Source organism: Spea bombifrons, chromosome 5 (genome assembly GCF_027358695.1).
Source record: "Spea bombifrons isolate aSpeBom1 chromosome 5, aSpeBom1.2.pri, whole genome shotgun sequence".
In the NCBI taxonomy this organism is placed as follows: domain Eukaryota; kingdom Metazoa; phylum Chordata; class Amphibia; order Anura; family Pelobatidae; genus Spea; species Spea bombifrons.
In genome coordinates this window covers 84,022,275-84,146,076 of record NC_071091.1, presented here as the reverse complement: position 1 = coordinate 84,146,076, position 123,802 = coordinate 84,022,275, and the positions used below count along the sequence as shown (strand labels likewise).

At 38.2% G+C, this 123,802-nt stretch overlaps 1 protein-coding gene across 1 annotated transcript; it reads right to left on the bottom strand.

Annotated features, from left to right (window-relative positions):
* Positions 1–13,059: 13,059 nt before the first annotated feature.
* SNTG1 (syntrophin gamma 1) lies at positions 13,060–118,236 on the bottom strand. Its single transcript, XM_053466769.1, has 19 exons — positions 118,013–118,236; positions 108,863–108,973; positions 102,613–102,667; positions 91,386–91,520; positions 78,175–78,231; positions 60,170–60,227; positions 58,329–58,372; positions 58,195–58,236; positions 51,298–51,400; positions 46,901–46,983; positions 44,825–44,955; positions 32,499–32,628; positions 31,372–31,410; positions 26,760–26,876; positions 25,795–25,866; positions 19,743–19,895; positions 18,754–18,846; positions 16,157–16,267; positions 13,060–13,751 (listed from the first exon to the last, which is right to left on the bottom strand). The coding sequence occupies exons 3-19, from the start codon at positions 102,637–102,639 to the stop codon at positions 13,578–13,580; spliced, it is 1,569 nt and encodes a 522-aa protein (XP_053322744.1). The 5' UTR covers positions 102,640–102,667; positions 108,863–108,973; positions 118,013–118,236; the 3' UTR covers positions 13,060–13,577.
* Between the last annotated feature and the right edge of the window lie 5,566 nt (positions 118,237–123,802).

Genomic DNA, 123,802 nt, shown 5'->3' with positions numbered 1-123,802 from the left:
TAATGCCTGGCAGGTGAAAGTAAATTAAAAAATGTTATTACACAAATTAGTGTCCTCCCATTTGGTTCTAACAGTTTTGACAGAATATAAAAAACATCTCATGTTATAATTCTATTGTAATTCACATATGTCACATTTAATAACAGTCATAATTGATCATTTACATTTAAAATAGAGAGTGTCAATTTGAAAGATAGGATACTATGAGTAGCTACAAGAACTCATTCACACTGTCATCTTTCTTTGCTAATATCACTAATTAAATGATTGAAGTGATCAATTGATTTGAAGTATGAAGATGATGGTATCTAGAATGCATCAGTGATCTGACATACTGCTACATAGACAACTCAATTAGATCTTATGTCAGAGATGTATAGCTGTACAAAAAACAGTAATGAGAAGGAAACCGGGTTAATGTAGTAAAAACTCTAATTAATGAACAATACCAGTAATCTCGAGTGACAGAGCTTTTAATATAGCTATAATTTTCTGGCAATAGACTCCATTTATTGAAATACACGTGGGTAATAATAGTTACAAACATGTCTTTCATTCTGTATTAAATAGTTCATAATATTTAATTTCTTTATAAAAGAAAAAATATATTCACAAAACATGTAGAATTGACTGCTGCTCAGTTGTTGATGGTTAGGAACAAATACGTAAATCTCTTGTTGCATGACATAACCTCCTAATTAACTTGTTATGCATTGTTGTCCACGTTATATGCAGCTAATTGGTTCTAAAGAATCTGTGGATTTGTGAAAATCCCCAGATTTAATCATCATGTTTTATGCTCATAAATGACAGCTAGTAACACACAAATAACTGTATGATCATGAAATGAGGACTGTTTCTGCTAGCAGTCTAGTGAGCCATTTATGAACCGAAACAGAGGGCCAGAAATAGCAACAAACCTCCCATCTCTCCAGCACATCAAGAAAACAGTAGTTGCAAGCAAAGCAGTGTGCCTGAGTTCCCAAGAACGCTAGAAATAATCACTGCTGGGTCCTCAATGTTAACTCTAACATGTTTAAATATTGCTGCTATGAGGTCTAGTTGGACCTACATCTGTAGATACAATACAATCTAATCAAGAGGTGTAACAACTTAAAAGTATCACCTTTAAAATAGTTTATAATTTGGTACAGCGCCATATTATATTCAATAGACCTATGTTGAGATCCTTGTATATGTTTTTATTAATTAAAGACATTTAAATTATTATTGATATCTAAAACAAATTTTGTATTGTCCCTTGATATGGCTAACTATGAAATTTGATACATTTATGCCAGGGATATCATAACTGCTAAAAAAGTCACTTCAAAAGAAAAAGGAAATCGACTTCTGCAAAGACATTTAAATCAATACATCTGACGCAAAGACTTCAAGTTCATAACTTTGATGTGGGTAATGTAATTGAGAAGTGACATGTGCATAGACATGTGCAAATGGGACAATAACGATTCAGACAAATTTTTCGGTTAGTTTTTGCCCCATTCATTCTCGGGTAACAAATTTCATTCCCTGCCCATTCAGTTTGGCTGAAAATGTGGGGACATTTTCGATTCAGGAACAAAATTTGTTGCCAGATGTCCACATTCACTGTCACACTCTATACATATTATATAGTTACATAGTACATAAGGTTGAAAAAAGACCTAAGTCCATCAAGTTCAACCCTTCTATGTAACCTTTTTTACTCTTGATCCATAAGAAGACAAAAAAAAACCCCTAATTAAGCTACTTCGAATTCTGCAATCAGGGGGGAAAAATTCCTTTTTTACTCCAAAGGGCAATCGGATTTCTCCTTGGATCAAGAAGCTCTTCAATATTAGGATTGTTCTATTTATAGCCCTGTGTGCCATGCCTTTTAAAAAAAAATATCCAGACCCCTTTTGAAGGTATCTAATGTATTGGATAACACCACCTCCCTAGGCAATGATTTCCATACCTTTATTGTCCTTACTGTAAAGAATCCCTTCCTTTGTCGTCTATGAAATCTCCGCTCTTCCAGTCTCAGAGGGTGACCTCTTGTTCTTTGTATATTTCTGTTAATGAACAGCTCACTGAAGAGCTCTTTATATTGGCCCCGCATATATTTATATAATATTATCATTATTATCTAAGACACTGTTTTTCCAGTGTATATAATTTTAACTGTTTTAGTCTCTCTTCATAACTAAATACACTAAATAGGCTATTAAAAAGGTTAAATTGCCCTTAAACTTTATTTTGTATTTCATGTTTTACTTTTTGACCGTAAATTAAATATATCTACATCTGTCCCAAGAGTTCTAAATTTAGTCTTGGTTTGTAAAATATGTAACACTTATCTTAAGTATACCCCACTGAAATATTAATGTTGTTTCCCATTGATTTCTATGGATCTTCTATATTCCACAACCACACAATGTTTTGACATGTTGTTGAATTGCAAACCATGTATTTTTAACCACCATTAACACTAATTAAGGTTTAGAAGGCTAATTTGCATGAAGCCCAATATGTGTACATGGAATGCTTTTTACAATTACTATAGATAATTAATGGGTCACAGCCAGTTCAAACATACTATTATAGAAATCAAAGCTTAATGTTATTTATTCAGTCATTTATGAATTAGATGCTCCATAATGATAACAATTTACATAAATATTAGCATAGTGTATATTGCATAACATTGTGCTAAGAAATTATGATGCTGTGCAGTTGTAATATAATTAGCAGCAATTATAAATTTACTGTATCATGATTAATACCAGCTATTGGTAATTAGTACTGATTTTAATTGTGATGATGTATCATGATTTGTGAACAATCCTAATAACCAACACTGCTTTTCTTGACATCATACACCATTATTGCAAATGTTAGTGGTAAAGGAAATGGGCAGGGAGTGGGAATGAATTAACACTCTTCCCCGGCCTCAGAGAAAAAGTTACTGAAAATACAGAAAATATATATATATATATATATATACACACAAAATATTCATGTAGCTTGACAGAACCAATATGCACACAAGCAACAGCATAATTTGGCAGTAAACATCACAAACAGTGTATAGCCTAACAAAATTAAAAGTTTTCAAGATCTACGTTTTTTTCTGAATTCTGACAGTTCTGTTATTAGAATCTACATAAACAAAGACCAGTTATATATATATAATAGGCACAGTGACCAATTTCAAATTGTTTTTATTTCAAATTTTTCATTTACTTTTTATTTCAGATAATTAATTTATTTTTCTGCTATCCTATGCACATACATACATACTAAAAAATACACATTAACCCTACCTTATGCTAACAAGTAACCCATTGGAACTGTGCCCAAATTATTCTCTGGGAACTCTGGGAAGAATTAGGCTAGGTTTCCACTTGTTTTTTTTTTTGCTAAAAACGCCTATAAAAACGCCAATTCAGCCACACAGCGTTTTTTTAGTGAAAAAACGCTGCAGCCAGATGTTAGCTGTTCTTCAATAGGAAATCACACAATGCCATATCCACTTCGTTTTTCTGTTTGGCGTTTTTTCAGTCCTTTGTGGCGTTTTTCTGCTTTTTTGGTCTCTGTGGCAGTTTTTCAAAATCGTAGCATGTTGACACTGGCGTTTTTTGCAAGGAAATCTTGGCGTTTTTCTCCAATAGAAGTCTATGGGAGAGAAAAAACGCCATGAAAAAGCCATGTGGGTTTTGCCTTGGCGTTTTTTATGGCGTTTTTTTCCACAGTTACAATGCAGAGGATGGACCCGGTATCTGTGTGTCCTACGAGATATAGGCTGGAAACAAACAGTTTCACACAAAACAAAGTTCATATTGAATTTTACACCATTTGGAACAAACATGCCATTACAAACAAACATACCCAACTGGATCCTGCGTGCCAAAAGCAACAGCAAACAATTTGCACCATCATTTGGGGCCAATCTTCCTAGAGGAGCAGACATTCGGAATAAAGCATGCCTTACAAACCACAGAAAAGAGACAAAAGGGTCCGCCGGGGCGTTTAAGTAGAACTCTATATCCGAATCCCTTTTAGCTGGGTGAAACTTCTAACTTGTAAAGGCTGGAAAAACTGCCTAAGGTCTGTGACAGGCCTCCCTTTTCCTTGGGATTTTTGTCAAGGATCTTGGTTGTTACCACAGTCTTCTAGGGTAAATGAAGCCCAGGATACATCCAGCTCAGTTTCAATGTTTATTTTACAGGAAGAAACAGCAGCAGTTATAAGCAGCACAGGATAGCAGTCTTTGCTTGAGCACTGGCTTAGTACAAAACAGCTCCAAACATTCACCTTCCAACAAGTCACAAGTTTCCATCAAAATGGCTTTTCAGAGAGAAACCACTCCTCAGTTCCTCAGCTCTCCCAGCTGGAATAACAATGGCATTCCCCTCTGAATCAGGCTCAGTTCCTTTTACCCTCTGCCTGCTAATTAATCAACCACAGGTGAGCTGCTACTTAGTCCATACCTGTGGAGCTCCTGTCCAGAATGCAGACTCTGGATTGGATCAATACAGCAATAAGTGCTGTTGGAGCACTGGCCCACCCTGCTCTTCCAGATGCTCCGCCCCAGGGACCCTTACATGTTTTGCAAACTGCCAGTAATGCAGTTTGTAGTCAAACAACATCTTTCCCTGGGACTTTAATTTTACACATAAGGACACACAAAATTAGCCAGAGTAGGGCGTATATACCGCCCATCCACTACTGTATCGGCCTTTCTGTCACAGGTCAAAAAAAGCAATTTCCACAGAAAGGCTAAAACGCCAGAAAAAACTCCAGAAAAAAACGCCAAAACGCAGGAAAATGCAGTGGCAGTTTTCTTGGCATTTTTCCTGGCGTTTTTCATTAAGAAAATAACGCAGGACAAAAACCCAAGTGGAAACCTAGCCTAAGTACGGTACTTCTTAGCTTTTATGGCTCAAATAAATGAAACAACTGAAATTTCTGCTGGCAGAAATCCCTGAAAATGTGGGAGGGAGAAGATACTCAGCTATAACAGATGAATGAAAGAATTAATTAGTTCTTTCTGGGTGGATCCCTTCTTTTTTTTGTGGAGATTCATATGCATCAAATTAGGCAAAATGAGTTAAAATTAAAATTCATTTGAATCCAAATGCACAAATACTTGTTCCAATTTTATAAAAGTGGAATTGCAGAAGGGATACATGTCTTGGAGCATCACATGTATTGTAGTGTCATGAGTTATCACATGGCATATACATAAGCAGAAATTCTAAGTTCTTCCATTGAGAGTTTTCCTATTATGCTACTTTCCGTTCATTTTGAAAAATGGGCAAAGACTTTATATGATGGTGTTTCTGTTTGACATGTGTTGATCTTTAAAACACTTTGATAATTAAAAAGCTAAACCAACTGCATCAATGATTGAGATATAATAATTTAGTTATAAGGATATGCCTACTGAGAGGCATTTGGGACAAAGAACAGCAGTTCTGTGTAGTTAATATACTAGATAATGGAACTCAAAAGATTATGTGCCTGTTTAAACTCTATGCCCTATCCATTAACTTTAGGCACTCCTCTTCTGCCTTTTTTTAAGCCCTGCCTGCCTCTCCACTTGTGTAAATGTATATCCCTTCTCTACTACATTACTATGTGATCCTATGAGCCCCACCCTGTTACCTTGTTCTTCTTTGTGTTGTTCTATAGTTAAGAGGTTTGTTGATTCTTGTTGGAGTCTTGAGGCTGCTTGCCATTGTTCTGTTGGCTGCGAGTAGTTGGGCTTATGGTACAGAACCTTCTGTGAAGTCACTACTGATAATTGTTTTAATTCAGACACATTGGAAGGTTTACGAGCATGAACTTCCTTTTAAGGTCATGCCACAGCATCTCGTGTTCTCTTACAAATAGGAAACACGCCTTTGTGGGTCAGCAATGGTTTTCTCCTATGGATGCCATTTTTACACAGTCTCTTCCTTATTGTGGAATCATGAATGCTGATCTCAGCTGAGGCAAGTGAGGCCTGTAGTTCTTTACATGTTAGTCTGGGTTCTTTTGTGACATCCTGGATGAAATCTTGGAGGAATTTTGGTAGGCTGGCCACTCCTGGTAAGGTTCAAGACCGTTCCAAGTTTTCTCCATTTGGTTCGCTGGAGACCCTGAGACTTAGAAATTACTTTGTAACTCTTTCCAAACTGATAGATGTCAAAGATTTCGATTCTCATCTGTTTTTGAATTTCTTTAGACTGCGTCATCAAGTGATGTTTTTGTACTTCACTTTGTATGTCTGAATGTGTCTAGTGAAATTGAACCCAATTAATCAATCAATTGAATTTGGTTAATCTGTTGATTTAGTAACTAAGGAAATAATTTTTCACATAGGGCCATGCAGGGTCAGATAACTTTTTTTTCTTTCTAAACACAAAATCATCATTTAAAAACTGTATTTTGTGTTTACTTAGGTTATTTTTGTCTAATATTAAAATCAGTTTGAAATGGATACCCCTGTTGAGTATGTATTTTTAAGTTGGTCATAAAAAATTAAGTTTAGGGAGCATACTAAAGAATTAGAAATATGATAGACTCTTGTTTAGCCTCTTAGTTACTAAAACAAAAACAAAAAATTAAGGTCTTTTTATTTAAAGTATATATTTCTTACCATAGTACCTGTTACTGGCTTTGCTATATTTTTACTTTGCCTAAATACAAGTACTTTGTTCAGTATCTTCAAAGTTCAACTTTTAAGTATTCACATTATTTAATTCTTCCTTCCTTTACAAGTTATTGTAATGTTCCTTTTCATGTTCATTTTATTTGATCTGTGAACAATTCTAAAATGTTTTATCTTTCGTATTCTTATTGGTACCAGGGGTGCAGTTCATGCACTTTATTCTTCATCTCTAAAACATTCATAAAGGTCAACAAAATAAAAAACTCTATCCACAGTAAACCAGATAAAAAAGGAAAAATATATTTTTGACAATATTCTCCTCAGTAAAAAGGTAGATTTTGGTGGTGGCAAAAGTGTGTTGATTAATATTAAATACATAAATGTAATATAGTTTTATCAATTTCATAATATTGTGTTTCATTTTTTTGTAGCATTTTAAATATTGTATAATCTTACAGATCATAGTTGTCCCATTTGTAATCCCTTAGAAAAATCATTGATCATAATTTCCATAATAATGTATAATTAACCCTGGAAGGCCATGACAACTTATAGCTTCATCATATTTAGGTAAAAACCTTTTAAACAGCCTTAACATATATTGGATATAAATGATCCTGGCACTGCCTATTGCTTTTACCGCAATGCTCATAACCCATTCTCATACATACTCCTTCTTATATCAAAGCTCATACAAAAAACGACAATACCTCCTTTTTGGAATGAGTAAAGGCCACAGCGTTTATTTATAATGTCAAACTGTGACACACCTATATTGATAGCAAACAATGTAAACATTTGGGTATAATTACATTAATATATTTATAACAGATACACCAATATATGTGGCTATCCCCTCCAACTATTCACTTAAATCAACAAATACCAGTCCGTTGTTGGCATGTACTCCGTTCTTCCCACCAGCCGTAAACTTCACCAGCAGGTGGGGTCAGTACTACCACCCAGCTTCCCCTTGGGACCCTGCCAGCAGGAAAGACCCACATTGTACACTCTAACCAACGTGGTCCCATACCTGAGATGGGTATCCTGCAACATACAACAACTTGAACAAAACTGTGTCCAATAATCCCACCAGTAACCACGCCAACAGGCTAAAGACGTATAAACTACGGGCGGGAGGGAAATGTCTCTGCTGACAAGTCTTCTTTGCCTAATACACAGGTTAATTAAATTGCACCACACCTTCATATAACATATATAATTTTGTTTTGTTTTATCTTCACTTGTTGTTATTATAAAACCTTTATTATAAACTCAAATCACTTGAACCCTCCCCACTGACATTTTCCTGAGGCCATGCAAAGGGCATTCTAACCCCCCCTCCCATCTGGGGTCACCAAAAGGGCAGCCTTGCTTCGCCTCCAAATTCAGGCCAGAACATGGCGCTCTTCTTCATATCCAGCCTTATCCAGGTCTTTCTATACAGAACATGCATTTATAAGCTATTCCTAAATGCCTAAATACAATGATCCCTGCTTACAGGTAAGGATCAGAGTTTTTGTTTTAATTTATCACCATGCTGGATAAGCTAACGATCGATATAAAACTAGTATGTGATAATTTAAGCAGGGAGAGTCATTGAACTTTTAAAAGCTCATCCAAAAAATGAAACCTTAAATCAATAACTCTTTTTTTCAGTGTAGATTTTGACATTTTCCTCAGTTTTCAAAGGATGACTTTAAGCTGATATCATGTGTAGAGTTCTTAGAGTAAATAACAGGAGCCCAAAGCAGGTTATTGACATACATAAATGAAAATGTTTACCAATACTGGCGAGAGCAAAATTCTAGATCTCTAGAGTTTTTGTAACATGTGGATCTAACCACTGATGTTTGTATTGCATGACTTTACATATTATTCATCCATTCTGTTAAATTACTTTTCTTGTACCATCAAAATCAAACACTTAGAGAAATCTGTATTAGCAAATGTTGTACAAATGTTGGTTTTGTATATGCACAGCAAATACATTAGTATTCTGTCTAACATGTTATTCTAAAGCATTATCTTCTTCACTGTATCCAGAATAATGATGGCAGCATTATCCACCATACTCCTTGGGTATCAGTACACTCATCATCGTCTCTATTTTAGTTTTGCAGCCTTGTTTTTTCACAAAAACAGGAATAGGCAGAAGAGTTTGCGAAATAGTTGCAGCTCACATACAGAACTATACTGTATATTTAAAATCTTTTATTTAACTTTTTTTCAATTAACTTCTTTTGTTTGCAGACTTGAAGGCTGCCAGGCATGTGATATTCTGGGTTGTTTTTCCTTCTCTCACACCACAGTGAGACGATTTTTATGGCAATTCTAAAGCAATTAATTTCTCCGTATACTTTCACTAGTCAGCATGTCAGTGTCTGACTAAGGCTTAGCCATTTTATGGTTACCCCAAACAGTATGATAAGGCGTCAAAGCACTTGTCTAGTAGACTGGGTAAAGATAACAGAGCTAGTACAGATACAAATGGTTATTATGTAGCTACCTGAAATAATTATATTATGCAAAACCAGGAGGTGTACCAGGACGTCCCTGGCCGTTGTTGCAGCCTTCCTCGTAGCACAAACCTGCTACAGGATGGGTAGCTATTCAGAGTAAAGGTGCTCCTCGGGGGAAATTGATCTCCCAAAGAAGAACACTCATAGTCAGGATGCAAGAGAATTCTTTACTGGGGCTGGTCTGGTTTATATAACCAATTTAGCAGGGGAAATGGAGACAGGGGAACAGGAAATATCATAATTAACACAAATTAGCAGGGGATTATATAGACAACATGGACACCAGACTAATTCAACAACATTCAAAATGGTGAATACACAGCAGAGGTGAAACGATTAGGGAAGTAACATTTAAATGTAGGCTTGACTGAGGAAACATACATTTTATGGGCCAGCACCGTAACCCTCAAACAAATAAACTCATGGACACAAACTGTTTGGGTAAAAAAATGGCCACAGATGTAATATGTATAGGAAACAAATCCACAAGTTGTTAACACAATAAAGTCATTGATAGAATTGCACCAAAGTTGCATACATTACTCATTGCTTTTTAATCACCCCTTGACAATGACAGCCCCCTCCTATACATATAACACCACAATTAACCCCAGCAACAAAATCAGGAAAGAGCATACCGAGATGCACCTTTACCACAGAGCAGCTCCAAACCACCAACCAAACCAAATAGCACACTATTTCCTATTAACATTATTCTACCCCCCACTTTAGACTGACCAGCCCCTGCCACTGTGACACTTACAAGGAAAAACCTCTGTTCACCATACTAATAATAGGGAGGGAGGGAGGGAGGGAGAGTGGAAAGATTCAGGTAAGAAAAACTGACATTTACAAAATGGAGGGACCTATTAGCCACATTATCCTGTACCCACCTCCTTACCCAGTCAAGAGCCCTTTCACTTAGCTACATGGGCTACAAGATAGTGAGTCAATCTGAATACATATGGAAGTAGAAACAAGGTGGTGAAAATACAAAATATTCCAAATAATCCCTAAAAAGTCAATGTAAAATTGCAGTACACATATCCAGACTACTTCTCCCTCCTGTGGAGGCATCTTTGTGTTTGAAAATAATAAGTCTGTGTGGCTGGCCGTAAGGTGTGTTTAAGTGCTCATTTTGTCTGGCTGAGAGTAGTGTGTGTGTCAGTTCTGGCTGATAGGTGTATGTATGCTTGAGTGCACATCTATGAGGGACCAGGAACGAGGACACAAAACATAAAGTGCAAAAACCTTTATTGTAATCACCAAGGAAACAAAGCCAAATCATGATTGAGGAGTGTATACCAAAGGAGGAGCCAGGGTCAGGACTACGGAGATCAGTGATGTCAGGAACAAACCAGGAATAAGGAGCCAGGAGGGACATCGGAGAAAGCCAGGTCATGCACAGTAAATCAGGAACACAGGAGAATACACCTGTAGCCAGAAACAACACAGGGACTAGTAGGAAATTGGCCTAGCTGCTAAAATATCCTGGAAGGGGTTGACTGACAAGGATCAGGTGAATAATCACGGTAACATAGGAGTAAAGGTGATTGGTTAAGCATCAACTGAGTCAACCTGACAGGGAAGAAAATTCTGTTCAATATTCATCAGCTGAATATAAAAACACAGAGCAATTTTTTCAAACCGTGAAAACATAATTGTGGTACGGTATCTCAGAGTCAAAAAGTTGTCAGCATCTATGAGTTTGTGCTGTGTAACTGTGCATTTGAGATGTATAAAGATGGTTTAGGTTGTCTGATTTGTGTGATTCTACCATTTCAGCATGGCTTATCAGTAGCATATCAGTGTCCCCTCATAGTGTCTGCAACCTCCTCACAGTAGCTGCTGAGATGCTTTATCTGCACATGCAGCCCAATCAGCATCTATAGGCCCCCAGAGGCCTGACCCTCACTAGCATGGCCAGAGGGACCTCAAGGGTTTTTTCAACCCATAACAGACTCCAAGGGCTGTGTTATTTTTAAACTGGTTTGAATTGGCTCTGTCCCTTCCTCACAATTGACCTACATGGGCCCTGTAACCACAAACAAGAAGGAGATAGATAAGAGGAGGGAAAGGCAGACAATAACAGAGAAAAAGGGGTAAGAAATTAACATACCTGCTTGTTGCTCCCTTATTCTTCTCATGGCCACAATAAAGCACTTCTCTGTTCTCATGGTTCTATATTGGCTGTAGGACTGCCACCAATGGCAAGGTAGGAACAGATAATTGGATGTGTTTTCAGCCAATTAGAGGCCCTAGAATTAGCAGAGAGCCTGGGCCCAGTACGCCAGTACTGGTAGTACCCCCTGATAGCGGCTCTGGCTTTGGTCAGCACAAAATTTATAATAGTAACTTTATGAAAAATGTACATTATGAAGCTAAATTATGTTTTAAAGAGTGTGACAGTAAATAGTACAAGCTTTTAATCTTTAGATAAAGGTTTTTGTAGCGAAAGTTTCAAAAGAAAATGTCAGTTCAAATGCCAAGATTCCCATTCACTCAACATTTTAAGTCATATTGTTTCTTTGCTTTAGTTTCATAAATGTAAAAGATTAAAAAAATACATATTAAAAGCTGATATACTTATGAAACTAGTCACATGCTACTATGCAAAATATATCTCCATATTAACATATTAAGCAATAGAACAAGTTGTACACTCAATTAAAGAAGAGGCACATCATCAAAATATTTTATTTTCTGATATATTTTACATTGTCATGAATTTAATAGATAAAATCAACATAATTTGATCTGAATATATTTTAATAACATGGAAAACCCAGATGTCCTTCAAAAATGAAAAATCATTTAACAATTGGCAGTTTCACATTGAATAACCAGCAGAATCCCTAGAAACATGTAGCTTTTTGCCAAATATTTACTTCACAAAATATCAATTTAAGGCAGCCCTATTCGTTGACGTATTCAGGGATTATTTAACTCCATACTAGTAGCCAAATGTATGATAGTCAAACTTAATATTGCTATATTCCACAGTACTATACTGCTTTCAACTGCGTCTCAGAAATGTTTCCATTAGTGAAACTAATGTTACAAGGTTAAAAATAGTATTTACAATTTATTCTTTGGAAATGCAATATCATCTAGTTACTCTAACATCAAGTCTTCTCTCGTCCAACGAATGGGGTCTTCATATAATTTGAAAATAAAATGAAGGGTATTTTGAATTCGTTTCATCTCGGATAACAGTCCATATAGTAGAAATTTTGAATGGAATTTATAGCCATGCATATTAATTGGTTTTAAGTGCCCGAGCAACTTTTGGATCAATGATAAATTGAACAATGTTAAGCTATGCCTGGTATCTTTCTCAGTTAACATTGTGTTCTTTCTTACATAAGCAGAATTTTGTTCATATGACAATGCTCTGGTTTTCTTTCTCAACTGAGAAAGAGTACAGCATTCCATTGGTAGATAATTATGTACATACATTTGCAAAATTATTTGTGCTTAAATGTATCTCGGGATTAAGTAGAATTAGCTGAATATTGTGCACTTCATCAAATGTCAATATGGCTTATGAGTCTACAGTGGCATATTCTGTTTTAGGCGGGGCAGCAGGTCTGGAAGGCAGCTGCTTGCCCGTGGGCACCCTGGTGCATTGCTGCTCAATGAGTTAGAAGAACACTCTGGGGGGCACTACCAATACAATATACTTACCTAGTGCCGCTTGTCCTTATCAGCAAAACTGCAGGATATGACATTATACCCCAGCACTCAAGAGCATGGACATCGGTTGTAGAGGTAGATACAGGGGGGCAACATAAATACACCACTGTGTGTCTTTAGCAGAGAATCGGAGAGGGGGGAAATAAAAATAGATTTAAAAGATAAATGATCACTAAACTCTGAGATGTGGTTGTTGGAGAACCTTGTTTATAAATTCAATAATTCATTTTTGACTAGACGGCTAACGTTTGCAAAATAGTGCTTTATAGAAATGCATCCCGTCCAAAAAAAAACAACAAAAAAACATTTCCTAGTATGTAATTTCTGTATACAGTTTGTTAATTTAACAATATATGTTGCATCCAAAAATACATTACAAACCATCTTCATATGGGCACTTTTGTTACTTTATAAAATAAGTGCTTCTTGGTGGTATGTTGTATCTGAACTTAACATATTCCCATGGTGAGCACTTACACAGATCATGATAAGCGTGTCCCTGTTCATCTGGGTTTGCCATTACTGTTATGAAATGGTGTATTGTCCAAATAATACAAGAGGTGATCAAAGGAACCCATAAAACTGCTTTCCTGCTTAAAATGATCACGTTTCTAGTCTCATTGACTTCAGTAACCATTTCACAGTTCCAGAATGTCTTTATTCAATAAATATATATATCCAATGTCTATGTGCTCAGCAAGCACGATTTACAAGATATATCAAGTGGTGTACTTCACTTTGCAGCCACCTGCTGTGGAGCAGGAAGCAGCTGTTCCAGCAGAAGAAGCAGCACCCTGACTGTCAACAAATAGAGGGTCCAAGCAAGCAACTTTAGCAGCAAAGAATGAATGGATGCAGTGTAGCACTGCAAAGAGATTGGAGAACTCCAACTCCTATAAAGAAAAATAAAATAAGAATATGTTGAAATATGTTATGTTAGAGTAGGCAAAGTTAAAATTGTCATGTCCACTTCCACCTCTTGTCGTGAATGCCTCTTAACAAACAGCCTAGAATTGTGTGGTTTATTGTATTACATGCATACATTCAATTTATCAAATAACTATTTACAAGTTCCAAGTTGTTGTTTCCTGTTTTCACTGTTGGTACAGTACCCTTAGAATAATATAGTATGCCTAATTCAGATTTTTACATGCAGTGCAGTATTTCGCATTCAAATACCAATAACGTTGAAAAATTCACCAAAGAGAAATATAAGAGAAAAAGTAATATTCCTAAAGAAAAAATACATAAATACAGCAGAACCTTTCCCAATTAGGGTTGCCACCTGGTCGGTATTTCACCAGCACAGCCGGTATTTAGAGCATTTAGGGTGATTGGCAGGAGGGGGAACGCCCAGAGCACAGTGCTATGTCTATGTGCCGGTGCCACGTTTGTGGCTGAGCCTGAGGCTGATCGCTGGCTTTTTCCTCCACAGGCAACGAGCTGACACAGGAAGGCCGGCCGGTCTGCCGGTCCGTGGATGCTGCCAGACTCCAGAGCGCCGCTGGGGAAAGTGACATCATGAAATGAAACATCACTCCCCCCAGCGGCGCTCTGGAGTCTGGCAGCATTTGCAGACTGGCCGGCCTGTGTAAGCTCGCTGCCTGTGGAGGAAAAAGCCTAATGTCCTGCCTGTGTACATAGGAGCTGTTTAAATATTTGCATTTGCACTATTTGGTGAAGTTGTCAGATGTATTAATATTTAGTGTTCCCTTTAATTTATTAGTTTTTGTTCAATAAATAAGTGTTATTTATAATTATGTGATTTTATTCTTTGAATGTTTTTGTTTGTGTGATTTCTGTGATGTCACGCATATATAATTAATTATGCAAATTAGCATGGCCGGTAATTTTTTTTTTGCAAGAAAGGTGGCAACCCTATTCCCAATACCACCAGCAGTAAATGGGTTTATGCACTAAAGAGGAAGTTTGCAGGACTGACAGATTTCTAGAGGCTTCAAATGTTTAGTGGGTGTGATTGGATAAGTGTGTTATAAAATCATAATTCACAGTAAGGTAAAAGAAAAAGTGGATACCTAAAATATGCTACTCTTCTTCTAAAGGACTCACTCAGCACACAGAAATAGCTATTAAAAGTTGCATAAAGTCACACATAAAGCCATACTTAGCCACAAATCTAACTTTACCACTAAAGCAAACATATTCCTATTTGGGCATTTGAAATGTTGCAAAGTATGTGCAAACTCCCCTGCCAACTTCCTCTTTAGTAAATACATTCTGAAATGTGATTAGTAAATCATCTGATTTGTCATTACTGTCATAAAAGTCCTATAATGTGTGATCAAGGAATTTAGAGAAGATCTAATCAACAGGGTTAAGCACACAGTTTCTGTTTTGATTTCTTTCAGAAGTCTCTGTATTTGTGCCTCGGTGTATCCTCTTGTCTATATTTTTCCACCACAGACTTGGTACAAAGGCTGATTAAGAGCACACAATCAGGAGTGATTCTGCCTGCAGAAAGTAAATACCTAGTTGCCCTACTCACCGAGAACCAGCAGACAGCCTCAACAGCACAGTGGTCCAGCGTATAAGCAGTGCTTGCAACAATGGCACAAATGTATCAAGGGTAGTTTTCTCTGCTGCTATGCTGGACTTTTCCCATGTCTTCAGTGAGGAGTTCTTATGAAGAGCCATTTTGAGTATTAAATGTATGACAGGAATGCTTTTTCCCTTCACTAACAAGTGCTCTCATTAAAAGTAGTGTGCAAGATTTTGGGTGGAATTTTCCATTGACAGATGAGCTATTGTGTATTAGATCAGACGCTGAAGCTAAATATCATAATTGTTTTATGTATGTATTTAGATAATATTTCAATTCTGAAAACAAATGTTATATTATTCCAAATCCCTTAATCAATGGGAGCAGGTAAATAAAATATTGTACCAATGAAACAGATATGATTCTTCAGCAGTTGGATGCTGGCTGGAAGTACACCCTGCAAGTATTTAGGAGCACAGTGTGTGGCTGGCTGTATCCAGCAGATGGTCACAAGTACATCATTTTTGAGCCATTGGCCTTAAAGTTCCAGGGCTGATTTTAATCTCCAGTCCGTCCTGCATGACATATCATTCTAATTATATACAATGTATCCTTTTTCTACTTGTTTTGCTAATTTCTTAACCTAAAGTTTCCAATTTAATCATATTATATGTTAAATAAACAAGTTACATGCTACAAGATCCATTGCTGGGGGTGCTGATTAAAATACATTTACAGATAAGTATTTTGATAAGTATTTTGATATATATCCACACATAAGATAACATTATGTCTTACCTTTGCTTCGATTTGTTTTGTATCCTGATGTTGGAACAAAAACTTGATTTTACTTTTCCCATCATCTGAGGAGCCTTTAAGTTGAGAAAACTTATATCTCCACAATATAGCCTGTAAAAACATGCAAATTACAAAATAAAAATGGAGGGAAAAAACTCAAAATAAATGAAAAGACAGTGTCAGAGATTTACTTCAGTAAATATGGATTTGCATCAGACTAGACACAAAAGGAGAAATAAAAAATCACAATCTGCTCTATACAGGTAACTACAGCACGGTTATTGTTTATCTGTTTCTCAAGATAGATAAGAAAGAATTAATATATATTTTCCTACATTTTTGTCAGAGCAGTTAGAAAAGTATTGCTTTGCTTCCATTAAACCCATCCTTCACAGTGTCTCTGTCAAGGAGAACCATAACTCTCTTTTATAAAAACCCATAATGCTCAGAGTATGAGTGTAGTATAGTACCTAAAAGTCACAATAATGCATATAAAAATCATTAGGTTGTAAAGGTACATATAAACTCTTACTAATGCAGGGCCCTAGTTAAGGGGAGGGCTGGCACCTTCTGGCTCGGGAGGCTGGTAAAGCCAAGTGGCCCAACCGGCACACATATTTACACACACTTGCAGATGTACACATATGCTAACACACATTCACACTAACACACACTTGCACATACACAGTGATGCTAGCCAACACACAATCATGGTAACACAAACACACACACACATGTTAACATACACATACTTATTCACATACATACACACATTTAGAGAAAAAAATATATCTACTTTTGGGAATACTCACAAGAGCATGAACCACTATTTTTGGGTTATTCGTATGTATTTTTGTGATAAGGGAATACAAATATTCACAGTGCAGCTGGTGGAGGGTTAAGTGTCTGGTATTTTATTTATTTACACAAACATTTATGCTAACACATATACTTACACATACACACTCATGCTAACACAAACAATTTCACACGTACATTCATGCTAACACATAGTGTGACAGGGTGAAAGATGGCTTCTATGTAAGCAGGAGATTGGAAAGAGAAGTTTTTCCAGGTGAATAATGGGTTAACTGCTGGTTCCATTAACACAGATGCCCCAGGCTACAACAGTGCAACAGGAGACTAATTGCCAAGCTGTGGCCTTGGTAGCAGCCCAACAGGAATGTAGCAGTTATTTGGCAGCACAAATTGGGGCCCTGGTTGAAGCTCAAAACACGGACCATCTTGCCGTCCAGGGAATACCTGCGCAAGCTACCAGTGTTTCTAAGATAAGGGCAAGCAGGATGATGTGGGGGCATATCTGTTAGCCTTTGAACCCATAGCCTGGGGAGCTTGGGCATGTCCAGGCCCAATGCCCAAACTTGTCAGAACCAATGCAATGTGGTCTTGGTGAGAACCCTGACTACTTTTGTGGACTGATCTTCCTGGCATGTATGGTGGAGCATACCCAGTCCTTTTGTGTGCCAGTTCTATTGAACAAGAAAGACTCCAATACTTTAGTAAATGTCATTGATATGCCTCAGCTAAAGAGAAATTATGTTATAGGAGTGCTTTGTATACATGGGAACATTGTACATTATCCCACTACTGTAATCAAGGTAACTGTAATGGGTATGAGTGTTCCATGTATCAGCAGCAGTAGTACCCAAATTACCTCATCCACTCGTTCTAGGAATTCCACACCTTTTGGTGTCCCCAAAACAGGGAAATAGTGAGAGTGTACAGAAAGACATCTTTCCATTCACACATCCTAATATGTATACAAAGAACCCCAAACAACGTAGAACCCAATGGGAACATATGGAGAGCAAGTACCGATTTACTAAATTGTTAAGGGAAGCCCTTTTGAATGAACAGAGGAAACACCCCATAGGGATGGCCACCCAGTGCACAGAATCTGATGACCTTAGAGAACGTACAGTAGACCAGGAGGGTGAATCTGAAGAGAGCAGTTCTGCTCCTTGTGACTTTTCTGGTGGCAATTTTCGACAAGACCAGGCCAATGATCCCTTGTTACTCAATGCGTGGAGTAGAGTAATAGAAGTAAATGGTGTACCTGTAGAGGGTCAAACCAAAAGTACGTATCCATATTTTATTCTTAAGAAAGCTCTCCTGTATAGAGTAACCATGGAAGAGGGGCAGGAGGTTGAACAGTTTTTGGTTCCTTCTAATCATACTAGAAAAGTTCTATAGTTTGCCCACACACACCTTTTAGGAGGTCACCTATGGGTAGAGAAAACTCAGGAGATGATCCTACGGAGATTCTTTTGGCCAGGGGTGTATGAGGCTGTAAAAAGACATTGTGCTTCCTGCCCGGAATGCCAATTGTCATCCCTGAGATCCAAGCTGAGGGCTCCCCTTATTCCACTCCCGGTTTACTGCAGAGTCATTGAACATTGCATTACGTGACCCTGCCGCTTTCTACTTTTACTGGCCTGGGAGGCTATTTGCCCCTCTGCTCCCTCGGCCATCCTGTCCCTGCTACAGTTTCCCTAGCTTCTAACCAGACACCCTAAGACAAAAAGTGATCAGGTTAAAGTTTTTCTTTTCACTTTTAAATGTAATTCATATTTTACCTTTGTTGCAGCATCAAAACAAATGAAGCCCATCCCAAAGTCAATGGTAAGACCCATTAGGTGACTTTCAATTACACAAGCATACGTCTTGCACTGAAAAAGAAAAAATAACAAGGTACACATGGTGTCCATTGAAAATAATATGAAAACAAAGTGATCTAATTGTATGTCTTCCTAAAGTGACAATTTTTGGATGACACTTTTCCTTGAGCCAAACAATTGTGAGGGCTTTGTGAATCATTGCTGGATGGGCCCTTATAAAGGTAAAGGACATTTTTTTATTAAAGGTGGAACCCTTTGGAACAGTTGGGAACATCGCTAAAAAAATTATTTTAACCTTAATTATGTCATTGGCTAGAAAATATAAAACCTAGAATACTTACCATGTATAAGACAATATTAAAGTAGCATGTTAAACTTCTTACACCTCTGTTTATTTTTGTCAAAGGAAAGGGCACGTTCAGTTATATTAAGTACAACTGTAAATTTACTTTTGTTCTCTGTATGATTTAGTCAGATGAATCACAGTTTGAAGATAAATTGAATCTTGGCATGTTTATTTTAAGCTGAATGGGCACAGTTATATTTATTGTACTTGTACTCTTGGACCCCCATTAAGTGTGTTTCCCCATACAAAAATCAGCATGCTAGAAAATGATCCTGAGTAGAATTTAATTTCCAGAATCTCCACACATTATGAAACATTTTTGATATGCATGCCAACAGTTCTTTTCATTAAAATGTATTCTATAACAGGAATCTTCACAGTGATAAATACTTTTTTTATTTTCTTCTTCTATCACCAGCATAGGGAAAATGTCCTTACAATTTAATTTGGGTACTCATAGGGATCTTTTTAAATAGAATCATTTTAATCCATGTTATGAATTTGACATCGCCTTACTATCATTTTACTTAAGTGAAATGTAGCACGTTTTATCAATGATGAGACAAAGATATCATGTACTGTATAGTACATAAACTCTTACCTGAATGCGTTCAACTTCTAAGAAAGTTGCCATTTGGAAAGCTTTTTCCCATTGGGTCAGCTCGTTCTCCAGTTCAACTGAAAAGTAAAGATCCTCTCCAGTTTCTGACTGAACGCCAAAGCAGTGTTTCCGTCGATCCAAAAGATCACTATCCTGATGAAAACCTAAAGTTATACAATCTGGCATACATCAAGTAATATTTCTTACATAAACTGGACTTTGCTATTGTAAACTATTATTTAAAGAAGCACTCCAATTCTATTTTCATGTAAAATGCATACTGATTCCAGTGAGTTCTACTGCTTGCAAATGTTTGCAGGTGTTCTTTAGGTATTAGAGTTGGAAAATAATTATGTCTCATTTAACTCCTTTCATAACTGCCTCTATGTTTCATATCCAAGTGTAAGAGAACACTTATACTAAAATCAATGGATGTCGGAGCCTTGATGTTTTGTTTGCATGCATGTGATTGACTGTATGTGACTGGCACTTAAAACTAAACAATGCATTCACAAATTGCTTGCACTAAAATGCATCTGACTCCAAAACGGGGTCTATCACACCTTAAAAATAAAAATAAAATTTTGGGACTGGGCGGTTTCTTTAATTTTGGGAATATAGTATAATTACTGAACATACTTTTCATGTTATAACAAAATAAATATTTTTCATTTCACATTCATGTATAAATAGAATACATTTTTATATTATGAACTATATATGTTTTTCTTAGTTTTGTCCTAAATGATTAGTAAAAAACCTACAGAGGTATCAATCAAAAGTTAGAGACTTAACTTGCAACACAATTGCATAGTTTTCAACTTGCAAGCTTAGTAGCTTTTTTTGCAGAGAAAGCACAACAGCAACAAAGATAAAATATCATATTGGGAATGAGACTGAAGAGAAAACAATAGGAAAACAAAAAAAGATTAAAAGTCATGATGAATGGAAAATACACCAATAGGACTGAGAGACTAAAAGGGACAGAATGGGATAAAATTCAATATGGGATGGAATTTGTGATCATAAAGTTAAAAGGCAATCAGGGCCTAAGGGGCAAGTGGCCCATTGCGCTACCAAATCAGCCCACCATTCCTGATTTTCTAACGCATAGTGATGGGATTGGGGGTAATCAGTACACTAAAAAAAGTCATCATACACGGGACGCCTGAAGCCACAATTTACTGCCACTAATCCTTTTTAATAAGATATGCCGATTGAAATAGAGTAAATAACACAAAACCTTTACTTTTCCTCTCTTTTCTGGGGCTAGAAAGTTTTGTCCTCTAAAGTGACTACAAGATCAGGAAGGTGTTTTATCTCTGGATAAGTAAAAATTAAATAGTTCATTTTTTTCCCCTACGACAAGTAAAGTGCCAGGAAACAGATGACCAAATATACACCAGGACAGGCTCTGCCACACCGACAGCCACCGACAGCTAAAACAATATAAAATGTATTTTCCATACCGCTTTGACCCCCTTTTGTGTTTTTACCCCCTTGTGTATCACCTCAACCAGCAGTATGTGTATTTATGCCCCCAGCCTGCCCCTTGCTTTAGTATTGATTTATGTAATGGCCCCAGCTGCCAGCAATTGCCCCCCCCGGCCCAGCCCGCCCCTAAAAAGGCATTCCATAAAACAGAATGGAGACAGGAAGAAGGGGACAAAACTAGGTAAAAATTATTCAGAACAAGGAGGGGGACATACATATTAGCATACAAATCTGTCAATAAGCACCAAGACATTGCCACAGAAACCAGTTAAATGTTCCTTCCGACTGCCTGATATAGAGGCACTTTTATAAAAATGACATAATATTTTAATTTAGAAAAAGGCTCCAGGCACTCAGGGGTTCCATCAGGCAGATTTATTGAAAGAGACGAACAACAACGTTTCGACCTCACGATGAGGTCTTTATCAAGTGTGAGGTTGAAACGTTGTTGTTCGTCTCTTTCAATAAATCTGCCTGATGGAACCCCTGAGTGCCTGGAGCCTTTTTCTATTTTGATTTACTGGGGAGCTGGCCCTTCCTGGCACAGCTAAGCACCTGAGTTCCTGTGGGAGTGTGTGCAGATTCCTAATTCTGGTGACTTGATAATATTTTAATTTAGCATAACTAAAATATAGAAGGTAGTGTTGGAGAGGATGTGTCTCATGGAAACCAGGATGCTTCACCAGAGTTTTTAAAAAAATATTAGCTCTGTGTGCATTGACATTGCTCATCTGAAAGTATGGACACTATAGATTAGTGAGCAGACAAATAACAAAAATATTATATATTTTATATATATATTATATATTTTAGAGTTATTTATATTTAGAATATACAATAGTATATACAGTACTGTATATATTACTGTTTTGTTACTTAAGTTTTGGTATTGTTTAGTAGTATTGTTTAGTATATTAAAAGAGTTTATATTTGTCTGCACTCGTCATATACGTCAATCTCCTTGCTAAATTATGATTACAAACTCAGAAATAAAATCCTTAGTGACAGGCTGAAAGCTATTCTCCCCTCAATTATCCATCCATTCCAGACTGAATTTGTGGCTGGAAGGCAGTCGGTGCAAAACATCTGCAGCATCGTGGCAGCACTAGTTAAGGCAAATGCTTTTAAAAACACGCCTTCATTCCTCTTAAATCTGGATGCAGAAAAAGCATTTAATTAGGTAGACTGGCTGTACTTGAGGTCACACAGGATGAGAGAAAAATGTTCTAAGTACACTGATCAGCCATAACATTTTAAGATTAAGACCACTGACAGGTGAAGTGAATAACACTGATAATCTTGTTATCATGGCACCTGTCAGTGGGGGGATATATATTAGGAAGCAAGTGAACATTTCACCATCAAAGTTGTTGTTAGAAGCAGGAAAATGGGCAAGTGTAAGGATCTGAGCAACTTTGAAAATGGCCAAATTGTGATGGCTAGACAACTGGGTCAGAGCATCTCCAAAACGGCAGCTCTTGTAGGGTGTTCCTGCAGTGGTCAGTAATTATCAAAAGTAGTCTATGGAAGGAAACGTGGTGAACCGGCAACAGGGTAATGGGTGGCCAAGCTTCACTGATGCACATTAGGGGCAAAAGCTGGCCCGTGTGGTCAAATCCAACAGACTGTAGCTAAAATTGCTTAAAAAGTTAATGCAGGTTCTGATAGAAAATGACATTTTGGAACTAGAAAAAGTGCAAAGGAGGGCTACAAAATTAATAAGGGGATTGGGAGATACTGGTTATGAAGAGAGACTAAAACAGTTAAAATTATATACACTAGAAAAACTGCACCAGATGGACCCTTAAATTTCCCCAAACGTTTCACCCAAGAATATAATAATTGTGCGTTTCCCTATAGTATGCATCCCAAATGCAATACAATAAACACAAACAGTGCCAATTTTAAGGGTTGCGATCACAGCATTTTAGGGGTTTAAACCATTTTTTTGTGGAGGCACTGCTGCTGCTGGTGTGTCCAGGCTTCCAGAAAAAAGGGCCCCCACAGGCCCTTGATCACTCCTACAAGAGTGATCATAGAGGCTCCTTCCTGCAATCACTGGTTTACCTGTGATTGCATCCCAGCTGCCGGAGGGAACTTCAGGGACAGGGCAGACCGCTTCTTCTGGCTCCACACAAGTTTGGAGACCAGCCCCAACCCTTCCCAGCTGCCTATCACTCAATTACAAGCAATCATGCAGCGTTATCCCCTTTAATTCTGTGATTGTGTCTGTTGCGTTTATGGCATTTTAGGGGGTAATATTTGTCCGCACTAAATCACAGTCAATGCATTAGCATTGAAAGAGTTAAAAAAATAAGAAAGAATAATAAGTCCACTGACCTAGAAGTCAAGGGTGCTTCCAGATCAATTGCTGTCAGTTAAGGATCTGCTGTAGTTCAAATCAAAAGTGGGCTGATGATGATCAATCAGATCACTCCTGGCCAATAGAAGTGATCTGATCATTATGACAGCCACTGAATGCCCTAAAAAAAAGAGAAGGGACGTCTAAGTTATTAAAAAAAACACACGCAAATTGTTAATGAAGAAATTGAATACATAATTATTACCAGATCACTTGTCAGTGACGTCTTAGGTCTCTGATTATTGACAAGTGATCTGATAACGATGCATTTTTTTATTCGTTTAGGTTTAGGTACACCTGTTCAATTGCTTGTTAACACAAAAAGCTAATCAGCCAATCGCATGGCAGCAACTCAATGCATTTAGGCATATAGACGTGGTCAAGACATCTTCAAACCGAGCATCAGAAAGGGGATTTAAATGACTTTGAACATGGCATGGTTATTAGTGCCAGACAGGCTGGTGTGAGTATTTCAAAAACAGCTGATCTATTGGGATTTTCACTCACAACCATCTCTAGAGTTTACAGAGAATGGTCCAAAAAAAAAGAGAAAATATCCAGTGAGCGGTTACACTAACTACAACCAAGGTATGCAGAATACTATCTCTGAACAGCAGCAGAAGACCACACCGGGTGCCATTCCTGTCAGCTAAGAACAGGAAACTGAGGCTACAATTCGCACAGGCTCACCAAAATTGGACATTGAAAGATCGGAAGAACGTTGCCTGGTCTGGTGAGTGTCGATTCCAGCTGTGACATTGAGATGGCAGGGTGAGACTTTGGCATAAACAACATAAAGGCATGGATCCATCCTGCCTTGTATCAATCGTTCAGGCTGGTGGTGGTGTAATGGTGTGGGGGATATTTTCTTGGCACACTTTGGGCCCCTTAGTATTAATTGAGCATCGTTTAAATGTGACAGCCTACCTGTGTCCATCCCTTTATGACCACAGTGTACCCATCTTCTGATATGGGCTACTTCTAGTAGGGTAATGCACCATGCAGGGGAGGGCTGGCAGCCTAGTCTAGTCAAGTGGCCCATTGCGCCACCGAATCAGCCCTCCAGCCATGCACATGTTGATGTAATGTGATGGGATGGGAAGTACGTCAGTACACTATTTACCACAACTAATCCTTTTAATAAAATATGCAGATTGAAATAGATTAAAGAACACAAAACACATGGTTTCTTGAACATGACATTGAGTTCATTGTACTTCAATGGCCTCCACAGTCACCAGATCTCAGTTTAGGTGTAGTTTAACCGCCAATATAATATTTGTTTTCTTACTTTATTTCAGGTAAACCAATGTGAAATATCTATCCCAAAATGCGCATGGCATGTGAACAGATAGAATAAAAACTTCAAACTCATGTGTTCCCGTTAGATTTGTGGTTGCTGTGGGCTACCTAAAAAGCGAAGTAGGATGTCTTTAAAATCTTCAATGTGTTGTGCTTTTAGAGAATGTATTGTTTTATGGGGTTAAATTTATACTTGGGCATCTACTATATCCTTAATGAGACATAGGCCCAATAAAGTGATCTGTCAAAATTCCAAGCTTGAAAACTGAAATGTGCATGTTCCAATGTCTGACAAACATGACTTATCCATGTACGTGGGGTATTGCGGCACTCAGGAGGTGTTACTGAATACAAATCAGAACCTTTTTTGTTATTTTACATATCCACATGGACGTGGAAAATGTTTTCCTTTTTTTTTTTTTTTTTTTACACAAACTTTGGACGGCACTGGTGTGAAATCAGCTGCATGGGACAGCCCGGTTTGCAGTTATTTCATATGGCTTTATGGGGTTAACTTGGAATATGGGACCGCTGCTGTGTCTCAAATGAGACTTGGCCTAGGAAACTAATCTGTCAAAATTGCATGTTTGATAACTGTAATGCGCATGTTCCAGTTTTGGTGGTGGTGCATTAAATGAGTTAGTGAGTAAAGATATAGCAAAAACACAACAACCCCATTTAGCGTAAACCCTGGTCCTGAAGGGGTTAAAGTATTTTTTGAATCTAATATAAACTATATATATACACACACATAACGTATGCATCACTGTGCCTATCCTGTATGTTTACATGTCTACATTTGCAAAAAATAATAGAATTTTTTTTTTTTTTAAATAAAATGCAACAGATCAGGACTTTGAAATTTATGGTGATTAACATCAGTTTTATTCTTACCTTAAATGTCTTACACATGATTTCATACACGGTAAATTTTCTTTCTGCCCGCATCCAGTCCCATGTAGTAACCTTAGGAATTAAAGTATTTTCACTATTAATGCCTTCAGATTTCTGTTCTGATTCTAAGTACATTTATGAAATAGAGGATCTATAACTTTAGAATATTATATTTCACCATTTCGTACACTAAATGTATCTATTTAGAAGATGAAAACATGAATCTATCCATCGATCGATAGATAAAGTACTGTGCAAAAGTTTTAGGTGTCAAAAAATACTGTGAAGTAAGAATGCTTTCACAAATAGACAAGTTAACTCACCGTTCTATATCTTTCTATCCATATATCTATATACGGTACATCTTGTTACTAATATTAATAGATTTTATATTTTCTAAAAAAAAGGCATGTGGTAAGATAATTTCAATAAATTAATTTCATTATGTTGAAAGCTGAGTTGTTAATAATTCCCCTCAAACAATGTTTAGGTAACATTTGGCAGCTCATAATAAAATGTTCTGTGAGATGGAAATAATTATGATTTACTTCTAAAATTAAATATTATAAAAGTTGCAATTCCAGAAAATATATAGCAAAACTAAAGGCATGTTGCTAATACTGATTGACATTTAAAACATTAAAAAAGAGAGAGATGAAAACAGCAGACATAAAAAAAAAAATCGGAGCTAAAGGTTGTGCTTTACAAAAATTATGTGAGCAAGATGTTTCTTCTAAAATGATGTAAGCAATAAAAAAAAAATAATTTAGTGCTCAGTTTTGAAATACCATTTTCTACAGTGGGGTGCCAGATTGGGTACGTATTATGCTTACATTTCTATTGTAAACATCAAATGTATACACAATTATGAAAACACATGGATATAAAGAACTTCGACTTCACATTATGCGCATAATTTCTTTAGCACAATATAATAAGATTTGTCATGGAAGTAGCATACCTACCGGCGGGGAATTGAATTTATACAAAGAGGAGCCTCTAAGTGCCAGAAACTTTGGTGTATACATATGGTCTTGAAGAGTGTCCTGTTCTCGTTCTTCTACCCAACCCATGTATACTATCTGACAAGAAACACAATTGTAACACATTTTGAGTCATTATAGAACAAAAAGCCACAAACAAATGCATTTTCCCAAATTTTCCTCATGTATTCCAAACAGTAAAATTACTAAAAAATATTACTAACAGATTACACACAAAGACAATGTAGGTGGTGCACAATATATTGCAAGACACATTGAGACATATTATAAAGGGTTAAACTACAAAATTGATGCTAAACTATCTACACTATTTTTTGTCCTAACCGTGGAAGCGCCCCTTGGTGGATATATATATCGTGTTGGACATTTTTTCTTCTGTTGCTGTTGCATTCAGTTGGGAAGTATTCTTATTTGTTTTATCACTCGGTGGCCAATTGTGTGAATTGATAAGGACATTATCTCAATTTTTTTCTATATTTGATTTCACAATAGATCAGCTGGCAGCATGCAGGGACTTTAATTCCCTTCCCTAGTGTCTGTCATGATAGCAAGCAGCCGTATTAAGCTGCCTGCAACAAGGAATGATCACCTAAAGGCAGCAATAAGAACTATTTTACCATAATATACTTGGAGAAGCTGTGACCGAAATCCACACTGTCCTCCTTAGTGTGACAATGTATGCATCTAGTTACCACAGCAAATGAATGACATTTTTTTTTTAGATAATGTGTTTCATTAGGTGCTGGACATGACGTGCTAGCATAGCTTACTTCTGAGCATCTGAAATATCCAAAAGAGGCCAAGGCATTACTAGATGTGTGTAAGGCATTTAAAGTGTGAATAATGTAACCTATTTACACAGTTTAATTTATAAACCTATATATATGTTTTATTGTGAATATTACTTGTGTCTAGAACATCCATACTCAGCAAAAAATGGGATTTGAAGCCAAAAGAGGGAAAATTCGGAGGTATGTGAGTTTGATCTATTGTAGACTACACTTGCATACTAATGTAGTACATGTTTTTTTTTAAGAAATAGAAATGTCAGTTCTTTAGCAAGCAATTGAACAAAATGTACAAGTTAGACTTTGACCATTGTTCACAAAGTTCTAAAGTGAAGCCCAAAATCCCATTGCAATGACCATGCATTGTGATTTGGTAACCCTTTCTTATTACTGTTAAAGAGAATTTTTTTTACTACCTGACATACTGTACATTGATTGATCATGTTCTTATCCATGTTAAATAAATGACTTCCTTTTTTTAAAAAAAAAACATTAATTATCACTATTCTGTGTCAAGATTCCTCTTTATAATAATACTACATGATAAAACACTTAAAACATTAATTTAAGCAATTTGATTTTTGCTTCAAGATAAAGTATTGCGTGAGGATAAAGTACAATTCTGTGTCGTATAACACTTAACAGTTAACACATTTCCAAATGTGATTTTTCTAGCAGAACGGTACTGCTTTTCAGTTCATTCAGTTTTACTACAATGATAAAATGCAATACATTTTAAGAGATGCAAAGGAAAATCTTAGGTAATTGTATTTTATTAACTCTCAAACATTGCATTAAGTACTTAAATTCACAATTGCCATAGGATACTGAATCATTTCTTTTTGCAAGGACAAAAAAGTTTTGTAAAGGAAGGCCAATCAAGATAGTGTTTCTCCAAATTAGTGTGTTAATTAAATTCAATTTTTACTACTCAATGGATTGCAACAGTAGAAGCATATAAATAAAAATTATTATACTCAAATATTTAAAATAAATGGTCAAAAAGAATTGGAAAAAAATATCTATATTCCTGAATGCCAGTAAGTCTTAAACAAGCAACAAGAAGCAAAAACAACATATCACAGATTAGAAATAGCTGGATGATATTTTATTTACCCTTATTCTTTTATGATGACCATAACATAAAAGACATACAAATAAATTATTTAGATTCAATATATTTTCTTCATAATATATTTTAGGTCTTTACACCTTTATACTTATATTAACTTTTGTCTGCTCCCAATTTATTTTTTTTAATATAATTTTGTATGTATATTGGAGTTTGTTTTCCATGAAGGACAATGCAAAATGGCCTTCTGTATGTATTTGACATCAGACTAAAGCTGGGGTGCCACATTTGTGAACACTAAACTAACACTCATAACTACCTTTATTATATGGAGCATGATGGCAGGCATGGCTAGGGGCAAAGTCTTCCTATGTCTTTTCAGATGACCTTCTGGCATTTGCATCCAATTTTACAAGTTGATTTTACTTATACAAAAATATATCACCTGATGTTTAAAAACACATTATTTTTAGTTTTATTACAGTACAGTACATATATATTTATATGATACTTATGCAGATGGACCAGAACGATTCAGACAATTTTTATTTTGTTTTTGGTCTATTCGTTATCAGATTTTGTTTTCTGTCCATTCGGTTCAGTGGAAATTCATAGGGTTTTATCATTAGGAAATTAAATTTGTCGTCACTCATCCTCATTCACTCTCTCACACTCTCAGTCACTCTCTCTCTCTTATTCTCTTTAGTTTTTTCTAGTAAATTTTAGTTTTAATGTATTTTGCTTATCACATTGTGATTAGAAAGTTGGGCTCCATTGACTTGCATGGTTGAATGCAGTACCTGTATTCAACTTGTAAGTGGAAGTAGAGTTCTCAGGAGGGTCTGGAGAGACTCTCTTGGAAACTTTGGCAACTCCTTTATTTTATTAAAGGACGCGCCGCCATCTTGCGAGTGGCAAAATCCCTCACAGTGGAGGTTGTCACAGTGCGTCCTGGGGTGGGTGTTCGTGATCGAGGCATTTCAGCAACACCATTAAAACGGGAGTCTGCCACCATACAGTGTATTGCGGACAATGACGCCCCAGGGAGGGGCCAGACATGGCCCCTGATGCCGTTCTCAGTGTTGCTGAATGTCTTGACGTTGAGGCATTACAGCAATACCTTTAGGGTGTAGAAAGCGAACATAAATGGCTTTCTGCACCCGGTTAAAGCCATGACAGTCCTGGCACGTAATTTGTCACTAACTGGATGTTAGTGATGTCATCAAGGGGTTAATGGACGTTATGAAGTAAATAAAACATACAACAAAATTAATACATACAATATAAAGAAGATATAGATATAGAAATCTGCTAAACTACAGAGCTTTTCTCTTGAAATTCTTTTGCACTTCATATGTCAGATCAGGTTTTTTTTTTTTTTTTTTTTTTTTGAGTTGACACTATACTTTTAGATAACTAACAAACAGAAAGTAGCCTTTTCAAAAGTTTAAACTGATGACTATATGAAAAATGTCAGAGGTACCAAAGGTCTATGTGATCAATACTGCAACATTTTACACAAGAGAATATTTGAAACTTCAGAAAGTAACACATTACTTACAATAAACAAAATATGTTGGAAATCACAAAATATGTATTCACTAATGCTAAATGTCTGACAAGTCTTCACGACCAAATCATCATATATCGACCTAATCAAATAACATCTGTTTTTTATAACATATTTCCATTGGGTCCCACAGAAATATGAATGGAAAAAAAGAAAAATCAAATGTTCTCGATGGAGCTCCTGAGCAGAAAAATTGGGAATTATCATTAAATTCTACACACTATGCTGATTTAAGTAATTCAATTTAACTTACATTACTAGGCATAGTCAGAACTTCTGTCCTGGAAAGCAAAAAAGGTGAAACATCATCCATAAAAGAATGAAGCCAATAACCAGGGTGGAAGTACTGGCTTTAGAAGTTTGAAACCCACCTAACATTTGATCTACCTACAACCCCAGCTAGATGCAGGCACTCTCTGACTTTTTGAATGGGGGAGCACTTTAAAAATGTCATAGACCACAAAGACCACCAACTTTATACTTGAGAAACTTTGTGTAATAAAACATATCGTAACGGACACAATGATAATGTAAAGTTAAGACCTTAATCGTTTTTAAACTCTGTTCCTGTTTCAGTAACAAAAAATATAATCATCCTGTATCACCCTGTATCATCCTGGGGACCACCATGTTAGGTTGTGCATAGGGCCGGCCTAAGACTTAACGCCGCCTGGGGCGAAGTTTAAAATGCCGCCCCCCCCCTGCCACCCCGGTACTTACCTTTAAACAGTCCTGCGGCGAGTCTCCCTGCTCTGCCACGGTGCCGGCTTGTAATGCTGAGCGCCGGAAATTGACGTCACTTCCGGCGCTCTGCATTACAAGCCGGCACCGAGACCGAACAGGGAGACTCGCCGCAGAGGAGAGAGAGAGAGGGGTGCCGAGCGGGTAAGCGAAAACCACTCGGCGTCCCTCTCTCTCTCAACTCCGCTTCAAAAAAAAAAAAAAAAAAAAAAACCGCTTGGGGCGGCAAAGTGCCGCCCCTTCTAAAGTGCCGCCTGGGGCAATTGCCCTGGTTGTGCAACCCCCCCCAAAGGCTCTATTGATCCAAAGTTTGAGAATAACTGAACTTAGGCAATTGCATTCAATGCTGCTGATTAAGTTTATATGCTTATAAATAATCATGAATTATGTGTCTTCACATACCTGCTGATTTACTGGAAAGTTCCTGTTAATTTTTTTAATCTGTGAGGGAAAAATAAAAAATGATCCTTTTAAATATTGACAGCACAAGAAATTTCGACAGATTTTGTTACATAGTATAGCCATACTTTTATACAAGTCACTGAATTTCTCAATATCAAATATTACAGTATGCACATTGCTTCAGGTATAATTTATTATTATTATTATTATACAAAAGAAAACAAAACATACATACAAGTAACAAAAACAAGTTCTATACCACATTTGTACAGTTATATATATAAAAAATAAAATAAAAACCCATAAGAGACCAAATGCGTGTGTGTGTATACAGGCTGGATTCCCTGGGGACCTAGTATATAACATTGTTTTTAATCTATGTGTGCTTCAGGTATCATGTCATCACAACGTACGATACATAAATACATAAATGGTAACGTAGTTTGTGAGCTGGATTTTTTCTGTATGTAGTCTTCTGTACCAAACACAATTCAATATGTTGGTGTCTCATAAGTTGGAAGGGAGAAGCTGCTTCTAAGAGTGTCAAGTCTGAACTCTGAAGTTCAAACTGGATCCCAGGGCAGCCTGGGGACCATAGGTGCTCACCATACTGTGAACACGAGGATCCAGCAACTTTGAAAGGTAATTATACCTGGCGAATGGAAAATATCAGCGAGTGTCTGTGAGTTGCGTGATTGTAAGTTCTGTGAGTGTTGTGACAGTCTCTTGGTTTTACTGTTTGCGCATATTTCAGAATATGCCACATCTACATTAACCAAATGCATATATATATACACGTTAACCAAATTAAGGAAAAAAATAATAATAGCAATGATTTGATGATGCCTAAAATAAAACTCAGACCTGCCATTTCTCAGTTCATCAAGAAATCCATGAGACAAATATAAAAATGGATCTGCTACGTGATGATAGCAGCATTGTTGAAAACCCCAGGCAGAGTCTTATTCTCACAAATATTTTATAGAGTAATTTGGTAATCGTGTTATGTTCATTTTTTCAGAATGAGCCTCAAGCATTGTTTATTTTCAGATAAGACATGGTGATTTCTCTTAGGCATTTAGAGCAAAAGGATTAGACGGCTAACTTCTTTCCAAAGAACTACTTACGTTGTGCTTTGTAAGATTTGAAATATTAGTTGATATAGATTGCAACCATTCAGTACACTCTTCGGCTGATAAACACTGAATTATTCCACTACAAACACCGTCTACTGCAGTCACTTGAAATGCATTTTGCCTGTAAATGAATGAATAGTTGAAATGTTTTGTTTGTTTATTTTTTATAGAAAAAAAAAACAACAGTATATAGAACATGAGTATAACAGTATTATATATGCAGTCAGAAGAATTATTATTTTAGCACTTAAGAAGGACCGGTGTTACACAAATATGACAAGGTAGCATTTTATGCAGGAAAAGTCCTGGAAATAGAGCAAAATAATGTAAATATAATTTGGTTGCACAACTACAGCAGTGGTGTCAAACTCTGCTGAGCAGTGGTGTCAAACTCTGCTGAGCAGTGGTTTCAAACTCTGCTGAGCAGTGCTGGTTTCACTCTACAGACGTGTTGGGACCACACTTTTTAAAATGTATTTGGTACTTAATAAATAATCCACTTCACATCTATGTTTAGTTACAGTATCTCACAAAAGTGAGTACACCCCTCACATTTTTGTAAATATGTTATTATATCTTTTCATGTGACAACACTGAAGAAATGACAATCTGCTACAATGTAAAGTTGTGTACAACCTGTATAACGGTGTAAATGTGCTGCCCCCTCAAAATAACTCAACACACAAACATTAATACCTAAACCTTGGCAACAAAAGTGAGTACACCCCTAAGTGGAAATGTCCAAATTGGGCCCAAAGTGTCAATATTTTGTGTGGCCACCATTATTTTCCAGCACTGCCTGGGCATGGAGTTCACCAGAGCTTTACAGGTTGCCACCGGAGTCCTCTTCCACTCCTCCACCACGACGTCACGGAGCTGGTGGATGTTAGAGACCTTGCGCTCCTCACCTTCCATTTGAGGATTCCCCACAGATGCTCAATAGGGTTTAGGTCTGGAGACAAGCTTGGCCAGTCCATCACCTTAACCCTCAGCTTTGTTTAGCATTGCAGCGGTCGTCTTGGAGGTGTGTGTTGGGGTTGTTATGTCACCGCGGAGGGAAAATGGCTAATTGTGCCCAATTTGGACATTTCCACGTAGAGAAGTACTCACTTTTGTTGCCAAGGTTTAGACATTAATGGCTGTGTGTTGAGTTATTTTGAGGGGACAGCAAATTTACACTGAGTATTGTCACATGAAAAGATATAATTAAATATTTACAAAAATGTGAGGGGTGCCCTCACTTTTGTGAGATAATGTATATTTAGTTATTCTTGCCTCTAGCCATACCCTCTAAAATGTCCGTTTGTGTCTATTTGCGGTGAGTTTTGTGAGTTGCATAAGTAGCGGTCAGAGGGTTGTCATTCATGCCTGTGAACACTGCGAGTTCTGGAGTGCATGTATGTAAGTGCAGCATTGTGTTCTTGTGTGAGTGCCCATCTCAAAGCACTTTGAGGTCGTGTAGATGTGATTTGATTGCAAAAATGTTAGTGGAATCACAAAACAAAATAATTAGCTTAACACTTTACTTCATTATATGTGATTTAGAGTATGTGCTTTTAGAACTAGTTGTTCGTATAAAAGCCAAATACCAACATAAGCCTTCATATAAATGTATGCCCTATCTTCTGCTGCCCTCAGGAATCTTAGTGATGCTTTATATGTAGGGCAGGGGTGACATTTAATATGGCGCTTGGTAGTGCATAAAATAATTCATTTCACAGTTGTGCTTAGTTTTAAGATGAATAAATACATATAAATACATTTTCAGCTTAAAGTGCACTTATAACTTTTATAGCATTTACACAACTTATTTCCAAGCTCTTAAACAACTGACACGACTCACACAATTCACAGTGTTTACAGACATACACTCACAAATTGACATACAACTACACAACAATTCGAAGTGGGCACTCACACAAGAACACAATGCGGCCAGAAGGCAGGCTCGATGTCATCGATGTGACCCTCGACCACACAATTTAACCCAGTAGACCACTCTATCGAAGGATGTATAGGATACACTGCTCAGCACAGAGCAGATTTCAAGTTCCCCACTATCGTACTAACCAACTATCTTTGAAATGGTATCCTAAACCTGCGCTTGCAGACAATCACACAAGAACACAACTCAAAATTCAGAGACACATATACACTCACTCTAAGACATACTCAATCCGTCCTGTCGCCTACATTACACCTCATCACACATGAAAACACGCATAACATCCTTTGCCTGGACTAGATCTCATCCTTATTGCTGCTCAAGCATTGCGAGAACAGCTGCAATATTAATGAATTGGCAGATAACTTGATGGTATGGGACTTTGCTCCACTCCTGCCTCCATGAGTAGGCCAGTCCAAGTCAGACCAGCTCTGTCTAAAGAATTGTGGACCCCTTGCCAGCAGGCTAAACTCCAACTCAGTTGATAAAGTGGCTACCTGCAATCCTGCCTGTCTGAAGAACAAGGTGTCTGTTGCTCATTCTTAAACACTGTGCAGAGCTTGCTGCTCTAGCTGGAGGTGATTGGTTCTTCAGATTGAGCTCTGTTTATCAAGGTGAGATGCAGACACCTCTGTGCACTGACAGGATCCCAGGACAGCCTGGGACCTTAGGTGTTCCCCTTACTGTGAAGAGGTTGATCCAGCAACAAGAACAGGCAATGAAACTAGGATGATGGAAAAGTGCCCATGAGCTGTGTGAGTGCAGTTCTGTGTCTGGCTTTAGGTACTGTGAGTTCTTATGTGAGTGCAGAGTTGTGGTTTTGGGACTGTCTGAATTATTTGTCAGTCTATGTATGTTGTAAGTTTTGTTCTTGTGGATCTCCTCTATCTGTGAGTTGTGACAGTATTTTCTTGCTTTAAAAAAATGTATGTGAGTGATGTGAGCTCTGTTCTTTATTTCAGTAAAGCACATTAGTCTAGATTCAATGTTGGAGAAAAAACATTGTAACCAAAGAGACGTTCTTCTTTCTATATTATGTATAACATATCATAATAACAGTAATACATTGCATTCCTGTCTAGGTCAATAAATCACTATTTAATCTCAAGACCATTGCTGTTATATACAAAATGATTATAGAACTTTTTTATAAGCTCATTCACAAAAAGGGCTAAGACATTGGGATCCCAAAGAGAAATGTGCCTTTGACAGAGAGAGACACTTGGGGCCGTCCTTTATTATAAAGAAATGTTAACAGATGGCGTTGGTTTCAGGGTTTTACTTTATGTTATGATTTGTCACGAGCAGCAATATACCATTGCCTCAACATTTGCCAATATTCACAGCAACAGGGTAAATGTTGACAGCAATGAAAGACTAGCTAATCATTGCTTTTAAACTAAAACGAGCAGATGGGCGAGAATAATTCATTTAAGTACCCTGCAGAAAGCATCAGGCATGAAGTAAAACATTATACATAACTAATTTCTTTTATATATTATTGCAATATGAAACCTTTATACATTATTAAGTTTGGATAGCACTAGCTGGGATTTCACTTCACACAGTACTTTAATGCTGTGAAGTGAGTATAAGTAGCTTTTTCTGTTCAAATGACTCAAGGTATGTTCACTTCATCTATTTGAATACAAATGCGGTACACTTAATGTACTCAAGATACCGTGGTAACATAAATGAATGTATTTATCACATAAGCACCATAAAATGTGTATATTTGAAATATTACTGCTCTTTTAAAAAGATTATAACCTTTTTAGAACACATTTATATGTGACAGTCTATCTGATTAATGTAACGTATCATATTTTATATTAAATGCAATTTGGGAGGTAGATTTTTAGCTATATCATGCTTAAATTTTGTTTACTAACATATTTTTCTTTTTCAAAAATATTTTATTCTATGGTCGCTATACCAACTCCTGACATAATGTTTTTTCTTTTTTTTTAAAGTAATAAGATATTTTAGGACACCTTTGCAGGATGGTACTTGCATCTCAACCTGGTTAGCAAGCTGTTGAGCAGATGGCATGATGGGAACCATTGGGATCAATCCTGAGTCAAGCATCAAGAGAAAAAAAGCATTCCTATAACATGTATATGAGCTCCCGGTGCCGAAAAAAAGCATTCCTATAACATGTATATGAGCTCCCGGTGCCTAAGACATGCCACTGATCTGTGATCTTCTCATTGCACCATTCAATATTATTATGACATCTCATGACTGCAAATATTTCAAATAGCCGAAGTGACAATTTTGCTTTAAGTGACCTTAATGTGACCTTTTATATGACCTATCATTTATCTAACTAGGTATTTTACAATACACTTTTTTTCTTTATATAATTTAATTGATAAAGACATCTTTGTAAATGTTAGTGTTCTAGGACACAAAAATACCCATACCCAGGAAACATTCTAAGTTTCTAGAAGAGAGAGACATCACGGGACAAAGATAGGCAACAACATTTGGGTCTCAACTAGTTTACAACCCAGCTAACAGCAAAATATGTTTGTGCAAGGCAGTAGGTACTAGAGCCTGCGTCTGTATCTTTAATCTTTCCATTTCATCAGGATAGTTTATATGCATTTGTGATATGCACCCTCTTGCTAGATGCTCTAAATAATGTGAATATTATGTTCAGTAACCCACTGTGCCGCCTACTCAGTCTTAAATATATATATATATATATATATATATATATATATATATATGAACCTTGATTTGTGCACCAGTATATGGACAAAAGTATTAGGACACACCTCTTAATTATTGAAATCATTGTTTAGGCTAGGCCCAGTGAAGGAAAATCTTAATGCTTCAGCATACCAAGACATTTCGAACAAAGCAATGTTTCCAACTTTGTGTGAACAGTTTGGGAAAGATCATTTTGTATTCTAGAAAGACTGTGCCCCAGTGCACAAAGCAAGGCCCATAAAGACTTGGTTGGATGAGTTTGGTTACTGACCTGAACCCCATCGAACATCTTTGGGATAACAAGGAACAGAGATTGAGAGCCAGGCCTTCTCAAGAAACATTAGTGCTTGACCTCACAAATGTTCTACTGGATGAACGGGCAAAAATTCCCACAGAAACACTCCCAGACGAGTGGAAGCTGTTATAGAAGAGGTTTAAGATTTGCTATATACATTTCTGGGCAGTGTTAGATTTAGCAGTTAAGTTGGACAACATGACTTTTATTTGTAAGGTTTCCTAAAATAGCAATGTATTGTTTGTAGAAACCAATGCTAACCTTCTTTGCTATGCAGAAACAGTTTAATATGCATGATTTAAAAGGTTTAAGAATAAAAGCACATTTTGGAGAAGCTGCATCTCCACTCATCCAACAATTCTCGCCACCATTCTCGAGGATGGCGCTATAAAATTAATACATACTGTTATACAATTTGAAGTGTTTGCAAGGGGAACACCTCTCGGCTATTAGATGGTAGAAATCATAAGTCGAAGGGAGATGCATAAATGTGACTCTATGATAACAGAGGTAGAGTTTTGGCACAATATGTCTTTGTACAAAATCATTTGCACCAGGAATGGACTCTTACAACAGCATTATATATATCTGGTTGCATTTTTATTAAATTTGTTTCTGTTGTAAATGATGTATATAAGAGCTGCATTGGTGCAATGTACATAAAATATAATAATAATAATAATGCATATTAACCCTGTAAGACAAATGCGTTGTGAGTCTGTGCATGTCCTTAAACCTATTAAAGAGAATGCACTATGAGCCCGTACATGTACGGGCTTTGTTGTGAAGGGGTTAATAATGTAAACTGTAGTATTTTAGAGCACTTTATTGCATTTGATTTATTCGCTTGTTGGTGTTATCTATGTGTTGTAAAACGTGCAATGTAAGAATTTAAATTGTTGCAATTTCACAAGTTGCTGCAGTGCCTCTTAGTTCTCATGTATAGAAGCCATTTACATCAGCATAAACAACACAAGCAATAATCCAGATTTTATGTTATTAGGACACATACAACCCCCCCCCCCTTGTGTATCACTGAACTTTGTAACTTGCCATGGGTTTTAAATTAACATCTACTATTTCTGTACTACTCTTACTCCAAACTGCACAAGAAGATAAGGGAGGCTTATGATTTAAGCATTGGGAGACTTGGTGCAACATTATACCCCACCAACCATTGTCTGTTTAGCCTGTTGAGTGAGAGTATTTAGATGGGAGGAATAAACAAAGACTCTAGGAGCCAAAGGAATCAGCTTGGAGTAAGCAAATAATCATGTACCAAGGTATTGTGCTTCCATATTTAGCTGTTTGTCAATAAGCTTTTGCTTTTCCTTCTCTGCAGGTATAAATACACAGTTAACCTGTTCAAACCATGACACCCCAGAGGTTTCCCCACATCGGCGGGACTGAAATTTGATTATTTGTCCAAAGGTAGCTGTTACCATGGTTAGCTCTGACACTCAATTAGTTGGACTAATATTAAATAAACGCACTCTACATTGCTATTTGTCTGTTGTGGATTTTTATTCAATGGAGTAAAAATAACTGTTTCCTGTAATAAAAATACCATTTCAGTATTTTGCTCATTTTTTACATTTTATTAGAAACCGTTATTCTCCCCGCACTAGTGTTACCATAAATAGGGGAGATTGTGCCTTGATAATTAAGGAAAGAGGAGTCCATCAGGGCTATGCTCGTCTTCTCAGCTTTTTTATCACCTTCAGTACTGGTGTGGGGGTCATACAGAGTTACTTTGGCATTTTGAATTATGTGAATTATAAATGTTGTTTTCTCAAGGAGAGATTTTTTCTGACACCATATTTACATCTTTCAATCAAAAATTAAACCCACAAAAGTATGTATTTCTATAAAGCAGGCAACCCAGTGTATGTTGCTGGTAGCGTGTGAACACTTGTCATACAGGCGTTTGGCCACTAATCACTGAAAAAGTTAGCCATTAGCGCTTACTTCCTTAAGTCTTAAGTAACTTCAAGCAGGAGGCAGACTACCACTGGGTCACAGGCTGAGGCTTCACAAGGTCATTTAGTTGGGTGTATATCTGGGTATGTTAGTATGTGTACGCATTTGTGTGTCTAGGTATTTTATTATTGTAAGTTAAAGTGTGTGTATGGATTGGATATGTTAGTGTGTGTGTGTGTGTCTGGGCATGTTAATGAGTGTTTCTGGATACACTCCAGTGACACTTGTGTGCTTGTGTATTAATTATTATTATTGTTTTATATAGCTCTGTACAATGAGTGTCTGGATGTGTTAGAAGTGTTAGTTTAAATGACTGTGTGTGTGTCTGTGTTAGTTTTGAGTGTCAGGGTATGTATATGAGGCTAAGTATCACCACTGGATCTGCCACTGGATGGAAGCACAGACCCCCCACATGCGGGCCATCAGGAAATGCAATCGGCGGGGAGTTATATGGTCTGGAAGACAATCCAGGGACTAAAGAGACAAGTACAGGAAAAACATACAAGGGCTTGAGGGATATTAAATAGGCTGGGAGGATATCATATAAGCTAGTGGACAAAAACACAGGGGCTAGGGGCAGGGGTGGACTGAGACCATCCAGGGCCCCGGACAACAAAAAGTCATGGGCACCTTGTGGTGATGCCCCTTTCATAGCCAGACCCTATAATGACCACAGCTCTTTTTGGTTAAGCCACTCCCTTGTGGTTACACCCACTCATATCTGTTTTTCAGTATTTGTAGAAAATTATAAAACTTTTAAACAGTGTAAACCAATTTAAAAAAAATAATTACTGCCATCGCTATATACCCAGCCAGACATTGACAGTGGTACAGCATAACTGCCATAACTGTATATTGTACCAGACATTGAAGGTGGTAAAGCATAACTGCCATCACTATATACTGTGCCAAGGCTTGAGAAAGACCTGTGCGTCGAAACGTTGCCTGTGTGAAATAAACTCACCTTATCATTTGAGTGCTGAGCCTCTGCTTCTTTATTTTGGATATATACTGTGCCAGACACTGACAGTGGTACCACAATCAGTGTCTGGCTCAGAAGATAGTGATAGGAGTTAAAGTGCACTGTACACCCTAACTCCCATTACCTTATAGTGAGGCAGGCACTGATGGTCGTACACACAGGGCCATCACACACATGATTCATGCTTTCTAACACTCACTTACAATGTTTCCTTACTTTTCCTGTCTCTTTGTCTCTCTTGTTTGTTATGCCTCCTCCGACATTCATGCTCACATGCACTTACATATAGACACTTATGCTAATACACATTTACGCATAAATTGTCATGCTCACACGCACTTATACAGAGACATTCATGCTCACACGCACTAACACATACACATTCATGCTCATGTGCACTTATATGGAGACATTCACGTTCGCATACACTTATACAAAGACATTCATGATTACTTACACATTAATGCTCACATGCATTAAAACATACATGCATACATACATAAATTCAAAGATATATAACAGGGAGGCACTGCTGCCACTGGGCCGGTGTGCCCGGACGCTAAGTTCAAAGCAGCCGTCATGCAGCCGCTTTGAATGATTATCTGCCGCCCCACGGACCGCTGGCCATAACGCGGGCCGCATCTCGAAGTCTGGCGCATTTGGCCCATGGGCTGCATGTTGGACGCCCCTGAATCAGTCAGTTATACATCCTCCATACCACAGAGCAGCACTAGGAATGTTGACCACTGTTTCAAGTTTTCTCCATTTGTAGATAATGATACTCACCATAGAAATCATAATTAAGAAACTGCATTTTGTTTTTACTTGGGTTACATTGGTCTAATATTATAATTGGTCTGATGATCTGAAACATTTAAGTGTGACAAATTTGCAAAAATAGAAGACATCGGAAAGGGGCAAATACTTTTTCACAGCACAGTATATTTATAGTTTTAACACTTTTTGTGTTTGAAATCTTTTGTTCCCACATTACATTGAAACAGTCTATTAATAATACATAGTTTCCTATTTCTTGCTTTCATGTACAAATGCATTTAGTGATTTGTGCTGCAGTGGCAGAAATCAAATGTTACATTAATTCTAGAAGTAGTTCTCCATATGTTTTCTTTCAGCTATGTGACATGTTAATTTATTTTAGGATGTTTCCAGTGACTTACACAGTATGCAGATTCCATTTATAAAACACAGAACTGACAGGGCAGCTTTTAATAAGAAAATGCATAATATAATGGAAAACAACAAAAAAACATCAGGAAATATTATTATATGCAGAAAGACTGACATCTGAAGATGGAAGAAATACATTTATTGAAGCTTAAAGGTATCAGTGGTTTATAATGTAAAATCCAATAATACACTATAGCTATACTGCTAACTTGTTTTGGTCAAATAATTCAAGGTATCTATGTAATGGAGTCTGCATTCTCATTAAATGTGCCTTCTCTGTTTAATTGAACCATTCAGGTATAAGTAGGAAATGACCACATTTATTCTGGCATATGCAGATTATGCCTGGAGCCAGTAGCGTACCTAGCGGGGGGCGCGGGGGGGGGCGGTCCGCAGCAATGTCCGCCGCCGGAGGAGAAGGCTCGCAAGGGAGCGGTATCGGAGGTCTTTAACAGACCTCCGGCTCCCTTGAGTGATTTTAAGCCGGTGGAACCGGCTTAAAATCACTCAAGGGAGCCGGAGGTCTTTAACAGACACCGCTCCCTCGCGGATACCGCTCCCTCGCGATCTGCGCGGCAACTGCTGCTGTGCGCCGGGGTTTGTTGTCAGATCCCGGCGCACAACACTGAAGCCGCGCCCACCGCCGTCCGTGCCCTCTGAACCCGGAAGAAGACAGAAGAAGAGGAGCAAAGAGGAAGAAAAGGAGCTGACTGCTGTAAGAAGAAAAGAGGAAAGGTAGGAAATCATTCAGTGAGAGTGACAGTGAGAGTGGATTGGTATGTGTGGAATCTGTGGATTGGTATGTGTGGATTGGTAAGTGTGGATTGGTAAGTGTGGATTGGTAAGTGTGGATTGGTAAGTGTGAAATCTGTGGATTGGTAAATGTGGATTGGCATGTGTGGATTATTATGTGTGGAATCTGTGGATTGGTAGGTGTGGAATCTGTGGATTGGTAAATGTGGATTGGTAAATGTGGAATCTGGATTGGTATGTGTGGATTGGTATGTGTGGAATCTGTGGATTGGTAATTGTGGATTGGTATGTGTGGAATCTGTGGATTGGTAAATGTGGATTGGTAAGTGTGGATTGGTATGTGTGGAATCTGTGGATTGGTATGTGTGGAATCTGTGGATTGGTAAGTGTGTATTGGTAAGTGTGGAATCTGTGGATTGGTAAATGTGGAATGTGTGGATTGGTATGTGTGGAATCTGTGAATTGGTATGTGTGGAATCTGTGGATTGGTATGTGTGGATTGGTAAGTGTGGAATCTGTGGATTGGTATGTGTGGATTGGTATGTGTGGATTGGTAAGTGTGGAATCTGTGGATTGGTAAGTGTGTGAGAGTGATGGGTGTTATGCTGTACCATTTCCAATGTCTTTTTCATTATATAATTATGCTCTAAAGTACATCATAACTCCCATCACTCTGTGCTGTTCCATACAGTGGCAGAGCTGGGAGACAGAGGCCTTGCACCCCCACCGCAGGACTCCTGAAAGGTAAGTGAACTTCAAAGGGGGGAGAGGGTAGATAGTTAGGAGGGGGTAGATAGGGAGAAGGGAGTGAGACGGGGGATAGGGGGTAGATAGGGAGAAGGGAGTGAGAAGGGGTAGATAGGACAGAAGGAGGTGAGAATGGGTAGATAGGGAGAAAGGAGGGGAGCAAGAATATTGAAATAAAGAGTCAGAATGAGAGAGCAAAAATGAATGGATTAATGTGTGGATGAATTGTGTGAATGAGTGAGAGAATTAATGAATTTGTGAGAATGCATCAATGAATATGTGTAAATAATTTGTGTGAAAGAATAAATTATTGTGTGAATTAGTGAGTGACTGTAAAAGTGTTTGTGTTAATCATAGGTGTATAGTTGATTTGTCAAAAAGGCAAAGATGGTATAAGCAGGGTGTTTATGGGACAAAGATGGCACAGGTAGCGTGTTTATGGGACAAAGATGGCGTACACTCGGCTGTTTGGGAACAATGCTGACTCATGCTGGGCTGTTTGGGGGCAAATATGGCATGTCCTATGTGTGTGTAATTTGGGTGCTGGTCAGGTTCTATGTGGGCAATGTGGACGCCGTTTTTTTTGGAGGGTTATTAAAGAAAGCACTATTATATTTTCAGTAAATGTTATTTAAATGTATTTATTTTACTTATAAGTTATTAATTTATTTTTTCAGATTTCTTGTTGTTTACAGTTGACATACAGTTGACAAATTGGTGCAATAAATATTCTTGCCAACATAATTTTGTAGATGTCTTTACATTTGGGGGGGGGTGCCACTTACAGGATCCGCCCCGGGTGCCAAATACTCTAGGTACGCCCCTGCCTAGCTATTCAATGGGCTAGTTAAAAGAGATATCACTAATCTACCCAACCAGCCCCAAGAGTTAATTTGCTTGCAGTGCTGTATATCTGTAAAAGTAGGAGCTCCAGCATATGATGTCATATCCGTGAGTCCAGCATTCAGGTTGATGACCATAGGGGCGTTTATCCTTAAGTCAACTGACTGCTCAACTTCTTAGTAAACAGACCAAAAACTCTTGAGGTACAGTAGATGCCTATTATTGAATAAAGTAACTATTATACAGTAATGTGCATTTTGCAGCTAGTTGACACTCCCTTTAGGTTTATTTAACCGAAGTATAATGAAACATGCCCCTCAGGAAAGTAGATTTAATTTTTCAAATCTTAACAATGCTTTTCCATTCATGCTACTGGACTTAAAACTTTTGTAACTACATGGAGCATTAGAGACATGGGGTGTGTGGTGCAAAAACATGGGCAGTCGCACAACATGCAATGTTTGCCTCACCCGTGTTTTTCAGAGAGTGCTTGTCATGTTAAAAAAAAAAAAAAGCAGGCATTGTTGTCATAGTAACTAAAAGGGTTCTAAAAAGCGTCTGTTTTTGTGTGGTTAAAAAGGGAAAGAATAAAAATACAGATCTGCTAAAGGTTATTTACGTAACACCTAGTGAAGCTAAACGTTTTGTCTAAGTGGATCAGCATGCTTGAAGAGAGGAATTTAACAAAACGAATGTATGAATGTGCTTACTGTTCCACTGAAAATCAACATGACAAAATCCCAGGACATAAAAACATGACCATACTTCCCAAAGTGAACATAAATTTAAGATTTGAAGGAGCACAATGATATGTTCAGTAGTTTCTACACAATTGTACTTTTTTTTATTTGAATATGTTTGCTTACCTGCATAAATCGGTGCCTGTGATGTGTTGTGATAATCTTGAATGAAGGAGAGGGATCAATCTGAGATCACACCATCGTTTTTCCCATCTCATACCAGGTGAGGCAGGCCATGAAGAACATGATAAAGTGTCCTACAATGCATTGGATAATATGTTAGTAGATACTTTGTATATACAATAATCATGTTTTAGTAAAAGTCAATAAATAAATTTGGAGAAACTTTTGTAAGTTCGTTTCATTTATTTTTTTAATTTGATATTGTCACCAACCTGGATCAGCGGCCGCTGGTACGAAGGAGAGGGAGACCACCTTCTGCTAGTCTGCAGCCACAACAGCCTCCACGGAGGAGAGGGAGACCTCCCTCTGCCAGCCTGCAGCCACAGCAGCCTCCATGGAGGAGAGGGAGACCGCCCTCTGCCAGCCTGCAGCCACAGCTGCCTCCATGGAGGAGAGGGAGACCGCCCTCTGCCAGCCTGCAGCCACAGCAGCCTCCACGGAGGAGAGGGAGACCTCCCTCTGTCAGCCAGCAGCCTCCAAGGAGGAGAGGGAGACCCCCTTCTGCTAGCTACCAGCCACAGCAACCTCCACGGAGGAGAGGGAGACCTCCATCTACCTCCGCACGCCCTCTGGTGGTTAGACCCAGAACTGCAGGCACCTATACTTATAGGCTAAGGTCTAGCCACACTCAAGATGGCTGCCGGATTCCACCAAACAGGAAGTGACTTCAGCTTGTTCAAATTTTGGCGCCAATTGCTTCAATTTGAAAAAAAACCTAATTTTCTAGATATTTTTCCTCTGAATCCTTACAAAATTAGGTAAAGTGATGGAAAATCCCCTCAAATTATACCAATTCAGGTGTCCTGAGCTCAGAAATACCTAATTTATATAGAATTTCCATACTTTCCCAGCCCTTATAGGGAACACACTATAAGGTGTACATTATTCGTAGAATTTTGACATTAGGTATGATGAGATTGCGACTCTAATTTTAAATAAACCAAAAACACCCACAAAAGTATATATTTCTTTAAAGCAGACAACACAGACTATCCTATCGGGGGTATTTGGCCACTCTTCATGCAGCTATTTGGCCGCCAATCACTGTCAAACATCTCCGGATTACGGAAATTCCCCACATCCATAGTTTTTAATGAAATTGGCAAGTTTTTTTTTAAATTTAAATTCATACAAGTCTAGTGTCACCCTATAAAATTTGGATGCACACGCTCATTAGGCCAATATTACCACACCTTTCAAATTGTGGGGGATGAAGTGGCAACAATTATTGTGCCACTTGTTTAATATATTATTTTTTATTAAATATATTTAGATGGTGGGAGAAAACACTCTAGGGTTGCGAGATGACCTAATTTCCAGCTTGCAGATTTCTCACAGAGTTTGCGATTTGATTGATTTTTAAACTTGCATGCACTTTTATCACCTGCATGTGAGTGTATGCAAGTGATTTTTTTGTAAGTACTCATGTGGACATGATGAATTAGCAAGTTAGGCTTTTGCTGCAAAATCATATTTTTCACAGTTTAGTGAATAGATCTCATATATGTTTCACTTTTAATCCAATATAAATACATAAGTAGGTTCCTGTGTCAGGCCTAGTCCAGGCTGCTTATCTGCTTAGTCTTACTACAGTTCCCCTGTCCTCCCTACGGTTCCCTTGTCCTCACTACAACTCCCCTGTCCTCGCTAAAGTTCCCCTGGCCCACTTGCTCACTAAGTCCCCCTTGCTTGTTATGTTTCTCTTCACCCTCTGCTATCACTCTTCTTAGCTTCCCTAATCCCAGCCTGCAGCATCCTGCATATTTGTCTGTAGAGCTATGTCTCATGCCTTCTCCAGGGTGTCTGCAGAATATTACCAGGTTTTGTTTTGGACCGGACCACATCCGCTGCTATGCTCAACACCCAGGGGAGGACAGTTGCCCTGCACCAGGCCCTGTATGACTCCACTACTGCACAATAGCTCCTGAATACCATCATCGTGCACTCTGGGTCCTTACGGTAAGCCATATGGACGTCACCCCTGACATCCTGTCACAGAACAATGTTGAAACTACATACCGTGTTGTTGGGATGATAGTTCAAATGCAAACCGCTATCACAGAGCGGGGATGATGTGCCACTACTTTGGTCACTGGGTACACCTAAAAAAGTAAGAAAAGAAATGTATGATTACATGAACAATCAAATGATGTTATTTAACTGAATATGTCCTATAACAATGTTCAGTCTGAAATGTTGAAAACCCGTTTTTATCTCTGACTAAATTACATCAAAACTTTATTCAATATCTTATTGTAATACTGTTTCCTAGGAGTATATATACATGATCCTGCACAATCAAAGGCTGTTTTATAATCTGCCATGAAAATAACCGTATTCCTAACTCACACCCCATCCCATCCTCAGTAGCTCTTTAGAGTGGCACAGAACCCACTTTCCTCCTCTACTATGAAAAGGGTCTAAAATAGAGCCTGAAAACGTAGTAAGTGTGCTGTGTGGATAGACAGTGCTGACCTTTATCTCAATAGAGTATGCTTTACAGCCATCAGGTATGGATAGGGTAATGTTTTTAAATTAGTATTAGGTCCCTGAGTTGTGTTAGGTGTGTCCAAGTAGTCGCACATCTCTAGGCTCTCTCCGTTTAGGTCTTTTTGATTGTAAACTTATTTGAACAAGGACTCCTCAGGTTTTGATTTTGTAGGGCCACATCATAATATGATGCATTACTTGTCATCTTCTGTTTATGGAAGATGAAGAGGAGGAAGAAGAGAAAGAAAAAGAAGAAGAGAAAGAAGAGGAAGAAGACGAAATAATAACTCCTCATCTGTAAGTGTATTGAATGTAATTATTTTGTTTATTAAAGCATCATGAAAAAAAAAACTTTACAATAAAAGCACTACAGTGTTACACTAGAAGGGTGAATAAGTCGAGAGGAACCCTTTATTTTTTCCTACATTATGCTTGGAGTACCACATTTAAGGGTTATATGATATGATAAACTTTTATATATACACAATGCATTGATTTCTTCAGAACACAGTTTTTTAAGATTTCAAAAGAGCAACAAATGATACTTAGCCTTTTAATGATTCATGGGAGATCATTTTATTAAGTTTCCTACAAAGAAAATTGTTTTGTCAATCCATTTACGGTGTGTATTGTTCTCCCTGGTATTTGTTTGGTAAGTAAAATAACATCAATTGTTGGTTCTATTGTGTGAAGAAGTTGTAAGTGTAATGTAATTACAATGTTTTCCTTTCAATCATAGCATTCAGTTGTCACCTATGGGTAGTTTGGATGCTAATCTTAACTTCAATTTAGTAGTTTCATTTGCAGCTCCTATGTAACCTGACCCCTTTGTTAGCTGATAATAAGATCGATTTTCTTCTTCTGTTCAACAATGTTATTGGATAGATAGAAATGAATGGTTAGGTCATGGAACTGAATTCGAATACTTTAACAAAACCCAGAGGCTTTTCTGTATTTAAAAAGCTTTAGTTCCAATGTAAAAGTAGAGACAGGGAGCTCTAATAGCAAAATAACACATGTACTAATTTGCATGCAGGAATGTGCATTGAAGATCACGTAAAATGGAATCTAACATGCATTAAAACAGATAAAAATGTGTTTAATATACTGACTCTTTAATCCAATAATGATCATTATCCTTATCTTGCTTTGACATTGTGCCTTAAATTATTGCTTCACTATGTGGCATTTTGTGGCATGATATGACGTTCAGTTATAGAAAGCCAGCAGACTCCATGACACTATATCAATCGGACAATGAAAATTAACAAACACATTAAAATAATATAGAATTAACAATATGATTAATTGGTACAGTCTATTAGGTGGTTGTGAGCTGGAAGCATTTCAACTTCTGACTTGTATTTGATTTTTATATAGTCCTAGGAAGTATTGGAGATGTAAGTCAATTCTAAATGCCATAGCAATGCCTCTGCTGGAAAATGCATTATCCAAATGTATATTTAGATCATATAAAAAAGGACAGTAAATAAAATAATCATGAAAGAAAGGACCAGAATTTAATCATAACTTTAAGTAAGGCATGACGTTTTTTCTTTTACTATGCATTATGGAGAGCAACATTGGCACATTTCTCGTACAAGATGGCCTAGATGAGCTTTGCTAATCCATAACTGAAGTAGTTAGATATCTGTTTATCACTATCCATCTGTAAATCACATCCTCATCTGCACTTGCTTTTCTATTAATATAATATTATCAATTTTACTACAAATTATATTTATTGTATATACATAGCCAAGTGTTATGTCTACACATAGCATTTTTGGTATTTAGGTGGCCTGCATATTATATATATCTATCGGTTTGAATAAGTAATGCAAAATTTAACAAGGTTGTTAGCTGTAAAACTTATACTTCAGCTACCAGCATATTGTCAAGTTACAATATGACATATAAATGAGCCAACAAAGCCCTAAATGTATTATTCTAGTTGAAATAGGTTATTTTCTTTATTAGGGAACTGAACCTTAACCTTTGCAAACACTTGGGCAAAATGAAGAGGAAGAATAAGAAGGAGACACAAGAAGAAGAGGATGATGAGGAAGAACAAGAACAAGAATATAAGGAACAAGGAAGAAAAGAAGAATTGAAATATCCATATTAAATGCACACAACATGAATAGAAAGGTATAGTGGTTGAAGAGGTTAACATAAAATATTGGGAAGTGTGAATGCATAAACCAACTGAGAAATGCTATGGAATTTGATGGCACTATAAAAAACAATAAATGATAATAATAATAATGATAATGAATGAGATTAGTGGAGTCAGAAGAAATGAGAACAGATTAACTATATGAGAAGGATGTAATCACAGTGGTTCAAAGTGCATTATAAAACCATAATCTTGGTTTAATCCCTTTCTCCCAGATTAGACGGTATTGATATATTTTAATTCCCACGTTTTACAGTCAAGTGTGTTTATGAAGTTGCCCTTAATATTAAAACAGTGTGGTCTGGTAAAGCATGTCCAAGCACTGAGAAATGTCGGTCAATTGGTGCTCACCTGTCCAGGCCGGACATAGAGCACTTATGGTGGTTAAGTCATTTGTGCATCGGTTCCTGAGTTTAAACCATTTATTTCACAGTGCATTTTTTTCATACAGTAGCATCTGTTCTGAGGTGATTAGAGACAAACATCTATGCTGAAGGAACAGGCTTCTACCTGCTTCTACCTGCTACACTATCTCTCACTGGGGCCTCTTCCTGCAACAGGTAGAGGTGTGAAACATGTAAACACAACTAATCTCCAAGACATAGACCGCATAATTCTTAAAGTTTGTGGATCATTGCAAAAAATGCCTAATCCCTAATTGCCGATATAAATTTTCTTTTCACCCCTCCTTTTGTTTAAATTACCCGTACCACTCCCTTAGATTGTAAGTGCATGAGTGGGGCCCAGCATTCCTGCCAGGAACTTTGTGTTAAAGTACTATAAGGGTAGATGGCAACTTTATGGGCAGGGTTCTCAGCTCCTAATGTATCTGTATGTACTAATGTATATTTGTTATGTATGTGTTATCTGCCCCATTTAAATTGTACAGCACTGAAGACTTTGTTGGTTCTTAATGAATAAAACATAATAATAATAATAATAATAATAACTAGCAAGCTATTTGATATGCATTTTGCTGTGAATTAACATTTGATTTACAGGAAACCTCTATAAATCACAGTACCACTGTTTTGTCATAACACAACCAGTGAGTTCTACTTCTTGAAACCGATATAGTTGTAGTTACACAAACTGGATGCCTTTTAAACCTAAGGAACCCATACTGTTTATATGAGGTGGTATCATTTTGATGAATCTGGGATATTACTGCAATGTGCTGTGTTTTATTTGATGCATCATTGTTTGGGTTAAATCGAGTAATGAATACCTGATAACCAATCAGTAATACATTGTATTTCATATGTTTTGAAGATACATTTTTTTGTATTATATTTTGTACTGCACAGATCATATAGATAATTTATAGATTTTTGCTTTCACAATAAAGTATATTTTGATTAACTATAGTTGTGGTATAATATCTCAATCTGAATTATACATTTTAGTGTGATCTGCAAGGACTTAGGATCAAAGGTCATAGCGGTCCTAGGTGTGGTCCTATGATATTTAATAGCACCATAATTTTTCACCTTTTGGTAAAATATTCTTTCATATTTTGATTAGAATTATCCCTACAATATACAGTTATACAGACATATGCACACACTCTCCATATCTCCTCTCCCCTTCTCTCCCATCACGTAGAAAACTACACTACGCATGTTACATATTCCAGCTGGGCGCTTGGATACCCGTGTCTCCTGGGTGCCATGTACCCACCATAATGTGCACTTGAAGGAATATGTACATTGCACTGAATATTATGAAATGTACCAGAAGCACTTACAAGCACAATCTTCATTTAGTGGTAGTTTAAGGAAAGCTGGTGCTCTCTTTAGAAATGAGACAGTCAGTGTCACCTCTTCCCCGGCATTCCGTAAAACCTGCACCTGAAAAATTATATACGCAATTATAATTAGTGGAATCATATTATATGAAAGGTAACTGACATTCTCATTTTATGACAATTAATTTAGATTAATTGGCATTAATTTGGCTTCATTATAATAATGTCTAGCGTCACAAAAATAATGAAACAAAATTTAGTTTACATCAAATGCAGCTTTAACAAACATCTAAAGCAGACATTGAGTATGATCTCCTGTTCGTTTTAATTGACTGAATTTCAGAGCCTTTCTAAAAGTTGATGAGGAAACATTTTAGAACATGAAAATAATTGTCAGAAAACTTCTACCATGTTTGCCCTGTTACAGGGTTAGTTATGACAAATAAAAAGCTATTAAAATGGAAAGTAGGTAAGAGAGTTGTGCTTTTAACTGCCTTACTTCACTCATTATAAGGGGCCAACACTGGTACCCTGCTCTAAAAATAAGAGCTGAGCTGCTCTTGGATGATGTCAAATTTAATGACTAAGAAGACCAAAGGTGTCTTACTGGCTAACCATACATTATACAGGACCAGCCAAGCTCTTACCACACCAGAAGTTCACTGAGATTGGATGTTTATAATGTATTGTTGAAACCACGACTCTCTTGTGACTGCTCCCTTTGGTAAATAGATCCCACATTTATGGTGAGTAAATTATACTTAAGGTATTAAATACAAAGCAGTGCCTTTTTCCCCCAAGAGTTTGACTACAGGAGCCCCAAATCATGCAATGTGTTCCATACAAGCACAACAGAAAAACATTGTTAGATACAGTTTGAGACAATGGAAGGTTAGATCACAATGTGTCATGCTTATTTTCCTGTGTGGCATTTTAAACCATTAAAAATTTTATTTTAAAGTTCAATTCTGAAGATTCCATCACAGACTATGAAATTGCCATGGTAAAAATGTATCATAATTTGTTTTTTATCCTCACAAAAGCTCTACAAGGGTTTATCATAACCGTTTTTCAAATGAACCAGTTAAGCAAAGCATGTTTTCTGAATTGTCCTTCTCCTCCAGATTTCCGAGCACCGTTCCTATGAGCAACAATGCTGTTTACTAACCTCTTAGAAGCTTCCTGACTTTTCCAGTCAATAGTGATGTGCCAATATGCATCTTATTATTTACACTGATTAAAACGTAACAAATATTTTGAATAGAAACTTATTTCAAGATATCAGCTTGCCTGTATGTGATTTCTGTTTTTGTTTCAGATTGGTTTAATTTAGATCTGTTATACCCTGCTGATAAAAAGCTGTGTAAGTATACAACAGTGTGATTTTGCTTTGATATATGCTTTATATTTGGATGCCATGGTCACGTGGCCAGGTTATGGTAATTTACTGAGTTTGTGGGTTTATCACACACAGTTGTTATAGTGGGTGTTAGGATGGTGTTATGGTGATGTTGCTAATACTATAAGATTAGCATTTCAGATTAAGTCAATTTGCACATTATCCTTCCTGGCTCATCTCTTTCAGCAACTTGTATGGATCGGGCACTCTTACATCTATTGGGCAGAGAGGTGAGCAGCAGTTAGAGACAAAGGATGTCAACTGGGTTTTAAGAGTCACGCAGGTGGTTGGGCTTTCGGGATTCCCGAAGGGAGGAGGCACTGCAGGCAGCGGCCCCCGCCTTACCTGATATTGATAATAACCTTTGTCACAAGCCTATTAGCGTTCTTATGCATGACATGAAATGCGCCCTGCTCCGCCTGTGAGAGCCTTTTCTCGTTGCTCATGGTGGCAAGGATTAAAATGTTCTATAATGATGGGGTGTATAACGTTCCTAATGGGCTGAGGCCCTGGGAAATGTTTGTTAATTACAACCAACAACCCTGGTCTTCAACTCCAATTCCCATGAATATTATTGTAGATGCAGTCAACAAACTTTGTACTGAAGACTTATTGTAGCCTCCAAAGCCCAATCTAGAGTTAACAGCTACTATTTACGCTATTGTTGGCTTAATATGGAAGTTGCAGTCAAGAAAAGTTAATGTTGAGTTGTGTAGCATAGAATTTTGAGGTATGAAAAAAAGAGTAGCAGAAGTAGTCAGAGGGGAGTAAAAAAAGGAACATAAAGGCTTGTAACCAAAATAGTACACTTGGTAGTGATAATGACAAATGTAATAGCAGCACTTTGGTACTGATGGGATCTGGAGTTTTAACTAACCCTAGCTGAAATACATGTTTGAAAATAATACTACCTTGTGTCTGCAGCCTGTAAACAGTGTCTCGGCCCAGGCAGGGACTTTGTGTCTATGAAGAAGCAGCTACCAGAATGAAGGGGAGGATACCAGCTAGAGGGAGAGGAAGGGAGCAGATCAAACCACTCTGACACCAGAAGGGGATTACAGAATTAAATAAAAGCCCCCTCCAGATGCCCATGCCCCCTGATACTTGGCATTTACTTGCATTTTACATTTTAGAGGCTAAAGAAAAAAAGGGAAAGGAGATAAGGATTTGTTCTCTTGCTTGCAATAATGCAACTTGTAGACCAGATCCTTCTTAAAGGGAGATGCAATTTAAGACCAACTTATCATTTGTTCTTCAAAATAAAATTTAAAAACAAAGACACTGGTGCAGTAAAATACACTGGAGTCTGCTAAATTAACTCCAATGTGCCTTATAAAATCACAATAACAAAAAAAATGACCATCTTTATTTATTACAGTAATTTCACTGTGGTACATGAGTTACACAGCATAAGCATTTGCTGACAAATGAGCTTTTTCTGCAATGTCAAACCTGCTATGGATACAATGTTGTTCTATACATTGTGTGATTTTTCCTTGACAACTGCTCAATTTAATATGGTTCACTATAATTTTCTTGTGTGTGAATTTGCTTAGAGGACAAAATGCTATATCACGTTTTATTGTTTTCTGCTTCTCTTTTGATAATTAAAATTGCTTTGACAGTTGATTTCATCTGTGAATTTTATGTTGCTCATAATTTACATTTTCAGATAGATAAAGCTGCTAGCCATCTGTGTATTGTACTTGACAAAAGTTTACATGGCAGGGATCATGCATTTCCCAACACATACAATGTGACATTGCACATTTTCAAAAGCGGAAGACACTTTAATTATTCCATTCCAAAAACTCGCCTAGCACGTCAGTTGCATACAATAAATTTTACATTAGATTTGCTTTTTTTCATAGAAAAGTATTTAAGTTTGCATGAGATTTTATATTTATTTGTATTAAATGTAATACACAGAAAATTTATACCAAAAAACTGAAAAGTAAATTTAGGGGGACACTTGTCATTCACCAATTCACTGACCATCAGCTTCTACCTGTTGCCCTGAATGAATCATAACTAATGGAATCTCCAAAGGCAAGTGACCACAGTAAATGTTTTCTTTTCAACTTGACATTTAGTGAGTCAAACCCACAGAGTTTTAAAGTATGTTAATATTTAGCTAAAGTGGATCAGTAGTTTCTCAGCAAACCCTTTTTTCAAAAGTAAATTTAAATCTTCAGGTTTAAAAATTGAAGATTTAAAATAGTTGCAAATTGTAAACACTGTCGGCACTACCTATAGGGAAGGTAGGCGTTGGACTTGGGGGCAGATCTATGTGGAGGCACCTCCTCTGCGGTAAACTAGACGGGCAGTCCAGTCTGCTGCATTGGAGGCGCCCTGATGCAGATCTGCTGGAGGAGTAGGACTGGTTGGGGAGATCATGGATCTCCCTCCAATGGTCCCCATCGCTCCTTTGCAATTCTGCCGACACTCTGCACATTGGCATATCTTGGGGGCAGAGTGGCATATAGGAGGTATAAGGCATATCTGAGGGGCAGAATGGCAAATAGGGGGTCAAGAGGCATATCTGGCGACAGAGTGGCATATCAGGGAGGCAGCGCGGCAAATAAGGTGGTATAATATTAAATATGAAAAAAATTTTACTTGTGAATTAATATTTCTTAGCAAAACTTTTTCCTATAGGGTGGAATATAGGGGTTAAAAGGAATATCAGGGAGGAAGAGTAGCATATAGGGGGTTAAAAGGAATATCAGGGAGGCAGAGTGGCATTTAGGGGGTTTATTGCACCATCACCGGAGGTGCCTGTAAAAATGGGTCAATGGGGCAGCTACCTGAGATAGAGGGACAGTGCCCAAAAATCAGAACTGTCCTGTGGAAACCAGTATTGTTGGGAGGCATTCAATACTCTTGATAAAGCTGCAGCATTTCTGCCATACAAGATGTGTTTTATTGTAATTAGTGTAAACATTATGTGTTTTCTGTACCCCATGAATGACAGTCGCTTTATTTGAACCTGCAGCCATACGGGCTAACAATGGATATTGACAGGTAGCAACTGAGCTACTGTATGTTCATATTGGTCAGTGAAGGTAGTATCCTTTAGGATAGTGCTGATAACTTGGTAAATTTGGAAAAAAGAGTATATAATTCTATCCACTGCTGGATAGCAGAAGACATCCTGGAATTCCATTGAATGCAATGAAACTATTTTTTTTATATTATATGTTGCATCTTTATAGGTATATAAAACATTGTCTAGGGGTGGTTAATGTCACTTCCCATGGAGGTGGATACATTTGTAGTTAAATTACATTTTGGAAGTACTAGCTGATATAAAACCAATTTTTAAGGTGCAAGTTGATATGTCAGGGTGCATGCTAATAAATGATTTGGTTATACTTCACCCCAGTATACTTTGCATCTGATTTGATCATTTGGATAAAATAATTCTTGTTGATATAGTTTTCAACAATATAAAAACAAATCCATTCGGACGTGATCTTGTTAATTGAAATGGCTTTGACAAAGATTTAGCAGTGATTTCTGTTTTGTTCACAAATTACATTTTCAGATTATAGCTGCCTGCCATCTGTGTATTTTATGTGACAGTAGTTTACATGCCCAGGATCATAGTTTTACCACAATATATAACATGAGCCTGCAGAATTAATTTAAAGTACTTGGATCCTTCCAGTATTTAGACATTGCATAAATATCATTTTTGCATTTGTGTATTTTATTTAGTATATGTTTTAAAAAGAAAACATTGAGCAAATGTCAATTCCCTCTGCTCTCCATGTTTGTTCATACTTACATTATATATGTAATAATATATCCTCCCAAAATAGTGAATATATGTAGTAGAAGAGCTCTGTGTAACAGAAGTCTTGTCAGCATTGTGTCCTGACACTAGTGGCAGATGACAAATCCATTTAGGGCCCAACCTTTGTCAGGCTTCTCCTAGTAGCTGCTAATAAAGGTCCAGAATCTGGGATATTTCTAAGCATTAGGGAGCCAATGTCCTGAGTGTTTCAACAGGCAGGCCCAAATTGAGACTCTGGGACTGAAGCATCCAGGTCCCTGCAACTCAGTGAAGGCTTATACACAATTAACACACACCACCACCATCCTTAGGTCTATTCAAAAAAAATGCGTGCATGCAAGTTGGCAACAGCAAACCTGCATATTCATTATGTGTACTTAACTAAATTAACACTCAACGCATATACACTTGATTGGACCCCTGATTAACCAGGGAGGGGGCAGCAATCACTTCTCCCGCTTCCCCTACGGTACCTCATTTGTGGTGATGCAAGGTACTTAACTGGGGAAGGCTATTGAAAGCCCACATATGCTATCTTCTGACCACAATTCTGTACTCAATGAGAAATGGGCAGGTAATAGACAATAAAATACCCCATGGGAGACATAAATCCAAAGAGGCTGCTGGTTGCATGGGGAATATGTATGGATATATACAGTGGCCCAAAGTAGATACTTGCATCCTCCACCAACTTGAAAAGAATTAGAACATTGCAAAACATGTTTGAATGGACCTCATGTTTCCTATATGGGATATTAAATGCTGTGTGTGTGTGTTTGAGATTTTATTTCATACCGCCCTCAACCCCATGTCCTGTGGGGGCAGAGGTTAAGAGGTATTGGGTGAGCTCCATGCTTCTTCGAAGGGCTATTGGCCTAATTGTAACCCTCATCCTTATGGGCCACAGAAGGAGAACAATGGACATAAATATGTTCTATGCTCCCCTAGGGATTTTTTTTATGATGACAGATTGGCATACCTTGGAACTCTCTCGATACCCAAATCCTCCGGGATGCAGGGTCCTGATTTGTCCCACTTCCTGCCCATTTCCCCTTTAAATGAGGGTGTTTCCTGTGATGTTGCCAGGACCAGTCCTGGCTGCGCCCCGCAAGGGTAGCCGGAGCCCACAAGTTTCCAAGTATGCCCATTGGTTAATGAGACATTCATACATCCCCCTGTTCTTTTTTATATTGACATGTTTTTATATTTTCTGCAGGGATGAGGTTTAACACTCAATTTTACATGTTTTGTTTGAAGCTTGTGACGGTAATTGACCTACAAAGGGGGGGTAGGGAGGGAGTGGGTAGATCGTGAGAAGGGGGGTAGGGAGGGAGTCGGTAGATTGTGAGAAGGGAGGGTAGGGAGGGAGTGGGTAGATCGTGAGAAGGGGGGTAGGGAGGGAGAGGGTAGATCTTGAGAAGGGGGGCTAGGGAGGGAGAGGGTAGATCGTGAGAAGGGGGGCTAGGGAGGGAGAGGGTAGATCGTGAGAAAGGGATAGATGGGTTGGGGGGGCCCTTAACAGATTCTCACACCGGGGCCCTGAGGTTTCTAGTTACGCCCCTAGGAACCTTGTATACTTTCTGCAATTAAATAATTGAAATATGAATATCTGTGGTGAAAGAATCATTTTATCATTTGATGACAAGGCTCATACACAATGTTTCCAAAAAGTCATTAAAAGATGTAGAAAATGGCTTACCACTTCTTCATGTTTGCACTTTCTCACATTTATACCGTTTATCTGCAATCAAAAGTATTTTGTATGTTGTTATTTTTAAATTACTGTAAGAAAGTAATATTTTAAGATAAAAGGGAAAGTGGAAATTTGTTTACCTGTAATATTGCGTCTCCTATGAAGAGAAGACCAGAAAGCTCAGCTTTAATACCAGAGAAAGAAACAAATAGTCAGGTGTATGTACAGAAAGTCATGGTTAAAATACAGAATGAAACATTGAACACTAAAATGGTTTAGGTGTGTACGTTATGTCGCATCTGGGATATAGTAGTTAAATTTTCACTCTGATAAAAATATAGCTGCTCAGTAAATCAAATTAATCTGCCTTATCCACTTATGGGTAGTTGTAGATGCTGTGCACTTTGTAATTTCTCTATTCCAGAGACTGCATTTTGTTGATTAGCTACAAGAAGAATGCATCTGCCTGCCACAAACGTATAACCTAATTTGCCTCTAATTTTTCCCCAAGTAATAATTTATTCTTTTTTTCATTATCCAATCATCACATAGAGACTCTTGCATGCTCTGTGTATCAAAGTACGAAATCCACATGGAAAAGAATATGCAAGATAAATGTGACACATTTTACTTTACATATTTAAATTACATGCTCTTTGGACATAATCATTTTGACGCAGAAAAATAAGTAATTAATAAAGTAATTCAATTAAAATTGATATACTTGCTTTGTGGGGCATTATCTGTGTACCAAATACTGTATTGGATTACGTTTATTTATTTATTTTTTAACACTTTGGTTGTGTAGGTTTTCTAAGGGTTTCAATAATGCAGTCCATAGGACAGTTGCATTGGTAATTGGTGTATATGAAAACCAAATTGGATCTTTAACAAAAATGCCACTCATATTTAAATTTATGTTGCCTTTTGTATGCTATGTTTTATTTATTATTAGGTGCAACATTTATTTTCCTACTTAAACTTCAGGTTTGCCTATATGATTTGAAAACTCAATTCATCCATTTTTTATAGTGAAAAAAAGCATATAAAATGACATATAAGCATATCAAATAATAAAATATTGGCCACTCATCATTATTGCGGAGTTGACTGAGATCTCTGGGAACTTAGTCAACTCAACAATTGGCCTCTTGTGGGTTATTATTGAGTTGGTAAAATTTACAGAATAAGTTAGAAACGTGTCTCTTCTGATTAATGTCCATTAAAGTCTATTCTTCACAGAACTTGAAACAGTTATCAGCACTGAGAGGGTTGTTTGGCCTTGCTAAGGTTTTGGTTCATTGTGCACATTCTGTGTGTTTTATCATTTTGCCTACATTGAATTTAGCCTAGCAGAGGTTAGATAAAATATTTGATGGTCTGAAATGTACATGCAAACATGTACGATCGTTATATGCAGTTTAGTCAGGTCATTGCATAGCTTTCTGCATTTTTTATGATGACACTTCAGACAGGTCATTGAATCAATAACAATATACCTTCAAAAATATATGAATACATCAATGAATATATATATATGAATATATCAAATTCTATTTCTGATCCTACATATTTAATTCATGATTTTCTGTTTTGAGTGTACGTTCAGCTGAAGTATGTGCATATGGAGCAAATATATTACACAGATAATCCTGAATTTTACAATTTTAGCTTCTGAGAGACAATGACAATTTTGACTGGCATTTGAAGTTTATATATAGAATAAACTGAGTTTGCCCGAGTATTAGATAAGTGAGCTTGACACACATGTTCATGCTTAGAAGTACATACTAAATGTCCATCTGACCTGTCAGCTCATACTGTACGTTTACTTATTTTTTTTCAATAAAACGTTAAAAACGCCACTAATTGTTTTCTATACTTGAACCTTGCTTTAGCGATCCTTGAGAAATTAGAATGACTGCCCCTGTACTACGGAGATAGCTGTAATAATTAAATGGAATCTTGCGCAATAACATACCTCTTTGCTCTTTGGATATCTTGGAGATAACAACTGGAATATTGTGCTCGGCTCCTCCCTAGTAAAAAAAAATTGGCCTTGGGAATTAATAATCAAATACTATTGTAATCCATGCATATACTTATCTACTAGCACATTTCCCATAAACAAAACGAAAAATACACTGATCAGGGATTCTTGCATATTTATTGCAATGCAAATTAGACTTTTCATTATAAACATATGCAGTCAACCTTTATGTTTGGCATTCAGTCAACCTCTATATTTCTGTTGTTTTGACCTTGAAATAATTATTTGATCCATTTGTTATTTTTTGTTTGTAATCTCAAAAAACCAAATCCACAGTTGATTGTAAATGCAACTGTTAAATGTAGTTTAAGAAGACATTTTTTCTCCTCCTTTCCATTTGTATAATAACAGTTTTCAAACTTTACATATAGTGTTTTATATATAAAAAATATTTTTGTATATATTTTACCTTGGTTTGATAATGTTACTTTTGTTATAATACTGTATTTGCTCGATTATAAGACAAGGTTTTTTCCAGAGCAAATGCTCTGAAAAATACCCCTCGTCTTATAATCGAGGTCGTCTTCTAATCAGACCTCAGTCTGCTGGGGCCAGGCTGCTTACCAGGCTTTGGTCGCGAGCAGCGTCGCTGCTACTAGCAGCAGGAGAACAGGAAGCTAGCACAGTCCTCATATAACTCTGCCTCCCCCCTCCTTCCTCTGGGGGCGGGGCCAGAGAAGTTGCTCACACAGCCGGGCCCCTACAGAAGTCTGCGAGTGGAACATCTGCAGTTCAGGTAAGGGGGTGGGGGAGGGTTTTTGAGCAAGTATGTGTGATTAATGGAATGAATGAGTATTTAAATGTTTGTGAATGAATGTGTGATAGCATGGATGTGTAAGGGGGGTGGTGTTGGTAGCATGGCATAGGGAGGCTGTAATCACACTACTATCATCCCCAGGTTCCAGCATGTACTGGCTGCCTTGGCTTGATAGGAGTGTGATTGCTGTTAGCAGTTATATATATATATATATATATATATATATATATATATACCTCCAGAAATGCATTTTAACCCCCTATATGCCACTCAGCCCCATAATATACCTTTTAACCCCCTATATCCCAGAGTGACATATAGGGGTATAAGGCATATCATGGGGCAGAGGGGCATATAGGAGGGTATAAGGCTTTTCTGGGGCAGAGTGGCAAGCTTGGGGGCAGATGTGCATAACTGGGGGGGGCAGGTTGGCAAATAAAAGGAAATAAAAAATATATATTTTTCTCAATCATTGCTTTTATTAAATATGAAAATTAGTTTACATGAATTAATATTTACTAGTAAAACTTTTTTCCTATAGGGTAGTCAGGCTTTTTGTTTTTTTCCTAAATTAATATTTTGATTTTGGGGGGGTCGTTTTATAATCAGGGTCGTCTTATAATCGAGCAAATATGGTATATACTGTATAAATATATATATATATGTCTCTAAACATTTTTTAAAGCATAACAAAGACCCCAATCTTCTAAAATTTTTAGCGATTAAAAAAATACCTATCCCCTGGAGAGGAGGCAATATGAGTAAAATTTTGGGTAAAAATGAGATGTTTTGGATATTCACCTTAAAAACATTGAGACCAAACGGTTTAAATGTAGATTTTGATCTACATCTCTTCCTTTAAGTTTTTATCAGGTTTCACTATTTTATTGCCTTCTGTCACTTTAAGTACTAACCACCTGTCTCTTATATACAGAGTTGTCAAAATACTATTATTTTACTTTTATTTTTCAATCCCCCCCCAACATAAATAAATAAATAAATAAATATATATTAAAAAATGGTGGAAACTACATTTCCCAAGATCCTCTGCTTTGTTTACAAAAAACGGCAGTTTTAGTAAATTTGCTTAATTTTTCTAGTTTTGGGGATTATTTATTAGATTTGAGTTTGTCTTGGGTCTTGCTTGTCTGTAAAATAAAAAAAATCATATTTTTATGTTGTTTGTTAACATTGAGAGCTATCTTTGAAAATGTAAATGATTTGTTTTTTGCTGACTATTCAAAACTAAGCTTTTTGTCATGGGCATCATATATCAGATGTGTATATACCTTGTAAATTACTTTACTTCCTGTTATTTTTATTATGCCTTATGTTTTTAAACATGTGGATTGTTGCTGATGATGCCATCAGCCACACCCCTTAATTATGATGTCATTTTGGCGCAATTTCACACTGTTTGAATTTATTATATAAGGATTTCAGTACTAGGAGCTCTTTTAGACACTCTGAGGAAGCCTATTTAGTAGGTGAAAAGCTGCTGGGCTTTAGCTGATCGCTTCTCGGCTTTTGGATAAGATCGAGTGTATTCTATACAGGTCAGAGGTCCTGGTGTCAGCAGGGTATGGCCCTCGGCCACCCGGCATCGGCCCCTATAATGGGGTCTTAAGCCGGGTGCTGCTATTGGGGGTCTCGTCAGAGCTGGCATGGGGAACGGGTAGCGATCGAAGAGATGGCGGTTCCTAACTTTCCTAACACAGTACGTATGTGTATTGAAGAGGAGGAGCGTTGTCGTTTCATCATGTTGGAGGAAGTCCAGGTTCAAATCGTTGAAGGTCTGCTTCAGATGCCCAGAGAGGAGATTTTCTGCCTGCAGGATTTCTGCTATCGTGGTTTTTTTGATATTACCTTCAAAACTATTTGGGGGGCGCGGAACTTGATGGAGCGCAGTTTGAATCATGCGGACCACGTCTTGCTGAGAGGTATTGTTTTTCGTCCTTCACTTGCGGTAAGGAAAGCATGCATTACAGTACATATGTATAATCCTTTTGTACCGGACGATGCGATTTGCGCGTTTCTTAGTCGCTATGCATCTAAGGTGGAGAACCCAGAATATGTACGGAATCCGTTTGGAGTATATAATGGTCGAAGAAGGTTCTGGGTAACCTTAAAGCCCGATGAAAAAGGGTACGGAGGGATGATGCATCCGCCGCAGAATTTCTCGATCGGGGGGAATCAGGGATACCTTTTTTATCCCAACAGTACCATATACTGCCGTAAATGCTTTCGGTTTGGACATACTAGCGAACACTGTATCGAGGAGCAAAAATTTTGCCGTAATTGTGGCCAAAAGGGGCATGTGGCATCTGAGTGCCAAAAACCCCGCAAATGTGATATATGCGGAGACATCGAGCATGGGGCTTGGTCATGCCCGGTGTTGAAAGAACAGCGAAAGAAGGCTGCAGAGAGACAGGAGGCAGATGATAAGAGGAGGGAGGCCGAGCTGTCTGCTTATGTGGAAATACTGGTGGAGCAAGGAGCCCCTGTGTCCGGAGCGTCTGTCAGATCGCTGCCGGAAGATAGACCTTCGGTTCCTGTGGTGCCTGATCAAGTGGCTGAAGATGTTGTTGTGGATCCGGTGCAGAGTGGTGTTGCTGACGTTGAGAGTACACCTTTTGATTTTCGAAAGGGAAATTGTGCAACAGCAGGAAGTTTCCATGTTGGAAGCACCTAAAGATCCTTCACTTAATGTGTCAGATCTGCCAGATATTGGCAGTATGGAGCAGGAACCAAGGCGGTGGAAGTTAGATCTGTAGAAGATGTGATGATGGATGCAGGGGAAGGATGTAGTGTGGAAAAAAGAGTTCGGGAGGTAGAAAGAGGTTCTTTGTCTGATTCTCCCCGGTTAGGCGAAGTGGTGGAGAGCAATGGGAGTTTCTCTCCTCTTTCAGGGAGTTTCTCTCCGCTCTCAGTGTGTTCGGAAGACCTGGGCTTGCAAGGAGGCTTTTTCAGCCATAGAGTCGCGGATCCTGGAAGGAGTTCTTTGGGACTGGTGGAGGAGACATTGGTGGAGAAAGGAGCTAAAAAGTTCCGATCTGGGACGTGAGGTGTGTGGTATGGAGAGTACTAATGATTATTAAGTTATGAGGTCTCTCTGTATCGCATCCCTCAATGTCAGGAGCATTAAGGGGGCTGCAAGACGTGTTGTGATTTTTCAGACATTAGTGGATCAAAAAGCTGATGTGTTTTGTCTGCAAGAATGCAACTTGTCTGAACCTCTGCAGGGCCAACTTTGGACCTTGGGTCCTTCTGTATTCTCTTTCGGGGTTAGACGGAGGTGTGGGGTAGCTGTTTTATTTCGGAGTTTTGATTTTCAGGTGGTTAGGGTAGTTGAGGTGGAATGTGGAAGGGTGGTGGTAGTTTTCTTTATGTATGGGGGTGTGGGGTTTAAGTTAATCAATGTGTACGCACCGGTAGATAGGAAGGAGAGGGTGACGTTGTTTCAACATGTTAAACTGTGGTTACCAGGGATGGAATTGGTGTTTTTGGTGGGTGATTTTAATTGTGTTCTTAAGAATGAGGATAGGGTGGGTCGTAGGAGAGGTGCGAATTTGGATGGGTCTAGTAGGGAGTTGGGTCAAATGGTGGAGGATTTTGGGTTGATTGATTCAGTTCGGTTGCATAAGTCGTCTGAGACGTTTTTTCTTTTTTTAGTGAGGATGGGAGTGTATGTTCTAGGATTGATTTTATTTTCTTTTCAAAGTATTTGAGTGGGGTGGAAATGGTTGGTGTGCGTTTGCCTTTTACAGATCATGCTTGTTTATTATGTAAGGTGGAATTTGCGGTGAAAGTTGTGATGGGTCGTGGGCAATGGAAGTTAAATGTGCTATTGATGGAAGATGAATGGGTGGTTAAATGTTTTGAAAGATTTTTCTTGGGGTTGCGGAGGAAGAAAAGGTGTTTTATGTCGATTGGTAGGTGGTGGGAGTTTGTTAAAGTACAGGTGAGGTTGTTTTTTGTGAGAATGGGGCGGGTTAGGGCAAAGAATGAAAGGAGAGAATTGATGATGTGGCAGAATCGATTGGAATATTTGAGGAAATTGAGGGGGTTTGGTTTGGATGTAAAGAATGAGTTGATAGAAGCAAGACAGCAGGTGAATCAGTATGTTGAAAGGAAAGGTAGGAAGATAATGTTTCAAGCTAGGGTGAAAGTGTTAGAGGAGGATGAGAAATGTACGAGATTTTTTTTTTCAAGAAAGGGTTTGGTGGTAAAAGTTTGATGGAAAGTGTGTTAAATAGGGATGGTGTAGTTGTGGAAGGGTCGGGGGTTGTGGATGTGGTGTTGGATTTTTACAAGGATTTGTATGTAGAGAAAGCAAGAGATTTGAAAGTGGGTTACCTGTTGAGTTTTATTGTAAATTTGGGGATTTAATTGGAGATGATTTTATGGAAGTTTGTGTGGAAGTGTTGCATAAGAATGAGTTGCTTGCTTCAATGAAAGAGGGCGTGATTGTGTTATTGTTTAAGAAAGGAGATAAAAGGGATTTGAGGAATTGGAGGCCGATAACGTTGTTGAATGTGGATTATAAGGTGGTGGCGAAAGTGTTGGCTAATCGGTTGAGGATGATTGTTAGTAGTTTGGTTGGAAAAGAACAGGTGTGTGCAGTTCCTGGGAGACAGATTAGTGACAGTTTGATTGTGTTGCATGATGCTTTGTGGTACAGTATGGATAGGAAGTTGGAAGTGGCTATTGCGACGATTGATTTTGAGAAGGCGTTTGATAGGGTGGTACATGGTTTTTTGTTTAGAATATTGGAGAAGTTAGGGATACCTGTAGAAATGTTACGGTGGTTGCGAAGTTTTTACGATGGAATTAGTAGTAAAGTGATGGTGAATGGTTGTTTGACGGACATTTTTTGTGTAAGGTCAGGGGTGAGACAGGGTTGTCCGTTATCACCGATTTTGTTTATCTGTGTGATTGAACCTTTGTTAAAGATGATTAGATGTGATAAAGTAGTAAGAGGAGTAGAAATACCAGGTAGTGGGGGGATGAGTTTGAAAGTTTTAGGTTATATGGATGATGTTACGGTGGTGTGTAGAATGCAAGCTGGGTTGCGGAGGGTTAAGTTGTTGGTAGAAGGGTTTTGTATGGGGAGCGGGTTTAGAGTAAATTGGGATAAATGTGCTTGTAAAGCGTTTAGTGCTTGGAGAGAATTGGAGTTGTGTGGATGGCCAGTGAGGAGTGACGCAATTGAAGTGTTGGGGGTTAAATTTGATGAGAAGTTGGATGGATGTGATAGTTGGGATAAGGTGATAGGGAAGGTGAATCAAAAGTTGGGGTTTTGGTCATCTAGGACTTTGTCCTTTTCTGGAAGGGTGTTAATTGGGTAAAGTTGTGATTGTTCCTCTGTTATTGTATTTAAATGTGGTTTTTCCTGTCGGGGTGCGAGTGATTAAGATGTTGGTGAGACGTTTATTTATATTTTTTTGGAATTCTAGGATGGAGCGGTTGAGAAGACAGAAAGTGACTTTGAAGGTAGAGAATGGGGGTATGGATATGCCAGAGATTGAGCGTTTTTTGACGGTGCAGTATATACGGGTATTTATGAAGGTGAGTAAGAAGGATGTATGTTGAGATATGCGGCGGGTGGCTTGTTGAGGAAGTATGGTTTGTATGAATTGGATCGTAAGTAACCAGTATGCTTTAAGGTGCCTTGGTTTTATGAGAGAATTGAGCTTGGAATTAGAAGGTATGAGTTGCAAGATGTGACAGTGTCTATGTGGGAAGAAAAGAGGTGTGTGTTGAAGATGATTAGGGATCGTGAGTTGGTTGTTTGTTTCGGTGGTTTGACTGAAGGTCAAAGCAAGCAGGTGTCAGGACCCGGGCGAGCAGGTCGGGTAGGAGTCCATGTGCAGGGAATACGGGGAACTCTGTCTGTACCCCTTTATGCATGGTGACACTGAGATAGGTACAGACAGAGTAGCAGGACTGGAAAGGACGAGAGACAGGAGCAGAGGCAGGTACAGGCTCGGGAGCTGGGGCAGAGAGACAGGAGCTGAGGCAGGTACAGGCTCGGGAGCTGAGGCAGAGAGACGGGAGCTGAGGCAGGTACAGGCTCGGGAGTTGAGGCAGAGAGACGGGAGCTGAGGCAGGTACAGGCTCGGGTGCAGGTACAGGCTCGGGTGCAGGTACAGGCTCGGGTGCAGGTACAAGTACAGGCTCGGGTGCGGGCCCACTGGCAGGTAAGCCCACAGGCAGGTTCAGGCACAGGTACAGGCTTGGGTGCGGGCCCACTGGCAGGTAAGCCCACAGGCAAGTTCAGGTACGGGTCCAGGCTCGGGTGCGGGCCCACTGGCAGGTAAGCCCACAGGCAGGTTCAGGTACGGGTCCAGGTACAGGTTCAGGCACAGGCAAGGCCCACTGGCAGGGCGGATGGGAACGGAGGCCCACTGGCAGGGCGGACGGGAACGGAGGCCCACTGGCAGGGCGGACGGGAACGGAGGCCCACTGGCAGGGCGGACGGGAACGGAGGCCCACTGCCAGGGCGGACGGGAACGGAGGCCCACTGCCAGGGCGGACGGGAACGGAGGCCCACTGCCAGGGCGGACGGGAACGGAGGCCCACTGCCAGGGCGGACGGGAACGGCTCAGGCACGGGTACGGGCACGGCACGGATCCAGGCACGGGTTCAGGCACAGGCACGGGCACGGGCAGCGGCTCAGAGCAAAGCAGTCCTTTACGTCAATGCCAAGGCCCTGACTGAAGGGCAGGGCAGGTCTTTTAAAGGCAGGGCTTCCCTCAATTCATGAGGCGCAGCTGTACCTGATAATCAGGTTCAGATCACTCCAGAGGGAGGACAGAGGCCACTAGTGGTAGCAGATGTATTAGCCTGGAGTATAATTCAGCCATGGTTCAGGCAGCAGAGAGTGGACCCTGACAGTACCCCCCCTCAAGGAGCGGCCTCCGGGCGTTCCTAGGAAAGTGGTGTGGCAGTAGCCGATGGTGCTAAAAGCTCTTCTGGCACGTAGAGCGTTTTCGAAGACGTGCAGGTCACCCCGACATACTACAGTCCCATTAGACGCCACCACACACTCTGATGACATGGCCTTAGGTGCGCTGGCCTGGGAGGTATGGGCCTTAGCCGCTGGATGCGCGGATGCGATGGTTCCGGGAAGCGCTTGTCTTGTCCGACTTCTGCATTCGTCAGGGGTTAGGAATTCCCCCTGTACACAGAGTCCCTCTGAGAGGTGTTGGCTAATACCGGGACTGGACTGGGTGGAGGCAGGAACGGAGGAAAGCGTACCAGATCTCTGATCGTGGAGAAGTTGTTCTTACCGGTTAAGGTCTTTCCTGTGCACAATTGTCCCATCGGACGCCAGGACATTACCGGGAGCCCCAAGGGAGTGTCTTGCGGTTTGGGGTTCCTTGTTCTTATTCCTAGGAGTGATGGGAGTGGTGGTTCCAACCGCACAAACACCCGTGGCGTTTTTGAGCTCGGATGTGTATGCCATATCAGCTTCAGACGAAACGTCGTCCATGTCAGACCAGTCAGGGTCGTCCGACATGGTCTGGAGATCCTCTGACATAGCTTCAGATGGAGTAGGTTCTCCTGGTGCTGTGACATGAGAAGCCTCAGGTTCACTGGGCTGAGGAGACGGGGTGTGCTCCAGCTGTGACAGGTTGCTGGTGTCATATACTGGTTCCTGGGCACGGGGTTGGTCTGTGTGGGTTGCGGGTGGCTTAGCAGGTTTCCACGGACAATATGTTATCCTATGACCGGTCTCACCGCAATAATAACACAAGTTGTCCTCTCGCCGTATTTGTTTCCCTTCTTTGGTGAGAGGCTCGCGCTTACAGCTCTTCTGTGGAGCTTTCTTGCCCTTGGTCTTGGTCATAGGCTTTTGTTTAGTGCAATCGCTTTCCAACACAGACCTCACAGATTTGCACAGCTGCAGAACACACTCCACCAGTACCTCAAGAACTGCAGTCATCCCCGCGGACTCCTTTGTATGGCCTTGGCATTCTGTCAGGACCCGGGCGAGCAGGTCGGGTAGGAGTCCATGTGCAGGGGATACGGGGAACTCTGTCTGTACCCCTTTATGCATGGTGACACTGAGATAGGTACAGACAGAGTAGCAGGACTGGAAAGGACGAGAGACAGGAGCAGAGGCAGGTACAGGCTCGGGAGCTGGGGCAGAGAGACGGGAGCTGAGGCAGGTACAGGCTCGGGAGCTGAGGCAGAGAGACGGGAGCCGAGGCAGGTACAGGCTCGGGAGCTGAGGCAGAGAGACGGGAGCTGAGGCAGGTACAGGCTCGGGAGTTGAGGCAGAGAGACGGGAGCTGAGGCAGGTACAGGCTCGGGTGCAGGTACAGGCTCGGGTGCAGGTACAGGCTCGGGTGCAGGTACAGGCTCGGGTGCAGGTACAGGCTCGGGTGCAGGTACAGGTACAAGTACAGGCTCGGGTGCGGGCCCACTGGCAGGTAAGCCCACAGGCAAGTTCAGGTACGGGTCCAGGCTCGGGTGCGGGCCCACTGGCAGGTAAGCCCACAGGCAGGTTCAGGTACGGGTCCAGGTACAGGTTCAGGCACAGGCAAGGCCCACTGGCAGGGCGGACGGGAACGGAGGCCCACTGGCAGGGCGGACGGGAACGGAGGCCCACTGGCAGGGCGGACGGGAACGGAGGCCCACTGGCAGGGCGGACGGGAACGGAGGCCCGCTGGCAGGGCGGACGGGAACGGAGGCCCGCTGGCAGGGCGGACGGGAACGGAGGCCCACTGGCAGGGCGGACGGGAACGGAGGCCCACTGGCAGGGCGGACGGGAACGGACACGGCACGGGTTCAGGCACGGGTTCAGGCACGGGTTCAGGCACGGGTTCAGGCACGGGTAGCGGCTCAGAGCAAAGCAGTCCTTTACGTCAATGCCAAGGCCCTGACTGAAGGGCAGGGCAGGTCTTTTAAAGGCAGGGCTTTTCTCAATTCATGAGGCGCAGCTGTACCTGATAATCAGGTTCAGATCACTCCAGAGGGAGGACAGAGGCCACTAGTGGTAGCAGATGTATTAGCCTGGAGTATAATTCAGCCATGGTTCAGCCAGCAGAGAGTGGACCCTGACAGCAGGTGTGGAAGATGTTGTCTGATGGAGAGTTGGTTAATAGACAGAGACATGTGGGTTGGATGGCGGTGCATGGGTGTTTGCCAACTAGGGAGTTTCAGAGAGGGAGGAGGTTGTGTGTTTCAGAAGTTTGTCCTAGGGAAGGGTGTTATAGAGTGGAAAATGTGGTACATGTGTTTTGGGCTTGTGAGTATGCTGTGCAAGTGTGGCAAAGAATGGGGAAGTTTGTGAAGGAATTAGTAGGGGTGGAGGGAGTGGGGTTTGAGGAAGTGCTTTTTGGATTATGTGATTTAGAGAAGAGGAAGAGGCGTTTGTTTTGGATGTTGATAGGCTGTGTGAAGGAATCTTTGTGGGATGTGAGGAATTTGTTAATATTTAAGAAAGATTTGGTTGAGGCTGATGGTTGTGTAAGAATGATTCGGGGACGGATGTATGTGTATTTTTTGAGAGATTTACGGAGGTTGGGGGAGGTTGATGCGGAAGGAGTTTGGAAAACCAAGAAATGGAGGGATTGGGGTGGTGGTTGAGGGAGGGATTCAGGTGTGGTTGGTGTGGTGATAGATTGGAGTCGGGTGGTGATGTGGGTGGTTGATAGGGTTGCTAAGGGTTTTTTTTTTTGGGTTTTGTTTTTTTTGGGTGGAAGCGATTTTTGTGGAGTAGTTTGTATATATAATTGTACATATGGTTTTATGTTGCACTATGTGGTGTGGGATTCTATGGGAAAAATATACCATGAGGATGTTGTCTCTAATGCCGTCCGGAGTATCATCTGAGGGATGTGTGTTGACTGAGTGGTATTAAAAAAAAAAAAAAAAAAAAAAGTTTGTGCTATTTTTTATTGACTTTTTAATGTTTTTTTACCAGAAAGCTGAAAATAAATACGTTTTTTTAAAAACCATTCTTTTCTGCTCCTGGTATCCTTTTATTGTTTTAAACACGCAAGTTTATATCCTCGGTGGGGATCATTCCACCTACGCCAGAAGGTGTGAGCAATCATTTATTGCTCACCATATTGTGAGTATATAGTGAACTGTTTTTATTTGTTTTATTCATTTTATTATACAGAAAGCACTATGCCTATTTCTGTTTAACTTTTTATGTGCACCTTATCCTGAGAACCAAAAAAAAGAACTACACAGGACTGCTGCTAAAGATATCCCCAGGCGAGGATTGTATCACGCATGCAAGTTTTGTGGGACTAATTGCTTAAGTCCCCAAAAAATGTGAGTATCCATTCCTTAACTCCTTACCACACGGTGCCAGCCACATATTATATTATTATGACTTTCTTCTCCTCTATGCGCAACCACTATCTCCTGTGACCTCCTATATATATATATATATATATATATATATATATATATATATATATATATATATATATATATATATATATATATATATATATATATATATATATATATATATATATATAGTAAAGTCACTTCAAACACGGTCAGGAGCTTGTGATTCCTTGTGTCTCTTTGCACTTTAGGGTTATGCTTCCCTTTATAACAACCAGGTTTTAGGAGGCTAACTCTCAGTAGTTCCCTTACTACCAGTTACTGAACCATCTACTCTGGGTTCCTTTTTGGATTACAAATGTATCTCACCACTCCTTGGTTTGTAGAGGCAGACCACTACCTTGTAGATCTCCAAACACTCTATGCCAGTGTAGCTTCACCCCCTGCCCCCCCATTCTCTTTTAAAAACTACTACCTAGGTCTGACCTAATTATCCAGAAGAAAGTGTGCTAGCAGGAGTAAAAAAAAAAAACATTTAATGGCCAAGATACATTGCTTGCTGTATTCTCTGGCTGATATACACATGGACCTGGATTATGTCACAATATACAGTATATAATATTATATACACACTACCATTCCAAAATTTAGGGTCATTTAGATGTTTTCATGGAAATCAAGGACATTCTAGTTGTGCTAACATAATTGAAAAGGGTTTTCTGATGATCAGTTAGCCTTTCGCACTTAAACTCTGCCATTTTCTTCTATTTCCAGGCAAGGGAGTGGCTTTTGGGTATGCCCACTGTCCACCCATTTTATGCCTACTTCCTTCCCATACACCATCAACTAAAGGCTGTCACACTCCTACTCATGGCCATCCCTAAGCAGAGCTAGTAAAGCCACTTTAGTGAGTGCTCTGGGCCAGGTATGGCCATGTGACTTTGCATTAAGTGACATTTTAAACTTAAGTGCACTGGACTTCTTAGCTCCATCCCTTGCGGGACGCAGCCAGAACTGCCCACTGACAGCATGGGAAACATCTCCATTTAAAGGGTATATCATGGAGAGGGTCGTGTCAAGACGCTGCTCCCGTGACCCGGAGGTTTTCGGGTGCTTCACCCAGAGATCTTCCACATCAGCCCTGGAAAGTTCCCAGGAATGGACATATCTAATTCTTGTTTATCAGAGTTTATGTTAATCTATTTTTTTTCTACATTTTACGTGTTGCCTCGAAAAGATGGTTTACAGTTCTCAAATTTTGTATCTTAAATTACAGCGATATCTAATTAATCTTTATGCAGATATTTGTGTGATGAATGTTGTAATGATTATCAACAAATATTGTTCACTGATGAAAAATAAAATAAAGCAAAATGTATGAAAACGAATAAAACCATTGCAAAAAAGACACATCTCCTTTTATTAATTTTATCATAACTATTAACTATCTTTAGAAACATAAAAGAAACCAATACACTTTCATTCCATTTATCACATCTTCTTCCTTAATTGAATTCACACTCTCTCTCATAACAAGAAAAATAATTTCCCATCATCTAAAATAGTAATCTGATTGTCGGCATAGCCAAGAGAGCTATTTAATGAATTAAAACACCTCAGCAAGCAGAAATAATCCTAGATGCCTTGAAAATTACCTGAAATATGTTTCACCCAGTAGGCACTTTCCATTAGACGGAAAAAAAGTTGAAGTGTGAATAGGTCTATGGTCTCTCGTTATAGGCACAGCTAGATTTTCAATGTCAAGCTCCAAAGGGTCTTGACTAAGAAAAAATGCTTAGAAGTAACTAACATGAACATATAAGGTTGATGATTCTATTTATTTCTATAATTGATTTGCTTATAATTTCTTAGTAGGTTCCTTCTGTAGCGATCTAATAGAGGTATAATAGTCTTGTCAACGTGGGAATTATCGGTGAGGCAAAGTGGGATTCAAGTAAACTCCAATTAGAGTGCGTATGCTCTGATCCCCTGCTCAGCATATTTGTATGTGATGATTACTAATCATAATAAAATATTGTCCATTTCTAAGAAGGCAATAAATTAATTTTAAGTTGTCTAATGATGATTTTATGATGATGATCATAATGATGATTTTATATATATATATATATATATATATATATATATATATATATATTTGGAGTTATTATTCAATTGTTGGGTCTATCAGCTGGTCCAGAAAATGAACGTCTTGTTTCTTCCTGGGTTCTCCTTCATTCCTACTTTATGTTCCTGGGTTCTAATGTCAACGCATTTCGCCAAAGATTCTTCACTAAAATCTGGCATCGCACCTTTCTGTTGGTTGTTATACCAGTGAGTTTTACTCTCTTGCTATACGATAACTACCTATTGTACTCGTGCTTTACGTAATTCCATTTCAATGTGTTACAGCACTTTAATAACATATATAGCAATCAATAAACTGTTCGATAAAAAATATATAAATACTGTAAATGAGATAAAATTGTGTAATAAAAAAATAATTTCATAAAAATAATATTCCCCAAGAATTATATTACATATAACACCACTTAATCTTTTTTTCTTTGTAAAAAGAATATTGAAGAAGAGCAAGATTGCTGTAATAATAATATTAATGCGCACTCTCACACTGATTCACTTATTTATTGTCATATGCTTTTTTAGTGAATTTTTTACGAATAAATGTTTTTTATGCAATTTGTTTAAATTGCTGTCTGGTATGCGATACAAGGGGTTATTTGGACTGTTTATACCCGTAACCCCTACAAAGCTACCGTGAGGAAGTCTTGTCAGATGAAACCTGGTGGTAGCTGGTAGCTTGCAATTACCCTCGAGAGATTGCGTAACTGATTACTCCATCATCAGAGACAGGTGTGGCAGAAACTGTGAAATCTGGAGATCTCAGCCTAATGGAGAAGATTACTACAAGACGGTATCAACTCACTCCATCTGTTTCCTTCTTTGAATTGTGGCGTATTACGATGCAAGCTATTGTGTAATATAACTATTAACTAATTATAATTTATTGGATCAAGTCTTCTGTCCACTGTTCTTCTCATACAGATCGGTGCATCTGAGGATTTTTATGAAGTGTCTATACGTAGCTCCACTTTTTCGTTTGGAGCTAATTCTGTGAATGGAACTATTATTTTTTACTTTCTTCGGTTATTCTTACGTTTTTAGACTATATGCATTTTTTATTTTATTTCTTTAGCATTTTTCCATTTTGGAAGATATTTGAAAGAATTCCTTATTTGCACATAATATTTCTATGCTCCTCTATGTAAGTGGAACATTTATTATTATTCTTTTGCACATCTAAGTGAGCTTCACAAATTTTGTGCATGGTTATTTAAATATTTTTACATAAAATAACTACTTTTATGTCAGACAACTGGCGTTTGAATGATACCTTTATTGGCTAACTGAGTAAATATAGATTGCAAGCTTTCAAGACCTCTCAGGTCCCTTCATCAGGCATGTTATACAAAAATGTGAAAAACCTCTCTAAGTATCAGTCGAATAACATGGTTAAGAATGGGAAGCAGATAACATCAAAATGTCTAAGGCAAGGTTCTTTGATCAGTCAATAGTGTTAAAATCAGAGGTGGATTGGAGTGATAAGCATAATGGATTTTGATAAGGCATAATTCTGACTTCTGAGGCAGACAAACATTTTTTTCACTGCTTCTGCTTGGGTCTAATATCAGCTTTGCAAGAAGTAGTACAAACGCTAATTTTATTTTATCATCATTCGCATCACCTCTATTAGCAGCAACATCATGCTGTACAGGACAGTTGCATATTTTATTAGTAGGATATATTCTAGGTGATTTGCATAGCATCATCATCAGATTATTCTATTAACTTTAAAGTCCCCTCCTCACTCTCATACTCCAGTTCTTCTTCCTAAGGCTAGAGGGATTTTTTTTCTCTCCAATATTATGTTTAAGGGCAACGCGACCTGCAGTCTAGTTTGATTTGGAAGCCTTCAAAATTACGAAGATGACATGCCATACAACTACAGGGCTTCACTTGCTTGCTACTGCTAGTTGAAGGGATTGGAGTTGGTGGACTGAGCCATACTGCTAGCCTCTTCCATTCAAATAAAAGTAAATAAATATTTGCTGTTGTAATTGTTTCATGATATGCATTTACCAATATACTCACATTTGTTCTAATCTGTGCCATTTGTTATTTAAATATGCGTATACACTGTCATAATATACAATATATTAAAACAAATATATAAATAAGTGATGACAACTGTTTGAAACAGATGGAATACCACACATAAAAAGGATTCCAAGGCCATTTTACAGCTAGACTTAACACCCAATGAAATGTTATTGCTGATTGGATCATCCCAGTAGTTACTATGGTGACCAAAATCACTTAGCTATAGCACCCAAATCACCTTTTATATAAAACACACTTTGTTTGCACTCTTATAACCAGACTTGTCCTGAAAGAAATCAAGAACAGATGAAGTGAAGCATACAGAGGATATTAAACGATAAAGCAGCATATATGTTTATAGAGATGAGTGTGGTTATTATGCGGTCAATGCATAATTCAAGAATTCAACAATATGTTTATCTTTATCAGCTTAATCACCCTAGGTTTGCATCACAAAATAGCAGCTGGAACCTATAGCTTGCCAAAAACTTTAATTTACTGCTAAAAACCTGGCAGTTTTAATCTACCTTTTTTAACAGTGCCAGCCAATTAAATAAAAGTATTAAAACGACCTGTAACTTGTGCTTTTTGTTTGTTAATCAGTGTTTTGGAAATATTTAGTTTAAAAATTCACCTCCTGAAGCTGAGAGATGTGGTTGACCCACCTTAATCTAATCATTTTTCTGCGCTAAAGTTATTACTAGATTTGTGCATTCAAATTTGTATGGAAATTGTACAAAGCTCCGCAAACAAGGAGGGACTCCCAATGAAACAAACAAAAAAGATGCATTGAAATCAGAATTTTTATTTGAATGGCATTGGTATATGCTATTTCATACTCTCTCACACTCTCACTCAATTTCTCTGCCGGCTGCTTTCATTTCCCTGTCTCCTTGTTGTGCATCTCCGCTTCTTGTCTTATATCTTCTTTGTCTTCCATCTTTTTTCTTCAAACGGGGGAGAGATAGTGCTGGGAGGCCCTGTCCTTTCACCAGAGTCTGCTGTATTGTGTGATCTTTAAGTGTCAATTACTGTAATGCTCTCATACACTTTATGAGCCTTCTTGCGCTGGGCTATTAATGACACCCATATCTTTGTACCACTTTGCCGTGGCTTCGACTGAGTATTTTTATAAATTTTCACCCCGCAGGGCAGTTTATACTTGGTGACTATATACACTCAAGGGGTGGGGGGGAAGAGACTGGTAATCATTGATCTCAAGGGACTACTATTTTATATTTTTGGTGTGTGTATGAGAGAGAGTACATTTGTATCTCAAATCTCAACCCACTGGGTATGCGAGGTGACATGTAACTTAACAACTTTCCCAGTTTAGTTTTCAGAATTGGACATATCACATATCTGCTTGGTCTTGAGCTGTATATATGGAATGCCTGGTGACTGTGTTTGGAGGAGTTTTTCAGAAGTCTAGTTCCTTCTTCTTTGTTGAACCTGTTCTGCAGAGGTCATAGGACCAGACAAACATATTACAGACAAAACACTGGGTAGTATTTAGAGTCCTTCCCAAACCTCTAGGCACACCCACTCCCCTAATTAAAGGAAAGGGGGAGAGGGTGTACTCAGAGGCTCTGTCCTTTTGGAGAGGTTCTGTCAGCTGCATTGTGTGTTCATTAAGTGTCAATACTGTAATACTCTAATAAACTGAGAGAAGCGTTTCTGCACCTCTCTTTCGCCGAACATCTATCTGTATTTATCTGGCCTCTCTGTGGTCTTCTGCGAAAGGACCAAAAAACGGGGAGAGGATGTGACGGGAGGCTCTGTCCTTTTGCAGAACTTCACCAGGAGGCCATGTCCAGGTGTTCACATATGAAACAGACAAAGAAAGAATATGTTTTGTAGCAGGGGATGCAGGGCCGGCCCAAGACTTAATGCCACCTGGGGCGAAGTTTAAAATGCCACCCCCCGCCGACGCCGGGGGGGGGCGGCATTTTAAACTTCGCCGACGCCATTATCTACCCTAACCCCCCCCCCGGTACTTACCTTTAAACAGTCCTGCGGCGAGTCTCCCTGCTCTGCCACGGTGCCGGCTTGTAATGCTGAGCGCCCTAAATTAACGTCACTTCCGGCGCTCATCATTACAAGCCGGCACCGTGGCAGAGCAGGGAGACTTGCCGCAGAGGAGAGAGAGAGGGGCGCCCCTCTCTCTCCTCCGCTTAAAAAAAAAAGCGCTTGGGGCGGCAAAGTGCCGCCCCTTCAAAAGTGCCGCCTGGGGCAATTGCCCCAGTCGGCTCCATTGTAGGGCCGGCCCTGAGGGGATGAAGGAAAAAGAAAAAAAGGCAGAAGAACAAAAAGATGCAAGAGAGGAAGAAGAAGAGCTGCACGGCAAGGAGACAGGGGCACAGAAGCAGTCAGTGGAGAAGGTATGGAGACAGAGCATGAGAGAGAGTAAATGATAGTGTGAAAGAACATGAAAAAGAGTGTGAAAGTGCGAATGAGGGTGAGTGACATCAAATTTCCTTTCCCAATGTAAAAACCCCTCTGATTTTCTTCTGAATTGAAAGGGAGGAAAACTATATTCTTTGTGCAAAAAAGTGGACCCCCCCAAAAAAAATATATACGTGTGATTTTTTTTTGGCAGTATGAACATTATATACAGTATTAATTATTATATTATTCATTTGTTAAACATCGGTTTATGGAATATTATTTAGTATAACCATACCTTTATGCTAAGTCCAAATCCTCCCACAGTTTGTCTTCTGATTGCTACTTTTCGTTCCTAAAAATAGAATTTTTTTGTAAGTTGCCATCAATAATTTAAATTTGTCTATAACAAATAATTAAACAATAAATAAAATTATAATGCATGCATTTCTTTAAAAAAAAGATAAGCTAGTAAAAGGTGCTGTACCACCAAGTCAATTATTCATTTCACTCTCTGGTATCTTAAAAGACCACTGCTGCCATTATATGTCCTTTAATGCATAGGATAGGTGAGGGCCCTCTTTAAGTTATAATTTCCCCCTGTAAATACATGGAAGGATTTGGCAGAATATCTCTTATGCAATGCCTCTTTCCTCAACCCCAGCTCTAGGCTTGTAAGAGAAGTGTTCAGCCAAACACATCTCCTGCTTGTCAATGACAGCAAGCTCTAATCTAAAGTTTAAACTTCCCCACACATGTACATGGAGCAATACAATTGATTTCAAAAGTATTGTGAAAATACTGCAGTATGCTGCAGCTTCCTTTAAAAGTACCATATTTCCCCATGTATAAGACGCACCTTTTTTAGAAAAATGTGGGGTCTAAAAACTGGGTGCATCTAATACAGTGGTGGTAGAATAGGGAACTGCTGCTTACCTCTGTGTTGCTCAGCAGCGACTCTTGAGCTGTCGAAGCGACACAGGAACCCAGTGGAGTCACGTGAATGTACATCACATGACTCCGCTCCATTCCTGTTCGAGCAACGCAGAGGGAAACAACGGCCCCCACGGAAGTCTGCGAGCGGCAGAAGAGTAAATGAATGAATATATATATATATGTGTGTGTGATTGCATGGATGCGTGTGTAGGGAGCACATGGAGACTGAAAGTGATGTGCATGTACTGGCTGTCTGAGCATGATAGGAGTGTGATTGCTAACAATTGCTAGCATCTAACATCAATCAAATTCATATCATGCCCAGGCAGCAAGTTCAATAACTTTATGTAATATATTTTTTTTCAAATTTCGGGCCCCAAAATTAAGATGCATCTCATACATGGGAGCGTCTTATATATGGGGAAATACGGAAATACTTACAGGTTTTCCTTACAGGTTAAAAAATATGTATTAAAGTACTTTAATATGATTTTGCATTAGTAGGGTCTTATGAGACATTTGAGTGTCCCTTTAAGCAAATATTTCTTAGCAGTTATGCCATTTTACCTAACGCAACACAGAAACATTTAAGAAGCTTTCATAGTTTCTATGGCAACAGCCTGCCAGTTGTGGGGGGCTTTCAGCAATACAAGAAATTATGTTCCTAAAGCTGCATTTAATTAAAAGTGTTAAATTGGACATAGTAGAAGACAGTGTAGAAGGAACCTTGAAAAAAATTATTGCGCAGGAATAAAGCAAACATTTCAGCAAAATTGTTTCTATTTGAGTAATAATAGTTATGTAATACTAGAATGTTACTATAATGTCATGTACAATAATAGAAATAGGTAATGTACTGCAACCCTTTAAAGTGAACTTATCAATTTTCCCTGTTCCCACATTTGGCAACTTTGTAGAATGCATAAATCTTTTTAATGGTATTCACACTCTCTCACCCTTTCTCTCAATGTCCTCCTACCTTCTCTGCCAACCGCTTCCTCCTTGCTCGCAGCTTTGTTTCTTCTCTTGCCTCTACTTGTTCTTCTGTTTACTTCTCCATGTCTTCTTTCTTCATCCGCTTCTCTGTGAACCTGTCCCCCATGACTCCACCCTTTTGCAAAAGTTCACGGAGAGGCCAGATAATGCAAATAGATTTGCGGAGGAAGCGAGGCTATTCTCTTTCTCCACAAATCTGTCTTCATTATTTTGGTCTCTCAGTGCACTTCTGTAAAAGGGCACTTTATCTGGAAGTTCACCGGGAGGCCAGGTTCACAGAGAAGCTGTAGAAAAAGAAGACACGAGGAGAAGCGGACAAAGAAAGAAGACACTGGGAAAAACAGACGAAGAATGAAGGTGGAAGAACAAGAGGGGTCAAGAGAAGAAGCGGAGTTGCAGGAAAGGAGACAAAAAACCCCACAAAATTCAAATGAGAATTCAGAGCTCTTCGCTTCATTTTCATTTGTTTTGTTGAGGGTCCCTCATTGTTTTTTGGACGTTCATATGAATTGAATTGATGAAGTTGTCAAATTTTGTTAAAACTGAAATCTGCACAAGTCTAGTAATACCTTCAGGACAGGAAAAGTATTAGATTTGCCATAGTCACATATCTGTGCTTCAAGAAGACACACTTTTAAACTAAATATTTCCAAAATACTGATTGACAAACAAAATGCACAAATTACGGGTAGTTTTAATACTTTAATTTAGTTAGCTGACATTGTCAAAAGACATTTGCTAGAAAAACAGTATGTGAGCTAGATGTAAATCTCATGCATGATCTGAGCCTCTATGAACTATAATTATGTCAATTAAAAAAATTAAGGTACTAAAATTCTAACCGTATTATGGGTTTTTATATGCATTTCATATATTTTCTCTATGTAATATATTTTTCAGGTTTTTTGTCTTTTGTTAATCACACTTTTCTTGCACTTTGAAGGGGTGTAATTATATCTGTATGCATCTAAACAGCAGAAACACAACAGGCATAATTACAAAATCAAAAGTTACTACTTTCCTGTAGCCACAATCTCCACATTCAATGCAAATAAAATAATATATGAACTAATTAAAAGTGCTATTCCACCTATAGGGCTCAATTTAGGACTCATATCAATAAGGAAAATTCATATAGCCATTTAATGTTACACTTTTTGTTGGGCCAACACAGAAATTGTAGTAAAGTCACAACCCTCAGAGGTGCCTTATTACCGTGAGGCCCCATATTCCCATGGGTGCTAGCTGTGCTTACCTGCAGCAGGAAACATCAGAGTGTGGGACCACAAGGTCTGGATTTCCGCCTAAGCCATCCCTATTGTGGCGCAAATGTCCAGAGAGAGAGAGGGCTCCTGTAGCCCTGATGGCTGCTCTGAAGTGACATTTTGATAAAAATAAACTTTGGTACTTCACTCCCTTAAAGGCAGACTGACCTGCAATAACCTACAGGTGCAAAAAGGAGGGGAGCTAATCTGCAGATCTATAATTGTCCCACAAACCCTCAGTTCAGTATTTGTTCCAGCTGTGGTATTAGCTTCCCAGCAGATGCCATTCCTTATTCCTCCTGTTTGTACCGTTTGTTTGCTATCTTGCAGAAGTTAAGCTTCAGCTAATGCAACATCACATATGATGCAATTCCAGAAAGACAGTCGGTGAGGTGGGTTTGACGAGAGGGTAAAAGGTCGTCTGCATATACAGTAGGTGTTACTGGACACCAAAGGAAGATATAAGTTGTCCAAGCAAAGGTGTGTAGATAGAGAAGAGTAGAGACCCAAGAACTGAGCCATGAGGAAAACCAACAGATGGTGGTAGGGGAGAGGAACAGGTTCCAGTGAAGGAGACACTAAAAGTACAGAGAGGTAGGATTTGTACCAGGAAAGAGCTGTATCACAGATGCCATGTGCATGAAGAATTTGTAGAAGGTGGTGAAATGTATTAAAAGTTGCAAAGAGGTCCAAGAGTATAGGTAATGTGAAATTGCCTTTTGTTTTAGCAGTGAGGAAGTCATTAGTAATTTTAGGGAGTGCAGTCTCAGTGGAATGCTCAGAATACAAACCAAATTGTAGAGGGTCAAGCAAAGAGTTTGTGGAGAGAAAATTGGTTAGAAACTTTGACATTGATGTCTGGACTGAAGCAGTTGAGGGTGGCTTTCTCAGAAGAGGGAGGTAGAGGTACCATTTGATTGACATCATGGGGGAGGATGTTATCCCTGATGATGTTAATTTTGTTTTTAAAGTAGGTGGCAAGTTCTTGGGCACAGAAGTTGGAAGACTAGGGATGGATGAGAATGTTGAACATGGAGAAGCAATGTTAAGGGTTATTGGAGAGATAGGAGATTATTTAAACAAATATGTTTGTTTAGTGAAATGTAGGGCTTCCATATAGGAACGGAGCATACGTTTGTAATGTGCAAAGTCCTAAGTCGAGCGAGACCTCCTCCATAGGCACCCGGAGGTACGAGAGCACTTTTACAGGAGACAGGTCTGTGTGGAATGTCGTGACTTAGATGGACGGTGTGGGGGGTGACATACAGTTGCAGGAACAACCATATATAGGATTGAGCCTAGTGTATGCTTATACTGAGCTGAGGTTTCCATAGGTCTGTTGTGTTTTTTTTTAGAAAGAGGAGGTGTGGGATAATGGCAAGGTTTAATGTTAGCAGACTGTGGTCAGACACAGCGAAGGATAGAGTTGGAAAACTGAAATATTGTGCATAGATTGAAGAACACTAGGTCAATTTGATGGCCATAGAGGTACGTGGGGAAGGTGACCCATTGTGAAAGACTGATGGAGGAGCATAGTTACAGTAATTTGGAAGGATTAATGTAGGGACGGTGGAGGAAAGGATGTGAGAGAGCCATGCCGCGAAGTGATGAAAGAATTAGGTCCAGGAGGCCGGTAGATCACAGCAATATACATCGCAATTGGGGAGAAGAGACGGACAGTCTACTTCAAAAGACGAGAAAGAGATGGAGGGAATTAGTGGAAGACATTGAAAGGTGCAGTAGAAGGAGAGAAGGATGCCAACACACCTTCCCTGTATGTTTCCAGGTCTATGTGTGCCTGAAGTGTAGACCACCATAAAAGTGAGCAGCAGGAAAGGTAATGTAGCAGGGTATTAACCACGTTCCAGTGAGTGCAAGGAGACTGAGTTGATTAGATATGAAAAGGTTATGGACAGCAGTGAGTTTGTTGCACACAAACCCTGCATTCTGATAGAAACACATTTCTGTCCTGGAAGCTTATATAAGTATATTTATATGCCGTCACAATAAAATGTATAATCTTTGTGTTAACTCTGCACTTTTATGTTTAAATTTAGCATTAAGTAACTCCGTAATGTGAACGTCTAAGCCTTTCCCAGAAATATTTCTTTAATCATGTAAAATGTTTTCTATTTTTTTTTATCTGAGAACATCTGTCATGATTGCCATAGAAATTAAAAAAAGCTATTCACTGTTTTTTGTGTGATTAAATCTTTAAAGAATACAAAACTAAATTACAGATCTGCTATGGTTTATTTGCTTAGCATATCAAAAAGCAGATTACTGATTTATCTAAGTGCAGTCCATAAATACACTATATGGACAAAATTCCTGACCATTTCACCAACAGGGAATTTAATTACATTGCATTCTAAATATATAGACACTAATATGAAGTTGTTCTCCCCTTTGCAGTTAAAACAACTTCCACTCTTATAGGAAGGCTTTTTCACAAGATTTTGGAGTGTTTTGTCAGAACTTTGCCTATTCATCCAGTACAGCATTTGTGAGGTCAGGCACTGATTTTGGACAAGAAGGTCTGGCTCGCAATCTCCAATCTCCCAAAGGTGTTCGATGGGGTTAAAGGTCAGGGCTCTGTATGGGCCAGTCAACTTCTTTCAAACCAAAATCATCCAACCATGTCTTTACAGACCTTGCTGTGTGCAGAGGGGTACAGTCATGCTGGGATAGAAAATGGCCTTCCCCAAACTTTTCCCACAAAGTTGGAAGCAAAGCATTGTCCAAAATGTCTAAATCATTAAGTTTTCCCTTCACTGGAAGTAGGTGGCCTAGCCCAACTGATGAAAAACAGCCCCATACCAATATCCCTTCTCCACCAAACTTTACAGTTGGCAGGTAACATTCTCCTGACATCCGCCAAACCCAGACTCTCCCATCAGACTACTAAACAGAGAAGCATGATTCACAGAACAAGTTTCCACTGCTCCAGAATCCAGCGGCAGGGGTGGTTTACAACACTCGAACCAACGCTTGCCGATGTGAGGCTGCATGCAGCTGCTTGGCCATGGAAATTCATTCCATTAAGCTCCCACTGCACTGTTCTTGTACAGATATTAATGCCAGTGGAAGTTTGGAACTCTTCAGCTATGGAATCAGGAGCTTTTTGGCCACTTGTGGCAACGGGTCTGATTGAAACACACTGACTGTGCCTGGGTCTTAACATGCCCCTGCACTATAAAATTCTCTCATATTTTTATGAGCAAGTGTATGGCAGGAGGGACAGCCTCATGCATGAAAAGTGTTTATGCGTGAGCTAAGCATTTTTTTTGCTCCTGAGTACCCAAATGTCATGACAATTATTAGGGTATGTAAGGGAAGGTTAAATTATGTTATATTAAGTGCAAAAGGAAACAAGATATCACAAAGATGATAATTGCAACAGTAATTTTCTGCGACCAAATACATTCAGAAAACCTCTTAAAAATGAGTAAAAAAATATCTTCAGATCTCCTAACTATTAAACTGTTTTCAAGTATAATACCTGCATACTTTGAATTGAACTCTTCAGGGGTTCATAAGACTCACAGATGAATTTAATTTAATTTAAAAGTGCACACAACCTAAACTAATGTGATTTCATTACAGGTAATAAAACCTTTATATGTCCCCAATGTATGCATATATATATATACTCTCATGATTTAGTTAATGAAAACAACCAGTTTAGTTTTATTTAAATAACCATTACACCCACATACATACACTTGATAAATACTTAATTGCTTATTTTAAGGGTTGGTTCCATGATGCATATATGAGCATACCCATATACTGGACCAATCAAGTTTTTTTAAATACTCTACCTTTATTGTGTATTGTTGGTCATGTTTTCAGGCATTACATTTAAATTTTCATTACAAGGAGTTTATTGTAGTTATATATGTTATATGCAATATGAAGAGAAAATTCATGAAAGTACTTGGTTGGAATATAGAAGTGTGAGTATGCAATATTTTATTTACTGAACATGATATTTTAACCATCTCTTGTAATCTTAAGTCCAGTTCTTATGTTCACATGCTCATTGTAGGTGTTTTGGGCAGTGGACAGAGGTCAGCATGGGCACCCTGACTGGTCTGCCACTACGCATCCTCATACATACTTATTCTATCAGAACCAGCATTAACTTTTTCAGCAATTTGACCTACGGTAGCTCGTCTGTTGGAATTAACCACATGGGCCAGCCTTCGCCCCCACGTTTACCCATTTTTCTTAACACATCAACTTTGAGAACAAAATGTTCACTTGCTGCCTAATATTTCCCATCCACTGTCAAGTGCCATGCTAGATTATCAACGTTATTCACTTCACCTGTCAGTGGTCATAATGTTATGGCTGATCAGTGTGTATATATATATTTACAGTTGGCCAAAAGTTTTGAGAATAACCCAAGTATTGGTCTTCACAAAGTTTGCTGCTTCAGTGTTCTTAGATATTTTTGTCAGATCTTACTATGATATACTGAAGTATAATTAAAGCATTTCATAAGTGTTAAATACTTTTATTGACAATTACACCAAGTTTATGCAAAGATTCAATATTTGAAGTGTTGACCCTTCTTTTTCAAGACCTATAAAATCAGACCTGGCATTCTGTTAATTAACTTCTGGGCCACATCCTGACTGATGGCAGCCCATTCTTGCATAATCAATGCTTGGTGTTTGTCACAATGTGTGGGTTTTTGTTTGTCCACCCATCTCTTGAGGATTGAACACAAGTTCTCAATGGTATTAAAGTCTGGGGAGTTTCCTGGCCATGGGCCCAAAATTTCTGTGTTTTGTTCCCCGAGCCGCTTAGTTACGGGATAATGCTCCATCATGAAGGAAAAGGCATTATTCATCCCCAAACTGTTCCTGGATGGTTGGGAGAAGTTGCTTTTGAAGGATATGTTGGTACCATTCTTTATTCATGGCTGTATTCTTAAGCAAAATTGTGATTACGATTATTCCCTTGGCTGAGAAGCAACCCCACACATGAATGGTCTCAGGATGCTTTACTGTTGGTATGACACAGGACTGATAGAAGCACTCACCTTGTCTTCTCTGTATAAGCTTTTTTCCAGATGCCCCAAACAATCGGAAAGGGGGTTCATCAGAGAAAATGACTTTACCCCATTTCTCAGCAGTCCAAACCCTGTACTTTTTGCAAAGTAGCAGTCTGTCCTTGATGTTTTTCCTGGAGAGAAGTGGCTTCTTTGCTGCCCTTCTTGACACCAAGCCTTCCTCCTAAAGTCTGCACTCACACCTGCCTTCTGCCATTCCTGAGTAAGCTCTGCATTGGTGGTGCCCTCCCATCCTGCAGCTGAATCAACTTAAGGTGCCAGCCCTGGCACTTACTGGACTTTCTTGGGCTCCCTGACTCATTCTTCACAACAATTAAACCTCTCTCCTTGAAGTCCTTGATAATCCGATAAATGGTTGACTTAGGTGCAATCTTACTAGCAGCAATATCCTTGCCTGTGAAGCCCTTTTTGTGCAAAACAATGATGACAGCATGTTTCCTTGCAGGTAACCATTGTTAACAGAGGAAGAACAATGATTTAAAGCACTACCCTCCTTTTAAAATTTCCAGCCTGTTATTTTAACTCAATCAGCATTACAGAGTGATTTCCAGCCTTGTCCAAGTCAACACTCTCACCAGTATTAATGAGAGAATCACTGACATGATGCCCGCTGGTCCTTTTGGGGAGAGCTGAAATGCAGTGGAAATGTTTTTTGGGATTTAGTTCATTTTCGTGGCAAAGGAGGACTTTGCAATGTATTGCAATTCATCTGATCGCTCTTCATAACAATCTGTATATGCAAATTGTCATGATCTAAACTGAAGCAGTAGACTTTGTGAGAATTAATCAGTTTTATAGTTAGTAACCTTAGTTTATGCTCCATCTTATCTGCTTTAATGTGTGTTATGTGTATTATTTAATATGTATAATAATGTTTAATCCATAATGGTTATGGTATGAGGCCAAATACCTCTGGGCTGTTTGTTTTGTGTAAACGATGTATATTCAAAATGAACACTTAACACATGGATTTAAGTGGGGGAAACAATATTGAAGTAATAAAAAAATAACTAAATATATGATGGTCAAAGAAAAAATATTTATACTAACCCTTGGCCTGGTTGTTGATATTAAGACTGCAGGACTACAACATTTAAACTGCAATAATGAAGAGACCTATATGGTATGCTTTGTATTTGTTTATTATGTGCATAAATAAACTATTCAACGACTACTGAATACACAGGGCGGCCATCAAGGCGGGGGTACAAATATTACAGTTTTAAAGGACCTGGCTGTCCTGGGGGGCCCCTCTCGGGAAGGCAACTCCCTTTGTTTTCTCTAAAAGAAAAAAGCTACATACTACAGAACTATCCATTAGAGGGGGCTGGAGGAGGTGACCTCACTTGCAGAGGCGTCACTAGTCTTTCTTGACACATCGATGATGTCCGTGGGCCGGGACTGAACGTGATTTTTAGACATGATCCGAAAGTTGCAGCAAGGTTGTTGAAAGATGCTGCAAATAAGGTAAGGTGCATTTTGGGAAAAAAATATTAGAATTTGTTATTAGACTCCAGTGCCATATTAGCCCATAAACAGCTTGTCAGTCCCATCTTTGACCCAAACAGCTTGTCAGTGCGTGTAAACTGATTGGCTGTGCCATCTTTCCCAGGAAACAGTGTGTCAGTATCCTAAGCAGCCTGCATGTGCCATCTTTGTCACAAAAAAGATGAGTGGATGAGAAAATTCTGGTAGTGTGTGTGTGTGGGGGGGTGTATCATCTGGGGAGAGGGGTTATCTAGGGATAGCATAGTATACTTTTATACCCCTAGAGTTTTGTTATTCTATGCCAGACTTTTGCATAACCTCTGCTATGCCAATTTATTGAAGCAGACTACATTAAAAACCCTCTTATTTAAAAAAAAAATGAAAAACATTACATAGCAGGTAATGGTATATTACAAAAATGTCAGTTCCAAGCTAATGTGGTATAATAATTATGAACATCAGGTATTATCATCATTTACATTTTTACATTTGTGTGCAGTAATTGTAGAATAGATTCAACTGTGACATACGCTAATCATTATGCTAATCTCATTGAGACATTAACTCTAATTGCATTTGCAAGTTGCTTTAATGTAATTAGAACCATTTGATAGACTAATGGGATTACGCAACACAAGAGCAAATGTTCATGTATTTACAAAGTATTAACAGCATGTATTGCTCATGCTATGTAACATTTGGGTATTTTATGGCCACAGACTACCGAGCACATGACTTAAACAGTCTATCATCATAAGAATGATAAGAAATTTACCAATAGCGAGGACACATTTTTTACCTGTAAAATGGATATTTAAAAAGCTGACATATACATGTCGCTCTTTAGCTGAAGTTAATAACTTTTATTGGGCCAACATAGAAGCAATGATGTAAAGATGTAAAATTACAGAAACTTTCAGGACCTCTGAGTTATCATTTTCAGATAAATTATATCTGATAACCATCTTCGAGTCAAGACCGGATCCTACGGGTCGCGGGAGCGGGGTCTTGACACACCCCACCCCCGCCCATTTTTCCTTTAAATGAGGGTGTTTCCTGCTGCCATCAGCGGGAATGCCCCCTACATCAGCGGGGCCTCTCACTGACAGTCCTGGCTGCAAGGGAAGGCTCCGGGTAGCCGGAGTACAGAAGTTCCCAGGTATGCTGATAACTATAATGGATAGGTCTATTCACTGAAGTGTTAGTACTTGTGAGTCTATGGAGCCCAAAGAGAAAACAATACAGGTTTTCAGCACTGGAGGCTGCTGGTATACAGGCGTATATTAAATGCCAAAACAAAAGAAGCAAATAAGCTAAAATGTAGTCTTTATTAGTATACACTGAAATAGGATAAACCCGAAGAAATCTAATAGTTACTGAGGGGGCACAAATAGAAAATAAACATTCCTTAAACACTAATATATCAGCTCCTGCTGGCTGTTTTTTAACATTTATATTTGTGGATGGTCCATTTCATAGCTCCAATTATAATTACATTACATATTACAAAGCTCTGAAGTGCTTTGATTGATGAGTGCTTTGACAGCTGAGTGAATGGCCCTGAAAATGAAGTAACCATTTTATCCATCCATGTGAAACCCAGCTTGGATGGTCCCAATCCTCTCTACCAGGGTAACTTAGGGAAAGGAAGCAGGTAGGGATATTTTTTTTTCATTTCGACCCTTCAATCCCACAGGGCAAGAATCAAGGGACAGGAATGGGTTTAGGTACATGCCACTCCAAAGGTGATTTAAGTATCCCCCCACTCAACTGCACATTGGATGGCGGAAGAGGGGCAAACTTCGTCCTCTCCTTTGGTTAGTATGAGACCAAGAACCTGTAAAAGTTGTGCGCTCTTACAAATAACTCACAGATTTGTGACTAAAATAGAATCTGGTAAATTGAGTTAACTTTCACTCAACTAACCACTAAACTTCTTAGTGAATAGACTCAATGTTATAAAACTGGTAGGGTGCACTGCAATCCTACAACTAACCACCAATGGTGGCATACATTCTCTCACACTACTTGTGTAATACCCAACCAGATCAAACAGCACTGACCTGAGTGTGTAAGTGTGTTGCAAATTGGAGCAGATATATCTATGAGTCATGAGTGTCAGATTATGTTTTGGCAGTAATTCACCTTTATTTTATACTCATGAGCTATCATTGGCAATTAACATATATACAGTATATATTTATATATATATATATATATATATATATATATATATATACACACACACACACACACACAATGAAAACTTAATAGACCTTAGAGGTTTGTGATTTTAATTCCGTTGGTCTTGGGAAATCCACATCATAATTTGATCCCAAGTGTATATTATGTTTCAATATGCAAGAAAACATAATAATCTCACCAATTAGCCAGAATAGATAGTATACATTTCCTGTGGGAGGGTATTACAAGACTTTCATAGTGCATACTTAAGTGAGTGAAAAAAGTGTTATCTCATCTTACACCATAGACAGTTCCCATTTAGTAAATAAAAACCACATTCCTTACATCTGTTTTTATCTTTTAGAATATAAAGGAACACATTTTCTAGATTTGAAGTATTAGATAGGCATAATCAGTACTTCTTTTGAAACAGCATGTTCCATTTCAATTTCTTCTCTAGTGTACATGCTGCCTGTTTTAGGAGATTCGTATGCATAAATACCATACTTCAGCTATAAATTTCTCTGCTTAAATATTTGCTTTTTTGCTCTTTTGTATAAACTATTCTTTTTTAAAGGGAACTTGGCAGATAGTTCTAATACACAACTTAATGTGATTTCAGTCCAGCTTGTTCAATTAGATAAAAAAGTCAGTATTAGGATCAATTTCCTGAGAAAGTTTTCTTTATTTTTTTGTATGGCTGGGAGTTGGCTATATGTTGTGTTAGGTATAATAATAACAGTTGAGGTAATTATTCTTTATATTTTTCTTCCTCAAAAACCATGAGGAAGAAAAATATTGCACCCCGATAGGACATCATTTCACACAGAATAATCACTCCATCCAAAACCTAAAAATTAAAGTACTCAAAGGAAATTTCAGAGACTCTCAGGAAAGAAAAACATTTGAGATGAAAATGATAACACATTTTAACACCATAAAAGAGGGACTTAATGTGGATTCTGGTTTCCTTAGACACTACCAGAACTTCATATGAACTTCATCTAAGCATCCAATGTGTCTAATTGCTGGTATCATCTTTGATGTTTTACTGTGGTTATTGGTTTCCTAGGTTTATTTGTTCTGTCCCTTGGTTATCTCTCTACCTCTCTGCATTTCTCACCTCCAGACCTATTATTTACGACACCCCACTAAACCCCCCCACACACCCTTCTCTAATACCATCACTTGTTTTAAGTTCTAACCTCTATCATGTTGATCAGTATTGCTTCGGACCTGATGAAGGGAGGATAACTCTCGAAAGCTTGTCTTTTAAATATTATGTCAGTCCAATAAAAAAGGTATCACCACATAATCTGCAATACTCTGTTTTTTTGACATCGTATATATATATATATATATATATATATATATATATATATATATATATTATATATTGGGGGCAATCAATCACGTAGAATCACTACTCAATTAGCTACAATTAGATTTTTTTTGTAGTCCAAATGTGAAATATAAATATTTATAGAAATAAATGTAAAATATTTATTATTTTCTGATGTGTATATAGTCTTACAGAATAAAAGCACATTTACATACCCCAGAGTAGAAAGGTTCACCAGATACACAGATTATATCTTGTTCTTGAATCATTAATATGTCTTTGGCTAAGTGGAGTCGAACTTTGAAAGGCTCTTGACTACCATCTTGCAGCAAACAAATACCAGTCTTTGCCTGAAAAGGAAGATAGATGCAAATGTATAATATATTCCTACAGAATGAACAAAAAAGTATAGAGATTAATCAATAATCATTTAGGAATGTTATATTTATTTAACATTAAAATCTATGTTATGGAAAATTCATATTGTTATTTCCCTATTGTTGTTCTTGGTAAAATCTGAATTATTTTTATACAAGCCAATAAGGGTTATAAAGCTACACAATGGAGTTATATGGCACATTTTCTAAGTCTCCTTGGTATTTGCCTCTGCATTTGTATGGCATGTATAAACTGTCAGAGAGGCTTTATACACATTTGCTTTGTGACTTGAAAAAGTGGGGAGTTGTAGGTTGTCGGTAGAGTTTTGTAGCTAAGAGTCAGGACTTTCAATTGAATCCTTAAGCATAAAGGCTTCCCTTTCAAGCTATTCTGACATGACCAAGCTACAGAAATGTAGTTATAGAGCCAAAAGAAAAGAAACTGGGATAGGATAAAGTGGTGGAAAATGGAGTAAAGGGACCTGAGAGAAGAGAACTGAAACAGGAAAATGTAAAACAAGGAGGTTGGGAGAAGGAACAGGTGTAGTAGGGTAGGCAAGAGGGTGATGGGGCTGAGAGAATTATAGTGTTAGGGAGGAATAAAAAAAAGATTGGTGAAATAGTGTGGAGTAAAGGTAAGTAATGAAAAATGCTCACTAATTTCCCCATGTAAAAAAAAAACAACCAAAAAAAAAAAAAATAGTTTCCCCCTCTTCCTCACTGGCCACTTTGTGTACAATAATTGCTGTTTTGGGTCTCATAAGATCCCTCTGGAATATGTTTGTACAGTTTCTTTCCTGTTTTAGGATACTTTACACACATTATGATAATTCACACATATAAAAATTATGCATTCTTTTTCAACTTGCATCTAGTTCTTTAAAAAAAATCTGGATGCTTTTCATGTTAGGGAGCAATGTGGATTATAGGTGAAAATGTAATTTTATTAACACAAAAAAAGTATCCATAATTGCTTCTCATGCCTGCCCTTTGTAATTGCAGACAATGACATTTAAGAAGAGCACTCAACCTATAAATCATCACACAAATTCTATGTCTGCTGTCATGATAATTTAATTGCAAGAGTCCAAACTAATAAGGTAATTAAATTTTTATACAAACGTTCTTTCCGCAGAAATAGAAAAGCTATGATTGGACTGTAGGCAATGCTATGCATTTTAAAAATAAGACATTTTGTATTTGAGTCATGTGAACCTTTGCAGTAGTTATGTAATGGTACAATAAATTGTGAAATTACTGTCACATTCTACAGTGTAAATATCAACAAATACTATTGAAGACAGAATTAGAGCAGCCTCTTCAATATATTATTTATGTGCGGGTTTTATTTGCAATAATAGGAATTTCACATAAATGTCAACCACTGTAGGATAACAGAAACAACCTTGTTACTGAACCAATATACCAAGTAATTAGAGTTAGAACTTATATTAGATCTTACATATTTATATATTTTCGAAATTATCCACGAGCTAGAAGCAGCAGTTTGGCCTTTGTTTCTAGAGTAAAAATCATTTATTGCGTGCTGACTTTATACAAATAAATTTCCAGGAATAACTAACATAATCCATTTATAAAGAGAAGGAATAGCAAGAAGCAAATCTTGTATGATTTGGGCCTTTTTGTAAAGAAATGTAAGAACATATTTCTCTAATGCAAGAAATAAAGGTAATTATACACACAGTATGAAAAACTATATATATATGATTAATTTATTTTGTAAAATATATAATACGGTATAGTAATAAACTATCACAATAAATGTGCATCTTACTTGCATGGATTTCAAAGCTCCATCTTTTGTAGCTATCACATCATCAGAAGAATATAAGCAGGCACTGATTTTTGTGGTTTATATGTTCCCATTCTGTGGTGGAAACATCCATGGAAACTGTATCCTTGCATCTACTGTGGTGCCATCCAGTATTGGTGATTTGATTCATGGTAACACAATTGGGGTTAAACTGGTGCACAAGGGAATTAGAAAATCAATACTCCCATGTGAGTAGCTATTGACAAGATATAAGATCTAATTGTCTGGGCAGCCATATACCACGTGCTACCTTCTGTTTTAAGGTCCTATACATATACCTTAACAATTTAGACTAATTTAAGAAACATGTGTTGCCTTAGTATAGTAGAATGGTGCCATGCTTGAATAATTGGGTCGCTTATCGAGTTGCAACTTGTGTTGTGGGTTTACTTAAACCTGACCTGCATTGATTACTGGGCTCGATTCAATGACCTAACTAAACCTTAATTGGCCTCAGCAGTGTTAAAAAGTAAGCAATTTCATGACCTGACTAACCTCATAGAATGAACACACAGAAAATACTACATTTACTGAAAGCAATTCACTGAGGTGTGCAGTTTGCACCTAAACACTTCAGATCATGAAATATTTCTTCTATGCTCCACTAGAACTAACTAAACTAAATGTAGACACTGTACAAGAACCCAATAATCACACTACAAATGCATAGTAAAGCAAAAATAAACTGTGGCAAGGATATATAACCCTCTCAGTGCTAACACTTTCAAGTTCTGTGAATAGTAGACTTCAATCACCATAAACTCAAATTGTGAGTTGGATAAGATCCCAAAATACAGGGGGTGGGCTCTCCACAGTATTCTGTAATCTCAGTTAGCTCACATTTACCAACAAGTCTCTGATTAAACTTGAGCATTCTTTTTTGGACAAATGGGTTTTGACCAAATTTTACTGTTTTGTCCATTCATCCAAATAACAACTAAACAAATGCAACATTGAACTATATACGCAATACAAAAATCTTCATTCATTTGTTCCGCAGCCGCCATTTAAACTACACTAAGAGGAGGAGAATCTCGCCATTTTGCCTGCACTAAGAGGAGGGACATTGAGTGAGTTGATCTTGGTTTGTCCAATCAGCTCACTCCTGTTACATCATGGCGAGGGTTTGTCCAATGGCTGTATTGCATCTTTCAAAGAAAAAAACTGACTAATAATGAAGAGAGCCTATATAAGAGCAGAGCAGGCAGGGGATCCGTTCATTTCACTGTGACTGTTTATGTGACACTGCTGTGCTGCATCTGAGCATTTTCCAGAGTGAGATTATTATGTGTGAGACTTGGTGACCCTTAGGCTGCCATTTCACAGTCTAAGACGCTCTAAAATTTTGATTTAATTAAGACCATTAATTGATTTAACTAATTAATTTAATTAAGATCATTTAACCGGACCACTACTATCCTTAACCCTATAACTCTAAGCTAATTTTGACCCTCTTTCTTTCATCCATTGTCTCAAATTCCCTATTGAACTTCTTTTACATGTATTTCTTGTTTCCATGGCAACCGGACCAACAAATGGGATTTCCAAAAATAAGATGGACCAACTTTGGTGCCCAAGTCTACTTCTGATTTATATTTACATGCATTTTGGTTGAGAATAGTCGTTTATTAGCTTTTAGTCAGGAGCATTGGATTTCTCTGTACATGAACAGAACAATTCTTTTGTATTTTCTGACACGTAGTACATCTAGTAAGGTTCATTAAATCAAGCGTCTTAATTCTTGTTTGGATTTTCCTTAGCATCCACTTAATCTATATCCTTTGTATACCTACTTGTCTTGCTATTTCCTATAGTGTCTTGAGCAAGTCCGTATTCGACAGTGCCAATTTACCATCGATAACTAACACAAAAAAAAACAACAGTCCATCAAATTGGCTAAAATGTCTTGCTGAAACATATTCCACAACATAAATCTAGCTGCCCGCAGAGGATTTATGGATAATTACTTTTCCTGATTCATTTCATGTTCACAATGGAAGGTTTTTCCATCTTTATGACCACCATAAGCTTAATGAACATTCACTAACAAGTGCAGAATACATTCATAAAATTAAAAGCTGATTTGGGGGATTTTTTTGTATTGTGTATTCCCACTAGCTGTTTGCTTATTGGCTGAGATAAATGTTTGCTATAGTTTAGGTATGTGCACCCAAAGAAAACATTATACACAATGAACAATTCCAAGAATCTTTAAAGCGCCATTTGGGTATAACTCTACTTTTAGTTTGTTCATAATGATGGAAATGAGGCGAACTTGATCTCACGTATGCAATGTCAAGTCGATTAAACTAAGAGCACATGCAGGCACTGAAACTAAAATAACCAATATGTCTTATGTCCCAGAAATACAAGGCACTTGAGCAGAAATTAAGGACTCATGTCACAAAGCAGTATTGCCCTGCCAAACACAAATGCATGCTCTGTGATCTGTCTAAACTGTAGAAGAATCATTGCAAGCTAAATGACCACTCCGCTTAGACATTTATGTAAAATGGATATTAGCATCTAGTTTGCATGGATGCCAATGCATTTTCTGCATGTAAATTGCTTCAATTCTTATGCAGTTAGAAAATTAAATATCATACATCTTTGCTGCCTTTTATCTGCATTTATTGAGTAGTTAGAAAATGCACTGGATTCAAGTCTTTGGCAGCTGGATTCATGCCCTGAATTTGGCTGTTGCTATTCCCTTTAATTTCATCTCATTTTCTAAATCCAGTATTAAAAGAACGTATGCATCAATTTGCATGCAGAAAAATACATTGGTGTCCGTGTTAAATAGACTCTAATACCCACAAAATAGCCGTCACCCATTTGAAAGCAAAGTGTAGAGGAGCTCCACGTGTCTGCTGGAGACAACGTATCTCAATTCAACAGTGTATTTACTGAAGAATCAGTCCGATCTGAATAAACAATTTGCTGGAAAGTGCTCGCCAAAGAATGGTCACAAACACACTTGTAGATAAACCAGGGTGGTAATTTTAATGGCAATCATAACACCAACCGGTTTTGACATTCATATGCCATCTTCAAGTTGATGCATAAACATACATGACTGAACAAGTTAATTTATATTCACTCCCCTCAGGGTTAATTAACCCAAAAAGGGTGTGTTACAATTAAAGTGACATGCACATAAATTAAATTTGCAGGTAAAAACAATCTGATAGCAACTGAAAATGTAATAATAAAAAAGTACACAATATAGAAAAAAATCCAACAATACTACATTTTACAAAACCACTGTCCTATTTATTTTCTGTTTAATCCTGCAGAATTATTTTCATACTGAAGTGCTCTCAATTCCCAAATCCAAAAACAGGACCTTAACCCTATCTCTTTTAACCCTCAACATACCAGGAGAGCCATGGCCAGTCACATGATGTGCGGCCATGGCATTTTGCTTTTCCTTATATGTGCCCACAATTTTTAGAACATTTTGGATAGCAGACTTATGTTCTGCCATTCTTTCTTTTAAAGGTCTCTGGGTACATTCCACATAAATCTTGGAGCACAGGCAAAAAAACCCGCATATACAACAAAATAAGTGGTTTGTATAAACTTGCTTGCCTTGTACACAGTCCTGTAAGTCACTGTGTACCAAATGGTTTCTTAAATTGATTTGTCTCTTAAATGCCAAACTAGAGGCATAAGAAATGTGTTAATTTAATTATTCCTGTTTTAAGATATGCCAATCACCGGACAAAATATTTCTTAATCAATCAAACAATGGTGGGTAGGCTGTTGTATATATACAAGTAGGATAGTCAAGCCTCCTTCGCTTAGAGGCTTGGAAATCATTAACCATGGACTCTAATATGTTGTTTGTCAGTCTTTCCCCATCCCTCCCCCCAGTGTATTACACTATGTTGAAAATTAATGTATGTCTGTATAAAAACCCTGTGTGTGACTCTGAATACAGAGTTCCTGTTTCACTCTACATTGGTGTTGCCTGATGACTGAGTGAATTGCTAACACTCCCTGCTCTGCGTGCTGTTCTCCTTGTTCTTTACTCTACACTAAGCTTCGGCTAGTGATTTGGGTGACTGGTGGTGGCATATATTATGTTGCTCAGCTCTTTTGAGAGCTGGTAGGCGAGAAAGCAAGGTTCTGACAGGGTACAAAGGGGTTCCGTCACAAGGATGATGGCTGCAAAAAGTGGTGTTTCAGAGAGCTTTTGAAAGTCATGAGTGGGGAAGGGATTTTTTCAGGTGAAAGACGCAGGATTTGGTGAGGGACTGGATGTGAGGGATGAAGGAGAGCAGAGTCAAGTTTGACACCAAGGCAGTGAACTTGGTCTGTTGGTTGGATAGTGGAGTTGTCAACAGTAAGTGATATGTCAGGAATTGTGGACAGAGCAGATGTCGAGATTACCATAATCCAAAAGGCGAGGAGGGAGATGGAGAGGAGGTGCTGTGGGACACAGAAGGGGTTTACAGGAGGAGAACAGACATTTAGGGTTATGGGAAAGGGAGGAGATTTATGAAATAAAATAGTTTTGTTTGGGGGTGATGAAGGGCAGGTGTATAGCAGCATGAGTTTGTAATGAGTGAAGTCATTGTGTGAACGAGACTTCCTCCACAGGAGATCAGCAGTATGTAAGCATCTTTGGAGGGGACAAGTGTGTGTGGAATGTCATGCCTGAGGTGGATGTCATGGGGTTTAGCTCACAGTTACCAGGGCATATCTAGGGCTGAGGCTAATGTATGGTTAGACTGAGCTGTAGCTGCATCAGGACAGGAGGAGTAGGAGGTACTTAAAAAAATGGCTCGAGTGGGTCTGTAAACTGTTAAGTGTTGAGATCACAGAGAAGTTTTGTAAGGTTTGTGGTGGTTTCTTAAGTAGGTTAAGTAACATACTATGGAGACCGTGCTGGGTAGACACAGTCCTTTGTAGTGTGCAAGGGCCAACTGGAGAGAATAGTTGCTATAAAGCCAATGAGTAAGAGCTCTCAAGGAATTCTGATCACCCAAAAAGATGATCTCCCATGGACCCGCTGCCTTCGCTTTGGCCTAGTTGGCCTGGGACAGCATTTAAACACTCCTCATCTGTGTATTTCAGGTAGAAAAGAAATATACGTAACCTAGACAGTGGCAAATATACACAGGTTAAAATTAATCTAGGACAATTTTTTCTGATATATTTCGTGTTCAAAGCACTTTACCATCTGGTAAGCAGAGTTTGTAAACACTTCAGAAGATCAAACACAAACCGGTGAAGCACTGCTTTATACAGTATATGGCTATTAATATATTGAGCATGGCGCTCAATAAAAAAAGGAACACACTATCAGTGAAGTTTGCAAAACCACTAAAAGTGACACCAATAAATAGTTAATAAGAACATATTTTTGAGATAGAGCTTAGTCTATATTTTAAATAGTTCTGCAATACACTGGTTAGGTTAGACCATTTTCAGTGTTTATTAAGTCTAAAAAAATTGGGGGATTTATGCAGAGTTGCACAATTCCATATGTATTTAGTATACGATGAGTTCAGGGACAAAGGTATGGTCTCAGTGGGAGTGGTTGCCATAGGCTCATGTCAATCAAGCTTTGCCAAATTCCTTTTATGCACACATATACAAATAGAAAACTTTATATATACATATTTACATAAAAATAATAATAGTATATTGTGGTCAAAGATGCACAGCACCCAGGTGTCCCATAACAAAGGTGCCCATCAGGGTCAGTGCGAGCTGGTGTGTTGAGAGGGCTCCGGGAGAGGAAAGAGAAAATGAAGGAAGAAAGGGAGAAGAGTTTGTCTGTATGGATAACTGGAGGACTGGAGAGTGAGTAAGAGTGTGTGGATGTATGTATGTGTAAGTGTCTGGTTTCAAAGCAGGTGTGTGTATGTACGTTTGAGTAAGAGTAAGGTGTTGCAGTGGGTGTTTATGTATGTGTATGCATATGGTGGTAGAGTGAGTGTATGTACGCACACTATATGTCCATATGTGGAGACCGTTTCCAATTTTAGAGTTTAGGTGTTTCAGCCACACCCATTGCAATGTGTATAATATCAAGCACCTAGGAAGTTAACAAATATGTAACAGCAGTATTACTGCTTTGTGTGACATTAAATCCAAATATTTGAAGGTACTGCAAATTAATTTAATGCACAGCTAAACTACCATACAATGTACATATAAAATGAACTTCCACAGGAAGGGGGAAATTCACTCAGAGTAAAATAAAGCTCCTAGATGGTCTCAACAAGAAAAATAACAAATGGTCTCTGGAATTCCCAGGCACTTAGGTCAAACTTGATTACATTTTACAATGTAACAACAATTTTACAGATTGTGTGTGCTTTTAGTTGAAATTATGGTAGGTATAAAATTGTAAGATGCTGCAATGCTGATAATTATGACCCTTTTGGGGAAAATAGTGACAAATGCTATAATCTCTCTGGAGTGTGCTAACGGAATGTTCTGAATTCTATCCTCAGCGTTTAAGGTAGATTTATAGTCCAAAAAAGAAACATTGTTTTCTACTTTTTGTTTGTTCGTTTTTATGAATTGTCTTTTCATATAAATGTGTTGTGTTTATTAATGACTTAGAAGATCATTGGGAAGATTTAGATGCGATGTTTACAGGTGAATTAGAAACCTAGCCTTTTTCATGTAAGCTTGTCTGCAAAATTGGCTGTTTTTCTGTAAATTTATCATTCAGAAATCTTGCTTTTTCCAATAATTAGATACCAGTACCAGACAATATATTGAAGTCTGAAATAATACTGAACAGTTTGGGTGGTATACAAAATGTGTGCTAGATCTCAAACTTGTACTCCAGCCTTGTTTAAAAGCAGTGCTTCATTATGTTATAATTACAATTTGAATTATTGATTATTATTGCAATTTCAATATCTGCTTTACATCTTGTGGAGCAATGATCTAATAATTTGAAATACCATTTTAGAAACTTCAAAATTATCTTTGTAACACCATTCTTCTTGACCTAGAATTGCCTGGCCTGACAAATAGCATCTTGGAGTGTGTTTTTGCAGACAGCAAACGAAGCAGGATATTACACTTTTATCTTTTCACCTTCTATCTGGGTATATTTCCTTATAGTTATCTTCCTCAGCATCCATTTGCAGTATATGCGCCCACTATACATTTCAGAACGGATTCTTACAGTACAATGATTCCGATAAGTACAAATGGAAATTATGATGGACATCTACTAGTTTAATAACCTTAATAAAACAACCAAATAATAAAGCACCGGTGGGACTAAAGGACACTTATATTTTTGCAAATGGAATCAAGATACTTGGGGACTTTTCGGGTATGACCTAGAGACTCCAGATGAAACACTGCTTTCCCAGGTCTCTGGTCACATCTCTCTTTTTCTGTGAGTCATAGCCACACTCCTCATCATTCTCTTCCCCTCCTGTTCAATACTATTTAGGGAAAAGAAAAAATGTCGGTGCGCTAAGCTAGTCACAGGCTCAAATAATGCAAATGTATAATATGAGGCCTACCAAACAGGTGTAAGCATGCTGCAAAAACAGTGTATTGGCTGTACAATGTATACAAAAAACAAAAACTGTCTGCGCTTCTTACCCTAATAAAGTTGGCAACAAATATATAAACATAATATAAATGAGAGGTTTTGGTTATATGAATTGGCCAAAGCATAATTAAGCTCACCCGCCATGTCAAGGCACACTCTCAATAGGGTGAGAACCTACTCTCACCTCCTACACAGTGGGCACACAAAGCAGTTTATACTGCTACCAAAACCTTATTAATGTGTTGGGGGAGGTGCAATTAAACCTCCTCCCTATTAACCCCTGGACAGCAAGCTGCAACCAGACTGATGAGGAGCCAACAACCTCAAATATGTGCAAACAGGGAAAAGAAAAAATGTCGGTGCGCTAAGCTATTCACAGGCTCAAATAATGCAAATGTATAATATGAGGCCTACCAAACAGGTGTAAGCATGCTGCAAGAAACAGTGTATTGGCTGTACAATGTACACAAGAAACAAAAACTGTCTGCGCTTCTTACCCTAATAAAGTTGGCAACAAATATATAAACATAATACTATTTAGGGCCAGCCCAGCCTCTCTGTGTAGCTGCAAGGGGACAGGACTAGCTAGCCTCAGGTACCTTATGCAAACTAACAGAGCGGCTCATACAAGGGTAACAAGTGGGAGAGCTCTAGTTGGCCTGTCCTGGAAATTTCCTATGCTTCTTGAGGGATTGACTGTACATTTAATAAAGACAAGATTCAATTTAGGGAAAAATCTAGTGATTTGTATTTACAAAATAAAATAAAAATTAAATATTTAGTGAAAATTAACCAATAAGTGACTTGTCACATATAAATGATATATTCACTACTGCACAAAATAAATTGATATCCACTCAATAGATATTTTAGCAGTTGGAGCTACATATGTTTCTGGCCATGTTAAACTTTTATATTTTGTACATTACGTGCAATATCTTTAGAAAAATGGAAATGTAGCAACTTAGGTATTCAACAGAAAAAGATACCTTTTCAACAAGCATGTCGAGATTTCACAGAAGATACATAAAATATGACATGGAGAGCATTAAAGGCAACCTTCCCTTATATTTGGTTGCACAACCCTTGGCAACAATGACAGCCTTTAAATGTTGTAGCTGTCTGTAAACTTCTTACTCCTGTCTGCTGGCAGTTAGTCGCACTCTTTAATTGCAGTGTGTTCAAGCTCTTACATGTTTACAGGAGTTATTTTCCTAATGACAGATTTCAGCTCAGATTGATTTCTTAACTATTTTTAACCAGCACAGGGAGACAGGAGCATATCGGGGTCACGCAACGCCACGTAACCCCAAGGTGAAACTGAGGCTGCTCGCACAATGTGTTGACCAAAGCATTTTCACTACACACTTTTTTCAGGAGATTTTATAGATGATATAAAAATGTTCAAGAGTGCCAACATTATAGGCCTCCCTCTTTTTGCAACTAATGCCCCTTGCTATACAACCCAGCACCCTGCTTGCTTTTTCTGATGCTTTATTGCATTGTCTGCTTACCTTTAAGTCTTCGGAGAGAATTACTCATAAGTCCATCTCTACCATTGTCACTGACAGATCACTGCCTACAAAGGTGGCAAAGGTAAATAAGGGATATACTTCTATTTCATTAAAAGGAAATCTACATGCATTTCTATGCAACAATGTATCCTCAAGTAACCCAAAATGGCTACTTACCTCATCACATGTAGTCTGGAAATCCATATGCCGTGGCACTGATAGGGTTTCTTGTCTTCAAAACAAAATAAAAAGTAAATGTTACCATTACATATGTATAGCTCAGAGTTATTTTTTGGCAAAGAATGCCACAACAGGAACTAAACAATGTAGTATAGGAAATAGTGCAAATTTGACTAAACAGTTTCCTGAAAAAAGTCTTAAAGTATGGAAAAAGTATGTCAGTTAAAATTTTCCATGAACAACAGATAAACAAATGAGTAAAGGTGTGCTAAACCCGCGAGTACCGCGGGTCTAGCTTACACTAATAGCGGCAGAGTGTCGCGGACGTGTTGCAGCACCTCGCTTATAACACTGCGAGTGCTGCCGACACGCCGCGGAGGATCGTTGGTGCGTCGTGGGCGGCTCATGGCGGTTCGCATAGTGTAATGCGACCGCCGTGAGCGTGCCGTGTCGACACACACCCTCCTCCGTGTACGTGCAGTATGCATGTCACCTGGAGAGGACGCGTGTGCGTCATCGTGAGCAAACCGGTAGGTACAACATTTTCAGCCACATCCATTGCTAACGTGTATAAAGCCAAGCAAAATCTGTCCCTGACCTCACAAATGCTCTACTGGATAAATGGGTACAAATTCCCACACTTCAAACACTTTTGAAACAGTTCAAAATCGAATGGAATGCCTTCCCAGAAGCATGGAATCCGTTATAGCTGCAAAGGGTGGGGGAACTACATATAAAAGTCTATATACTTGTAATCTCATAAAAAAGTCCATGTTGGTGTAATGTTCAGGTGTCTCTATACTTTGTCTATATAGTGTATATGTCATAGTGTTACGTTAGCCTTGGAAAACACACATTTTAACCTCAGATAACAACAACATGGTTTTCAAATATTCATGCTTTCTTCACATAACATTGAAAGGGATGGGCCTTTAGTTCAAAGGGTAAGGAGTAGTGTGCAATCCCCCCTTGCACCACACATTTTACAAAACAACACCCTCACCATTTCAACTACAAGACCATGTGACCCTGATAAGCATTTGTCTCCCACAGCAGGCAGTGGGATTTAACTAGTTAATAGTAATGCTAGTTCCTCAGCACAATTAGTTGGTAATGTTGATAATGTGGATTTTGTTGATGTTTGTGGTTAGCTCAATGATTCAGAACAGACAGAAAAGAGTTCAAAGGCAGAGCAATCTTTACATAATACAAAGGGTGTTGCTCGCAGCCCTACCCCACCCCACACTCTCATGTGTCCTGCTTCAAGCTTGCCTGGGGACATCACTGTGAAAAAATGCTGAGTTCTCACATTCGCACTTGTTTGTTTCAAAATAGTTATGTGACATTATTGGCAATAGGGTTCTCTGCAAAAATCCAGTGGCCCTGGGCTGAATAATCCACTAGGGATGGCCCTGTTGGGAGTGGGCGGTATAAATGTTTAAAAAAATAATTATCAGTTTTATATACCTTGAATCCGCATAGCAAAAATGTAACCAAAAGGAGGTATTGCTTAGCTCCCTTGCAATAGTTTGATGCTGTATCTAGCAGACAAAAGACATCATCATAATGACAAATGTCATGCGAGAGTAAGTAAAAAAGCGAAAATTAAGAAATGACAAATAAGTTTACTCAAGGTCTGACAGAATCACAAAGTGGCATGTTATTCTAGCAGATGTTCAATAAATTGAATGTCAAAGTTGTCATTCTCAATGTTCTCATCTGGCATTGAAATGTGTGTAACCTTGGTTAAGTATATTTAGGATGGCCTGAAGTTTAATAAATCATTTGTGCCATTTTAGTTTCTTAGAGCTTAGAAAAAATGTTAGTTGTTTTAACTTAGTACTTATAAACTATTAACTAAAGTACCCATTCATCTAACATGTCAGATGCAGCACTAATCTAGATGCATTTGAAGAATATTCAGACTAATCTGTGGCTCAAAGAATAATAGCGTAAACAAATATGTTCGCTCACAAAAGTATGTTTGTTTTCTGTAAAGGTGTCTTTTGCGTATAACGACCAGTACCCTAGAGTATTTATGTCTGAGTGTCAGGTTAGTGTGTCTGTATAGCAATTCTCCGGCCCCTGGCCCCTTCTGGCACTTAGACATTCATGCTAACACACATTCCATCTAACACACACTTACAGATACACATTCATGCTAACACACACTCTTTCTAACACACATTTACATATATACAATCATGCTAACAAAAGATACACACTCATACTAACATAGACTACCTCTAACATAAATTTACACAGACACAGTCATCGTATGACATACATACATACATACATGCTCACTCCCCCTAACTCCCTTACACTCACACTCTTATCCCTTTCCCTTACCATTTAACTTGCTCAGAACCTTCTTTCTAGCTGCTTGCACAATGTGTGAGCAGCCTCGCTTTTACTGCAGGATCAAGTAACATTGCATTATGTGACCTGCCTTGTCTCAGCAAGTGGGTTGGTTCAAATCAGACTGGCAGATGTTGAAGAATGTTTGACCTGGACTAGGCTCATTTTAGGGATAACATACCAAGGGAAATTATTATAGTCAATCTCTACACCTCAACTGTATATGCTGTACAGTATCTAGTAAACCAATGAAACATTGAGAAGGATTTCAAATTTGGGGGACTTGGTGCTTTATGGTTTAGAAAAACAACACTGTGAATAGGTCAAGGACAACCCCTGAGGCCGAGGAAGGAACATGATTTAGTGGGTGCAAAATTGAAGTATGCAGTTCTGTTGAAGAATAAATATAAAATAAATAAAAAGAAAAGGTTTCCTGTCATAGCTATAGAACAATATCACCACTGGTAGTGCTTTTGCCTTTTATTATTATTATTATTATTATTACCTGAAAAAGGGCATATTTATGCTTGTTCTGCCTAAACAAAATAAGTACTCTACTAAGAGTATTCTAATCTAGAGCTATGTCTGTAAAATCATCCTTTGATGTACAGATTCTTAAAATCTGTTGCACATTACTTAGGGTAAACATTTTTAGATAACTTCACTATCAATTCTGCTACAATTCCCCCTACCCACATTATCTATTCTGTTGGACGTATGTTAATCTGTCTCTAAAGATGGACACTTACAAAATATGCCTGGAGATAGGTGAAACTGAGCAGGGGAAATATAGCTTTCAAGAAAAAAAGATAACTCACTGTGGTTTTGGGGCAAGGAAGATTTAAATACATGTAAATCATCTCTAAAATGCTAATGTTTGTGCACCTGATGGATACAAATGTAACTATTTAAAAGTATAAACTTGCATATAGTTGCTTTTTATGCAAATATCTAATTCTTATATTTGCATATTCATGAATTAAAAAACGTTGAATACTAATTTCATTATTATGGCTATCATTGCATTTCTGCTAGCATATTAAAACTATAAATGTGCTCTAAGCAAAAGCTAGTTTGGGAAACAAACTTTTAACTGCAAGTATCAAGGGACTTAACCTAGATTATATGCAGAACAAAGCTCATGCCCACAAAATATTTTTTTCATGTAAATTGGTTGTTAATACTTAATCATTACATTAACATTGTAAAGGAAAATGCCAGCACTGTAAGCAAAGATACAGTAATGAAAACTTATTTGATCCCCTGCTGATTTTGTATGTTTGCCCACTGACAAAGACATGATCAGTCTATAAGTTAATGGTATGTTTATTTGAACAGAAACAGAACGACAAAAAATCCAGAATAATGCATTTCAAATAAGTTATAAATTGAATTGCATTTTACTCATGTGAAATAAGTATTTGATCCCATATCAATCAGCAGGAGGTCTGGCTCCCAGGTGTCTTTTATACAGTTAACGAGCGGAGATTAGGAGCACTCCTAATCTCAGTTTGTTACCTGTATAAAAGTCCGCTGTCCACAGAAGCAATCAATCAGATTCCAAACTCTTCACCATGGCCAAGGCCAAAGAGCTGTCCTGGGATGTCAGGGACAAGACTGTAGACCTACACAAGGCTGGAATGGGCTACAGGACCATCGCCAAGCAGCTTGGTGAGAAGCTGGCAACAGTTGGTGCGAGCATTAGTTATTTGCAAATGGAAGAAACACAAAATAACTGTCATTCTCCCTCGGTCTGGGGCTCCATGCAAGATCTCAATGGTGAGGAATCAGCCCAGAACTAAACGGGAGGATCTTGTCAATGATCTCAAGGCACCTGGGACCATAGTCACCAAGAAAACAATTGGTAACACAGTATGCCTTGAAGGACTGATATCCTGCAGCAACCACAAGGTCCTCATGCTCAAGAAAGCACATGGGCAGGCCTGTCTGAAGTTTGCCAATGAACATCTGAATGATTCAGAGGAGAACTGGGTGAACGTGTTGTTGCCGTGTTTGGAGGAGGAGGAATCCGATAGAAAATCTGTGGAAGGAGCTGAAGGTTCGCATTGCCAAACGCCAACCTCGAAACCTTAAATGACTTGGAGAGGATCTACAAAGAGGAGTGGGGCAAAATCCCTTCTGAGATGTGTGCAAACCTGGTGGCCAACTACAAGACCTTGTGATTGCCAACAAGGGTTTTGCCATCAAGTACTAAGCCATGTTTTGCAAAGGCGTCAAATACTTATCAATGTATAATTTATTTGAAATGCTTTATTCTTCAAAATGATTGACTGATCATGTCTTTGTTAGTGGGCAAACATACAAAATCAGCAATCACTAATGTTTTCCTTCATTGTAAAAGCTACTATGTGTATCAACTTTTACTGGTAAAAAGGAGAGGTTTATTACAGTATGGGAGTATTCTTTCATGTTTTTCAGTTACCAGACAATATACTCATCACCCCTAGATAAAGAAAAGATCAGTCACAGTAATATAATACAGAAATAAACTGTACAAGGTCATTGAAGGCTCACTTCTATCCGTCAGCATGTCAATAGGATATTCCCACCTGTCAAGTAGCCAGACAAATCTATGCTGTATACTATATGACTATTTGTACTTCTTTTCTGGTAGCAGTAGACTATGCCTTGCTCACACCAGCCCAGGCTTGACATTGGATATTCCTGATTTATTCTCAATTCACTTCTATTTAGATTATATGTTTTCCTTTAAACAAGTGCTACATTTTACAGTTCAGTGCATCAAATACATTTATGTCATGGGGCTCCTAACAGCGATAATTCTATTGCATCTACTAGTAATACAAGTAGCACCAGAGAGAAAGAAGGAATATGTGGGCAGACGAGATGGACCACGTAGTTAATATTCTATGCTTATACTAAAAACCCACCATGGGAAAGCTATCTTAACTACCTGTTTACAGAATCCACATTATTATTCTTCCACATTAAGTTATCTCTCCACTATTGTTAATTTCTTTGTTGTTGATCGGTTCCAGCAGTGTTTTCTTCAGGACAGGAAATTGGTTGCCACATGCAGCTACTAATCTAATTTTCTTTGGTTAACCTTTATATCAAGTATCCTCAAAACTATTAGCCTTATTGAAAGATATGTGATCGATTCCTTTATAAATCCTCAGTCATTTGACCTGCAAATACAACATAAATCTACTACTTTAAACCACAACTAATGGTTAAACTGGTTGTATACATTCTTTTGTTGGAAATATTATTAGTTTGAAATGTGATGCTAAATTCAATATGTATTAACACTGAAATGACAGCTTCACATCGCTCGCTGTCATTTTATCCTGAGGCATCCAAAAGACAACAACTAATAAAGAAAAGAGGAAAAAAGAAAAAAAGACTAAACGTGATGACGTAAACAGAAGAAGACGGCGAGCGGGAACCTTAAAAAACCGCGAAGATACAGACGGGATACATACTGACTTTTGAATTTCTCCTGAAACGCGTTGAGAGACTTTATAATCATCGATATTTGGACTTTATAAGGACTGGCTGAGTACCATTTCCACTTTTGTGAAGGACATCCTCACACTGCTTTTATGCATAACTCATTTGTTATGCCCATCCATTTGTAAGTTTTTTACCTTTATTTATTAAACAAATACCAATTTTTACTGCACTATTTCGTTTCCTATCTTCATCACAGAAATTCCAAGACAGAAAAGAGTCTGGATTTTTGACGAGCAATCACTTTCAAGTACCCTTGTGAGTGCAATTAATATCAAAATTTTAATTTTCTGTCAAAATTTATTACACTATATTTGTTTTATTTTTTCCCACATATCTATGCGCCCCGGTTTTTTGTCTATATACCGTTAACACTGATAAAGATACTTACCACTTGATCATGAAGAGCTGATTTTACAGTAAAGACTATACAAATTCACCCAAACGTTTGTCCATGTTCTGATTTTTCTCAACATTAGATGGCAAACAATACAGCAGACATCTGTTGATGCACAAAAGAGAAGAAATCAATACAAATATTTAAAAAGAAAAACTCATGGCATAAATTCACTAAAAAAGGCAAAATAAACAACCTATAAAAACAATAGAGTTAAATAACAATAGAATTGAGTGAAGCTCAGTCTGAAAAAAGTCGAAGTTAGACACAGTTTTAAAATGTGTTGGGGAAAAGAAATGGCACAATGAATAGCTACTCAATATGCAAAGTGTTTTGTGTATTTTCAAATAGATGCAATCAGTAACAATAATTAAACTTGACGTTATGCATTCATTTGATGATTTTATCATCCATAGTGTGTGATACCCCTTTAGCTTGTATATTTCAAATGTTCTATGAGACTTTAATGAGCTGCTGTATCAGGACTTGTTTTTCTTTTTCTGCAATTGGCAAGGTGCCCAGGTAAGATTTGCGTCATTAGTAGGTTTAGCACTGAAGGAACCCTTCTGTCAAATTTCGTAGCCTTTTGCGGATCACCTGAGATATTATGTTCATAATTAAATGACCATTAATGAGGCGCAGAGTCTTTTCATGTCACATACCTGCATAGATATATAATCTAAAAAAAAAAACAAGTTATAAGCGTGGAAAAGACATAATCATAGTTTACAAATAGTATCACTTGTTTGAACTGGAATGTAAGTAGAAAGCTAACTAGAGCACAAAACAACCACTATATATCGCACATCTTGTTTTAATGTTTTATTCGGTTCAGTCTTTTACATATTAAGCATTGAGGAGGGTGTCTTGTTTAGATAGGGCTGCTCAGCAGCTCTACGTGTTTCATGTAGAGTGAGTGTCAGGACCTGGGCCAGCAGGTCAGGTAGGAGCCCAGTTGCAGGGGATACCAGGGGCTCGGTCTGTACCCCTTGATGCATCATGACTGCTAGGTAGGTACAGACAGGCACACAACAGACAGAAAAGCAGGACTGGAATCAAAGAATAATCAGTCATGCAATCAGTCACCAGGTGGAGCAACCAGAGAGCAAATGAGGGTCTAGACAGACTCTGCTGGGTTTCTCCTGTCCTCCAGTAACCTTTTGGTGGGTGTAACAGCATATGGCAGGTGCCGTTACACATGATCAGATGGGAGGAAGCCAGCTATGCTGGCTTCTGCCAACAGGAGACAGGCCAAGCTGCCAATGGACAGCCTGATCTCCCATTCAGCAGCAGGGAGATTTCTGCTGCAAAAAAGTCAGGATGTACAGGTGCGTCCTACAGGGCATCCTGGCATCTTTTTTGTGGACATACCTGTACGTCTATAGGGGAGTGAAAGGGTTAATGTGTCTGTGCCAAGAAGATCTCTACAATTTCAAAAGTAGAGAAATTGGCTGGAACAGACTGATTCAGGGCAGTAAACACCAGGCCCTTTCCTGTTCCTGCATGACCGTGCCTCTGTGCATAACGCAAGGTCAATAGGTGTGGAGAATCTCAAGCGACAAGACTGCCTTAAAAAATAGTTCTCTATCACTGCCTTCTTATCAACAATCTGCTCAAGTGTACATGGTAACAAAAATGTATCTAAAATGAACTAAAGGTGACCAGTACAAACATAAAAGTAACCTTGATTTCATGCAATAATGCAGCAGAGTCATGCTTCTTTGCAACAAACATTTTGAGTAGGCCAATCTGTATTTAAAAAAAAAAAAAAAAATCACGGAAACAACATTTTGTTGGGGAATTGAAAATATGCTTTCTTCCGTGGCTGCTTTTCCATCCCCTTTCCATAACATGGAAACTATGTATACTATTTCAAATCACTATATATTTTCAAATATATAATTAAATAGAATGTATGATTGTGGGTTTACCAAAAAAATTACATTATTCTACACTATTATGTTAAACAGCAGTAAAATGAATGTGTTCTTAATTTTTCTAATAATTATAAAAACGTATTAACAGTCGGAACGTTATTACTGTATGAAACTGATTGCAATCAACTGATTTCCTTTTGACTTTTAGATTATGTTTATTAAAATCTACATTTTCTTTTAATGAGTATTGGGTAATACAAAGCAAGACACTTCTATTATGCTCAAAGGGATACAGACAGGTATGCGTTTAACTGAAATTTAAATACAATTTAGTGTTTAATATGTTACGGCAGAAATATGGGTTGAACTTCAATTTGTAGGCTACAATTTATTTTAGGAATTTTGGAAGAAAATCGTTTAAAACACAGCAATCTAAAATGTGTTTGATCTTAAATGTCCAATTTACCAAGGGAAGCTAATTGAAACAATTCATTCCCTTGGCGTATGCTGCCAAAAAAAAACCAAACACTTTTTGTTTTGTTTTATCTCAACTAACTAGTAATTACAGAGTTTGTTAAACTGATGGGGTGGAAGATACCTGTACATGCGATTTTGTCATTCGGTACAGCCTAATGCTTTATAATTATAAGCTTTCAGCTTCCTAATTTCTCTGCTAACATACTAGATTACTAACCATAAAACCTGCAAAAAAGTGTTAAACTCTTTTTATAAATTACAGTACTCTAGTTGTACTAAAAATAACAACACCATTGTTAAAGATAATGTTAGCTTTGTCTATTATTGCTTAAGTTACACGGGCAAGAAGACACTTTTATGATGAAATATCTCCAATTTTCTGTTAAATTAAAAAAAATAGAGAAATAATTTACAGCACCAAATCAAGGAAGGATATACTTTAATCATTTAAAGTAGTAAAAAAAACTGCATTTATAAAAGATCCATTCTTTGAAGGCAAAATCAAATGTAAATACAAATTACGAAGCAACAATCTTTTATAGTAAGGGTACACAATATGTTATTCTTTACATAAAAAGATATAAATTAAACATACCTTTGGATTGTTATCACCAACAATTGGAGATAGTTGGTTAACTCCCATCAGTATTCTTACCCCAATGTACAGAATATTTATCTGATTTCTTTTCTCATTTAAAGTAAATAACTGCCCCTACAGAGTAGCCTAAGCAGTTTTAGGAGCCATGCGGATCACAGCAGTTGATATAGAGAAGAAACATTTGTTTTACACAACATACAGTTGTGTGAAAAATAAGGTACACCCTCTTTGAATTTTATGGTTTTACCATATAATCAGGACATAACAATCATCTGTTCCTTAGTAGGCCTAAAAATTAGGTACAACCTCAGATGAACACAATAATATATATCTATTATTTTGAGTAAATATAGTTTCATGATACCTTGTTTTGAATTACACATTTTAGTGTGATATGAAAGGACTTAGGATCAGAGACAAAATATAGGTTTCTCTTTCTATTAATATTGTGGTTGGGGTCCTATGATTATCAATAGCGCTATTATTTTTCATATTTTTCATAAAATACCGGTTTTGCATATTTTGATCATAATCAACCCTACAGCAAGACAAGAATCAGAGCTGCAGAAAAGAGGATAGGGACATGGAAGAGGTCGGCGGAGATAGTTCTAAATTTAGTCTTATTTAGTATGTGGGTGTGATGACATAAATATAATTATTCTAACCGAGCTAAACAATGAAGGTTTACATACAGCCCCTAGCCTGATGAGCAAGAGGGCAGGTAAATAGTTGTAAGGGTTGCTAACAGTGGCATCGCTACAGGAGGGCAAGGGGGGGCAATTTCCCCCCTAGTTTATTCCTTGCGCCCCCCTGTTGCACCCCCGCCGAATTTGGAACCACATGTTCCGTCCCGCCCCGCCCTAGGGTGACCACACGTCCCAGGCAGTTTCAGGATTGAGAGCTCTCCTTAGACGTGGATCTCTGACAGACTTGCTCTACCCACCTCACTGAACGGGGCTGGCATCGCCCACAAAGACCATTGAGCCGCGCTGACCAGCTGACTCAATTATATTTTGGATCGACGTGGGTGGCTTCTTAAAATGCCGCCCCGTCCATTCAAAATTGAATTGAGTCAGCCGGCGCCGCTCAATGACCTTTGTGGCCGGTGCCAGCCCAGTTCAGTGAGGTGGGTGGTGCAAGTTTGGCAGCGGGAACCCAGCAGAGTGCACTGTTATGGCACGTGTCTTCAGTCAGGTAAGTTGACTAACTGGGGGCATGGTTGGCAGTGGGAGGCTGGGACAAAGATGGCTATGGGAAACTGGTGAGAAACTCTGTCCCCAGTTTCCTATAGGCATCTTTGTCACTAAATAGCTCCCAATGGTACCATGTTTAGTGACAACCATGCCTATGGGAATCTGGGGGCAAAGGCATACTCTGTCCCCGGTTTACCATAGGCATCTTTGTCACTAAATAGCTACCCATAATCTTTTATGTCTCTATATCAGGTATGCTGGAAACATGCAACCATTGTGAATAATAAGATAATGTAGAATGAAGCTATTAACGCAAAACCATGTTGAATCCTTTGCCTTATGTCCAGCTCAGCTTTCTGTGTGTTATTGTTTTGTTGTGTTTTATTGTGTGAGTTCTAAATACTAAGTGGTAGGGTGATGGCGCACCAGCTATGTGATGGTAGTAACACAGTGTTTAGTGACAAAGATGACTACAGGAAACTGTTTAGTGACAAAGATGGGTAATATAATTTGGGTTGGCTTTGGGATGTGCAGCCTGTGATCTATGCCTGTAATTTAGGTTTTATCTATACCTTTAATGCTGTATAGATTAGGCTTATGTATTAAGATTTATAAGAATTAAAATGTTAAGGACATTTGCCAATTTCTTCAATGCTGTCTGTGTTCCTGTATGTATCGCTTATCATCGCAGATCTTCCATTTGCAGACCTAGGCCGCTATCCATGGTTTGACGAAAAAAGGCCCTCCTGACGGACAACAAGGATTTTTATGGACAGTTTGTCTAGTTTTCTTGATACTTTGTCCTATCTGTTAGATCTTATCGCTTGCTATAAAAAAATAGAAACTATCTAAATTGGAAGCAATTATTGAAACTCAAAAACACCAGGTCACACACACACATATATTATTCTATCATGGCCTTAGAATGGTGCACTTGGCACAGTGTAGCACACTAGAAATTAACCGTATATACAGTGCTGTTGATAATACAACACCAGTACCACTTACAACATGAATGCAGTTAAAACATTGATTATGTGTGACAATAGCTAAAATCTGTATCAGTACTAAAGAACATGATTATTTGATTATTGAACCTTAAATGGCATTTTAGCCTCTTGGGCACAAAGCACTTTTTGTAATATCCTCTGTAATTGCAGTTTAATCCCAGTTTTCACAAACAACTTTGCATTATCTAAAGATAAAGTATTTATTACTGTTTCTACTATACCTCATTAGGAACAAAAATTGCAATTTGGGTAAGATCTGTTTGAACAGATAAAAGACATTCCGATTTTTACCGTCTCATAATTGTGTTGCAAATCATTCCAAACTGTTTTATTTGGCATGCAAGCTTTATTTGTGGGTGTTTATTATAAAATGTATTATTTTTACAATAAACACAACTATTATTCTTTTGATTTTAAATCCTTTATTGACAAAGAAGAAAGAAAAGCCTTACAAAACCCTTTCTACTTAATATATACGTAATTAATTGTATATACATTATTTACAAATGCCCTTCTAAACTACTCTCTCGTGGCGTTAACTATTCTATCTACTGTACAATCTCTGGAAAAGACACCAAATCACTGTTGGGATCCTGCATGAGTTAGTTTCCATTACCACCTATACTGATAATACCTGACACCTACCTGCAATCTTTTTTTATGTCTCTAGCTGTTTTTCTCATAGTGGATGTCACTTTGTTACCTGATACTTACAGTATACAGAATAAACAACAATAGTGCCGCTAGCCAAATTTCACATCGCTTCACATAAATACAAAATATTAGATTTGTGCATTTGGATTGGTATGAATTAATAAAAATTTTACCAAAATTTGCCAGTTTTATTAATATGCACAAATATCTGAAAAGGAGGAGGAGCACCAATAAAAGAAGTTAAAATCAAGAAGAAAGCTTACAATTTTTGTTTGAATGCCATTTTGTTCTCACTCACTCTCATACACTCTCTCACAGGCTGTCTTAATGTCTCCCTACCTTCTAGCACTACCAGTTCTGTGTCTCCTTCTCTGCAGTTCTTCTTTTTGTTCTACTCTTGTTGCTCTTCTCCTTCTTTTACCAGGTCTCCCATGCATTGTACTGTCCTCTTCTGCATACTTCAGCAACAGGACAGAGCGTACTTCTGTGCACACACTCTTTCCTGTTTAGAGTAGTAGGGGAGAGATTGTCCCTGAGGTGTGTGAGGAGATAACGCAGCCGGATTTGTGAAGAAAGATAAGAGCAAATAGAAGAAGTGAAGAAGAGGAAGAAGAGGAACTCCACAGAAAGAGACAGAGAAATGGCTACATGGAAGCAGTTGTCGGAGAAGTGAGAAAGAGAGTTTTAGAGAATAAATGAGAGTGAGTGACGATTAATTGTTTCTGAATCAAAAAAGCCCTCTGAATATCATTCAAAAGTGGAAGGTCAGGAAATTTGTTGTCCAAAAACGAATGGCCCAAAACAAAAATTGTCCAAATTGTTTTTGGTGCATGTCTCTTTCCTTTTTACATTATCCTGCTGGTGTACCTAAAGAGTAGTGCTTCTGCTTACCTCTTCGAAATATAAGATAACAAATTAATTTAAACCACTGTATATCCTTTAGGTTGACATCCCTTTGTCACCACAAATTTTTCCTGCAGTCTATTAAGAAACATAGTTTCATATTTATTTTTTCTACAGGCTCCTCCTCATTGTCTAAAACCCTTCTATTTTTCAGGAATCAAATTTAAGGAACATGGGGCCATGTCGGAGTTTCTGCACATCAACAGGTGCCTGCTCAAGACCCTGCGTGAGGAGGGCAGATCCAGGAACGCCTGATTGCAGACGGCTGTCTGATTAGTCTTCCTTTAGGGTGCCCTCTACAGACAAAGAACTGTGACATGGGAACTGGCAAGCAGCAGGAGACTATGACACAGAAACTGGCACGTGGCAAGGAAATCTGGAAATAGCAGATGACAAGGAGACTGAGCCGGCAATTGGCAGACAGCAAAGACACTGAGCCAGGAACTGGCAAGCGGCAAGAAGACTGAGCCAGGCATCAGAAAACCGATTCAGACAAATCAGGTCAGGACAGCCAAGGTCATACTCATTTAGACCAAAACACGGAACACAAGGATCAGAAAAAAACAAAGTGTCCATACAAGGACACCAGTGTCTGTGGCAAGGGTTGTGTAGCTCCATAGAACATCATTACATTTTCCATTGCACACCCCAGTAAATTTCCACAATGAGCAATGTTGTTGTCTATCACTGACAAGGATTTTGCAGAGGTATAAACAAAATACAGAGTAAGTGCCAAGTCTAATTGGAGCCCAGAGCCTCAAAGAATATTTCTGCACAGTTTTTACAGATGATAATGAAGGAAATTGACCTCAGTTAGGAAAAAAGAGTCATTTGATACATGCGAGTTTATCAAGGCAGAGGTTCTACTTCAGTTGTCTAAGGTAAAGACAAATAAGTTGATGGGGCCTGATGGGATGCAACCAAAAGTTATTAAAAGAGCTTGGTGGTGTACTAGCAAAACTGTTAACCGATTTATTGAATGAATCATTGTTAACAGTAGTTAGTAGTCCCAGAGGATTGTAAATTAGTGACTGTTGTGTCCATTCACAAAAAAGGCAGTAGGGAGGAGTGGGGCAACTACAGGCCAGTAAGTCTTACATCTGTAGTGGGGAAATGAATGTAAACTATGTTAAAAGATAGTAAACATGGGTTTACTTCAGGAATATCATGCCAAACTAATCTTAATGATTTTTTTGATTGGATGACTAAAGTAATTGTGGTGGTGTGGTAGACGTTGCATATCTAGATTTCAGTAGGGCTTTTGACTCTGTCCCACATAGAAGGCTTATAAATAAACTGCAATCTCTGAGTTTAGATCCCAATATTGTTGAGTGGATTAGGCTGAGTGACAGACAACAGAGGGTTGTAGTCAAAGGAGTATATTCAGAGTAAGATCTTGTTACCAGTGGGGTACCTCAGGGATCAGTACTCTCTTCTCTTTAATATTTTTATTAGTGATATTGCAGATGATCTTGATGGAAGGTAGGTCTTTTTGGCTGACGTCACAAAAATTTGCAACAGGGTTGATGTTCCTGGAGGAATAAGCCAAATGGCAAATGATTTAGGTAAACTGGAAAAACGGTCAGAGCTCTGGCAACTGGCATTTAACGTGGTTCAAGGAAAGTAATGCACCTAGGGCATAAAAAGCCGAGGGCAGAGTATAGAATATGTGATCCTGTCTTAACTTCAATGTGTGAGGAAAGGGACCTAAGGGTAATTATATTGGTGGAGTTAAAGGTAGGTAGACAATGCAATAGTGCAGCAGGAAATGCTAGCAGAATTTTTGGTTTTATGGGGAGAGGAATCAGCATACCTGGGAACTTCTGAGCTCCGGCTACTCGGAGCATTCCCTTGCGGGACGCTGACGTCAGCTGGGTGTTCCCTTTGACATTTCAAGGGAAACTTTCCTGTCAAAAAAAGGAAAGGATTGCCTAAAGAGTAAAGAGAATTCTGCAAATCGTCCATAGACTGACTCATCTTCTCAACATGGAAAATGGCAAAAACCTGTCCATGAAGGCAGCCTAATATAGCTGCTTGCTACTATGGCAACAACTATAAAAATAAATATGTAGAAGCGACAACATGCTGCCAGATGATCTATGTGCAAGGGTGATGGGAGTTGTAGCTCTCAAAAGTATATGTACCAGAAGTTTAAAATGGTTGGACTGCTGATGGAAATGTGTACTCCTTATGTATAGTTTCTTTCTTTGGCATAATTGTGTAATTTAAACTCTTACTTTCTGTATATCTTGTATATGTCACTAATAAGGAAAACATCCAGAAAATGTTTTAATTTGTTTATTTTCTTTGTAGCTCCTCAGCTATATATGGGAGTTTATGAGAAAACTGTGAAGTGCACCATAAAAGAACTACCTGTTTCGTGTAAAACAAATGTAAGAAATCTGCATTAAACTGTTAATTCTAACACTTACCCAAACACAATGCTGCTGTCTTGACAAAAGTTCCATTGTCACCCATGAAATCAAATATAGATTCTACGTTTCTGTTCATTCCTGCACTTTGGCTCTCTGCACATCTCTGCTTTATTACTACAATAAAATTAAAATGAGCTCATAAAATGTAGAACTTTATTACATACCTCTAACATTCAGCACACTTTTATTATAAATCCAAAAATATAAAATCCAAATATTATTTATATCAATAAGAATGACCACTTCAGCTTACCATATTTTGTGACTGAGCACACTTTGCTTTTCCTCACATTCTGTTACTGAGACTAAGCCTGGATGTCAGTAATGCTAACTGGACATCAGTAACACAGAGACTGAGTGCAGAGCGGGTTCAGGCAGGGTGAGGTGGGCTGGATATTAAGACTTAATAATGATGTATCTAATGTCAACCTTGCTTATAACAACATTTTCAAGGCACTACGACTAATGATAATGATTATTTTAGAAGAAATTCACATTCCAAAAAAGTGGATTCTAACTTTTTCAACAATACCGTCCAACATTTTAACCTTTAACAACAGAGAAAGAATAGTTTCATAATAATATATTTCTAGACCTATAGTTTGACTGGGACCCATATTTTGTTTTTTCAGGCAAGCTTTTTCTCATTCAACATGCACATTTAGAAGTTCAACTACATGTTTTTACTTGTTCATACTGAAATTTAGAACCATGATTAAGAAGGACATTCTAGAACATGCTGGTGATCTGGCAAATACTTTTGGCACCATTGAACCACATTACTTGTACAACTATAAAACATGTTCATCGTGAAATAAATGATGAACACTAATTGCAGTTATTACAATTGCAAAGGCATTTGCTTATGATGCTTTTTTGTTCATTCATAAAAAGTTTTCTTTATATTATGCTTCTGTTCAGAGCTGTGCCTGTCACCCAAAGTTTAAAGAATTAAAAATTTTATATAGACTTGGTTGCTGGACAACTCTTCGTGTTCGTTTTCGTGGGGGGAAAAATCTTGGTATTCCACAAATATTCACCCGTTCCTGTGTTAGATTCGGGTGAATATTTGTGTACATTTTTTGTGTTAGTCTTTTTTCACCTGTACTTCATTGGTTGATGGCCGATGAGCCAATAGAGTCGCTTGTACAGACTTTTAAAATCCTGGTGCAGCAACTTGACCGGCAGAGACCACTGGTCTCCCTGCTCCAACACTTAAAGGTCCGTACAAGCGACTTTATTGGTCGTTCGTACAGACTTTTAACTCTTGGAGTGGGAAGATCAGTGGTCTCTGCCGGCCAAGTTGCAGCACCAGGAGGTCAAGTTCCCCATCATGAGTTAAAGTGCCGTGTGAGTGAGCCTATTGGTCGCCTACAGGGGCCTTCTCTGGCATCAACCAATTGGTTGATGCCAGAGGAGGCCCCTGCAGACGACCAGTAGAGTCGTTCGCACGGCTCTTAAACCCCTGACGGCGAACGTACAGATATTTACTTCCGTTAACCCCTGCAATGCTTCGTAGATAAGGTAGGCTAGATGGGGAAGGGACCAGGGGGAATAGTAGATGAAGACGAACGCGAAGATTCTTCGTGTTGTGTGTCTTCGTCTACATTTTGCCACCGCAATGTTCGTATGTTCAATATTTGGGCTGAACAACAAAAACGCACCCTTCGTGTTCCTTTTAATGTTCGCCCGAATACGAATGCACAAGTGTAGCTTTATACAAAAATATAAAAATGTCTTAAATGCAAATTTATTCTGAAAAGAGAAAAACAAAGAGCTCTTTTATGAAATCTACACCATACCTTTTTCATATTTTCTTTTGTTTTTGCACATTTTTTTATATATATTACTTAAAGAAGCTTAGACAAAAACATGAAGTGCACATTCTAGTCTGATTAGCAGGTAAACCATAGCAGATCCTTAATATTGAAGTTTAATCCCTTTGTGACATTGGCTGATTTTATTTTGATTATATGAAAAATCTTTTACTCATCTATACAAACTAATCAAAAAACTAAGGAGATTCTACTATGTGTCCTGAGATTAGAAATACCCAATGTTTTTATGTTTTTTTTTCTGAACATTATGATGCAATAAGTACAAGTAGAGTTTTACTATTTCAAAACCAAATCTGGTAATTCTGCCCCATGTGCTATTTTGGGTATCTTTGAAGCCGACCAATGCAATTTACCCCCGGGTATTTCAATTGCTAGCATTTGAACTCTTTCCAGGCACTAGTTCTACCACCAGTCTTTGTCAAACTTCGTGGTAGTCATTTTTTGTGTTTTCTTTTTCACACACATTTTACTGTAGGTATGAATTTACAGCTCCTGGTGTATGTCACTGTCACATAACATCCCAATATGTTATCAGCAACATCTCTCAGGTACAGTCATACCACCCATGCATGGGTTTGCCTGGCTGTTTGTGCGGCATGCACATTCTTCAATGTTGGACTTTAACATTTGGTGATCCACTGCCCATGCCCTATTTCGTACATCTTTGAGCTTGGCCAATTCAATGTGCCCTATAAAACCATATATTTTTGAAAACTAGACACCCCAGGGTATTTCAAATGCTGGTATTTTAACTCTTTCAATGCACACATTTTACCACCAGCCTTTGTCAAAGTTTGCAGTAGTACCTGTGTGTGTGTGTTTTAGGCATGAATTTACAGCTCCTGGTATATGTCACTGTCACATAACACCCCAATATGCGTTTAGCAACATCTCCTGAGTACAGCGATACTCGCCATGCATGGGTTTGTTGGGTTGTTTGGGGCTAAAAGGCCACATTTGACATGTGGTCATTCTTCCCCCTGTGTTGAACATTGTTGAACCCGGCAAATTCAATTTACCCCATTAAATCATACATTTTTTTAAAGTAAAAACCTCATGGGCTAAATGCCAGTATTTAAACTTTTTCCATGTGAGAATTGTTTGAAGATATAGCGATAATTTTAGGAGTTGTTAATAAAAATATTATATATATACTGGCCCGAATATAGGGCGCACTTTCCCCCCCTACTTTAAAGTGGGGGTGTGGCTTATATTCGGGGGGGTTGTACAGAGATGCACAGTTTGTGTCGCCCGATGCCCAGGACATGCAGTTCCGGGCACCGTGCGGGTGTTTTTTTTTCTTTTTCATTTATGCCTGCTGCGGGCAAGCAGCAGGGTTAGGATCCAGATCTCCGCAGCGCTGTAGGGGACCTGGATCCTCCTCTCTGGCAGCCATGATTGTCAGTGAGGGCATTCCTTGTATTGCATTATTCACTCTGTAAATATATGCGGTTAATCTATATAAAACCACTCAATTAAAAGTATGTTAAGCTAACTACAAAATTAGTTAACTAATTAGTTAATTCCTGCTAATGTCATATTTTATAGATTTTGTTCTTTGGCTACGCATCATTCTAAATATCCATCTCTATATTTATGTCACATTTCCAAGTACATACAAATATTTATATTTGGACTCTTTAAGGCATAAATTATAATATTTACTAAACTTTACAAAATTATAAAATGGCAACTGAACTGGCATGTTTCCAAAACGCAGAAATGTTCCAGGAACATATGTATTTTAATTGTGCATTTTGTTACTCAATGCCATTTGTGTTTAATTAAATGTGGGAAGATGCTGTTTGTGATGATATAATTACACTTTTGTCTCATTAAAGCCTAAAGATTGCAGCTTTGGTATACAGATTCCGAAGGCTATTATTTGACTCAAGAAAAAAGCAAATGTTCTGCCTGACATTCTGAGTATAAATGAGTCATTATCATACATCTGTGTAGGATTGTAACAATTACTTAACTTGGGGAAATTACTTGGGGATTTCCCCAATACCTCTGTGTTTATCTAAAGTCTTTTTTAACGTGTGAATTGTGATTTTGTATTTAGAAAAGTCTGTGTTAGCTTCATTAAAGGACCTAACAGCTTGGTCTCGAAAGCTCGCAATTAAACTCTGTTAGCCAATAAATGGTATCATTTTAACTATACTTTTCTCAACTGCTAACACAGTACAAAACCTTTTTTTATCAGAGAACGTGCATGAAACAGTAAAAGTGAATGAATGATATTTCCTTGTTCTTGGTGATTGACAATATCCAATTTTTTTAAATTTGCAAGTCATACAAATTTGAATGGACAAGTCTAGAAATAATGATGTCCAAGTGCCTTTTCTTCTGTTAACGCTGACAGAACTTAACCATTTACTTTGCCTTTGTTTTTGTTTTTTTAATTCTCACACTGCAGTTTTTTTTTTTTTTTACATTTTCCAATACTAAACTGCAGCTGCCACATTATTTCCCATTCTTTTAATCAATAGCCATTTTTTTTACATCAGGAATGTGTTCCATGTTAAATACCTTTGTATTGTCCGCAAAAAGATCTTTTGCAATTAGGATATATTGTAATATTTCTAATAAAAAACATTATGTACGAAAACCTGAGGCATCCCACTAGTAAAAAGACACGCACCTGAATACACACTGAATTAACTACACACTTCTGTCCTTTGTCACTTAATCCATTCAATTATTTTAACATCCTGAAATGTATTTATTAGACCCACAGAAAACGCTAGTCCCTGGCTTGTAATACCAAAATATATCACAACCACTATAAGGTTTCATCAATATTCTATTGATTCTATATATTGCATAATAGACACGGCATTAATAGACCAATGTCATCAAAAGGTCATCAGGTTAAAAATATATGGCATTTAAAAGTTGCCATTTCCATTTAGTTGTTACCCTGTACAGGACATCACACTAAGGCTTTACAAGCAGTTTTAGGTATAAATTCCATGGCATACTTTTTAAGATATGCCACATAACCGGCAGTATAATTGTGGCAAGTAAACAATAATTCCAAGTAAATATCGTTGCAGTGATTCTGGGCTATAAAGTAAGCAACGACTATATACATACAAGATTAATGAAAGTGAAACTTTTGTTTTACTAAAGTGAGTCTTGATCTCTATTCACAGCCTATACAACTTCATTTTCATCATATGTAATGTGTGGCTGCGAGTGTGCTGTGTAAAAGGCCAACAGGCACCTTGAACTACAGAATCCGCTGTGTAGACTTACAACAGAAGACTGATTATAAACCCAAAGTTTCATATAGTCAACAGAAACAAGCAATATAAGCCTAAACAATGCAGAATTTCCAAAACTTTTCTAATATAAATTCACTGTAATACTTGCAAAATAAAATCTATTTCTGCAATATTTGGCTTAATTGTTTATTGATTTTACATTTCTATGAAAAATGAGCACATAATGATCAACATAATACCAACAAGACAAAAGATGAACTCTTGACATTTCTTTGAGACATGCTTTTATCAACAAAAATTAGCCCTTATTAAGAAAAAGAAACTATACAAGACTATAGTTCAAGGTATTTGAAAATATTCTATTAAATGGCTCAATATCAATAATGATGAAATCGTTTTGTAAAAAAAAAAAAAAATTGTGTGTTATTTAGAAGAAATTACCTCCATCCAATAAAAGTGGTAGGAGGGACAAAGTAATACAGATGTAAGTGCTTTCTTATTTTCTTGTTTTTACATTTGACTTTTTGAGCAAAGTAATAATTAAGTATTGGTATTAATTATGGCAAAGTTTAATATAATATAAACAGCAAAGTTTAATATTTAACAAATACAATCCTATACCTGTACATTTTGGTTAAAACTTGTCTGGTTATGGCGCTAAACTTTGATTCAATGAGGGGTAAAACCTTGGGCTCTATTTACAAAAGAAATTATGAAAA

Bases quoted from the DNA above. Each gene is read 5' to 3' on its own strand.
- SNTG1 (XM_053466769.1), bottom strand. From the start codon at position 102,639: ATGGATTTCCAGACTACATGTGATGAG. The intron at 44,956-46,900 runs GTATGTAGTTTC...AATGCATTGTAG, and splicing joins ACTATCATCCCAACAACACG to GACACTTTATCATGTTCTTC. The intron at 31,411-32,498 runs GTAAGTAGTTCT...TTTCCCTCACAG, and splicing joins CAAATCTTACAAAGCACAAC to ATTAAAAAAATTAACAGGAA.